Source organism: Homo sapiens, chromosome 16, assembly GCF_000001405.40.
Source record: "Homo sapiens chromosome 16, GRCh38.p14 Primary Assembly".
NCBI classification, from domain to species: domain Eukaryota; kingdom Metazoa; phylum Chordata; class Mammalia; order Primates; family Hominidae; genus Homo; species Homo sapiens.
The window spans coordinates 9,308,527-9,452,705 of NC_000016.10; the positions used below are offsets into that span (position 1 = coordinate 9,308,527).

At 43.1% G+C, this 144,179-nt stretch overlaps 3 long non-coding RNA genes across 3 annotated transcripts in view, besides 2 other annotated features; 1 reads left to right on the forward strand and 2 right to left on the reverse strand.

The window, feature by feature from the left end:
- Positions 2,660 to 3,161: an enhancer, noted in NCBI's record as "OCT4-NANOG hESC enhancer chr16:9405043-9405544 (GRCh37/hg19 assembly coordinates)". NCBI's record gives its function as "activates a minimal SCP1, AML or CMV promoter by ChIP-STARR-seq in naive H9 embryonic stem cells {active_cell/tissue: H9 hESC(naive)}" and the evidence as "EXISTENCE:reporter gene assay evidence [ECO:0000049][PMID:30033119]".
- Positions 5,454 to 5,678: a silencer, noted in NCBI's record as "fragment chr16:9407837-9408061 (GRCh37/hg19 assembly coordinates)". NCBI's record gives its function as "represses an EF-1alpha promoter that drives an FKBP-Casp9 reporter gene in an ReSE screen in HepG2 liver carcinoma cells {active_cell/tissue: HepG2}" and the evidence as "EXISTENCE:reporter gene assay evidence [ECO:0000049][PMID:32094911]".
- Positions 47,062 to 99,567, forward strand: LINC02177 (long intergenic non-protein coding RNA 2177). The gene is made up of 3 exons (NR_135195.1): positions 47,062 to 47,254; positions 93,204 to 93,257; positions 94,517 to 99,567. It is a non-coding gene; the product is annotated as a long intergenic non-protein coding RNA 2177 (long non-coding RNA).
- Positions 99,568 to 132,767: 33,200 nt separating this feature from the next.
- Positions 132,768 to 136,459, reverse strand: LINC01177 (long intergenic non-protein coding RNA 1177). Its single transcript, NR_126397.1, has 4 exons — positions 136,407 to 136,459; positions 135,459 to 135,626; positions 133,978 to 134,068; positions 132,768 to 132,991 (listed from the first exon to the last, which is right to left on the reverse strand). It is a non-coding gene; the product is annotated as a long intergenic non-protein coding RNA 1177 (long non-coding RNA).
- Positions 136,460 to 137,486: 1,027 nt separating this feature from the next.
- The window catches only part of LINC01195 (long intergenic non-protein coding RNA 1195), a 9,493-nt gene continuing 2,800 nt past the window's right edge, over positions 137,487 to 144,179 (reverse strand). Inside the window, exons 2-5 of the long non-coding RNA NR_126349.1 lie at positions 141,194 to 141,298; positions 139,383 to 139,516; positions 137,645 to 137,703; positions 137,487 to 137,542 (exon numbers count right to left, since the gene is read on the reverse strand). This is a non-coding gene — a long non-coding RNA (long intergenic non-protein coding RNA 1195). The remainder of the gene's footprint in view (positions 137,543 to 137,644; positions 137,704 to 139,382; positions 139,517 to 141,193; positions 141,299 to 144,179) is intronic.

The following is a 144,179-nucleotide window of genomic DNA, read 5'->3' on the forward strand; positions in this document are numbered from 1 at the left end:
TGCGACCTTGGGAAAAATGGCTCATCCTCTCTGATACTCAGTTTTCTCACCCACAAAAAGGAGACATTACTGGAGAGATTGAATATTACATCCATTAAAATGAAGCGTGGGAGCTATCGCTGGTGTGTTTTGTAAGTGGCGGTTTCCTTTCCCCTGTTCACTTTGAAGCTGCAAGTGGATTGTTGACCCGTGGCCAACTCAGTGCCATAAACCCTGAAAATCCTGGTGATGATTTCCAAGCAGCAGTAAAACTCAGAATCACTCACACGACTTCTTGTCCCACTTAAAATTTTCCCTGAGTTATTCTTTTCCTTTTGCAAATAGAAACAAGAATACAATGGAAAAAAGTGCTACCTACCCAAACTCTGCAGGTAAATATCCATAAGTAGTTCAAGCCTAGGAACGGCCTTCAATGACGGACAGGGCGGTTTTGTTTTTGTCACATGCCGGGTTCATTATAATCCTTGGAAAAGCAGGTTCCCAGAGAAATGCTGATACAGCTTGTCTCTGTGTTGCTATGATACATGCAAAGCATCACACACAATTAGATCCTGAAATACGGACCCAAGTTTTTAATTACCGAGTTCCTGCCTGTCTTGCAGGGGAGCTTTGGTCACTGTGTACTGATAAGTGCTGCCTTTTGTGTTATTTCCTTTGTGGATAACAAGACTAATTGATCCCCACAATTTGGCTTCTTTTTATTTGGAAGATGTAGGCAGGAACTTGGGCTCAAGTTGAGGAGCCAGTTCCTCCATGAAACAGACTCTCAGGAGGGCAGTGAGGGGCAGGCAATGAGGGGTGCAAGATTCGAGCGTGCAAACACGGAGTGGCACTCACTGTTAACTCTGTGTGTATTTATAGAAGTCATTTAACTGCTGTGGTTACAATGAGGACTTTTTCCTTGGCTGATTTGATCGAGGGGTCTATGGTTTTGCCTTTGGGATGCTAGTGGACACGTAAATCACACGGGTGGGTGGTGTCCTGATAAATGCAAGATTCTAAGTGAGTTGGTCTAAGGTGAGGGCCGAGACTCTGCATTTCTGTCTAACAAGTGCCTGGCTGATGCCAATGCTGCTGGTTTCTGACCCAGTCTGTACTTTGAGTAGTTGAAAGGAGCATGAAAGCAGTTTGGAAAGTTATTGTACCTTGTAAGGCATTTTATATGGAAAACACTAACATAGAAATTTCATCAGCTGCCCAGCTAGATAATGCTTACTATGTACCTTGGAAATACCCAGTGGTGCACTAAGATTGGAGGCAGTGACCTGGATTGTAACTCACTGATGCCTCTGGGCAGTAAAGGGAATAGACAGTAAGGGCATTGGCCCCAGAAAGACCTGAGTTGGAGCCCTGGCTCTGCTCTTTTATGGATGTGTGATCATAAACAAGTCAGCTCTCCTGTCTTGGCCTCAGTTTCTCTGTCTGTTACATGGGTATGACATCACCATCCCAGGGTGGGTTGAGAGGTTAAGCAAGATGAAAAGTGTAGTGGCTGTCCCAGTGCCTGGCTCATGGTGGACCCTCCTTCAGCACGTGTCACAGGTGCACACTGCTTGAGAGTCCCCACCCTCTGTGACACTGGTTCCTCAGGTCAGGGCTCAAAGGGGAGGAAGTGATGGCATCTCCGAGGCAGCCTTCAGCTCTCACAGCCTTGGTCCAGGATGGAGTGATCTGACTCTCCAGGGACCTTGCAGGCTGTTCCTCCTAAGTCAGCAGAAAGGGCTGCAGTGATGACAGCCCAAGCCTATCCCAAGTCTCATTATCCACCCCAGCATTCCTGCCAGCCGTCAGCAGGCTCCATTCCCATGAAGACCAGTGATGCTTGCACCAAGGCCAGTAGCCTTTGAGATTCCTGAGTCAGAAAGACCTAGGTCTTAAACCTCATCCAAGAGCCTTGGTCTTCTCATCTGTAGAAGGAGGTTAATCTTGCCTGCCTTGCATTATCATGTGAGGATCAGAGAGGATCGTGATGAAAATCAGAGTAGCTCCCTCCTTCCATCCGCAGCACTGGGCTCAGAGCTTTGCATGGAGCATTTGAGTCCAGGCCTGAGACTCCCACAAGCATTAGTCTCATTAAACTGCCCAGTTTACAATAGAGGGAGCTGAGGCTCAGAGAGGTTAAGTAACATGCCTGAGGGCACACAGCTGGTGAGGGACAGAGTCAGGATTTGAATCTAGAAGCCCAACTCCTGGGAGTTAGAAAAGCCAGCAGCTAGGTGCTACTGGCTCCCAACTTGTTTTTTTCCAGAATCTAACATGGGAGTGACAGGCAGGGCTGGGCCAGGGTGGAAAGAGTACCACTGCTTGATGAGGGTATTAACATACGCAAAGGCATCTCTTTTTGATGACTTTGTGTCTGGGTCCTCTGGGCTTATTGTTACATGATCTCTCCAGCACATTTTAATCAAATATTATGGTTGTGTGATCATAAGAAGGTCAGCTCACCTGTCTTGGCCTTGCTTTCCCTATCCCTTAAATGGAATGATGTCACCCTCCCTCGATGGTCAGAGGGTTAGTAACATGATGGATGTAAAGGACCTGCTGGTCAAGGTATTATGTTAGCAGCTGAAGAATATGCTCAGTGAATGTCTGTACTCCCTGTGCCTGTGCTCCACTAGACCCTGACTCTCCAAACTCTCCTGCCTTGTATGTGTCTAAGATAGCTTGGGCATAGTTAGGGTTTCAACATTTGGAAGGTGTCATATTTGAGCAGCAAGACCTGTGCCCAGGTTGTCTCCAGTCCTGACTGTAGCCTGTGTTGTCAAGGAGAAAGATTCAGGGGCCCTGTCAATCTTTCTAGCAGGAAAGAAAAAAATCCTTAAGACAGCAGGGCCGTAGACAGGGCAGGCAGGATGATGGGCAGCTGCAGAAGCCAGCTGGCTCTGCAGCCAGTCTGTGAGGCAGCAGCTACAGCTTCCTAATGTTAAGGAGGCCCGGCTTCCTGGAGTGCCACTGCGCATTGCAGCAAGTCATGACTAACAAAGCTGTCAGGGGGAAGGGCTTGTTTCCCCCAGCGCACATGTCTCACCAGCTCAAGACTTGTCACTACAGTTATGCCTTTGCTCTAGGCACATGGCCTCTGAAACACCCTCAGGAACCCCCAGGCAAGGAATATACAATATCCATGTCTCTGGGAGTTGGGTGAGGGTGCATTAGGCCAGTATGTGGAGCAGCTGGGGTGCAGGAAAGAGAACAGAAACTTGGAGACTGACTCCAAGCAGCTTAAAGCTGTCTGGCCTCAGCTTTCTCACCTGTAAAATGGGACCAAACACTTTGATTCACAGAGGCAGTGTTATAGAGGGCAAGAGCCTGGCACGTCTGAATTTGTATCTTGGCTCAGCCACTTGGAAGCTGTGCACCCCTGGGAAAATTCCTTCACCTTTCTGAACCTCAGGTTGTTTTTCTGTAAAAAGGGGTCTAATGATGGCACCTAGACCTCATAGAGTTGTTGTGCACATTAAAATAATTAAAATAATGTGTGTAAAATGCTTAGCCTATTGCATGGCAAACAATAAATATTTTTTCCTCTTATTCATGAAGTTGTTCATTTATTCCTTCCAGGCACTGGGAAGGGGCTGGGGATGCAAAAGCAAAAAGATCAACAAGAGTTGAACAGACATTTCAAGAGTTTTTGGGAGAATTAGCTGAGAAATGCATGTGAAGGACCTGGCTCCTGTGCTCAGGAAGCCCTAAGGGTCAGTTGAGGCAAGTCCCTGTATGCTCATCCATTCCTGTCCCCTGAAAAACTAATAATAATGAGATCTGTGCCAGGGATTGTTAGAAATGTTAATTCACTTAATTTTATGATATAGAAGGTGTTATTATCCTCATTTTGTAGATGAAGAAACTGGGTCACAGGGAAGTTAAGTAACTTGCCCAGGGTTACAGAGCTGTTGGATGGTGGAGCCAGGATTATAAAGCAGGTAATCTGGTTCCCAGGTCCTTGCTTTTCACTCCTCCACCAGACAGCTTCTTAGGATGGCAGGCTGGGCTCTTGACCTTGCTTTCCATGCCCATCTCCTATCCACTGGCTGCAAGGTCCATGCTGCCCCCAGATTGAAGCCTTAAGAGATGCCTTCTCCAACTTGAGTCAGCTCAGCTCAGCTCAGCTCAGCTCAATTCAGCTCAGCTCAACTCAATTCAGCTCAGCTGAACTCGGCTCAGCTCAGCTCAACTCACCTCAGCTTAACTCAACTCATTTCAGGTAAGCTCAGCTCAGCTCAACTCAACTCAGCTCAGCTAAGCTCAGTTCAACTCAGTTCAGCTCAGCTCAACTCAACTCAGCTTAGCTCAGCTCAACTCAACTCAATTCAGCTCAGCTAAGCTCAGCTCAACTCAGTTCAGCTCAGCTCAACTCAATTCTGCTCAACTCAACTCAATTTATCTCAGCTCAGCTCAGTTCAGCTCAGCTCAACTCAACTCAGCTTAGCTCAGCCCAACTCAATTCAACTCAGCTAAGCTTAGCTCAACTCAGCTCAGCTCAACTCAACTCAGTTCAGCTCAGCTCAGCTTAATTAAGCTCAGCTCAACTCAATTCAGCTCAGCTCAAGCCACCTTAGCTTAACTCAACTCATTTCAGGTAAGCTCAGCTCAACTCAACTCAGCTCAGCTAAGCTCAGCTCAACTCAGCTCAGTTAAGCTCAGCTCAACTCAGCTCAGCTAAGCTCAGCTCAACTCAATTCAGCTCAGCTCAGCTCAGCTTAACTCAATTCAGCTCAGCTAAGCTCAGCTCAACTCAACTCAGCTCAGCTCAACTCAGTTCAGCTCAGCTCAACTCAACGCAGCTCAGCTCAGCTCAGCTCAGCTCAGTTCAGCTCAGCTCAACTCAGTTCAGCTCAGCTCAACTCAACGCAGCTTAGGTCAGCTCAGCTCAATTCAGCTCAGCTCAACTCAGTTCAGCTCAGCTCAACTCAATTCAGCTCAGCTCAACTCAACTCAATTCAGCTCAGCTAAGCTCAGCTCAACTCAGTTCAGCTCAGCTCAACTCAGTTCAGCTCGGCTCAACTCATTTCAGCTCAGCTAAGCTCAGCCCAACTCAGCTTAGCTCAGCTCAACTCAGTTCAGCTCAGATCAACTCAATTCAGCTCAGCTTAACTCAGTTCTGCTCAACTCAGCTTAGCTCAGCTCAACTCAGTTCAGCTCAGCTCAACTCAGTTCAGTTCAGCTCAACTCAGTTCATTTCAGCTCAACTCAATTCTGCTCAACTCAACTCAATTTAGCTCAGCTCAATTCAGCTCAGCTCAATTCAACTCAACTCAGCTCAACTCAGCTCAGCTCAACTCAACTCAGCTCAACTCAACTCAATTCAGCTCAGTTAAGGTCAGTTCAACTCGACTAAGCTCAACTCAATTCAGCTCAGCTAAGCTCAGCTCAACTCAATTCAGCTCAGCTCAACTCAGTTCAGCTCAGCTCAACTCAATTCAGCTCAGCTAAGCTCAGCTCAACTCAATTCAGCTCAGCTCAACTCACTTCTGCTCAACTCAACTCAATTTAGCTAGCTCAGCTCAACTCAATTCAGCTCAGCCAAGTTCAGCTCAACTCAGCTCAGCTCAACTCAACTGAAGTCAGCTCAGCTCAGCTCAACTCAGCTCAGCTCAACTGAAGTCAGCTCAACTCAGCTGAGCTGAGCTCAACTCAACTCAACCCAAGTGAACTCAGCTCAGCTCAATTCAGTTCAGCTCACCTCAGCCTGGGTAAGCCCAACTCAACTGAACTCAATGGAAGTCAGCTCAGCTCAACTCAACTCAGTTCAGTTCAGTTCAGCTCAACTAACTTCAGCTCAACTCAGCTCAACTCAACTAAGTTCAGCTCACCTCAACTCAGCTTAGCTCAGCTCAACTCAGCTGAACTCAACTAAGTCCACCTCAACTCAACTTGGTTTAACTGAACTCAACTCAGCTCACCTCAACTGAACTCAGCTCAATTCAACTGAACTCAACTTGGCTCAACTCAGTGCAGCTCAACTCAACTAAAGCAGAACATGTACCGAGGGGATCCTCAGATGTGAGTGACTACAATGAATGATGAAAAACTTGGGGTCCATATTATATGCTTGTTTTATTCCCTTTGGCTTGATGGGAATCTCATCTCGCTCATTCATGTAAAATAATACCAAGACATTATGTGAGTACACTGCTGTACAGTTTACAAAGCCCTTTTACATATGTAGCTTACTTATAACTATGTTTTCTAAGCCAAGCCAGCTTGGAGGTAGGTAAAAAATGGGAGGGACTGCATGCAGGACAATTAATAATAATACCTACTATTAAATGGACAGCTACTATGTGCTAGGCACAGTGCTAGGTACTTAACAAGCATGATCTTGTTAATCTGGCAACCTGGAAAGTGAGATTATTCTGGGCATTTTACAGATGAAGGAACTGAAGTGTGGAGAGGCTGAGTAGCTTTTCCAAGTCACAAAGCTATAGGAGGTGGAATGGTCGGCTTTCAAAGGCCATATCTTTTCTGCAGTTCCACCCTACTCCCAAGAGCTCACCACTATCTAGGGAAACCAGTCTCCATGTCTCTGAGAAATTAGGGCTCAGAGGACAAAGGATGACCAGGGTTATGTCTTTCCACTACTTGTGAGCCAAGAGCTAAAGGAACTGTAAGCTCCATGCCATAAAGGTTTTGAAAGAGCGAACTTCTGGAACTCCCACTTTATGGACCTAGTATGATTTCACTCCTTACCTAAACATATCCTTGCTGAGCTGACACAATGCCTGCAACCTTCCATTCTTGCTGATGGCTGTCTTAGAGTTTGGGCTGGAAGAACAATTGCAGTGCCTCTACCTCAACCTCCTTCTTTTCAGATGTGCAAACTATGGCCACAAGAGACAAATCCTTAGAGCAAGATAGATGAGACACCAGAGCTCAGGCCTCTAGCATTTGCTGGGGTTAATTAAGTCAAAAGCCTGAGAAGGAAGAAGGATTGAAATTCGGCTCTTAAAAATGAACATCAATCACATTATTGATCCTTTCTTCTTTTCCTTTTTCCTCTTTGTGTTTGGGATTCCTGGATCCCAAAGCCTGCTTACTGCAGGCTTCACACACAATAAAAACCATGTTAATTAAAATGCCAATTTACATCAAGAAGGAGACCTTGTTGTGGAAAGGGTGGAACCCATCAAATAAGCCTGGAAATGGTGTTCTGCTGAGGTGGGGCTCTGTGACATCAAAAGGGAGACGGATTTTGCTGAGAATAGATATTCAAGAGCCCATTCATTTTTTCCCTTTTGTCTAGATTCAAATTCTCATTTCTGCTATTTTGAGGTGTTCTCTGTGAGAAGTGCCATGGCTTAGTGGCTTGGTGGAGAAGCCATTTCAGTGTCAGATTAGAATTACTTGCTCACTATTGATGGTGTAACCTTGGCCGTGGCTCTTAACTTCACCAAGCCTCGTTTTCCTCATTTGGATAATAATTCTCAACATGCTGGGGTTTCAGAAGGATTAAATGAATACATAAGAACCAGCATTACTCTACAGTTGGTTATTTATTATTATTATTGTTTTTGAGGGGGAATGTCTCAGTCTATTCAGGCTGCTATAACAGAACACCATAGACTGGGTAGCTTATAAATGACAGAAGTTTGTTTCTCACAGCTCTAGAGGCTGGGAAGTCCAAGATCAAGGTAGATTCAGTGTCTGGTGAGGTCCCACTTTCTGGCTTATAGTGCCATCTTGCTGTGCCCTTACATGATGGAAGGGGCAAAGGACTTAGCCTCTTTTATAAGGACACTAATCTCATTCATGAGGACTCCACCCTCATGATGTAATCACCACCCACCTCCAGATAACCTCCCACTAAGACTTAGGTTTTAAAATATGAATTTTGGTGTGACACAGAAATTTAGTCCATTGCAGGGAGCACCTTGAGCTGTAGAACAACTTGATGGCTATAGAAGAGGCTTTTCTGTTGGAGGATATTATTGATTAGTTACCTCCTGTCTCTCAAATTATGATACATTCTTTCTCTCCTGGGCCATCAAACAATTTTGTGGAATTTCAGACCTCACGATGCCTTAACTGGAGTCATATTTATCAGTGAGCAGGCCTGAAATGATGCCATATGCATAAAGCAGATGCTGCAGACGTTCTTTCACCTTGCACCACACTTTTTCCTGTGGCCACTTTATAGCTGGAAAGCAGGAAACTCTACTTTCTGGTGTTTTCAGAGGTTAGAGCTCTTTCAGCTCTTGGCTCATGGGTGATGAGTGGTCCTCTCTCTGGCGAACCCAACAATGTCTCTTTGTTTTTCTGTTTGCTCAGCTACTCTGATCATGCACAGAAGTTACAGATTTAGCATGTGGCTAGAGGAATTGGCTTTAGAGCCAGACAGAGCTCAGTTTGCATTCTAGCTCTCCAGCCCCACCTGTGTAATCTTGGTTAATATGTAACTTTTCAAAGCCCATTCTCTCTATGATTAAATGTGGTAGAGTAGTCCTGTCTTCCTTACAGCATTGTCAAAAAGAATAAATAAAATTAATTTCAGACAAGTATTTAGTTTAGGGCCCACATGTTAGCTGTTACAATAATAATACATATATTTACAAAAAACCCTATTTTTTTTCTTTTATTTATTTATTTATTTATTTATCTTTTATTATTATACTTTAAGTTTTAGGGTACATGTGCACATTGTGCAGGTTAGTTACATACGTATACATGTGCCATGCTGGTGTGCTGCACCCACTAACTCGTCATCTAGCATTAGGTATATCTCCCAATGCTATCCCTCCCCGCTCCCCCCACCCCACAACAGTCCCCAGAGTGTGATGTTCCCCTTCCTGTGTCCATGTGATCTCATTGTTCAGTTCCCACCTATGAGTGAGAATATGTGGTGTTTGGTTTTTTGTTCTTGCGATAGTTTACTGAGAATGATGGTTTCCAGTTTCATCCATGTCCCTACAAAGGACATGAACTCATCATTTTTTATGGCTGCATAGTATTCCATGGTGTATATGTGCCACATTTTCTTAATCCAGTCTATCATTGTTGGACATTTGGGTTGATTCCAAGTCTTTGCTATTGTGAATAATGCCGCAATAAACATACGTGTGCATGTGTCTTTATAGCAGCATGATTTATAGTCCTTTGGGTATATACCCAGTAATGGGATGGCTGGGTCAAATGGTATTTCTAGTTCTAGATCCCTGAGGAATCGCCACACTGACTTCCACAATGGTTGAACTAGTTTACAGTCTCACCAGCAGTGTAAAAGTGTTCCTATTTCTCCACATCCTCTCCAGCACCTGTTGTTTCCTGACTTTTTAATGATTGCCATTCTGACTGGTGTGAGATGGTATCTCATTGTGGTTTTGATTTGCATTTCTCTGATGGCCAGTGATGGTGAGCATTTTTTCATGTGTTTTTTGGCTGCATAAATGTCTTCTTTCGAGAAGTGTCTGTTCATGTCCTTTGCCCACTTTTTGATGGGGTTGTTTGTTTTTTTCTTGTAAATGTGTTTGAGTTCATTGTAGATTCTGGATATTAGCCCTTTGTCAGACGAGTAGGTTGCGAAAATTTTCTCCCATTCTGTAGGTTGCCCGTTCACTCTGATGGTAGTTTCTTTTGCTGTGCAGAAGCTCTTTAGTTTAATTAGATCCCATTTGTCAATTTCGTCTTTTGTTGCCATTGCTTTTGGTGTTTTAGACATGAAGTCCTTGCCCATGCCTATGTCCTGAATGGTAATGCCTAGGTTTTCTTCTAGGGAAAAAACCCTATTTTTAACTATTACTTCACCTATATTGATGAAATTCTCTGAGATAAAACACAAATTGCTCACTAACAAGGTATCCATAGTAAAATGCCTCATTCTCCATTTGCCTTGGGACAAAGGGCAAAAAGAGCTCACTCTGCCATTTTCCTCATTCAATAAAGAAGATTCAAGTGGGCCAACTTTTTCAGATAGGATGGTAAGTATCATTAGTATGAGAAACCAGCAAAGGATACATGTCAACCCCCTTGGCTTGGTGTTTGAGACCTTCCATGATCTGGCTTTCACCTCTCTTTTGGCCTTCTTTTCCTCTGCTCCTACTCATAAGCGTGCAGGGTTAGTTTGGTGAATGGCTTCACACTTTGCCACCTCTGTGTTGATGCTTCCCTCAGGAAAATTGCTCCATGCCTCTGCATTCATAAATCCAAACAGACACACCCTTACTTTCTCTGTGTCTTGCCTTCTCACACATAAGGAACATCTATTATATTGGCATTGTTAAATAATCATCTCACTAGTTTTGACAACACTCCTTCCCATTGGAGTAAGGATGGAGTTCGCTATGATCTCCAGCTTACTGGGATAGTCTCAGTCAGAGCTTTCCATTCCTGTAGCAGCAGGAAAGGGGAAGAGAGGAATGAGAAAAAGGGGACACTTCTCACTGGAGTCAACTCCTTTTAAGGAGCCTTCCTGTAAGTCTCTCTTCCTCCCTTTCTGCCGTTATCTCTTTACATCTCATGGGTCAGAATGTGGTCATGTGGTCATGCCTTGCAAGGGAGTCTGGGAAATGTAGTCTTTTAGCTGAGTGATAAATGTTTCTCATACTAGCAAATAAGAGGACATCAAGTAGGCACTAGTGTTTATGTCACTGTCCCCTTGAACTCACCCACCACATAAATAGCTAGGGCAGTGATGAATGTTGGGTAGAGAACTTAATTTGAGAAGAAAACACTGAACTTCAGTGCTGATATGCCTTCCCTAGTCTAGTTTTCTGTGGAAACTGGAAATCAGCCTGGCTTGAGGAAAGCCCCCTGGAGTGAGTGTCTTGACCCAGATTCCCATGTTTGTTTTGCCCTCCATGACCTTAGGAGCAGGGGACTGAAAGGTGACTCTTCAGTTTCCTCCATCCCTCTGTGGTTCTCATGGAAGCACCCTGCCTATTCTGATCCCAAGCCATGCATGTTTCTGTTGTTACTAAGCTTCTTACCACTGTCTTTGGCTCCTGCTTATAAATGTTTAAAAATATTCGCTTGACGCACAGTGGGATTATAGACTCTCTCATTTCCGAAATGAAAAGCAGCTCATGCATTATTCAAGAAAAATATTGTATTGTTGAACAAAGGATGGGTACACTCATCCCTTATTATGCATTCCGGTCTTTGCTACCTTATTAGTAGATGTGTTCTGTGAGAATTTTACTGATGGGGTTTGTAAACAAAGGCAGAGAACAAACACTAATGTGTTGAGATGGCATGATTAAAAGATTATCATAAAATCATCAACTTGCATGCCTGGGAGGTCTACAGTCTACTCAACACTTGGGCTCCTTCTACCTATTCCTACCACATGGAAGCTCAACCTTGGCTTGAACACTTCCAGTTGTGGGAAACTCACTACTCCCAATTTCACCTTTGTGCAGTTTGATTATAAGGAAGTTTGTCTCAAATTGGGCTGAAATCTCTTTCCTTGTGGTCTTTACCCATTGGATTTAGTTTTCACATGGAACAATTCTGTTCCCTTTCTCCCTGATGACCCTTTAGTTTTATACAGATGGCGATTGTTGAAATCCACTTGTGTCATTTCTTTGAAAGGTCAAAAATCTTCTAACTTTTCAGCCATTCTCCATGACGAAAAAGGAGAGTTCATTGGATCTAACAAGGATTTATCAAAGAGCTTTCTCTTTATGATCCAGACATGGTGATAAGCATGTTTATGGCTTATAACACTTTGCAGTTAAGCAAAGATTTGCAGGGTATTCAACTATCAGGATTCAAAATTCCACACCTTTCCAGTCCTGTCTCCCACCACTTTCCCTCTCACCCTTCTTCTTCAGAGTTCCTGAATTTTCTTTTTTTTTTTTTCTTTTTTCTTTTTGCTCTATTGCCCAGGCTGGAGTGCAGTGGCACCATCTTGGCTTACTGCAACCTCCAACTCCCAGGTTCAAGAGATTCTTCTGCTTCTCAAGTAGCTGGGACCACAGGCATGCACCACTACACCTGGCTAATTTTTGTATTTTAGTAGAGACGGGGTTTCACCATGTTGGCCAGGCTGATATTGAACTCCTGACCTCAGGAGATCCACCCGAGAGTTCCCGAATTTTCTATTCTTCAAACACACCAAGATCCTTCCTGCCTCAAGGCCTTTGTACATGCCATCCTTGCTGCCTGGGATGCCTTCCCAAATCTTCATAACTGCTGCTGCTTCTCACCATGCAGCTGTCATGCACAAGACATCTTTTTAGAGAAGCCTACATAGATTTCTATCTAAACTAGGCCTTCAATCCTACTTCTCCTCCATTACCCTCTGGCTTAGTCCATTAGGGCTGTTACAGCAAAGTACCATAGACCAGGTGGTTTATAAACAACAGAAATTTATTTCTCACAGTTCTGGAGGCTGGGAAGTCCAAGATCAAGGAACCAACAGATATGTTGTCTGGTGAGGGTCCACGTCCTGGTTCATAGGGAGTGCCTTTTTGCTCTGCCCTCACACCACAGAAGCGAGGAGGGAGATCTCTATGGTCTCTTTTACATGTGCACGAATTGCACTCATGAGGGCTTCACCCTTATGATCTAATCACCTCCCAAGGGTCTCACCTCCTAATATTATCACATCAGGGATTAAGTTTTCAACATACGAATATTTTTTGGCGTGGGGGACCATAACACTCTCTATTCCATTACCCTGCTTAATTTTTCTGTAGCACTTTCCATGAAATAAGTCAATTCAACAAATATTTACTGAGCATCTACTATGTGCCAGCACAGTAATTGTTCTAGGCACTTTGGCTACAGCAGTGAACAAAACAATGATTCTTGCCTTCATGGAGCTTACATTCTCACAGGAGAGACAGAAAATATATGATACACATAAGAATAAATTATCTGATACATTAAAAGGAATGAGTTATGGAGAGGAAAATAGGGAAGGTAAGGTTAGAGAGTTGTGAGCACAGGTGGGGCAAGGTTGTGCATTAAATAGGGAGGCTGGATATGTCTCTCTAAGAGATGAGATTTGAGCAAGGACAATTTCATTACATCAAATTATCTTTTAGATTTGTTTATATATTGATTTTTTGCACCCACCCCCCACTCCCCACTGCAGCTGACCTCAGTGTAAGATCTATAAGGCCAGGACCTTGTCTGTCTTGTTTTCCATCAGTATCCAGTGTCTGGCACAGTGTAGGCTCTCAATGGGATGTTGGTTGAATGACTGTCAAATGCCTAAATGATAAGATAGGAGGCAGTAGCAGAGGTTTTGGTCCTAGGTGTACTGTAAAATCCATGCACCTGCATGCTTCACTTCCCCCTGTGAATGCTCCTTTTAGGTCTTGCCTCCCTCTTTTCTCTCCCATAGAAGAGTGAAATCACACCTATTTCCAGCAACACATCCTATGGTTATGGCTAGGTAGAACAAGTGCTATCATCCCCATTCTGCAGATGAAGAAACCGAGGCTCAGAGAAGTTCAAGGCTGTGCAGCTCTAGTGACAGAGGGTGGGTTTGAACCAGAGTCATTGCCACTAACAGGAAGGCCAGCAGTTACCTGTAAGCCCCATCTCTCAGTGAGTTTTCTGCACCATCCTTGGACTAGAGCTTCCCTGAGCAGCACAGAGGATGGGCCTTGCCCGGGAGAGCTGACTCTTCCTCTGCTCCCTCCACTCATGTTCTGAGATGGAATTTCCCCCACGGTGAACTTGATGCTTCAAAGCTCTCTCTGAACCAATTCAGTTAAGGCAAATCTGGCTGTGTCTGATGGGTTCTCTTAAACTGACCAAATAAATAGGCAGGGAGCTTTGAATAATTGGCTTTTGCTTCTCAACGCCAATTGTTATAACAATGAATCCTTCATCCTGCCTTTTTCAAGACAACTAAATTGTCTTTCCGGTCTCAGGAGAAAGATTAACTCTTTGACTTCCATATGTTTTCAGGGCAACCACTAATTCCTTACCTTGCTACAGAATTGTAAGATTCAAAAGTGCTTTCATACAAAATATATTATTTCAGTCCAGGCATTATGAACTGTGCTACAATATATACAGGACACTTGTAGAAACTGTGTATCCATGGATGCATTCATTTTTTTTTTTTTTTTTGAGGTGGAGTCTTGCTCTGTTGCCCAGGCTGGAGTGCAGTGGCGCAATCTCAGCTCACTGCAATCACTGCCGTCCAGGTTCAAGCGATTCTCCCACCTCAGCCTCCCAAGTAGCTGGGATTACAGGTGCCTGCCACCATGCCCAGCTAAGTTTTGTAGTTTTAGTAGAGACAGGGTTTCGCCATGTTGGCCAGGCTGGTCTCAAACTCCTGACCTCAGGTGATCCGCCTGCCTCGGCCTTCCAAAGTGTTGGGGTTACAGGTGTGAGCCACTGTGCCAGGCCAGATGTATTAATTTTTAATAACAGCAAACTTAACTGCAATGGTCATAAAAACAAAGGGAACTGCCTGACTCATAGAACTGAAATGTTTAGAGGAAGAACGAGCTTGAGGTGCAGAGTGATCATTCCTATGGCTTAATTTCCCTTGTAATTTTTTTTCAGTGACTCCTCTTTATTTTGCAAGTCAGATTCATTCTCAAACTAACTCCTGTCATGAATGCAGTATGGTTACAACAAACTGCTTCTTGCCTTCTCACTCATGTCCAGGGCCAGAATGAGCACTTTTGCTTTCACATTCAAGCAAGGGTCCTGAGATTCACCTTGGTGGTACCTATGTCGATCACATGCCCAAGTCTGAACTGGAGACTGGGCTGGGGGACTAAAAGATGCTGATTGCTTTAAGCCAGTCAGAGCTCACTCTTGCTGCAGGCCAGGGCATGTATTTCCCTTAAAGCATATTGGTTGTATTAGGGGGAGAAAGAGGAAGGGATGGATGTGGGAAGGCAGCCAGCACATATTTGCTACAGACTCACTTTAGAATAAGAACAACTGAGGATTGAGTAACTTATTAAAGGGCATTTGGCTATTCAGTAGTGGATCAGGGGCCAGAACCCAGGCGGTCATCTTTGTATTCAGAGTTCTTTCTAAATATCAGATTCTCTCCGCCCTTTGCCTGTGTTGAATTTGTGATCCTCTTTTCATCGGAGGCTGGGCAGCTATCAGCAGAGTAACGTATTAGGGGTGAGAGAAGGTCTCCTTCCTGTCTTGCTGATGCCAGAAATTCTACATAATTACCTTCTTTTGGGTTACAGTATTGCTCATTCATTCAAAAACAAATATTCATTGAGCTGGGAATACTGGCTGGCCTGGGCCATCTGAAAACCTATCTTTTAATCAGGAGTCTTTTCATTGCAAGTAATAGAAACCTGCTCAAGTTACTTTGGGCAAGTAAGAGAGGGGAATTTATTCTAAGGATACAGGATACTTTATCCCATCTACTAATCTCTCACATATTATAGAATAATTTTATATGCCAAATGTTTAATAACAATGCACACATTGTTTATTGGACATATTGATTGACAGTTGAGGTCTCTGTAGCACGTTTGATAGTTCACTGCATCTTCCTTAGTGAATACCCTGTAACTGTTATTATATCTGGGTTTAGGGAACTTCAGATAAAATCTAGCCCCATTTGCGTGCACTTCCAGATAGCCGATTTAGGCTTAATTACATGGACATGTTCAAGAAAAGTGAAGGGACTGAACAGTTTCTCAGGAGGAAAAGGAGGGATGCATCAGAAAGCTGGATAGTGAACTCTGCTCATTATGAGGCTTAGATATCCAGTGGCTGCAACCTCTGCAGCATGCATGTGTTTTACTGAGCTTGCTTTCTGATTCCAGTCCCACAGGTGCAAGCAAAGACCACTCCAGGCTTATAGGAGGTGTGTTGGTTTTATAAAGTTTTCTCAACTCACTCCCATGTACGAGCTGGGACCATGGAAAAATTTCTTGGCCATTCAAGTCTTCAGACACTGTCAAAAGAGGATGAGGTGATGTCTCCCTCTTTATGTAGACCCTGAATGACTTTCTTTTGGGGATGGTAAGAGAGTCACCTTCCCATACATCTGGATCTGATCATCTTGAATCATCCTTTCCAGTTCATGGACTTCATAATGGTCTCCTCATTTTGAAAAGTGGGGGGACCAACACCTAGGCAACCCAATGAGTAGGCAGGTATCTTTCCCCAAGAATGAATGAATTCTTCCTTTTTTTTCCCCCAACAAATTCTGTAGAGCTCTTGTGCTCAAAACTGCGCAGCATCAGAATCAGTTGGGAACTTGCTAGAAATGAAGACTCTTAAGTCCCACCCTAGACCCCAAGTCAGACACTGTATTTTAGTAAGAATTCCCTGGGCCATTCCCATGCACATTAAAGGATGAGAAGCACTGCTGTAGAAACTGCTTCTCCATCCTCCACATTGCATTTATTTGATTGCTTCTCTGTGTCTGGGAGAAGGGCCAAGGTCATGTCTACTCACCTGTACATCTCCATCTCCTATGTAGTGCCAGGTGTCCAGGTGGCACTCAGTAGCCATTTGATGACTAGATGGATGGAGAAAATAAGTTTCCCTGCTTGTCAGGGAGGCTACAGTCCTAGTGGGAGAACGCTGGGGTCAGGAGGGAAGAGAAAGGTCACTAAGCAGTTCTGTTGCATCCAACATTTCTTCAGCATCTAATTTGTGTGAAGTGGTTTACCTACATTATACAACTTACTTCCTTCAAAACTTTCCCAGGTAGGGATCAGCCCTATCAGGTTACAGATGAACAAGTGGTGCAACTGCAATTTGCAATTTTTCTATTTTGAGACAGAGTCTTACTCTGTTGCCAGGCTGGAGTGCAGTGTTGCAATCTCAGCTCACTGCAACCTCTGCCTCCTGGGTTCAAGCAATTCTCATGCCTCAGCCTCCCGAGTAGCTGGGATTACAGGTATGTACTACCACACTTGGCTAATTTTTTTGTATTTTTGGCCATGTATTTTTTGTATTTTTCACCATGTTAGCCAGGCTGTTCTCGAACTCCTGGCCTCAAGTGATCTGCCCGCCTTGGCCTCCCAAGGTGCTGGGATTACACATGGGAGCCACCATGCCTGGCTGCAATTTAAATTGCAATTGGCTGCAATTTGAACCCAGCACAGTTGTTTTGCTTTCTTTCTACACAGGCACTCCGTGTTTGTGTGAGCGTGGGCTTGGCACCTAACCTTCCTGGACTCTACTGTCTGAATCTGCAGCAGAGGCTTTGGTGCCATGCTCATATCCCCCCTCCTCTCAAACTCACTGTTCCTGCCAACCGCTTCTGTCTGCAAGGAGCCTCTGACTATGCCTGAGGGCTTCTGCTGGCTCTAGGAACATGTCTGTCCCACGCACAAGCAAGCTAGAAGTGCCAGGGAGTTAACACCCCCAGGAGCAGTCTTCAACCAACAGCAAATGGGAGTTGATGAGTAAACACCCTGTGGGTGGGATAACTGGGTGCATTGGGTGGGATAACTGGGCGCATTGGGTGGGATAACTGGATGCATGTCCTACACCACCTCCAAGATTCTCTCTTGGGATGAAGCCCCTGGGCGCCCACAGTGGTGACCTGCTCATTGGTTTCCTTCCCTTCCCTGTCTCACTTTCTTACTCTCCTTCTGGTGCTTCCTGGTATCTTCTGGTAAATACATTGTTTACATTCAAGGCTTTATTTTAGGGTCTTCTAGGAAACCAAATCAAAGACAGCATCTGTTAAATAAAAACAACGGCAGCCAATGAGTTCTGATTGCCTGACACTGTGATGAGCCTCTGTGTGCATTACCTTCTTTAATCTTCATAGCAGCCCTCTGAGGTAGGTGCTGGTAAGGTCTCCAGATGAGGAAAATGAGGACCAGATGGGTGAAGGAATCTGACAAAGTTTGTACATGGTAGAGTCAAGGTTTGGATCTATTTCTGTTTGATGTCAAACCCCATGGTCTTGAAATACTTGCCCTCCATGATCATTTGGATTATTGGATTATTTGGATCATTATTTATAAAGAAAAAGAGGTTTAATGGACTCACAGTTCCACATGGCTAGGGAGACCTCACATCATGGTGGAAGGTGAAAGGCACATCTTACATGGCAGCAGCCAAGAGAGAATGAGAGAGCCAAGTAAAGGGGGAAACCCCTTATCAAAACATAAGATCTCATGACACTTATTCACTACCATGAGAACAGTATGGGGGAAACTACCCCCATGATCCAGTTATCTTCTACTGGGTTCCTCCCTACAACACATGGGAGTTATGGGAGCTACAGTTCAAGATAAGATTTGGGTGGGGACACAGCCAAGCCATATCATTGCCTGAAATCCTGAATGTGAAGGTTTTTTGAAAAAATGAGAAGTTTAATTGTCATCATTATGTTTTTAGAATGGGCTAATTTTGTCAAAGTCTTTCTTGCCAAAGGGGTTAGGAGAAGTCAACCATGGCTGGGGTTGCAAGGGCTCTGATAGGATACTTGGAGCATCCTCATGTTAGGATTTGATGGGACTAGAAGGAAATGGAAAAATGCTAAGTCTAGGGACTGGAGATACCTTGACAGTGGAATAGGATGAGAATGAATAGATGCAAGGACAAGCTGGGAAAATGCAGAAATGATCTGGGTCCCCCTAGAGACAGTCCATGTATGTATGGTGCTTGGGGTCGGGGCATAACAAAGGACTGTAATAGACAAACCCGTAGAAGTAGAAACAGAAATTATATGTCAGCATGGCAGTCAAAGATGACCACCTGACATCCACATAAATAAATTCTAGGTGGCAGAATGGCAAACAGCTTTTATCTTACATGCCACTCTTACTGACTGACAGTGGTTCCTGGAGCCCTGTTTGGAGGCTTCTTCCCACCTTACAGCAAAAGAGAGTCATGATTGATTAGTAATGTCTGTTTGGGGCACAGGAGTGGAGAGTGTTGGTGCACATGCCACCTGGCGGAACAGACTGAATTCCAAATATGAGTCAGAAGAATTCTCTCAGTCAGGATTGAAGCAGCGTTTACATTTCAAGTAGGCGTTCACTTTCGAAAGGGATGATTTCCCTTTGAAGACAGCTTATCTTTAATTTGAACATATGTGGCAAACCTAGGCAATATGCAAAATTACAGCTTGATTATAACTCCCTAGGGGCAAGGAAGAGAAGAATTGGCAATTTACTGAGTGGAATACACATAGAAGAAGAACCCCAGGCTTCCATCTTTTGGTAGGGGTGCCGTCTGTGTTGGATGGGCTGTGGTGATGCTCAGTTTTATCATAACCTTTTCTGAGTCTGATTTTTCACCTCTGGGAACTCAGGCTGCTTGGTCTCATCTAAGCATCAGTGACAAGCTCTGATGGTTGGAGTTTTGTTTTCTTGAGTTACTGCAGATGGGAGAGGGAGGCAGGGAGCCCCACACAGGTCACAGTGAATGGGTGCATCCACCTGTGAGCAATGCTGAACACAAACTATTAATAATGCAGCAACTTCTGCCTTTGTGTTTGGAGCTCGTGTAAGATTTGCTGAATCACAGAACTTACCGATGTTCAATGCAGACCTGTATGGCAGGAGGATTCAGACTCACACTTTGAGTTCAACCCATAATTTGTACCCTTGATTTCAAAATGCCCTTGGGAATCACCTTTTATCTCACAAGGTGGTGTGAAATTCTCTTCAGATTTCCAATGGAAATTCAGTTTCAATTTGCTTTAATTAACAAAGTGCCCAGATCACTTAGGTGAAGTCTCATGGAGTCAACTTGTCATGAAATTACATTGGGACAAATTCTGTTCGTGTTTAATTAATAATTGCCAGGTTAAATGGTTTAACGGTGTACACTGAGATTCTATAGTGAGAAGTGGCTTTTCTAAAATGGGCTGTACATTCAGGGGATTAGTAGAGGGAGGGGAGACATAATTCCCTTAGTACAAAAGGATGATTTGGAAGCTGTTAGGTGGAGTACTGCTAGAGAAAAAGGGTGAAAAGCAGATTTTTTTTAGGTTAGTAGTGAGTGCTTGAAATTTAACGAAATAGGATTGATGCTGAGGCTAGGATGGGTGAGATGGAATGCCAGCATTGATTAGCAATGTCTGCCATGGGTAAGGGAGGAGAGGAAACAGCACACACACATATGTGCTATCCCTTCTCCAGGAGAAAGCTGTTTAGAAACACAGGGCCGTAGAGCAGACATTAACTGTCCTGGAAGTGAGAGAGAATTGGACAAAGTCCATTCTGACTGCCGTTACTGGAGGAGAACTTTTGATTTAGACATTGGCAGACTCCAGAAAAAGCTCGCCTCTCCGCCCTCCTCTGTTTCCTAAGAGGATGAGCCAAAGATATTGTTTAGGAGCTAATGCAAATGAGGTTTTCAGGCAGAGGAGTGACAAGTGAGAGAAAAGCAAATGTCTCCTTTTGGCACTGGGCAATGACTAGTAGGACTATAAAAGAAATTGCTTTGTGGAACCACGACAAGAATGGTGCTCGATTTTCCTTGGAATTTCCACTTCTTCCAGAGCTATGGGATGGAAAGTGTTCACTCAGCTTTGAATAGGGATTCAAATGCCGGCTCCACCAGGTATTACCTAAGTATGCTTGGATAGGTCATTTGAACGTTCTGAATATTATTTTCTTCATGTGGAAATTAAGACTAAAAATACAAAACCCATTTAACTCACACGATTGTGCCAGAAGTGGAATATTAATGTCTCCAATTTGGAAACTACATGTGCAGCTGTGACTAACACACTGTCAGGCACATAGTACATGTTCAATAATATGAATTCAGAAAGGAAAATTCCATTTAGGTTTAGACTCTCCTGGTGTTTGCCCCATCTTTTGCTTCTACCCTTAAGGTTCTGGAACCTTTCTTTTTGGAGATCATGCCTTCCAAAATGTTTACAGAAAAAAAAAAGAAACTTCCAGATTCTGGTGGCTTTGGACACCTTATCACCTCTGTGAATTCAAGAGATGCTGCAGGAAAAGGCAGTGTGATTGTTCAAGCTCATCCCAAGTGAGAGGACTTGGCCAGCCTGTCTAGATGATTGAATCCCTTTCTTGATGAATGCCCTGGATGTTGGGGTTTTATGTACTTCATTTTATGCGACTGGAGGAGGGAGCTAGGGACACTCCCTGCCCAGGTCTTCATGAAGCTCCAAGGTGAGAATCACTGCCAGATGATTTCTGACCATCTTGTTCTTTTAGGAGCTAAGCTCTACCTCTCATTTGTATGGTTCTGGACTCATGCAACCCTTACAAATCCAGGGAGGATGAATTTTCCATCAGAGTCATAAAAGACTTCAGGCAGGAAGGACCTAGGGGATTGGCAAGACAGTCCTTACCCATGGAGCTCCACTAGCAGAAGGAAAGTCTACTCATGTCTGATTCTACAATCCTGTCTGCCTTAAGGTGATTCACAAATTGTTAGCAGTGGATGGGTGGAGAATTCAAGGGTTTCTGCTTGTGTTTTTACCACCCTCCATTCTGGCTAAATATAGTTGAGCTTCTGTGATAGTAATACATCTAAATACCAGATTTTTCTGCTATTACTGTGCCCAGGATCAACCCATCATTACCCTATCCTTGGCCCTAACTGTGCAGACACCAGGTCTGCCAGGGTCCTTCCTCACTTTGGAATTTAAACCACAGTAATTGTTTCTTATTTATTTTTCCTTGCGTGGATTAAGGCTAACATCATCTGCTGCCTCTTGCTTCTCCTCTTGCACACTGAGAAGGTCGGAAGTCCGCATCCAGACTCAAGCATCGCTGGGCTTTTGTGTTGGGAGTATTTGAATGTCTTGCCCACGGAGAAAGAAAGGCCCCGCTCTCTGGGTCTCTTTGAGAGCACTGAGACACGAAGCCCTGGAGGCATTTCCTCATGGGCAATCAAGGGAGAAGCAAAAGCCGATTTTTCTGTTTTCTGGCAGCAGCCTTTGCTTTCCCTCTCTCTCTGGGGAAATTAGCTTGCTGGCATGGACAGAGGGAAAATAAACAAGCCTAACCTGAAATATGCATTAGAGTTGAGCTATTTTTGGAGATTCCCAAGATTGAAAATGGCTGAAGGCTGACCAGTTCCCATCTGCCCTGAATTAACTTTCTGAGGTTTTGTGGGGAGAGTGAGGGGCCTGGGCATATCAGGACACTTAGCTGAGATTGGCATTGATTTGTGGATCTGAGCAAAAGAAATATGGCCATGAAGCATCTATTCCTCTTAGAGACTAGCTCAGAGATGAGATGGAGAAGGAAGCTGTGTCAGGATGGGTACAAGGGTTTGGAATTCAAGGGGAGCCTGGGACTTCCCTGTTACAATGTTGGTTGTGTTTTTTCCTGAGTAGCAAAGAAGTCTCAGTGCAGAGAGGGGAATGCAGGAGCCTGCTTCATGGGCATGGGGTTTCCTTTTGGAGTGATGACAGTATACTAATCGCTGTTGATTTGCTCACTTTAAAATGGTTAAAAGAAAAAAGAAAAGAAAGAAAAAAGAAGGACATATGACAGGACCATCCAGTGGTCCTTATGCACTGAACGCACGTTTAGATCACCAGGGAGCTTTGAAAATACTGATGCTGGGCCCCACCCACAGAGATTCTGATTCCATGGGTAAATTTTAAAGGCTGCTCAGTAGATTCCTACCTGCATCAAAGTTAAGAATCATTGAATAGGCTGGGAATGGTGGCTCATGCCTGTAATCCTAGCACTTTGGGAGGCTGAGGTGGGAGGGTCACCTGAGCTCAAGAGTTCAAGAGCAGCTTGGGCAACATAGTGAGACTTTGTTTCTACAAAAAATAAAAAAATAATAACATAAAAAGTTAAAAAAGAGAATCATTGAATAATCTCAACGTTTCTGCGAACTCCATGCTTTTCTGTGTAATGAGAATTTGTCAATTCTTCTCCCACAGCATTTTTAATCTTTGCTAACTGTGGAGTAAAAGCCCGACTTTTTAAAATTTTTGGCTAAAGATATTCTAGGCATGGGCTTTTAGGAAAGATAGTTTTTGAAGTGGGGGTGCTAAGAGGAGACTTTCCAGGAACCTTTGAAATCATCCCTGCCTCCCGTGATCCAGCCTCTCTCAGCTACAGGAAAAGGCCTTTCCCAGCAGCATGCTTGGTCTCAGCCCATTCAATATTTAAAATTACGTGCACAACATTTAACATATATAGGTACTGAACTTAAATGGATTCAATTCAATTCAAATGGTTATATTGAGGAACTACTGTGTGCTGGGTGTTGTACTGGACCCTTTTAAAGAGGGGAGGAAGCAACATGAATCAGACCTCAGTCCAGGACCTCACCACTGAATTGCAGAAGACAGAATGTTATAAAGAAAACAGTCATGCTTCAGTCAGTTGTTAATCTGGACAAAGGATCTACTGTGTGCTGTGCCCTTAACATGGGCCATCTCATTCTGAGATAGCAATTGTTTTATTTATGTATTTATGTATTTATTTATTTATTTTTTATTTGAGTTGGAGTCTCACTCTGTTGCCCAGGCCATAGTGCAGTGGCTTAATCTGGGCTCACTGCAACCTCTGCCTCGCAGGTTCAAGTAATTCTCATGCCTCAGCCTACCAAGTAGCTGAGATTACAGGCACCCACCACCATGCCTGGCTAATTTTTGTAATTTTAGTAGAGATGGAGTTTCACCATGTTGGCCAGGCTAGTCTCGAAGTCCTGACTTCAAGTGATCTGCCCACCTTGGCCTCCCAAAGTGCTGGGATTAGAGGTGTGAGCCACCGCGCCTGGTGTAATTGTTTTATTTCTAATTTATAGTGGAGGACACTGAGTCACAACAGGTCAAGTCACCTGCTCTGAGCCTCGTGGCTGAGAAGCGGTCGGGCCAGGGCCGCAGCTCCCGACCACTGTGCTTGATTGCTTGTGTTTTGAGAGACAGCTCTGACCTCGCTACCAAAGAGTCATGAGAAGAGTTATGCTGGTAGAGGGGAGGGGGCGGTTCATTTTACAAGAGGAAGATCTTTCTCCATACCCTGTCCAACAAGACAGCATAAGCCATGGGGCTGTGCTACGTAACATTGAATTATTAATAGTTTAAATAAAATTTTAATATTTAATTTCTCATAACACCAGCCACATTTCAAACACTTAGTAGCCACATGGGACCAGCGGCCCCCCTACATCGGACAGACCAGACATAGAACATTTCCGTCATTTCAGAAAGCGCTCTTGGAGAGCACAGATCTAGACCTTTTATCCAACCTCAAGTTCTCGGTGGGTTCAAGCTCAGCTTTCTGTTGGTTCTTTATTCAGATGGTAACTGCAGTGTGACTGCACCTCTTATTTACAGAGGTGTTTGTTGTTGCCCGGGGTCTCTTCATAGCTCGCCATTTTTTCCTTTATAGTACTCTTCATTATGTATATTAGTTTTATTTCTTTATTGCTGATGCAACAAATTACCACAAATGGGGTGGTGTAAGATGCAAATTTACTATCTTACAGTACTGGGAGTCAGAAGTCTGAAAAGGATCTCACAAGTCACATCTGGGTTAACATCAAGGGGTAGGCAGGGCTGTGTTTCTTTCTGGAGTCTCTGGGGGAGGATCTGTTTCCTCCCTTTTTCAGCTTCCAAAGGCCACCCACATTCCTTGGCTCATGGCCCCTTCCTTGGACTTCACAGCCAGCAATGGGCAGTTGAATCCTTCTCTCCGCTCATCACTCCAACTTACTCTCCTGCCTCCCTCTTCCACATTTAGGGTCCCTTCTGATTACATTGGGCCCACTTTGATGATCCAGAATAATCTCTGTATTTTAAGGTCGGCTGACTAGCAAACTTAATTTCATCTTAATTTCCCTTTGCCATATAATGCAGTATATTCACAGGTTCTGGGGATTAAGATGTGGATGTCTTTGGGAGGCCATTGTTCTGCCTCCCATACCATCTAACATTCTAGGAGGAAGCACAGGAAAATAAATAGAACCCATGGATGTGGGGGAGGAGTGGCAGGTGAGAGGCCAGGCTTTGTGATTTGAAAAGCTGTGGTGGATGGTGGTGATAAGAGGAGGGGCTTTCTGGAGCTGACTGCCTGGCTTGGAATCTCCCATTGTGCTCTTGCATATAGACATCTTCAAGCCTCAGTTTCCTCACCTGTAAATGGAGAAAATGCAGGATGCCTCCCTCACAGAGTCATGGGGAGGATTAGAAAAGATAATGCATGTGAAGCTTTGGCAGATAGTAAATCTTCAAATGTCAGTTACCATTTGGAAGCTAAAAATGCCTTCACATTATGGCATATATGCATTCTAGCTTTGAAAATAGATCCACATTCCATTTTTGTCAGGAAACATTCTGTTCCCCATCCCTGTGTGTGTGGTGGCCCCTTGGAGTGGGGTGGTTGTGAACGCTGTGTGGTAGGAAGCTCTACCTGTTCAGAAGGCGTGATGGAAGGCAGATGACCCAGAGAGTCTCCTTCTGTAGTATGCTAATAGGCTTGAAGTCTTGAAGGCCAGAAGCATGTTATTCTTCTACAAACCTAATAGAAATACTTTTATCATTCTGAGCACAATGAAATGAGCTAGAATGGATGTATTTCAATAAATTCCTAGAATTCCAGGGTCAGAAGGGAATCTATTTGGATTATTGTAATGATGCTTGTGTACTGTCTGTAATAGCCTGCTAAAATAGTTACCCATGTTTAAATGACCTAAAGATAGCAATTTCACTATATTTTAAGTAAAACATTTTCATTGAATAGGCAATAAATGTACATGGTGCAAAATGTAAAAGAATATATAGACCCAGCCATGCAGTTTTACTCCAGTTCCAACTATTGGTCTTGGCTTCTCCTGTGTCCTCCAGATGTATCCTGTGATATATCCTGTGCACTTACAGCCTATGCACTTCTGCCTTGCCTATACTTCTCCCTGCCTCCCTGCACCAGTGGTAGCCCACTGTATTCATACTCTGTATCTGCCCTGCCATCTCTCCTCCCTTTTGCCAATTTCAACATTGTGTCTTGGATGCTGTCCAATATTGCTACAAACAGAAGTATTTAATTGCATGGAGGTACCATAATGTATTTTACCAATTTTTTTTTTTTTTTGAGTTGGAGTCTCATTCTGTCACCCAGGCTGGAGTGCAATGGCATGATCTTGGCTCATTGCAACTTCCGCCTCCCAGGTTCAGGGGATTCTCCTGTCTCAGCTTCCCAAGTAGCTGGGATTACAGGCACACACCACCACACCTGGCTAATTTTTGTGTTTCTAGTAGTAGAGACAGGGTTTCACCATGTTGGTCAGGCTGATCTCAAATTCCTGACCTCAGGTGATCCACCTGCCTCAGCCTCCCAAAGTGCTGGGATTATAGACATGAGCCACTGCGCCTGGCCCCAATTTCTTATTTATAGTTTTTAGGTTGTCCCCACTGTTTGACTATCACAGTGCTGCAAATAACTTTTGTATCCATAGCATTTCTCACAAGTTCAAGGATGATGTTTTTTTTTCCAATGGAATTGCTGGGTCACATAGTATGTGCGTTTTTAACTTTAAAAATTTGTGCCAAATGGCTCTTCAGAGATGTTTATCAATTTATCTTCCCACCAGCAAATATGAGAGTGACTGTTTCCCCACAATCTCAGTGCCACAGTTTGTTATCAGACATGTTGATTTTTGCCAATTAGAAACTAAAAATATGTTGCTATAGTTTTAAGTTGTATTTAACTTATAATTAGTGTGGATGAGCATATTTTGGTATGTTTAGATATTCTTTTTTAGACGAAAAAAACTTGGTCAATTTTTCTATTGAGTTGTTGGTCTTTTTCTTACTGATTTATAGGATTTCTTTATCTTTAGCAAATGACCTTTTTTTCTGGTTTGTACAGATATTTTCCCCAGCCTTTTAGATCTTTTTAAAATTTCCTTTGTGGTTTTTAAAGGTAGAAATTGCTTATTTTTATTTGTTTAAATATACCCCCATTATATATGGGTTCTGAATTTTAAATGGTTCTTAGTGTTTTCTCTCCATCAATGTTTTGGGAAAAAACACCTCCCATCCTTTCTTTTAGTATTTTAATGGTTCCATTATTTTATGTTTAAATCTTTGATCCATCTGGAATTTGTTTTAGTGCAATAAGGATTTGAGTTTATATCTTTCCAGATGGTTTTCCAGTTGTTACCATTTATGGAGTAATCTGTCTTTCCCCAGTGGTATGAAAACACTACCATTATATACTAATATCATGTATGTATGTGGGTCTATTTCTGGATTTCCTATTCTGTGATTTTCCACCCTTTGAGATGCCTCATTTTGTTTCTGAGCTCTAATACTCTTTGTCCCAAGTCCTCAAAAGCATGAAGAAGGAAGCTCCTGTTTGGTTGACAGGATTGTAGACTTTTCAGTGGCTTCTATTTGGGACCAAACTCATGCTTGGGATGGTGACTTATTAGAAAGAAGGGAATGAGGGTTAGAAAATTTCTCCCGATCATTAAGCCCAATCATCTTCTTTCAGAATTCAGAGGTTTCAAATTGCTGCATTAAAGAGATAGAATGAAAAATGAGTTGAACTCTGTAATGGAGAACAGGTTGATGGTAATAATGATAATATTGGTGATCGTAAACCACCATCCTGCTGGTGCTGGGCAGCTTAAATATGTTATCTTATTGATTCTTACACCAAGTGATACATTAACATTTTTTATTTCCATATTACATAAGAAGGAAGTGGAGATGATACAAAGTAGAGAAGGGATTACGACCCATGTATAACCAAATTCAAACTCAGGATTCCTATTTACTCTGTATTGTAGGATCTTTGGCACAGTATAACCAATGAAATCACATTTTGTTCACTTATTCTCTCCTTCATTAATCATTTCATAATTCCTTTGCAGCCTTTGGTTATTATTAATAGGAATGAGAAAATTACATACTTTCAGACACAGGCAGGTAACATAAATGAATAAAGTTGCCCAGGTGGGATATGGAAGGAAGTGGTGAAGGCTGTGCCAAATGAGAGAGTACATGACATGTCTTCAGTTGACCCTACTCATTGTTGCTGGTGGAGAAAGGTGAGCCTAGTGTTGCCCAATCTTGAGATTCTTAAGATGCACCAGACATCTATATTTTTATATGAAACCTTCCATTTTTTGCATGCCAACAAATTATAAAGACAATCAATGTATATTCTTTAAAGCTTGCTACTTAATTCTGAAAGTCTTTGTAGATAATACATTAAACAAATGGATATTTATTCAACTGAATATGACTCTGCAATGGCAAGGAAGGAAATTACTGATACCTACACAAAGCATGAATGAATCTCGGAAGCACAAGGCTGAGCAGAAGAAGCCAGACACAAAGAGCACATATGACAGGTGTCCATTTACTTGAAGTTCTAGAACAAGCAAAATTGACCTATCATGAGACCAGGGATCAGCTGGGAAGAAGGGAGTGAGGTACCTTCAGGGTGCTAGTAATATTCTCTAGCTTGATAGAGGTTTAAATTATACTGTTACATGCATTTGTCAAAACTCAGTGGATGAATACTTAAAATGTGTATATTTCAACCTGTGTAAGTTGCATACAAAAAACCTGCAAACAAATATTGGAGTCTAGTTACTGAAAATCATGCTGAAGTATTTAGGTGGAAGTATACTGACATCTGCAATATATTTTGAAATGAACCAAAAGTAAGATGGATTGATGGATGGACAGATATGTGATACACCAAGTTCAGTAAAATGTTAATGATTCAATGTTGCTCTGTGTTGAAAAGTTTCATAATAAAATATTGGGAAAAATTAGCAAAAACCCAATTAAAAAACTATGTATGTGTTCACCACACACACACACACACACACACACACACACACACACATACACACATACACACATACACACACACCCACCCCTGTGGAACTAGGTCTGGTTTCTGGGAACCAATTTTCAGTAGTCTTTAACTTTTGCATTATATCATCATACTTCTCTGCCACTCTATTACATGGTGTAACCTCAGAAGTCGATTATAAGGGGATTGTTCCTGCAGCTCCAAGCTCTTTGTTCTTCCATCCACTTTGCATGGATGGATCTGGCATGCATGATAGATCTGGCATGGTTTAGTGAGTGAAGGTATGAGAAAATCCATCACCTGATGACATCATTAACATTTCTCCAACATGACCTGTCTGAGATAAAAGCACAGCCTGGCCTTCTTGTCATTAATCAAGGGAAAAGACCAAAACCATTTTGGCCACACAGCTCCTTAGCCCCTTCTGGTAATCCATCTTGCTGCATCGACACTCTCTTTCCAGTCAGCATTTAAATTCAGAGGGAATGAAGATTAGCCCAGAGCAGTCTCTTCATTAGAGAAGAGGGTTTATGAAGAGTGTTTGCAGCCTTTAAAACTGTTCCCTGTGTCGGTTGAGCACACACAACTTTCACTTATTAGTAGCATTTCAGAGCAAGTGGCCATGTCTGAGCTGAATACCCACCGGGTGCCCTTGGCTGGGCTTAGAATTATGACCAAGCAGTGTCAGAGTCTTGGTGGTACTGCCAGAACTGCAGGGAGAAAGGAACAGGGGGAGTGGTTTCTCCTCTAAATACACTCTCTAAAAGTGGCACCTTTTCAATAATTTTAAAAGGCAATTTATTATCATAGTAGTTAAGACTATGATGAATACAAATTAGAGAAAGCAAAGGTCAGTCTTGTAAATATATCATTGATGCATCAGAGGTCAAACCTGGAGACATTTACAGATTGCAATAAAAAGGCAGCACCTTTTAAAATGGGCTTTTCCCCATGTTAGCTGAATTATTACTGGAATGCTCACTCCTTCTTCTTGGAAAATAATAATGCTTTAGTTCCCTGCATGATGTCATGATTTTGACTTGCTTTGGCCAACGAAATGCAAGCAGAAGTGACAGGAGTCTCTTCCAAGTAGCTGATTTAAGAGCCATGTCCTCTTTTCCCTCTGCCAAAGCAATGTCCCAGATTGTGGCTGCTCCAGCAGCCTATGTCCCAGGGAGAAGAGATGTGGATCACAGCCACAGCTGACCCTGATGGACGTGCAGTAGGAGCAAGAAACAATTACTTCATATTGTTATATCACTGAGTTTTTGGGGTCATTTGTTGCTGCTGCATAACCTGCCTTTCCCTGACTGATACACTCACTAGCCAGCAAAGCAGTTCTCCTCCTATCCAAGTCTCCCAGAGACAATCCTTTTGACATGACAACTTCTTCATACAACTTCGACCAGTTTTGAAATAATGAGAATTACACAGTGTAAACTATCCTAGATAAAGCAATTTAGGTGTAATGACGTGTGGGGAGGGTGGTTGTCAAAAGAAGCAGCTATGTGGACTAGTGGCGATGAGGGTGGCTATTAGGGTCAAGGGACCACAGGGCAGTATGGAGCAGTCATCTAGAATTTGACAGACTGAGCTTGAGTCCCGGACCTACTCTTCACTAGCTGTGTGGCTTTGAACAAAACCTTTGGCCTCTCTAACATTCCCTTTGTAGCTAGTAGATGGGGTTGTTATGAACTGAGTTATATGAAAGGATGAGGTCAATTGTAAGGCCTACTGTTGGGGTGGTGGTTGTTAATTTCTTTCTCCTCCTCTTCTTCTTTCTCTTTTTTCTCCTCCTCTTCTTTTTCCTCCTCCTCTTCCTCATTGGCTTGAATAACAGTAGGGAGGAAGGTGGGAGATTGGAGGTATAGCATGAATAAGACAGGGTGCACCTAGTGACTCAGAGGGCTCCAGCCTCTTCCAAGGAGGGGCCATGTGTTTGAAGTTTCTGGGGGACATATTTAGATGACAACTCTGCCACTTGCTAGCTGTTTTCACCTTTCTTGAGGGCATGGGCCAAAGGGAAGTTTGATGAAGACATAGATCTTGCTTCAAAAAAATTGTTTTAAAGTCACAGTATTTTGGGAGGCCAAAGTAGGTGGATCATTTGAACCCAGGAGTTTGAGACCAGCCTGGGCAACATGGCAAAACCCCATCTCTACAAAAACTACAAAAAATTAGCTGGGTCTGGTGGTGTGTGCATGTAGTCCCAGCTACCTGGGTGGCTGAGGTGGGAGGATTGCTTGAGCAGAGGAAGCTGAGGCTGCAGTGAGCCGTGATCATGCCCCTGCACTCCAGCCTGGGTGAAAGAGTGAGACCCTGTCTCAATAAAAAAAAAATGTAGAATTACAAAGGGAATAAATTATTTTGTTGGCAAAATATTATAAACAATAAATATCTGATAGAATGATACATGTACTTCCTTAATAGTGCATTAAATAGATCCAACAGCAGGTCTAATAACTATCAATATTTCAACATTGTGCTAAGCATGAATAGTATTTTGTGATGTCTACAATAATTGTGCTGTGATGGCAAAGTATCTGTGGTTTCTCTTGGTGACAAAATCATAATGTAAGTATCACTGTGCTTGACTGTCTACATTCAGCTGAAGGAAATGAAAACTTTCAGCTAGAGGTTACTAAAAAGTCTTCCTCTAATGTTTTCCCATTGAAGTTGATGGACTCCCTAAATTCTATCCAGGACCCTTTGAGCGTTTGTGGACCCTGGGTTAAGAACCCCTGCACCAACTTAATTTTCTTGAGGAAGTCACACTTCTCTGAGCCTCAGTGTCCTCATTTGGAAAGTGGGTGCATAGCCTTTGATGTTTTTCCTAAGCACGGGACTCCGTTACTCTACAGTGAGCAGTCCTTATGGGGCCTTGATTCATTGGATAATAAGGTTTGAAGAAGACTGAGCACATCTTTCTGACCCCTTCTCACTCCAAATCCCATGAAATAACAAGAGAGGGAGGGGAGACAGAGGATATGAGAGTGAATATACAGCAACAGACTGGAAAACAAGAAAAAGTAGCAGAATAGCATCAACAAACCAGGATTCTTGAGGAATCCCTAACAGATCAAAACCAGATCATGCATTTGGAGAAAGAGCCATTGCAAACCACAGCCTAAAACATATTTAAAAGAATATCTAATTTTAAGGAGCTCTTTGTGCCAAGCACGATGTTAAGCTTTGTACTTGCATTATCTACTATAATTCTCACAATATCCCTCTGACGTAGTTTTTGCTAGTACTTCCATTTTATAGATAGAGAAACTAACGCCCAGTGGGTTGAGGTATTTTGCCCAAGATCACACAACCAGAGAGCGACAGAGCCAAGATGTTGGGCTGCCTGGCTTCAAAGCCTGTAGTCTTGTTCACTGCACTCTCCCAGGTTAGTTAATTGCTGCATTTAATTCTTACGCAAGAAGGAGCCTTTCTTTTTTTTAAAATCCTGCTAGAATCTGTAGGCTTAAGAAACTAGGACAAAAACTGTTCTGGCACCACTTCTAGGTTTGGGAAGAGCTTAAGCTGCACCACGCCATTTTGGGGCCAATGAAGTCTTCATCACCCCCGGCTCTGGGTTAGCAATGCAGGCGGGAGCTGTCTGGCTCTGGGGGCTGTCGGGAAAACCCACGCTAATCCGTTCAGGAATATCTGCGCTGGAACACAATTACCTCACCGTTTCTCTTCAGTTCTTTTCTGAACACCATTTGCCCTAAAAATACTCTTTGACATTATGCACAAACATTGAAGAGACATTTATTTGGCCCTGACCTTTGACGGTTCCTGTTAAAAGAGATTCAGTGACACACAAATGGGACTGAATTATTTATAGATCCCAGGGGAAATCAACGTTGCTTTTATCCCTATTGAAAGTGCATGGAAGGCCAAAAAGTGCGAAATTAGCTTTGGCTCCTTACTGAGGGACTCCAGCTAGACTCGAGGGTGCTTATGAAAGTTATGGGCGCTCTCCATGGTTAGATCTTTGGAAATATGCATAACCCTGGGCTGTTGTTCCTTTCAAGTATTTTGAAGACAAAGGTCTATACCCTTTTCGTAAGAAGCTACCATGATGAGCAAGGTGTAAGGAGTATCTGGAGGCTTAAATAACCCATGAGATTCACTTATGAATTTATTACATCAACTGAATACAAATTGGACACTGCTTGATGCTGGGCACTGAAGAGAAAGGGATAAATTCATTAATGCAGTTGTCCAAAGATTCAACCCATATTTAGTGTCTTTCTGGGCAGGTTGTTTCAGGCATTGGATGCATGTAACAAGACTGACAAGGTCCTGTTTTCATGATTAAGATACCCTTCCTATCCTGAAGGAACTCAGCATAATGAGTGCCTGATAAGAATAATAATAATAGGCCAGGCACCGTGGCTCACGTCTGTAATCCCAGCACTTTTGGGAGGCTGAGGTGGGCGGATCACCTGAGGTCAGGAGTTCCGTACCAGCTTGGCCAACATGGCGAAACCCCGTCTCTACTAAAAATACAAAAACTAGCCGGGCGTAGTGTTGGGCGCCTGTAATTCCAGCTACTCAGGAGGCTGAGGCAGGAGAATCACTTGAACCCGGGAGGTGGAGGTTGCAGTGAGCCGAGATCTTGCCACTGCACTCCAGCCTGGGCGACAAGAGTGAGACCCGTCTCAAAAAAAAAAAAAATAATAATCATCATCATCCACATTTATTGAACGCTTACTGTTTGCCAGGCACTGCCCTAAATGTTTTTCATGTATTAACTCAATGAATCGGCCTAAGTACTCAATGAGATAAGAATTGCTAATATCATTCCCATTTCATGGTTAAAGATAATAAAACACACAGTGTTTAAATAACCTGCTCAAAGAGTCAAATTTCAGAAGTTTTAAGGCTGTAATTCAGACCCAGGCAGTCAGCTTGCATGTAATCTGTGCCATTGTAGAGGTGTCTATGAGAGCTGTAGGGCTCAGAGGCACAGGGCTCTCTGTCAGTGAAGGAAGAGGTGTCTGAACTGAGTCTTCAAAGATGAGAAGTTTCCAGGTACCCAAAGTGGGACAGAAAGAACAGGCCATTTAACCTCTCTGAACTGCATTTCCTCACCTTAGGATGTAAGGTTTTTAAGAGGAATGAATGAGAAATCATAAGTATAGGCCTTCTTTGAGGTGCCCAAGGGCAGAAGCTGAGCAGCACAGCTCTTTCTCTCTCTCTCTCTTCCTTCTTTCTGCATTTAGAGCCCCTAGTCTGCTGCCCCAGAGAATCTCCAACCTCAACCCAAGGTGTCCAGCCCCTCAGCTTTCAGGGCTGCCAGGCATCTGATGAAGATATACTTTTCTGCATGAGCTGTAATGTGAAAACCTACAATGGGAAAACAGAAGGCACTCAATGCCTACTTTTCAATTGTTTATTTATCTTTATGTGCAGGATGGGGCAGAATTTGCTCCAGAACCAAGTTCTTGAAGCCTCTATTTGGGGGTTGGGAGGCCATAAACATGGCCAGACCTGCACATCACCAGCCAGTTTTATCAACCTGGGGTAATTCTCCGTGACACCAAGTTTAGGTTTTATTCTCTTTGACTGTCTGGTGAATAAAAATTAGAAGGTTGGGAGTTTCCTTCTGGGGAAGTGTGCTACCTTTCTAACCATTTTAATATATAAACAAGATCTTCAGTGGGAGAGAAGGGAGCCAGCTCTGAGCTTCAGAGGGGCCCAGGGAAGTTGCACAGGGGGAGGCCATATTTGCATTGACCTTAAAGACCATTTTATAGCAGACAGCAAGTACTCACCCTGGGGTTCCACTTCCTAGGAAAGCATTCTTCCCCTATGAACAGGGCAGAACGTGTGTCTTTTCTCCCAAAGAAGGAAGAGAATCCATGTTGTTTGTGTGAGTGTGGGGTACCTACTGAGATAAAATCCCAAGTCATCTTTACTGGGACCCAGAGATAAGTTCCAGATCTCCACGGTTGTAGGCAGAAGGGATTTATCCTGGCTTTTGAGGTTGAGGGTGTGAAAATTATGCTTGTTTTGTATCCTTTCTTGCAGCTAAAGTGCTGGAAGTGGAATGTGTGGGAGAAGGTGCTTTCTCGGGGAGGGAGGGCATTGTGGAGGGGAAGGAGGCTATTTTAGTGCCTCTGATTCCGGTGGACCCAGGGCATCAGAAACTCTACACCCAGGATAAGGGATAATGACAATAGCAGGATTCTGGAGCTATCGTTGCTGCCCATGTCTCATATGGTTGTTACTTTTCATCTGATTTTCCTTAAGGATTGGCAGAGAAACCCCTACTGCCTTTCAAAACAGCTGGGACACCGTAGCAAGCACGTTAGTAGAATTCCAGTGGAAAGGAGAATGGCCAGGGAATAATAGAGTGTGTGTGTATTGGGGCGGTGACAGTTCTAAAATAAATAAGGATAACACACACCAATCGGTGGATGAGAAGCACTTTCTTGTTCTTCCCTGTCACACCAGGGCCTGCCACAGTTTCTGGTATATAGGAGGTATTTGAAAATACTTTTTTGAAGTGTGAATTCAAACAGAGCAATGGGATTATAATAACATTAGTGACTGGTAGCTATTGAATTATCAGTATGTGCTAGGAATGGTGAAAATGCTTTATCATTAACAAACCTGTGAAGTGTTATTATCAATCCCATTTTACATACGTTAAAACAGAGTCCCACAGGTTTTACAGAACATGCTCAATGCCACAGAGCTCATAAATGGCCTGAATTCCCAACCTTGGCTTGTCTGATTCCAGAGTTGGGCTCTTCACTGCCAGGCTACAACATAGAAAAGGTAGAGCAGAAACACAGTATATGAAACACACAGCTGACAATATTTAAGGGAAAGTGAAAAGGAGTAAAGAAAAAACAACTTCATTCACATAGTAATGGACGTTTTTTTTTTTTTGGTAGAAAAAATTTTGAACTCCATCCTGTTGTGTATAAAATAAATTGGAGATGGATTCAAAAGTGACATGCAAAATATAAACCTTTATAAAAGCTCTTATATATGAACAGAAATGCAGGAAGGAATTACGGAAAAAAGTGGGTAAAAATTATGAGTGAATTTATTTTTTTCTTACTTTATTGTACTATTAAATTTTTCTCCAATAAGAATGTGATATTTTAAAAACTTGGAAATACACAATAAATCAATCTGCTTTCCATTCTTTTTTTCCTCAAGGGAAAAAAAAGATGGAAATAATGGAAAGTGGATAGAAAAAAAAGATGGAAAGAATGGAAAGGGGATTGATTTATTGTGTATTATTTATTCCAATTGTGTATTTATTTACTGTATATTTATTCCAATTTATTGTGTATTTATTCCAATAATTTAGTTCCATCTCCGTGTTTGATTCGAATCCCCATCTCTTTCTCCTCTCCTCCTTCCTTTTTGCCCTCCTTTTTTCTGTCTCATTTAAGCCCAGGTCCACTGGCCCACCCAGTCTACCACTCTGTCCAGTCCCTCTAGAAAGATTGTTCTGCTTTAGTGCCACAGCTCTCAAGTGTTTCAAACGTTGCAGAGCCTCTCAGTTTTGACTTCTGAAAATTGCAGTGAAGTTCCTCTTCTTAACACAGCCACATGATGTTTTTCACATTTTTAGATCACTCTTGTGGACTTCTCAGAGACTCTTAAAATGTAGAAAGCCCCACTTTGCATTCTTGAGCAATGGCCCTCGTTAATTTTATCAGATAGTTTCACCATTAATATTTACATCTCCACTAAAAAGAAAAAGCCGCAACTCTCCCAAAACACATGCTTGGCCTAGATTCACCCAGGCAGGGACAATTCCATCTAGAAGTTGCTGTCATACAGTTGGACCCAAATGGGAACAGTGGAAAAGCAGAAGGAAACTGCTGGGTGGGTGTGGGGCAGTGGCAAGTGAAATTTCTGTAGCAACACGGGAGAATATCGATGTATTCTACGTATGCTCTTGACTGCATATTCAACAAGAAATCATTAAACACCTTCAATGGGCCAAGCACAGGTGAATGCAACAGTGAACAAAATCCAGCACCTGCCCCCGCAGAGCTCAAGGTCTGGTAGAGAGCCTGTTAAGTCCACAGCCCATCATGACCCACGATGAGAAGAGCAATACTAGGGGAAGTACAGCACTTGGAAGTTGAGGGGAGGACTACGGTCACGGAAGATGTGTGGAGGAAGTGATGCTAAACTAGGGCACGGGCAGAAAGAATTAGCTCGTGCAGGTAACACTCTGAGTTCAGGGAATTGGAAGAAGTTTGATGAGAGCAGAAGAGTTAAGTCAGGAATTGAATTAACCCAGTAAAGGAGTGTAGGTCCGAAGCCACTTCTATGCGGCATTTGCATGCATTTTGGAGGGAACATAGTTTCCTAAGAGTCTGTTGCAGCTGGAGAAAGAGACCATTTCAAATGAGAGTGGAACCAGGATCAAGTCACGATGCGCAGCAATGTTTGATAAAGTTAGTTTTCCCCCTGTTACTTCTCTTCCCCTTGTTCTCTGGGATTGTATATGCTGTTAGATGACTCTCTGCTTCTTTAATGGTAGATTTCTAAATATTTTGGCCCCAGGTGGAAAATATGGTTGGAACCACAAAGTCTTCATTTGTATCACACCCCATAGCTTTGCCTATTCTTGTGATTAAGATCCTTTGGAAGTTGGCATCTCCAATCCACATCTTTAGCTTCCTGTCAACATGAATTCATCTTCTTCTTCTTGTCCTGTCCATTCATGAGTATTCATCTTCTTTTTCCTGTCCTGTTGCCATTCCACCTTCCACAAAGGGGACCAGAGGTCTCCTGTGGGCTTACTTGCAGAGTCAAAAGAGAACTTAGAAGCTATTGGGTTCCCTTTCATTCTTTGGGAGCCTCTGTACAAGGCTTCTCTTGGCAGACCCAGTCCTGGACTACAGAAGAGGCGTGAGTGCCAAATATTACTGTGTTTGACTTGACTAAGCTTCTGTTTAGTTTCTTACTGACATTTTCAGGCACATATATTACTAATTTTAAGCAAGCAAGTTTCATGAAAGTTTGAGCATAAGGAATTGATGGAGTAGGCTCTAGAACTCTTTTTACACATATTGAATAATTTTTGGGGACTGGAGTACATTTAAAAAATTTACAGAATGTTTATGGGTTCATAGTAGGTGTATGTATTTATGGGATGCATGAGATATTTTGATAATAAGCATCCAATGCATGAGAATCACATCAGGGTAGATGAAGTATCCATCACCTCAAGCATTTATGATTTCTTTGTGTTACAAACATTCCAATTATACTCTTTTAGTTATTTTAAAATGTACAATAAATTATTATTGTCTGTAGTCATCCTGTTGTGCTATCAAATACTAGATTTCATTCATTCTATCTAACTATATTTCTATACCCATTAACCATCCCCACTCCATCCCCAGTCTCCCACGACCCTTCTCATCCTCTGTTAACCATCGCTCTACTCTCTTATCTCCGTGAGTTCAACTGTTTTAATTTTTAGCTCCCACCAATGAGTGAGAAGATGCAAAATTTGTCTTTCTGCACCGGGTATATTTCAGTTAATATAATGTCCTTAAATTCCATCTGTGTTGTTGCAAATGACAAGATCTCATTCTTTTTTTATGGCTGAATAGTACTCCATTGTGTATATGTACCACATTTTCCTTATCCATTATCTTCTGATAGACACTTAGGTTTCTCTGAAATCGTGGCTATTGTGAATAATGCTGCAATAAACATGGGAGTGCAGATATCTCTTCAATACACTGATGTCTTTTCTTTTGGGTATATACCTAGTAGTGGGATTGCTAGATCATATGGTAATTCTACTTTTATTTTTTTGAGAAATCTCCATACTGTTCTTCTTAGTGGCTGTACTAATTTACATTTCTACCAATGCCATATGAGGGTTCCCCTTTCTCCACATCCTTGCCAGCATTTGTTGTTGCCTGTCTTTTGGATAAAAGTCATTTTAACTGGGGTGAGATGATATCTCATTGTAGTTTTGATTTGCATTTGTCTGATGATCAATGATGTTGAGCATATTTTCATAGACCTGTTGGCCATTTGTATGTCTTCTTTTGAGAAATGTCTATTCAGATCTTTTGCCCATTTTAGAAATTGGATTGTTGGATTTTTCCTGTTGAGTTGTTTGAGCTTCTTATATATTCTGGTTATTAATCCCTTGTGAGATGGACAGTTTGCAAATATTTTTTCCTTTGTTTTGTGGCCTAACGTATGATCTGTCCTTGAGAATGCTGAGGAAAAGAATGTGTATTCTGCAGCCGTTGGATGAAATGTTCTGTAATTATTATCAGATCCAGTTGGTCTACAGTGCAGATTAAGTCCAATGTTTCTTTGTTGGTTTTCTGTCTGAATGATCTGCCCAATGTTGGGAGTGGGCTCTTGAAGGCTCCAGCTATTAGTGTATTGGTATCTGTCTCTCTCCTTAGCTCTAATAATATTTGCTTTATATATCTGAGTGCTCCAGTGTTGGGTGCATATATATTTACAATTGTTATATCCTCTTGCTGAATTGACCCCTTTATCCTTGTATAATGACCTTCTTTGTCTCTTTTTATAGTTTTTGTCTTGAAATCTATTTTATCTAAGTATAGCTACTCTTGCTCTTTTCTGGTTTCCATTGGCTTGAATATCTGTTTCCATTCCTTTATTTTCAGTCTATATGTGTCTTTATAGGTGAAGTATGTTTCTTGTAGGCAACAGTTCGTTGGGGCCTTTTTTCAATCCATTCAGCCACTCTATGCATTTTGATTGCAGAATTAAGTTTATTTACATTCAATATTATAATTGATAAGTAAGGACATACTCCTGCCTTTTTGCTGTTTGTTTTCTGTTTGTTTTGTTGTCTTTCTTTTTTTTTTCTGTCCTGTCTTCTTTTTTGGGAAGATGATTTTCTCTGGTGATTTGTTTTAATTTCTTGCTTTTTATTTTTTGTGTATCTGTTGTAGGTTTTTTGATTTGAGGTCACCATGAGGCTTGTAAGTAACATCATGTTATCTATTATTTTAAACTGTTGATAACACTGATTGCAAAAAAAGGACAAATAAACTAACAAAAAGAAAACTAATAAAAACTCTACACTTTAATTTTACCCCTCCACTTTTTGTTTTTGCTATTTATATCTTACTCTACTGTCTATGTCTCGAAAAGTTGTTGTTATTATTTTTGATAGGTTCATCTTTTGTCTTTCTACTCAAGAAATAAGTAGTTTACACATCACAATTATAGTGTTATAATATTATGTGTTTTTGTACTTACTATTAGCAGTAAGTTTTGTACCTTCAGATGATTTCTTACTGTTCATTAATGTCCTTTTCTTCCATATTGAAGAACTCCCTTTAATATTTTTTCTAGGACAGGTCTGGTGTTGATGAAATCCCTCAGCTTTTGTTTGTCTGGGAAAGACTTTATTTCTCTTTCATGTTTGAAGGATGTTTTTGCTGAGTATACTATTCTAGAATAAAAGGTTTTTTTCCCTTTAGCACTTTAAATACATCATGCCACTCTCTCCTGGCCTGTAAGGTTCACACTGAAAAGTCTGCTGCCAGATGTATTGGAGCTCAACTGTATGTTGTTTGTTTCTTTGCTCTTGCTGCTTTTAGGATCCTTTTTTAAATCCTTGACATTTGGGAATTTGATTATTAAATGCCTTAAGGTGGTCTTCTTTGGGTTAAATCTACTTGGTGTTCTGTAACCCTCTTGTACTTGAATATTGATAGCTTTCTCTAGGTTTGAAAAGTTCTCTGTTATTTTACCTTTGAATAAACTTTCCACCTTGATCTCCCTCTCTCTACCTCCTCTTTGAGGCCAGTAACTCTTAGATTTGCCCTTTTGAGGCTATTTTCTAGATTTTGTAGACATATTTTATTCTTTTTCTATTGTTTCCTCTGACTATTTTCAAATAGCCTGTCTTCAAGTTCACCAATTCTTTCTTCTGCTTGATCAGTTCTGCTGTTGAGAGTTTCTGATGCATTCTTCAGTATGCCAGTTGCATTTTTCAGCTCTATAATTCTGCTTGATTTTAAAAAATTTCAATCTCTTTGTCAAATTTATCTGATGGGATTCTGAATTCCTTCTCTGTGTTACCATTAATTTCATTGAGCTTCCTCAAAACACAGAAACTTTTGAATTTTCTGTTTGAAAATTCACATATCTCTGTCATGCTGGGATTGGTCACTTGTGCCTTATTTAGTTCATTTGGTGAGATCATGTTTTCCTGGACAGTGTTAATGCTTATGGATATTCATTGATATCCTGGCATTGAAGAGTTTGGTATTTATTGCAGTCTTTGCAGTCTGGGCTTGTTTGTATCCGTCCTTCTTGGGAAGGCCTTAAAGTACACAAAGGGAATTGAGTATTGTGATCTAAATCTTTGGTCACTGCAGTTGTATCTGCATTAGAAGGCACCCTAAGCCCAGTAACACCGTGACTTTTTTTTTTTTTATTGATCATTCTTGGGTGTTTCTCAGAGAGGGTGATGTGGCAGGGTCATACGATAATAGTGGAGAGAAGGTCAGCAGATAAACACGTGAACAAAGGTCTCTGGTTTTCCTAGGCAGAGGTGCCTGTGGCCTTCCACAGTGTTTGTGTCCCTGGGTACTTGAGATTAGGGAGTGGTGATGACTCTTAACGAGCATGCTGCCTGCAAGCATCTGTTTGGCAAAGCACATCTTGCACCGCCCGTAATCCGTTTAACCCTGAGATGACACAGCACATGTTTCAGAGAGCACAGGGTTGGGGGTAAGGTTATAGATTAACAGCATCCCAAGGCAGAAGAATTTTTCTTAGTACAGAACAAAAGGGTGTCTCCTATGTCTACTTCTTTCTACACAGACACAGTAACAATCTGATCTCTCTTTCTTTTCCCCACGTTTCCCCCTTTTGTTTTTGACAAAACCGCCATCGTCATCATGGCCCGTTCTCGATGGTTGCTGTCTCTTCGGAGCTGTTGGGTACACTTCCGAGACGGGGCAGCCTGGCAGAGGCGCTTCTCACTTCCCAGACAGGGCGGCCGGGCAGAGGAGCTCCTCACTTCCCAGATGGGGCGGCCGGGCAGAGGCGCACCTCACTTCCCAGACGGGGTGGCGGTCGGGGAGAGGCGCTCCTCACCTCCCAGATGATGGGTGGCCGGGCAGAGGCACTCCCCACCTCCCAGATGGGGCGGCCGGGCAGAGGCGCTCCTCACCTCCCAGATGGGGCGGCCGGGCAGAGACGCCCCTCACCTCCCAGATGGGGCGGCCGGGCAGAGGCACCCACTTCCCAGACAGGGCAGCTGGGCAGAGGCGCTCCCCACCTCCCAGACGAAGGGCGGCTGGGCAGAGGTGCTCCTCACCTCCCAGATGGGGCGGCCGGGCAGAGGCACCCACTTCCCAGACAGGGCAGCTGGGCAGAGGCACTCCCCACCTCCCAGACGAAGGGCGGCCGGGCAGAGGCACCCCTCACTTCCCAGTCGGGGCGGCCCGGCAGAGGCGCCCCTCACCTCCCAGATGGGGCGGCCGGGCAGAGGCGCCCCTCACCTCCCAGACGGGGTGGCCAGGCAGAGGCGCCCCTCACCTCCCAGGGGGAGTGGCTGGGCAGAGGCGCCCCTCGCCTCCCAGACAGGGCAGCAACACAATGGCTCTTGTAGAGTTTTAGAAGTACTGCCTTGGTCATCTTGGGTAAGATCTGAGAGAATTCCTTGGATTACCAGGAAGAGACTCTTGTTCCTTTCCTTTACTTTCCCCCCAAACAAACAGGGTCTCTCTCTGCTGAGCTGTCTGGAGCTGGGAGAGGGGTGACACAAGCACTCCTGTGACCACCACCACTGGGGCTGTGCTGGGTCATACCTGAAAACAACATAGCACTGGGTCTCACCCAAGGTCTGTGGTGACTACTGCCTGGCTACTGCTGATGTTCACTCAAGGCCCAAGGGCTTTTCAGTCAGCAGGTGGTGAGTCCAGCCAGGCCTGTGTCCTTTCTTTTAGGGAGGTGAGCTCCTCTGCTGGCCCACAGCAGGTCCAGGAATGCTGTCCAGGAGCCAGGGCTTGGAGTTGGGAACCTTAGGAATCTACCTGGTGCTTTATTCCACTGTGGCTGAGCTGGCACCCAGGCCATAAGATAAAGCCCTTCCCACTCTTCCCTCTTCTTTCCTTAAGCAGAAGGACTCCCCTTGGCCACCACTGCCCCAGGCTCCTGGTGAGTACTGCCTGACTACCACCATTGTTCAATCAAGGCCCAAGGGCCCTTCAGTCAGCTTGTGGTGAATGCTGTCAGGCCTAGGTCTCTCCTTTCAGGACAGTGGGCTCCTCCCTGGCCTAGGGCCAGGTCCAGAAATGCCATCAAAGACAAAGCCTGGAAATGGGGACTCCAATAGCTTGCTTGGTGTTCTACCACACCGTGGCCACGCTGGTGCCCAAGTTACAAGACCAAGTCCCCTTTATTCTCTCTTCTCCTTTGCTCAAGCAGAAGGAGTCTCTACCCATGGCCACCAAAGCTGGGAATGTGGTGAGTCACACCTGAAGCCAGCATGGCCCTGGATCGCATCCAAGTCCCGTGGCAAGTACCTGGCTTGCCTGGCTACCGTTGCTGATTATGCCGGGGCCATGGGCCCTTTAGTCAGCAGGTGATGAATCCTGTTAGGATTGTATCCTTCCCTTCAAGGCAGCAGGTTCCCTTCTGGCCCAGGGTGTGTCTAGAAATGTTGTCTAGGAGCTAGGGCCTAAAATAGGGGCCTCAGGACTCTGCCCAGTGTCCTATCCTACTGTGGCTGAGCTGGTATTCAAGTTGAAAGACAAGGTCCTAAAATAGGGGCCTCAGGACTCTGCCCAGTGTCCTGTCCTACTGTGGCTGAGCTGGTGTTGAAGTTGTAAGACACGGTCCTCTTTGTCTCCCAGCTGGTATCTCACTAGGTCACATATACCCCAAGTGCACTGGCTCTGAGCCCAGCATAGCACCAGGACTTGCCCAGGAATTGCAGTCCTTGTGGCCTGGACTTCCTTTCAAGTCTGTGTAGGAACCTAGAGCCCTTTAGCCAGCAGTAGTGGGGCTAGCTGGAACTGAAGTCCTGGCTGCTGTGATGGACAATGTGTCTCTGGCTAGGGTTGATCTAAATCCTTCCTCTGGGGGCACTGGCTGAGTTCTGCCCTGTGTTGCTCTTCATGGTGACAGGACAGCACTGAGTTCCAATGCACAGCCCCACAATCACTGCACTCTGTCTTCCCCAAACACACAAATCTTCTCTCCACACCACAGTGCAGCTGCTGGGGGTTGGGAGAGGAGTGGTGTAAGCAATTTGAGAATGTCTTTTCTACCCTCTTCAGTGTCTCTTTCCTTAATATGATGTGAAAACCAGGTATTGTGATAGCTCCCTTGTTTTTGGTTTTAATGAAGATGCTTTCTTGTGTGGATAATTGTTCAATTTGGTGTTTCATTGGGAGGTTGGAGGGTGGGGAATGGTCACTGGGGACTTCTATTTGTCCATATTGCTCCCTGGAGCACATTTTTACATGATGGTCATTACTGGAAAAATGTAATATGGCAGCCCACCTCCAGTAGTGCTATTTTTATAAAAGTGAAAAAATAGAGCTGAACTTCAAAATTTGAAAATTGAGTGCCAGGAGATTATGTAGTCTGGAAGATAATTCTGTTGCCTGAAGAAGATAATTCTTGCCTGGCAAGAGAGAAAAAGGGAGCTTAGAATTCATGCAAAGTGTGCTGCAAAGCTCTGGACAGTTTTAAAAAGTCACCCGTTTTATTAGCATCCACAAAAAGTCTTGAACCTGGCCACCCACAGCACTTTAAAAAAATGTTAAGTTGGGTATTTTTTTTCTCCAGGACAAATATATTTATAATTTTATAAGAAAGTCAATGAAGAAGTTAGATTTTCTTTTCATATCACTTTCCTGAAATATATCTACTTGCAAAGGCAACGAGATGCCTGTTTTGGAGATGAATAAAAATCAGTTACTCCAAAGTCAAAATGACTGAAATTGTCTAAAGTAGTGTCTTTTGCTCGTCACTTCTTCTCCAAGCTGTTCTGGAGACCCCGTGTGGGTACCAGGGCAGACTTCAAGGAGACATCCCATTGTGAACATGAAGGAAACATCTGGTTGCGTTTGGAGATCAACTACTAAAAATTCCTCCATATGTCAAGGCCAGTCACCTGCCCTGGAAACTCATCAGACTTCTCTTCAATAACACACCAACTTGAAGCGTGCACTTGACAACTCCTGAAATTCTACTACTGGTGCAAGAAATAAGAACCAGAAGGAAACTGAGACCTTCATCTCTGGTGTCTCTGGGTAGATAGGATGCAGTTCTGAAAATCAGATATTTGGTCTCAGGTGTTGCTCTATGTTTCTCATAGCTCCCTTTTTAGAGTTCAAGTAGAGTTTGATGATATTACTGTGAGCTAAAGAGCCTCATTGGGTTTTTGGCATCATCTTCAGCTACAATTCCACTGTCCAGTGGCTGCTAACTATTTGGGTACTGTACATAACAACTTAGACACACCATCACATTTAAATGCACATTACCCCAAAGGATTAGGTGCTGGTGTTACTTTCGCAATACAGATGAGAGAACTGAGGCACTAAGAGATTAAAACAAATCCTCCATTTCCTCTGTGAATTACTGGTGCAGTTGGAATTAGCACTAATTTGTTTGACTTTAGGGTGTGCACTGTTTTTTAAAAACAAGAATAGTAACTTTATCTTTTTTTGTAAAAGTGATACATGTGTATTACAGAAAATTCAAGCCACCAAAGGAGGACACAGAAGAATGGAAAATAATCTACCTTATTTCACGCTCTCCAGAAAGCCATACTTAATATTTAGTGACTATCATTCAGGACATCTTTCTATACATATATGCAGACATAAGAACAGAGAGGTCAGGGCAAAAATAGATGGGAATTATTTTAAAAACTGCATGCATACTCTTCATATTATTATTAATAAAATAATTAATTTAAATTTTGCCTGGAGAAAATTAAATGGTAATAAAATTTGAAGAAACTGTTAAAGTTTAGATAACAACGTATTTACCATAACTGCTGCTCATTCTAAAGTTATTCCTTTAAAGTTGAGGGAAAAATTATGAAATCATTTAGAGGCTAGAATCTGTTTTTTAGTAATTTGTTTCAAAGTTTAGCCTTCACTTGATTTTCTTTTCTATAAAATTTGAAGAAATTATGTGTTCACATTTCTTTTGTCTATCATTCTCAACTGGGACTTGGTTCTGTAACCAGAATTCTCATGGTTATTTAGTCTCAATTTTTTATTTAAATGACTCAATGCTTTCCCCAGGCTTGTCCTGTGTGGAATTCTTTTGATTCATTCTTATTTCAGCACATTTCATTGTCAAGTATTTTCTTCAAGATGAGGTCAGGAGTAGTGTTATCCTCTGAGTTCTTGCCTGCTTGAGGTTTTGTGTGTGACTTTTTAAAACAGTATTTTATTGAAATGTAATTTTAGTACATAGAATGCACAAGTACAATGTGCATAACTTTTTTTGGTTGTGGGGGGAGCTTTTGTCAAACTGCTTTATTGAGATACAGTTGACATAAAATAAACATATATTTAAAGTGTACCATGTGATAAATTTTGCTGTATGTTTACACCAAAAGTCATAACTGCATGAAGACAGTGAACATATCCATCACCCTCAAAGGCCGCCTTGTACCCCTGGTAATTCCTCTTTTTCATTTTCTCAGTTCCCCTCTTTCCTGGCAACTACTAATTTATTTTCTGTCACTTTAGGTTATTTTAAAATTTCTAGAGTTTTATATAAACGGAATCAGAGGGTCAGTATTCCATTTTTTTCTGTCTTCTTTCATTCAGCATAATTATTTTGAGATTCACCCATACTGCAGTATGTATTGATAGTTAATTCCTTTTTATCGCTGAGTAGTATTCCATTGTAATGGATGTACCAGCGTTTGTTTATTGGTTTACCTGCCGATGACATCTACACTGTTTATAATTTTGGGCTATTACAAATAAAACTGCTACTAATATTTGTGTGCAAGCTTTGTATTGACATGCTTCATTTGTTTTGGTTAAATACCAAGGTGTGCAATGGCTGAATCATTGGTGATTGATTTTTAGAGAAACTGACAAACTGCTTTTCAAAGTTGTAGCATTTTAAACTCCTACCAGTGGTGTATGAAAGTTTGTTTCTCTACATTTCTTGCAAATCCTTGGTATTGTCAGGCTCTTTAACATTAGCTATTCTAATAGAAGTATAGTGGTATCTCATGGTTTTAATCTGCATTTCCCTAATGAGTAAAGATATTGGGCATCTTTTCATGTGCTTATATGCATTTGTGGTATCTTCTTTATTGGTGTCTGTTTAAATGTTGATATGGTTACGCTTTGTCTTCCCACCCAGATTTAATCTTGAATTGTAATCCCCATAATCCCCATAATCCTTAATTGTCAAGAGAGAGACCAGGTGGAGGTAATTGAATCATGGGGGCAGTTTCCCCCATGCTCTTCTCTCGAAAGTGAGTGAGTCTCACAAGATCTGATGGTTTTATAAGGGGTTCCTCCCCCTTGGCTCAGCACTTACCCTTCCTGCCGCCCTGTGAAGAGGTGCCTTCCACCATGATTGTAACTTTCCTGAGGACTCCCAAGCCATGCAGAACTGTGAGTAAATTTAACCTCTTTTCCTGCATTACCCGGTCTTAGGCAGTTCTTCATAGCAGTGTGAGAATGGACTAATACAAATGTTTTGCTTATTTTAAAAAGTGTGTGTTTTTTTCTTAGTTTTGGGATTTGAGAGTTCCTTATATAATCTGGGCACAAGTCCTTGATTAGATATCTGTTTTGCAAATATTTTCTCCTAGTCTATGGCTTTTGTTTTTAATTTTTTTTTAGGGGGAAGAAGGAGAGGAGAGAGCCTGTTTTAATTTCTTTTAACAGTGTCTTTTGAAAAGGCAACATCTTAAAATTTGACTAAGTACAATTAATGCATTTTTTTTCTTTTATGACTCATGCTTTCAGTATCATATCTAAAAAATCTTTGCCCAACCCAAGGTTACAAATATTTTATCTTGTGTTTTCTCCTGGAAATTGTATAGTTTAAGGTTTTACACTTAGGTCTGTGGTTCATTTTAAGTTGGTTTTTGTGTATGGTGTGAGGTATGAATCAAAGTTTATTTTTCTTGCATCCGGCTACCCAGTTTTTCTGTAAATGTCAGTTAAGTCAAGTTGATTGATGGCACTGTTCAAGTGTTCTACATGTTTGGTAATTTCTTGTTTATTTGTTATATTAATTATTGAAAGAATCTCTGACTGTAATTGTGGATTTTCTATTTCTCCTGGCAGTTCTATCAGTTTTTGTTTTATATATATTTTGATATTTTGAGCTTTTATTTATTTTTTTTGAGATGGAGTCTCGCACTGTCACCCAGACTGGAGTACAGTGACATGATCTCAGCTCACTACAACCTCTGCCTCCTGTGTTCAAGTGATTCTCCTTCCCTCAGCTACCCGAGTAGTTGGGATTACAGGCACCCACTATCATGCCCAGATAATTTTTGTATTTTTGGTAGATATGGGGTTTCACCATGTTGGCCAGTCTGATCCCAAACTCTGGACCCCAAGCAACCCACCTCCCTCGGCCTCCCAAATTGCTGGGATTACAGGTGTGAGCCACCATGCCTAGCCTTCAGTTTTGTTTTATGTGGTGAAACTTTAGTATTGTTATGTCCTCTTGATGAATTGATCTCTTTATGAGATAAACTTCTTTCTTTTTGGTAATATGTTTTGCTTTGAGATCTACATTATATGATATTAATATAGTCACTCTAGCTCTTTTTTGATGAGTATTAGCATGGTATGTCTTTTTCCGTTCTTGTACTTTTATATTTAAAGTCTGTTTTTTTATAGGGAGCATATAATTTGTGTGCCAGACATCATGAATTTTGTCTTATTGGGTGATGGATATTCCTCCTGGTCCTATGTGATCACCAAGTACTGTTTCCTCTAATCTTTTTGGATGATTCTTTCTCTAGCCTTGGTTAGTCTCTTCACGATAATGTGCTAAACAATATTTTGCAGACTACTTGAACGGTAGCCTCCATTTTCCTGAATGTATGGTGTCTACCCCACCCCTGCTTTTAGGATTTTTCTCATTCTCTTTGGTTTTCAGCAGGATGACTATGATGCACTTAGATGTGATTTTAACTATACTTTTTCTCCTTTAAGTTTATGTTTCCTACCAACTAAAAATATTTCATACCCTTCAATATTTTTTTCTATCCCATTTCCCTGCTCCTCTTCTGAGACTCCAAATTGTGCTGGATCATTTGATCTTGACCCAGGGCTCTCTAACATTCTGCTATAAAAATTCCTTTTCTCTCTTTGCCTCAGTTTGGATAATTCCTATTGACCACTCTTCAAATTCACTAATTCTTTCTTTCACTATGTCCAATATACTGTTAAGCCTATTCAATTAATTTTCCATTTCAGGTATTGTATTTTTCAGCTCTAGAATTTCCATTTGATTCTAATTTTAGAGGTCACATTATTCTTTTGGATTTTTTCCCATATTTTCACCCATATTAATATTTTCTTTCAGTTTCTTTCACATACTTTATAATAGTTATTTCAAATTCCATGTCCACTAATCAGCTGTGTCATCTCTTGGTCTGTATTTAGTCACATGTTTTTTTGTTGATTTTTAAATTTCACAATCTCCTACTTTTTAACATATTCTGCTATTTTTATCATATGCCAGAATTTTCATGTAAGAACTAGAAACTGAAGTTGATAATATTTTTTTTCCCAGAAATGGCTCGAATTTTTCTCTTTCAGACAGCTAGCGTAAGGGTTACTTTCTTCAGTCTGATCAGAAGTTGGACTGATTGGGGCTGGTTTACTGTTTTAGTTTGTTTTGGCTTGCATCTGGTCTTAATGTCTTGAAGGTGAGACCAGGCCTCTCCCTCCAGCAGATATTTGTGATTTAAGAACTGCAAGACTGCAAGATCTACTTCTGCTTTTCAGCCAAGCCCCCACCTTCTTCTACCATTTCTTAACTTGGAAAATGTCCAATGGGTGGGAGAATTGGTGTGGGGGAGAACTAGCTCTGGCTTCTGGCTCCAACAGATTCTAATCCTCATGCCTGCCCACATACAGATTTTAAAGTTTTGGCAGGTTTCTCGTCCCATCAAAGTTCTCTTTTACCTCCCAGACTTCATTTCCAGTCACATTGTTTTACAAGTAGCTTTTAGCACTGTGACATTTTATCTTGCATTCCTTTGCTGCTACATAAACTTTTCTTTGAACTTTTATTGTTTTGTTTCTGATATTAAGAGATCTCTTATGCCCATGATTTCTTTGTGGTTATGGAGAACTCATCTTTTTCTTGGTTGATTCCTCTTGCAATTAATATTTTATTTTATTTTGTTTTATTTTATTGTTATTATTATTTTTTGAGATGGAGCCTTGCTCTGCACCTAGGCTGGAGTGCAGTGGTGCAATCTTGGCTCACTGCAACCTCTACCCCCTAGGTTCAAGGTATTCTCCTGCCTCAGCCTCCTGAGTAGCTGGGATTACAGGCGCCCACCAGCGTGCCTGGCTAATTTTTGTATTTTTAGTAGAGACGGGGTTTTGCCATGTTGGCCAGGCTGGTCTCGAACTTTTGACCTCAGGTGATCCACCCGCCTCAGCCTCCTGAAGTGTTGGGATTACAGGTGTTAGCCACTGGGCCTGGCTGCCATATATATATATATATATGTTTTTTTTTGAGACAGGGTCTCACTGTATCACCCAGGAGGAGTGCAGTGGCTCCATGTCAGCTCACTACAACTCTCCACCCTCACCCCCTAGGCTCAAGCTTCCCACCCCAGCCTCCCCAGTAGCTGGGACCACAGATGCAGACCACCATACTCTGCTTTTTTGTTTTGTTTTGTTTTGGAATTTTTGGTAGAGATAGAGTCTTGCCATATTGCCCAGGCTGGTCTTGAACTCCACAGCTCAAGCCCTCTGCCCACCTCAGCCTCTCAAAGGGCTGGGAGAACAGGCATGAGGCACTGCACCTGGCCACAATTGATATTTTAAAAAACGTACCTTTTCATCACATCCTATTCCTCTCTTCCTCACTTTTTTGGGGGATAGGTCTCATGTGTTAAACTTTTTTTTTTTTATCAATGATAAATTTTGAATCCACCCAATTCATTCACTGAAGAGTCTGGACCACTCCACGGCTTTGATTTGTTTTGTTGTTTCAAACTCTCTAATGCAAATATCTGTTTCATTTTATTTTATTGTTTGCATTGTGGGCCTATTCCCCATCATATTTTGTGCTCATCGTGGCTCACAGCAACACTTTTTCATTCTTAACCTTTTTGTGCAGTGCCAATGTCTAGCCCTCCTGTTTCACCTTTCTCACCTCTAGTTCAGTCATCTCTCTGGCTAGGTCATGAAGAACTAGAATGATTTGTCCGTGAAGTTTCACCTTCAGCTCCATTTTCCCAACCATTCTGAGGGGTCAGATTGGGTTACCACGGGGCCTCTCCCATGGCCTGACTATATCCCTGGATTTTGTCCTGATCAGAGATTATTTATTTATTTTTGTAGGCCTTTTATATCTGTGACATTTATTTGCAAGGAAATTGGTTTCCTGCTTGATGTCCTACAAGGTATTTGTTGGGATTCAGCCTCACCCAAAATAATGATTATGATGACAATAGCAGCTACTCAGTACCAGGAGCACTGCTTACCTCATCTCTAATCCTCCCTGCAGTCCTGAGTGGTAAATATTATCTCTATTTTGCAGATACATTTTATTTATGCCCCACCATGTTCCAGGATGGTTTATAGGAGGTTTTATAATAATTTATAAAATATAGCATAGTCATGAAAGGTAAAGGCAAAGAAAATATCCTTTCAAAAGCAGTGTGGAAATAAAGTCTCATAGAGCTTCAGAGCCTTGCCTGTGCCCATGGAAGTATGAAGTAGCAGAAGTGCCGTTTGAACCTGGGTCTTCCAGCTGCTAAGAGCTGTGACCTTTGTACTAAGCCAGACTGACTCAGGCTGGTGAATAAGATGAGACAGGTAAGTGTTGGAGGGAAAACGTCATGTCCGACAGGCCGTCCAAAGTTGGGCTTTGACCGTCAATGCCAGGCTGGGCTCCGGTATCACTCCAGTCATGAGGACCACAGTCGGGGTCAGGAGAACCACAATGCAAAGTGCTGTACTGGGACTCAGGACACCTGGGTGCTTCTCCCAGCACCACAACTCATTGCAATAAATAATCACTGAGTTCTTTACAAAGCCATTCTATGGTATTTATTGAGCACCTGCTGTGGACAAAGCAAGCAAGGGTGAGCAAGGGCTGGGGAGTCCAGATATAAACAAGCCAGGCATCATCTCTGCCCTCAAGGAGCTCAGAGTCTAGTGGTTAAGGCAGATATTAAAGAAATATACAGTTAGCCATGGATTCGACCAACCATGAATTGAAAATATTCAGAAAAAGAAGTGTCTGCACTGAACATGTATGGACTTTGTTTCTTGCCATTATTCCCTAAACAATGCAGTATAACAACTATTTACATAGCATTTACATTGTATTAGGTATGACAAGAAATATAGAGATGATATAAAGTATACAAGAGGATGTGCGTAGGTTATATGCAAATACTATGCCTTTTTATTAATATATAAGGAACTTAAACATCTAAGGATTTTGGTATCTGTAGGGCATCCTGGAGCCAGTCCCCTATGGATACCAAAGGACAACTATACACACATAAGAAACAAATTATGAGTTTTATGAGGGAAAATAATTAAATCCATGAAGGAGACTGTCATAGGGCTAATTTGGGTTGGGAAGAGAGGTCAGGGAAGGGCTCTCTGAAGAAATGCCATATGAGTGGAGACATTTTAGTTGACACCCATTATTATTTATTTCTTTGATAACACAGCACGGATTCTTTTGGATAAATCCATTCCATGTGGATTGGATGAGGTTTGCCTATTAGTCTGGGAAGTGGGCATGTGACTCAGACCTGGCCAATCACAATGCTGTAATCCTCTGGCCGCAGCGATGATTCAGGGGTAGGCAAGGGCCTGAGAGAAACCAGAATGCTGTAGGTAGGATGCTGTGTTTCCAAACAGTTTCACTCATAATCACATGAGTCCAGGCCTGGACCCACACAGAGCAAGACAGAACAGCAATGGCATACTTTAAACCCCAACCCAGCCTTACTTGAAGCCTGACTTTTTAGTTACATGAACCAATGAGTTTCCTGCTTTGGGGGCACTAAGCTACATTGGGTTAGGTTTCTGTTACTTGTAGCTGTATAGATCTGAAAAAGAGTAGAAATTAGATGCACAGACATTGGGAGGGAGTGTTGCACACAGAGGTACCAGCCTGTGTGAGGGGCTGAGGAAAAAAAAGCTGGACATCACCGAGTCAAAGGCCAGTACAGCTGGAGTGAGTGGATGAAGGAGACAGTCAGTGGGCTGTGGGCTTGTGCACTACACAACGTTGCTTGAATAAAGGGTGAAGGGAATTGGGCTGAACTGTGTTGAATAGCATCCCCCATGCTGCCTCAGAAGGCAAGGAAAGATTTTTTCTCAGAGCCTTCAGAGGCATCATGGCCCTGCCGACACCTTGATCTTGGACTTCTGGCCTTCAGAACTGTGAGCAAATAGCTGTTGTTTTAAGCCATTGGGTTGGTGGGACTACGTTACAGCAGCCCTAGGGAATGACTGTGGTGGCAAATAGCTCAGCTTCTTTGGCCCTGGATGGGACAACTCTGAGGCACTACAAAACTCAGGTTGCAACCTTATTTGGAAATAGAGTCTTTGCAGGTGCAATTAGTTAAGACGAGGTCATACTGTCTTAGGGAAGGCCCTAAACCTAATGACTGTTGTCACTACAAGGAGGCCATATGAAGACACAGAGAGACACACGAAGAAGGCCATACAGCAGCCAAGGCAGAGCTGGAGTGACGAACCTGGAACCCAAAGAACACCAAAGAGTGCCAGCCGCCACCGGAAGCCAGGAAAAGACAAGGAAAGATTTTTCCTAGAGCCTTTGGAGGCAGCGTGACCCTGCCGAAACCTTGATCTTGGACTTGCAGCCTTCAGAACTGTGAGCAAATGTTTACTGTTTTAAGCCACCGGGGGGACTTCATTACAGCCGCTCTAGGGAATGACTATGATGGGAAATATCCCAGCTTCCCTGGCCCTGGATGGGACAACTCTGACACATGCTTCTCATAGTCCCTTGCCATTTCCAGCAGGACTGAGCCCCAGCTGTCCACAGGGTAACCTGCTCATTAATGTGCTATATTAGTCCATTTTCACACTGCTGATAAAGACATACCTGAGACTGGGTAATTATAAAGAAAAGAGGTTTAATTGACTCACAGTTCCACATGGCTGGGGAGGCCTCACAATTATGGCAGAAGGCAAGGAGGAGCAAAGTCACATCTTACATGGTGGTGGGCAAGAGACAGAGCTTGTGCAGGGGAACTCCTCTTTATAAAACTGTCAGAGCTCGTGAGACTTATTCAATATCAAGAGAACAGTATGGGAAAGACCCGCCTCCATGATTGAGTTACTTCCCACTGGGTCCCACCCATGACACGTGGGAATTGTGGGAGCTACAATTCAAGATGAGGCTTGGGTGGGGACACAGTCAAACCATATCATGTGCCTTATGCTTTCCTCTCCTGCACTCTCCCACTCCCTCACTTTGCTTCCTGGAATCATCTTCCAAGTAAACTACTTGTTCCCAGATGCTTGTCTTAGGGTCTGCTTTTGGAGAATCCCAGCTAAGACAGATGTCATGTAAGCTGGTGGAGAGAGGCTTAGGATGTAGCCATCATGGTCTATTTGTTTATTTATTTATTTAGAGATGAAGTCACCCAGGCTGGAGTGCAGTGGTGTGATCTTGGCTCACTGCAACCTCTGCCTCTGGGTTCAAGTGATTCTCCTGCCTCAGCCTCCTGAGTAGCTGGAATTACAGTCATGCGCCACCACACCTGGCTAATTTTTGTATTTTTAGTAGAGAATACAAAAATTTAGTATTTTTGTATTCACCATGTTGGCCAGGCTGGTCTCGAACTCATGATCTCAGGTGATCCACCTGCCTTGGCCTCCCAAGGTGTTGGGATTACAGGCGTGAACCAGCATGCCCAGCCCTCATGGTCTTTTTAGATGGGTTAATGAGTTTGGATTTAATCCTCAGTGTCATGGGAAACCATAGGAAGGATTTGAGCAGGGAGTGATGTCTGATATTCATTTCTCAAGGATCCCATTGGCAGCTGTTTGTAAAATGGCTTGTAGGGCACTAGAGCCCCGACAGGGAGACCCGTTGCAGTGGTCCTCCTTTTTCTAATTCATAATCTGGGGCCAAAGACTCTAGTGGGAATGGGGTAAGATGCACATAGGCTCGGCAAGATGCAATTTTCTCCCCATGAATCTTGGGGACCTCTTGTTATGCTGCAGGCTCTCTTAGTTAAGACTCAACTGCTAAGTAATTCTCATTACCTCTCCTCGCTGACAGGCAATGAACAGCTGTCAAGCATGTCTTACAAAACAAGACAATTTTCCCCCCATTAATGTAGCTCAGGATTGAGAAGAGCAGAGGAGCACACATCGCGGTAACCGAGCTTCCCGGCAGTGTCTCGGCCAGCCCCATTTTCCAGTGAGCAATAATTTCTCCTGCTGCCCTAGGAGGTAGGAGGTAGAGGTGCGAACAGGGAACTAGGAAGGGGTGACCTTTGGGATCTCCCTCCCATTTGGGTTCCCGTTGACCTTTCGGAAAGAAACCTTCTAACTGCAACACCTTTGGAATTTGTGTGTAATTTGCATCTGCAATTGGATGGGATATGTGGAGCACACTTTCACCTGAGACTGTAAAATAATTGCAATTAGAAGGAAGATTCTCTGATCCAGAGTCTAAACACTGAAAGGGCGATGAATGATGATCTAGATATAGACAACTCCAGGCCCACAGTAGGTGCTCAGTAAATCCACCCATCTGTCATCCTTTCTCCATTCCTTTCTTTCTTTCTCCTTTCCTTCCTGCCTTTCCTCCCCACCCACCTTATTTGCAATGCTGGAATCACCTCTTCTATATGCCCATTAAGTGGTGTCCTGTCTCATCTTGAATACTGCCAGTGACAGGGAAGTCACTCCTCATTCCATTCCAGTTCAGCTCTGGCAATGAGAAAATTCACTTTTTAGTTTTGTATTTTTATTTATTTATTTGTTTGTTTGTTTGTTTGTTTTTGAAACGGAGTTTCAAAACTCTTGTCTCCCAGGCTGGAGTGCAATGGTGCTATCTTGGCTCACTGCAACCTCTGCTTCCTGGGTTCAAGTGATTCTCCTGCCTCAGCCTCCCAAGTAGCTGGGATTACAGGCACCCGCCACTACACCTGGCCAATTTTTTTAGAGAGACAGGGTTTCACCATGTTGGCCAGGCTGGTCTTGAACTCTTGACCTCAGGTGATCTGCCCGCCTCGGCATCCCAAAGTGCTGGGATTACAGGCGTGAGCTGCCACATCCGGCTGAAAATTCACTTTTTAAATGCCAAGATAAACTTACCTCCTTGTAGCTCCCTCTTACTGGATCTAATTGTGCTCCCCAGTGGCCTCACAAAGTATGTCTTGTCTGTCTTCTACCTAAGTGTCCTCTGAACATTTGAAAAGAGTGCTCAAATTCCTAACAGTCTCTCTCTTTCTCTCTCTCTTTTTTTCCCTTTAAGCTAAAGGAAAACAGTTTCTCAACCTTTCTGTTTGCTCTCCTACCAACAATTTCCCATAGTCTTTATCTCTTTTGAAATGGTGGCCTTGACTGCAGGTGTGTGATCTCACCAGTAGGAACCAGGCTTGGCATGTCACCTCCTTTCCCTTGAACAATGCACCTCTATTGATGCAACCTGAGGTAACATTAGTCTTTAAAATTTTTTTATTTTTAGTTTTCTGGCAGTTCCACTTTACACTGCTAGCTAGTGTTTAGCTTAACATTGATGAAAAATCCTTAAGTCAGCGGCTGAGGAGCCAAATGCTGTCACAGGCAAGACAGGTAAGGCAAATAAGTGAAACATTCTGGGTGAGGCTTGTTGTGACATAAAGAGTTCATGCCCTTTTCATAGTGGGCAGCAGCTCGCAGCTCTAGCAGATTGTTGCTATGCAGAGTGTAGGCTCAGTGTTAAAAATTAGAAGCTTCCACATAAAAATCCAGACTACAACTTCTTTAAAAAAAAAAAAAAAGAACCCAGAGATCTGGCAACCTTGTGTTCATATTCCAGCATAGCTGGAGATGAGTTGTGGTTGCCAGAAACCCTTGGGCAATCCTGCAGAAGAAGCCAAGAGGGCACAGGGCCACCTTCCATGTGACAGTGCTGATCTAATCCATGAGCAAACAGCGTGGACCAAAACAGTCCCCAGGAGAGGCTGGTGCAGGAAGGCTCAGACACTGTGTTCTCTGACATAATTTATGTAAGTTATAATAGGGGGAGAGGCTCAGTCTGGGTTGTTCTGGAGTCTCAGCATCTTGCACTTTATTATGAGAAATTTTGCAAGCTTATTACTTTGTAGTAATAACTATGTTCTGGCAGAGAATGGAAGGGGAGATGTGATAAACAAATGTATGAAATATATGCTACAGAATTAGGGAGAGAGAAGGGCCAGGATAGAAGGTAAAACAGGAAGAGGGAAGAAGACTAGAGGTGAGGATGGGGTGGGGAGACCTGATTTAGATACAGAGGTTAGGGCATCTGACTTATAGCTAGAGGTCTGATTGGAGGGAGTGAATATGAGTATTTAGGCAGTAGAGCCAGGCGTGGTGGTGCACACCTGCAATTTCAGTGCTTTTAGGAGGCTGAGGATCGCTGGGGGCCAGGAGGTCAAGGCTGCAGTGAGCTGTGAATGAACCACTGCACTCCATCCTGGGTGACAGAGCAATACCTTATCTCTTAAAAAAAAAAAAAAAGCATGTTTAGGCAGCAGGTGCGAAGGCCCTGAGGTCAGCATGCTCTTGGTGTATTTGCAGGCCGTGAGGAACCTTGACCACAAAGCATGGTGAGGAATGGGGTGGTGCTGGCACATGAGGTGGGAGGAGAGGGCAGGGGCCATGTCCAGTAGGATCTGGGTGCTTGTGGTGAGGAGTGTGATGTGAGGTCCTTGGCAAGGTTGGGCAGCAGCAGAAGATAATCTAACACTCTGTCTTTTGCGTGTAAAATAACATACAGATACACATGGAAGGGAAAGATGGGTCAGGAGCTACCGTGATGTGTCCAGGTGAGAGGTGATGGTGGCCTGGACCAGGTGTGGAGGTGGGGGTGGAGAGACATGGTTGGATTCTGGATGTTGACTTGCTGATACGTGGGACCTGGGATACCAAAGAGAGAGAAGGAAGAGTTGAGAATGACTGCAAGACTTTTGGCCCGAATAACTGGATGGAGGAGAAATAACAGATGAGGAAGACTGTGGGAAGAGCAGATTTGGGGGCTATGGGCATTTTGGGGGGCAGCGGGGGACTGAATTGGGGAATTTAGAGACAAGGAAATGTGGTCCTGGGACATCATCACTGACAGTTGGGTATTGCAGAGGGAGAAAGAGTGACTCAGATATGTCCCTGGATGTCAGTTACAGACTTGTATCAGTTTCCTGTTGGTGCTGTAACAAGTCACCACAATCTTAGTGGCTTAAAACAATATAGATTTGTTATCTCACAACTCTGGAGAGGCAGGCATCCAAAATGGGACTCACTGGGCTAAAGTTAAGCTGTTGGCAGGGTTGGGCTCCTTCTGAAGGCTCCAGGGAGGGTCTGTGGCCTCAGCTTTTCTGGCTTCTAGACGCTGCCTGAATTCCTTGGCTCTCCTTCCATCTCCAAGGCCAGCAATGCAGGTGGAGTGCTTCTCACTCAGACTTGGACCATCTTGCCTCCCCTCTCCATTGTAAAGATCTCGTGATCACAGTGGGCCCACCTGGATAGTCCAGGATTCTCTCCCCATCTCAGGATCTTTATCTTAACCACATCTACAAAGTCTCTTTGCCACGTAAGGTGACACATTCAGGGGGTCTGGGGATCAGGAAGTGAACATCTTTGGGGACATTATTCTGTCTACCACACAGATAAACCTGTTTCTTCATGCTGCTCCCTAGGATGAGGTAGGAGTGCAGCTGTGCGGTCTCCTATTCATCTCAGACCTCTAAAGCACCTTAGGGAGGAAGATCTCACTGCAGTAGGCTGATAACCCAGTGTAACAAAAACCTGTTTAATTACAGAATAACACTGTCTTTAGTAGAGAACAAAAGGGACATTATTGAAAAATCCCTTGACTAACCTGTACCTTTTGGAGCTACACATCATGAGGCTTTTTACAAAATGCCTCATAAAATTACCTATGAATTAAATTGAGATCTATCTGGGAGAAGGCTGTAAATTTCCCTCAAACAAGCAGCTATCTCTTTCAGCTGAAACTTGTCTTTCTAGGTTGCCCCAGTCCCCACCACTCCATATTGTCTCAGCCCTGGTTATGCATTTATGTCAGCTGCTTGGCTCTCAAGAGCATTTGTGTTCATGACTCCTCGCTTAAAATTATTCTGCACGGAAGTTGATGATGGAGTTGTGTTTAACCTCAAGATGTGACTTAGCTGTGTGATCCCAGCAAATCAGGAATCATCTCTGAGTCTCAGTTTCCTTGCTGGTGAGATGTGAACGCTGCTGTGGTGGGGAGTAAGGGGGAGGGAGGCAGGCTTTATGACAGCTATGAGCATTTACTCATTTACTATGAGTCAGACAAGTAAGACTGAATCTCCATGCTATAGTTTGCTACCCACGTTCTTTTATTTTTATTTATATATTTATATATTTATTTATTTGTTTATATGTTTTTAATTTCAGTAGGTTTTTGGGGGAACAGGTAGTGTCTGGTTACATGAATTTACATGAATAACTTCTTTCATTTTTTGAGATGGAATCTTACTCTTGTTGCCCAGGCTAGAGTACAGCGGCACGATCTTGGCTCACTGCAACCTCCATCTCCCGGGTTCAAGTGATTTTCTTGCCTCAACCTCCCCAGTAGCTGGGACTACAGGCGGCCACCACCATGCCCGGCTAATTTTTGTATCTTTAGTAAAGATGGAGTTTCACCATGTTGGCCAGGCTGGATCTGCAAGCCTCGGCCTCCCAAAGTGCTGGGATTACAGGCATGAACCACCGTGCCCGTCGAATAAGTTCTTTAGTGGTGATTTCTGAGACTTTGGTGCACGCATCGCTCAAGCAGTGTACACTGTACCCAATGTGTAGTCTTTTATCCCTCAGCACCCCCGACCCTTTCCCCTGAGTTCCCAAAGTCCAATCTATCATTCTTATGCCTTTTTGTCCTTATAGCTTAGCTCCCACATATGAATGAGAACACACAAAATTTGATTTTCCATTCCTGAGTTTCTTCACTTAGAATAATAGTCTCCAGTTCCATCCAGGTTGCTGCAAATGCCATTATTTCCTTTTCTTTTTATGGCCGAGTAGTATTTCATGGTGTGTTTGTGTGTATATATATATGTGTGTGTGTGTATATATATATGTATATATGTGTGTGTATATATGTATACATGTGTGTATATATACATGTATATATATGTGTGTGTTTATATATATATAAATGTGATATATATATATCACATTTTCTTTATTTACTTGTTGATTGATGGGCATTTGGACTGGTTTTGTATTTTTGCAATTGCAAATTGTGCTGCTATAAACAATCCAAATCGGTAAAGAGGAAGTCAAATTGCCGCTGCTCGCTGATGATATGATTGTGTACCTAGAAAATCCCAAACACTCATCCAAAAAGCTCCTAGAACTGGTCAATGAATCCTGCATTCATTCATTCATTGTTCAACAAATACTCGTTGGGTCCTTTCTAAATGTGTCAGGCACTGTGCAGGGTGTTAGAGAAACATCAGTGAACAAAAGGGATAAAATCTCTTCCCTCATGGGACTCACACTTTAGTGGGATGTGTGTAGTGCATGATGACATAATTGTAGCACCCATTGTATGCAAATAGGAAAGGAGGCTGGCATGATGTCAGGCCAGTGTCACAGCCCCTCTGAGTCTGTTTCCTTTCCCTTAAATGACTTTGATAGGTCTTTCTCTTAAATGACTTTTTTTTTTTTTTTTTGAGACGGCGTCTCGCTCTGTCGCCCAGGCTGCCACGCTGGAGTTCAGTGGCAGGATCTCGGCTCACTGCAAGCTCCGCCTCCCAGGTTCACGCCATTCTGCTGCCTCAGCCTCCCAAGTAGCTGGGACTACAGGTGCCCGCCACCACACCTGGCTAATTTTGTTTTTGTATTTTTAGTAGAGACGGGGTTTCACTGTGTTAGCCAGGATGGTCTCGATCTCCTGACCTCGTGATCCGCCTGCCTTGGCCTCCCAAAGGGATTAAATGACTCTTGTAGGCCTTTCCTCTTACCGACGTTGTAAGCATTGAATAAGAGGGTGTTGTGAGTTGAATTGTATCATCTCCAGATGCATCTACTGATGTTCTAACCCCTGGAAATAGGACCTTACTGGAGATCTTGTCTTCACAGAAGTAATGAAGTTAAGTTGAGGCCATTTGGGTGGGCTTTAATCAGTAAGACTGGTGCTTTTATAAGAAGTGGAAATTTGGATACAGAGACATGCACAGAAGGAAGTGAAGAGATCCAGGGAGAAGACAGCAATCTACAAGCCAAGGAGAGAGGCCTGGAACAGAGTGGAGTCTCCCCCATAGCCCTCAGAAGGAATCACCCCTGCTGACACCTTGATTTTCAACTTCTGACCTCCACAGCTGGGAGAGAATAAATTTCTGTTGTTTGAGCCACCTTGTTACAAAACTCCAGCAAACCAATACAGAGGGTTTCTGTAAAGTGTTGATCTCAGTGTCTGGCAACTATGAAGTATTGCACTGGACAAATGGAGGTTGTAAGAATAACAGAGGTAAATGATTGCCTGGCCCCTAGCCAACCCTTATTCCATGCTACTCCCTCCCTCTCACTTTAACAAGGTTTGTTATAAAGGAAACTCCCAGTCAAATCCCTGTGGTCACTCCTCCGACCGCTCCCACCTCTTTGCCGCCTTTTCTCAGATAGGTTGCTTCAAGCCAAAAGCACTTCTCCCAGCAGTTCTGACTTGATGAAGTTATCTTGTTTCAGGGCTGAGCAGAGCTTTCCATGACAATAGCTCTCTGGGGGAAACGAAGCCAGCTGTCACATCGCTGCCTGACACTTTGCTATCACACATTTTCTTCCAGGTCTCCTTGTCCGACAGCTTCTTCACAAGTGGCTCCGTGCAGGGCCTCCATGACCTCGAATGACTGATTGCCACCTAAGCGGGCAGTTGGGCTGCATTATCACAGCTGTTACAAGGAAAGAGAGGGTTGTAATCCCTCTTCCCCAAATGACAGACTGCTTGTTAGACACAGAATGGTCACTGTGGCTTGTAAGATGTGGGTGGGGAAGAATAATCCATTTATAGAAAACCACAGACTGACAACCTCTCCTTCTTGCTGTTCCCTGTCTCCTTAAACCTGTTTTCTCTGCCCACTTATCGGATCATACGGATTCTGAAATGTGTCTGACATCCAATGGCAACTAGCAATGTGCAACCAAAAGTTATTTCTTGGCCTGGCATGGTGGCTCATGCCTGTAATCCCAGCACTTTAGGAGGCTGAGGCAGGCGGATCACCTGAGGTCAGGAGTTTGAGACCAGCCTGGCCAACATGGTGAAACCCTGTCTCTATTAAAAATACAAAAATTAGCTGGGTGTGGTGGTGGGTGTCTGTAATCCCAGCTACTTGGGAGGCTGAGGCAGGAGAATCACTTGAACCCAGGAAGCAGAGGTTGCAGTGAGCTGAGACGGTGCCATTGCATTCCAGACTGGGCAACAAGAGTGAAACTCTGTCTCAAAAAAAAAAAAAAAAAAAAAGTTATTTCTTGCCTGGCCAGGATACCTCAACCACTGCTTAAAACACCTACTATATACCAGACATATAAAACCATTTATTGATCTATAAACATTTATTGAGTTTGTATGGTAGTGATTCGAATGAGTGAAGGTGTCAATAAGAGATACCAACTAAAAGCAGCTTGACGAAGTCATTATATGAAGAAGACACTTGCACATGTGTGTTTACAGCAGCGTAATTTACAATTGCAAAGATGCGGAACCAACCCAAGTGCCCATGGATTGAGTGGCTAAAGAAAAACGTGGTATATATACACCACGGAATATGACTCAGCCATTAAAAGGAATGAAATCATGTCTTTTGCAGCGACTTGGATGGATCTGGAGGCCATTATTCTAAGTGAAGTAACACAGGAGTAGAAAACCAAAAACCGCATGTTCTCACTAAAAGCGGGAGGTTGAGCTATGAGTACGCAGAGGCATACAGAGTGGTATAATGGACTTCAGGGACTTTAAAGTGTGAGAGTGTAGGGGGGCCAGGGATGGAAAAAACCTACACGTTAGGTACAATGTACACTACTTGTGTGATGAGTGCACTAAAATCTCAGAATTCATCACTATATAATTCATTTATGTAACCAAAAACCACTTGTACCCCAAGAACTATTGAAAATAAATAGATAAAAAATTAAAAAGTGTGCTGTAAAAGAAATTAAAAGCAGCTTAACTAATGACACATTATTTCTCACGTAACAGAACTCGAGAGGAGTTGGATCCAGGGTTGATTCCATGGCGCCTGGGCTCCGCATCAGCCTCTCTTAGCCTTTTTTGCCTTCTCCCTCTCGGAGCCAAAATAGCTGCTGCTGCACCGTCATCACGTCTTTCATGTCAGTGTCCAGAGCAGTAAGGCAGTTCGAGAATGGCTGTTGGGTGGCAATCACAAATGTCTGGGGCATGTGCCATGTGCTAGTCATTTTTCTAGGTGCTGATGTTTTGCTTCTTCTAATCCTGAGCAACATACTCTGGGAAGGTGTCATCTTTGAGATGTTAAGTGATTTGTCTAAGGCCATAAGCTAGTAAGTGGCATGATGGGAATTTAAGTCTAGGTTTACCTGACTCCAAAAAGTCTGTGTTCATTCTACCAAGATCTAGCAGTGTCTAGATCAGGGTTTCTCAATCTGAGCACTATTGACATTTTGTGCTGGACAGTTCCTTGTTGTAGGGGGCTGTCCCATGCATTGCAGGATGTTCAGCAGCTTCTGTAGAACCTATCTATTAGATGCCAGTAGCACCCCCTCAGCTGTGACAATCAAAAATGCCCCCACACATTGCCAAATGTTCAGATGCTGCAAAAATCACCTGCAGTTAAGAGCCATTGCCCTATGGAGTACTCTTTCTGTCAAGGCTCAATATAAAATTGCATAAAGCTGGACGCGGTGACTCACACCTGTAATTCCAGCAATTTGGGAGGCTGAGGTAGGCACACTTGAACTCCTGAGTCCAGGAATTCAAGCTGGGCAACATGGCGAAATCCTGTCTCTACTAAAAATACAAAAAATTAGTCAGGCGTGGTGGTGTGCGCCTGTAATCCCAGCTTCTCAGGAGGCTGAGGTGGGAGAATTGCGTGAGCTCAGGAGGGCAAGACTGCAGTAAACTGAAATTGTGCCACTGCACTCCAGCCTGATCAACTGGAGTGAGATCCTGTTAAAAAAAAAAAAAAAAAAAAAAAAAAAAAAAAAAGCCTGAGTCCTGAGCCTTTAACCTGGTGACCAACATGCTCCCTGCTCTGGCACTCAGTATGGAGTTTTCAAAATACATTCTCTAATTTGGTATGATTGATGGCTGTAGAGGGGGTGAGTGAGAGATAAATGGACCACAAACAGGCTGGCTATTGACACTATGTCACAGTGACACTGCTGAGGGATGTTTTATAGGTTAACTCTTAATTTTAACCTTCACATCAATCTCACGACACAAGTACTATCCTTCCCCCCGATCTTTAGATGAGGAGAATGAATTGAGAGCCATGAAGTTACTTGCTCGAAGCTACACAGCTGGAGTGTGGCCCATGGCAGAGTCTGTCTGCAGAGGGCCCCCTCAAGCCTTGCTGTCTCCATAGCACCTCTGTGCGTGAGTTACTGTCAGCTCTGATTTTCAAAGAGGAAACATGCGAGAAGACACTCAGTCCCAAATTAGTGCTTTGAATAATTCACAAGGCACTTTCAGGTGTTCAGGCCCGGGGACTTTCAGGAGACCTGGTGTTATGGACTGAAAGTCTGTGTCTTCCCAAAATTCATAGGTTGAAGCCCTAACCCCCAGTGTGATGTTGTTAGGAGGTTGGGCCTATGGGAGGTGATAAGGTTTAGATGAGGTCATGAGTGTGGGGCCCCCATGGTGGGGGGGGCGGGATTAGTGTTTTCATAAGAAGAGGAAAAGAGACAGACTCTTCCTCTGTCTCCACCACGTGAGGACACAGCAAGAAGGCGGCTGTCTGCAAGCCAGGAAGAGAGTCTTTATCAAAACCCAATCCTCCTGGCTTCCTGATCTTGGACTTCCTGCCCTTCACAATAAGTGCCTGTTGTTTAAGCCACACATTCATGGTGTTTTATTATAGCAGCTTGAGCTGACTAGGGCAGTTGGTAACACAGATGAGTGACTGCAGGAGATTGGTTAATGCCAGGGCAGTGCCACACCTCATGGTCCAGGAGGGAGCAAAGGCAGAGGTGCCCCTGCTATGATGCCTGCTTGCTTACAGATTGTCTTCTTCAATCTATTCTGCACACGACTATCTACAAACAGAGAGCCCGCCAAACCAGGCGGCTGCTTAAAACCCTTCAGCGGATACTCAGTGCCGCCTGGGTAAAGCGTCTAGAACCTATCACACTCATATTTTTAATTACTTGTTGTCCATTTGTTTAATAGTGTAATGGGCATCCAGGCCCAGGGACTGGACCATACCTACGCCTCCAGCTCACTCACTTGCACCATCATAATCGTTGTGTTCCTGAGAGCAGCCTTGTTTCTCTTGGTGCCTTTGTGGATGGATGGTGGTGCTGCTGTCTGAATGCACAGCCCTATCAGTCCACCAGACAGATCCCTATTTGTCCTTTAAATATTTGCTGAGTCTCTCGTGTAGACTTCCCGGAGTCTCCTCTCCCTGATAGTTAATCTCTTCCTCCTCTGTGATGCATGCTTTCCTTGTACACGCATCTGTGTATTTTCTTTTTCCACGTTGAGTCACTCCACTGTTTCCGTCTGCCATTTGCCTGTCTCCTCCAACATGCATGCCTTCAACAAGTATTTGTTGAGCTCCTACCATTCCTGGGTACTGTGCTGGGGGCTAGAGATGCAGCTGATAACAAAACGGAGATGGGAGGTTGTCTCTGTTTTCGTGAAAACTGCAGCCTATTTGGAGGAGCCAGCATTAAACAAACAAGTAAAAAGTAATTAAAACTATGAATGTGATAGGTTCTACAAAGGAAAAGCTTACTAGGAGTGCCTCCAAATTTCCTTGTATCACTGTAGTCCAGTGGTTCTCAGCAGAGGGCAACTTTGCCTGCCAGGGAATATTTGGCAGTGTCTGAAGATATTTTGGGGGAATAGGTGCTCCTGGCATCTGGTGAGATGAGGCAGAGCTGCTGCTAAATACAGTGTATAGGACCGCACAGGACCACAATGATCTGGCCCCAGATGTTCACAGTGTGGAGATTGGGAGACCCTGCTGTAACCCCCTTCCCCAGCATAATGTCCTGTAACAGATACACCAAAAATGCTTGCTGAATAAATGGGTGAAGAAAGGAAGTCATTCAGTTGTGGTGGCCAGAGATGCCAGTGCTTCTTAGATGAGCACCTGTGAATGATTTCTCCAATCTTTGCATGGTGGGGCAGGACTTGTGTCATCGCAGGTATGGGGCTGGGTCGCTTGCACAAATACCCATGCTCAGAAAGGCCCCAGCTTGGTTGAATGCTCTGCAAAGGCCATCTTGAAATTTGTAGTAATTTTTGCGAAAGGGTCCTGCATTTTCACTTTGCACTGGGTCCCATAAATTATGTAGCTGGTTCCAGGGTGGGGTGTGTGAGGAAGGGGGCAAATAATGAAACCTCTGAGCAGGAGGTTAAAAGAGGGAGGTGACAGTGAAGCCTCCAATGAGAGTAGCGGAGGTGTATAACCCTCTCTGTGATGTCTCAGGTCTGAACCCAGAGTCTGGAGCTTAAAATTTTAATTTAATTTTTTATCTTTTTTTTTTTTCTTTTTTTGAGACAGGGTCTCACTTTGTCACCCAGGCTGGAGTGCAGTGGCTTGATCTTGGCTCAGTGCACCCTCGACCTTCTGGGCTTGAGCAATCCTTCTTCCTCAGCCCCCCAAGTAGCTGAGACTACAGGCATGCACCACCATGCCTGGCTAATTTTTCTGTATTAATTGTTTAAGTTGGCACATTATAACTATACATATTTGTGGGGCACACAGTGATGTTTTGATGTATATAATGTATAATGATTACATCAGGGGAACTAGTATATCCATCATCTCAAGCATTTATCATTTCTTTGTGTTGGGAAAGTTCAATATCATCCTAGCTATTTGGAACTTATGTTATAGTCATCATACAGTGCTATAGAACACTAGGACCTACTGCTCCCTTCTAGATGGAATTTTTAATAAATCTCCTTTAATAAATCTCTCCCTATTCCTCCTCTTTCCCTACTCTTCCCAGCTTCTAGTATCCTCTGCCCTACTCTTTACTTTTATGACATCAGCCTTGTTAGCTTTAACATATGAGTGGGAATGTGTAGTATTTAACTTTCTGTGCCTGGCTTATTTCACTTAGCATAATATCCTCCAGTTTCATCCATGCTGCCATGAATGACAGGATTTTCTCCATTTTTATGGCTCAGTAGTATTCCATTGTGTATAGGTACCCCATTTGCTTTATTCATTCATCTATTGTTGGACACCTAGGTTGATTCCACATCTTGGCTCTTGTGAACAGTAGAGTCCAGTTTCGACATCTATAGGAAGCTCTCTATCTGTCATCCTAGACCTGCCCCTTTCTCAGGCTTCTGCACCCTGGAAATGGTGCCTTCTTTTAATGTTTGTTAAGGAGAATTTTAATCGTAGATTAATACAACCTTGGAGTGAATGGTGCAATGAAAACCCATGGACCCATCACTCACCCTCAACAGTGATCAACGTGTGGCCAATTCTTTTTTCATTTCCAGCTCCCAAAAGGCTTCCCCTCCCATACTATTTTAGATAAATGCCAGAATTATATAATTTCATTTTATTTATAGTTATTTAGAGACAAGTTCTCACTGTCATCCAGGCTGGGGTAGAGTGGCATGATCATGGCTCACTGCAGCCTTGACCTCCTGGGTTCAAGTGATCCTCCCGCCTCAGTCTCCTGAGTAGCTAGGACTCTAGGCACGCATCATCATGCCTGGCTAATTTTGATTTTTCGTAGAGATGGGGGGTCTCATTTTGTTACCCAGGCTGGTCTCAAACTCGAGCACTCCTCCCGCCTCAAACTCCTGAAGTGCTGAGATTATTACAGGTGCGAGGCACTGTGCCCAGCCCTCATGCGTTTATTAATGTTAAATAATTGGGTGACTTTATTATTTTTTATTTATTTATTTTTCGTAAGGGACAGGACCTTGATCTGTCACCCTGGCTGGAAGGCAATGGCATGATCATAGCTAACTACAACCTCAAATTCTGGGATCCAAGCAATCCTGCTGCCCCAGCCTCCAAAGTAGCTGGGATTACAGGTGTGCACCACCATACCCAGCTAATTTTTAAATATTTTTTAGAGACAGGGTCTCACTGTATTGCCCATGCTGGTTTCACACTCTTGGGCCCAAGCAATCCTCCCACTTTGGCCTCCCGAGTAGCTGGGATTAGAGGCAGGTGGCACCATGCCTGGCCATTTCATTTTTTAAAGTTTTGGCATGTATCTCTACAAGGTGAGGACAATTAAGAAATAACCAATGGCAATACCATTACCACCTCTAAAAAGTGAATGATTCTTTTATATTATGCAATATCCTGTCAGTGTCTAGGAACTAAAATAGCTTCCTCTTTCCTTCTCCCTCCTCCCACATCTAATCCATCCATGCGTCCTGCCAACTCCACACTCATCCTGAATCCATCCACTCTGCTGCCTCTCTGGGACTTCCATCCTAGCCTAGCCTGAGATGATCTCTGACCTGGACAACTGCACGTCCCTACATGGTCTGACCTTGCCTGTCTCTGACCCTACCTCCCACTAGCTTTCCCCTCCTCTCCCTCCCTATCTTCCCCTTCCAGACCAGCCACACTGGCCTCCTTGCTGGTCTATAAACATGCCCGGGACCCTGATGACCTGGGCCGCATATTAGCTGCTCCCTGGTGCAGGAATTCTCTTCAACCTGGTAGTCCCATGGCCCATCCCTCAACTCATCCAGGTCTCTGGTGTCTGTCACTTTCTCAGAGAGACCCTGCTGGCCAGCTTATCTCAACTGGCCCTTCCATGACCCCACACCACCACCCTCAGCCCTGACCGCTCTCTGAAATCAAGCCATATCATGTCGTGCTATTGGTTGTTTACTGTCTTTCTTTCCTACTGAAGCAAAGGCCTTATAACTGGGGCTTGGTCTGTCTTGTTCACTTCTGTATTTAGCACAGCCTCTAGCATCTTTTCTTTTCTTTTCTTTTTTTTTTTGAGACAGGGTCTTGCTCTGTTGCCCAGACTAGAGTGTAGGGGTGTGAACATGGCTCACTGCAGCCTCAACTTCCTGGTCTCAAGTGATTTTCTCACCTTAGCCTCCCAAGTAGCTGGGATTATAGGCATGAGTAACCACATCCAGCTAATTTTAACTTTTTCTGTAGAGACAGTGTCTTGTTGTGTTGCCAAGGCTGGTCTCAAACCCCCGGACGCAAGCGATCTTTCCACCTTGGTCTCCCAGAGTATTGGGGCTATGGGTGTGAGCCAGGCCCCTAGCATATATTCAGTTTTCACTGAATATTTGCTAAATGAATGGATTTACTTAGGGGTAGGGTGGGTTTTCCTGCCTCAGGTAGTACTGGCAGCATTGAGATAACACCAACACAAAAACAAAAATGAAGACAAATGCTGAGAACTCTCATCAAAGAATCAGCCAGGTCTGAAAAGCAGACTTAGGGGATGATTGTAAGGATGGGGCAGAGGCATTCTTTTGGGGTCAGAGACCCTACCCCTTGAAGGGAAGCTGGGAAGGAACTGAAGATGTCTTGCCTCAGTTCACCCACTCTCACCCCCTCTACCTCATCTGAATAGGCCTCTATCTTCCCCATGTAAACTAGGCTGAGAAATTCCAAGATGCGCCTGAGAACAGCCAACCCCAGTGCCCACTCCAGGACAACTGGGAAGAGGAAAAATAAAATAGGGAGAATTCTCTCTTCCACAGGTTCATTAGCTATGGCTGGAACCCAGACCCTCATGCTTGGGAAACTCTGTGGATAAAGAGTTAACAAGGTAGTGCTTTAGCAAACACCAGAATATCCTGGTACACCTGCTGAAAATGCAGGTGCCTGACCTCTCCCCCTAGACTGGTTCAGGCTATCCTTTTAGGGATCTCCAGTTTTGACCAGTGCCCCAGTTGCTGCTGGTGCAAATCGTCCCTGGCCCCACCTGGGGAACCGCCAGACTAGAGTCTGGTCTGGAGCTGGAGTCCCCTCCTTTGTTTAATGCTGGCTTCGAGAACACAGGAGATGAATTATGCAGGTCTGTGGAGACTTTCAGGAAGACCTCAGCCACCTTGTTAATTGGAGCTCAACAGAACCGAGATTGGAGGTTGGAATAAAAATAGCTGCATGCAGGTTGAAAGGTAAAATTAGCTTTGGTGTCAGGAATTTGGTTTCAAGGTTGTGCGGGAGATGGGGTGAGGAGTCAAGGAACTGCATGTTTGTGTTCTAGTGTTTGTGTGGGTCATTTGGAGCAGCTGAGGGGTAGCTCACACAGAAATCCGAACAATGAGGTCATACTAACATCCTGCATTTGTTTCCCAGGGCTGCTGTAACAATGACCACAAACTGGGTGGCTTGCATCATCGGAAATGTATTTGCTCACAGCTTGGGAGGCCAGAAGTTCAAAAGAAGGGTTGGGCAAGGCCATGTTCTTTCTGAAGGCCGTAGGGGAGAATTGGTCCTGTGCCTTCCTCTTAGTTTTGGTGTTGCAGGCAATCCTTGGTGTTCCTTGGCTTAAGGATGCGTCACTCCAGTCTCCACCATGGTGTGATTATTGGGTGTTTGTGTCTGTGTCCAAATTTTGCATTTTCCTAGGGACACCGTCCTATCAGATTAGAGCTCACCCCAATGACCTTATCTTAATTTGATGTCATTTGCAAAAAGCCTATTTCCAAATAAGGTCATATTCACAAGTCCTGGGTGTTAGGGCTTCAATATATCTTTCTGAGGGACACCATACAACCGGGAACACGTGCATTCCACAAGTATCCATTGAGCACCTACTGTATGCTCAGTGCTAGGCACTCAGGGGACATAAGAGTGTGAACAGGGCAGCCTTACCAATCTCACAGGCTAATGCCATGCCTGGTGCACTCACGTACATGAAAACATGTGCTTGCCTCAGCAGCTTATCCCTATTAAAGATGGGCAAAATCACCTGTAATCCCCACCCAGGCTTGTAGCCACCAGGGTCCATCCTGCCTTATGGCTCTGGTTCTAAGACCCTGGAGTCTCAAAAAATGAAGACTATTTTGCTGGTAGAATCTAGGAGTTTTAAGTGGTTACATGATGAAGCCCTCACCCAGAGAATCAAAGTAGTTCCTGGACTAAACCACAGAGAGAGGGAGGCTTGTCTAAAGACTACAATTTTTTTTTTTTTTTTGAGACAAATTCTTGCTCTGTCACCGAGGCTGGAGTACAGTGGTGCGATCTCGGCTCACTGCAACCTCTGCCTCTTGGATTCAGGCAGTTCTCCCTGCCTCAGCCTCCTGAGTAGCTGGGATCACAGGCGCCTGCCAACATGCCCGGCTAATTTTTGAATTTTTAGTAGAGAGAGGGTTTTGCCATGTTGGCCAGGTTGATCTTGAACTCCTGACCTCAGGTGATCCGCCTGCTTCAGCCTCCCAAAGTGCTGGGATTGTAGGTGTGAGCCACTGTGCCCAAAGACTACACATTTTAAAATCACAATCATTTCCTAAATCCTCTCCCGTTTCCCATACCTTTCCCCATGCAACATCCTTTTAGTAAGACTGGGAGGAGATGTATGCAGTGGGTACGTTCAAACTACACCTGTGCAATCCTGCATAATCTAGCCTTCTTTAATTCTGTTACTCCCTGTTTATTGCTGAATGGAGTCATTCAAACATTGGCTCAGAAAATATTTGAGCTTCTGTTTGATGCCACTTGCCAGAGATGGCAGCAGACAGAACAGACCAAGTCTTTGTCTTATGGAGTCTACATTCTTTGGAGAAGGAAAGAAAAAAACCAAGGAATGAAGGAGCCCCCTCTGTTGACTATGATCATCTCCTTATATCCTAAGAAGTCTGGTGTCCCAAATGAGCCATAACTGTCTGCCTCGTACCATCTATACCCGTGTCTTAGTCCATTCAGGCTGTGATAACAAAAATACCATACCCTAGGTGGCTTATCCACAACACAAATTTGTTGCTCATGGTTCTGGAGGCTGGGAAGTCCAAGATCAAGACACTGGCAGGTGCAGGGTCTGGTGAGGGCCCACTCTGTGGTTCACAGGTGGCAGCTTCCAGCTGTGTCCTCACATAGTAGAAGGGGGCTAGCTTGCTCTCTGGGGTTCCCATTATAATGATATTGTTGTAGTCCATTTGTGTTGCTATTGCTAAAGGAATTGTATTGCTAAAGGAATACCTGAGACTGGATAATTTATAAAGAAAAGAGGTTTATTTGGCTCACAATTCTGCAGGCTGTACAAGAAGCATGGTGCCAGCATCTGCTTGGCTTCTGGTGAGGGTCTCAGGCAGCTTCCACTCATGGTGGAAGGGGAAGGGGAGTCCATATATGAAGAGATCACAAGGCAACAGAGGAAGCAAGAGAGGGAGGGAAGAGGCGCCAGGTTCTTTTAAACAACCAGCTCTTGCAGGGACTAATAGAGAACTCACTCATTATTGTGAGGATAGCACCAAGCCATTTATGAGAGACCCGCCCCCCATAACCCAGACACCTTCCACAAGGTTCCACCTCTAACACTGGGGATCCAATTTGAACACAAGTTTTGGCAGAGACAGACAACCAAACTATAGCAGGGACTAATACCATTCATGACAGAAACATCCTCATGACCTAATCATTTTCCAAAGGCTCTACCCTCTAGTACCATCACATTGGGAGTTAGGTTTCAACGTATGCATTTTTAGGGGGCATAAACATTCAGATCATAGCAACCCGAGAGGGAAACAGGTGCTTGTGCCTTCTGCATAGCCTTCACTTAGGGAGAACTGTGCTGTGCAACAGCCACGTCTACCAGAGCAGAGGAGAGCTGTTAGGCAGGAATGGCTGCTCCAAAGCCACCTTTTCTTGAAGCTCCTAGCAACAAACTGGGAGCAGGGAACCAGGGATGAGTGTTTTCTGCCCCCTCTAGTTTCAACGTCAATTCTATTTTCATACTAGAACTCAGTGTGATTATTAAAATTATATCTCTACGCCCAGGCCTCTGTGACTCCAAGCCTATGATCTTTCCCCTAAACGGAGTTAGCTGTGCTTAACTGAGAGGCACAGGTAGAAATCATAGCCCCAGGGAGGACCAGGGCATAGCGGGATCCCCCCACCTCTCAGGCACCCACCTCCTCCCTGCCATGAATCGAACCGATCCTCCCTGGTACCTGGACCACCAACCTGCAAGTCACCCTCTGCCCCTCCTTTTTCCTTATACCCAGATTTACGTGGCCATCAAGTCTATTGCTGCAGAAATGTCCCCAGAAACTGTGACTTCCCCATTGTTCTTTTGCCACCAGCCTCTCTGGGCTGCTTGTGTCAGCTACAGCCTTCTGTCCCTCTTCTGCAATCAGCCAGTGATTCTCCCATCACACAAAATTGACCTTGGGGTTAATATAGTAGAGTCACCGTCACTGTGAGTCACTGTCACCGTGCTGAATGAGAAGCTTGTCTAGAAAGAAGGGAGAATATATCCAAGGGGCATTGAGCTCCGAAAAACCAGGGAAAGGAGCTTTGAAGGGAGGTGCCTACAGAGTAGACAGCAGGCAGGGAGGGGGCTGGGGAGGCACAAGGAGTGGACCTGAATTTATTGTGCCTTTCTCAGGGCTGAGACTAGGGTGAGGTGAGTGAGGCCTTGGATGCAAAACTTAAGGGGGTCCCTCAAACTCAGCAACCAAGATGAATAATGTTTCAATGCAATATTTTAACAAATCAAAATTAATGCAAAAAACCATGATGAGCAACATATCAATTTTAAACGAGATCATATAGGCAAAAGCTCCTAGCTCAGAACCTGGCACTTAGTAGGTATTCAAGAAATCAAAAAACAAGAATGGAAAAGTAATAATAATGCCGAATATGGCCAGCATTCTTTGAGGGACTTTGCATGTATCAACTCAATTCATCTAATCTTTACAACAACCCTACAAGGTGGATTTCATTATTTCCATTTTTAAAAAGTTCATTTTTTTCCCCTTTTTTTAAGAGACGTGGTCTTGCTCTGTCACCCAGGCTGGAGTGCAGTGGTGTGATCATTGCTCACTGTAGACTTTAACTCCTGAACTCAAGAAATCCTCCCATCTCAGCCTCTTGAGCAGCTGAGACTATGGGTATGCACCACCACATCTGGCTAATTGTTAAATTTTTTGTGATTTTTTTTTTCTGTTGCCTAGGCTGGTCTCGAACTCCTGGCCTCAAGCGATCCTCCCATCTCAGCCTCCCAAAGTGCTGGGATTACAGATGTGAACCATTGCATCTGGACTTTATTATCCCCACTTTATAGATGAGGAAAACAAAGGCATGCAGAAGTAAAAGGATTCCTTACAGTCCATACAGCAAGCAAGGGGTGGAGTCAGAAAGAAAACTCAGATCATTTGATGGCATTCATCCATAGGAAAAACCATGGATGCCTTAATGCTCATGGTGGAATAAAAAGAATTCAGAGGTTTCCATTGTTTCTCTGAGTCTTCATTTTGGATTGACCTGAACAGAATAAGGCCAGTGGGAGACATTTCCCACTGCTAGTAAATAAATAAAATTATATAATATAAGGAGTCTCTCTGGGACCCAGTGGCTACATAATACCTGTTAAAAGTGGAGGAAGAAAAACCATCTCCTCTAGGGTTTGACATCAGTCTAATAGGTGACACTATTGATTTGATTCACTGCTCGCCCCACAACAGCAGCCATCAGGGAGGAAGACTTTATCAGGCGGGCAGCAGGAGACAGCAGGAGCAGAGGGTGTAATCAGTTTAACCTTCTTCAGCTGCCAAGTCCTGGGAGGGGAAGCGACTGTCCCTTTTCCAGGAGAGAGACTCATGGGTAGCAGACCCTCAATGACAGCCCCTTTTTCTGGTGGGGAGGGTGGCCCACAAAGAAAGAGGATAGAGGAGGGATTTGTCTGCTCCTGTAAATCTCCATGGTAAATACTGGAGCTTAATTTGGACTGAAAAATCCTCTTTGAAAAGTAAAGAGTTGTATGCACGACTCTTAGCTTAAAGGCAACTTCCCCATCTCTCTCTGTCCTAGCACCCTGTTTATTTCCTTCATAGAACCAATCAGTGATTATTTAATTTGGTTTCCTCACTTGCTTGCTTCTGTCTACCTCCCCAACAAATCCATAGTGTGCTGGAAGCAGCCCATCTTCCTAACTCCATTTTGTTGCTGGGTAGCTTGAAGAGGCTGCTGAGTATGGGGGCACCCCTTTGGTTTTACATCCAAAGCCTCACTCGCCTCACCCTCGTCTCAGCCCTGAGAGAGGCACAATAAATTCAGGTCCGCTCCTTATGCCTTGCCAGCCCCCTCCCTGCCCACTGTCTACTCTGCAGGCACCTCCCTTCAAAGCCCCTTTCCCTGGTTTTTCAGAGCTCAGCGCCCCCTGGGCATAACCTCCCTTCTTTCTAGATAAGCTTCTCCTTCAGCACTGTGACGGTGACTCTACTATATCAACCCCAAGGTCAATTTTGTGTGTTGGGAGAATCACTGGCTGATTCATGATAGGAATATTTACACCATGGCAACTGGCAGATGCTAGAAATCAGGGCCTCCTGCCTCTTCATCATACCACTAAGCATCTTGAGGAGGGACATTTTGTCTGCTTTGTCTTCCATGTGGTGCTCTGTCTCTGGCTCAGGGCCAGGCTCACAATTGTTAACTGGTAAATATTTCCTGACTTGATGAATGGATTCAGTTGTTGGCATTGCTTGTACTCTGAAGAAATTGTTTCAACTTAAGTCCGTAATGGTGATTCATTCCCTACCTTGAATCAGATACAAGATGAAAAAAAATCATGGTTTTCTGTCCTCCAGAGGCTCACGGTCCGGGTGTGGGGTTTGGGAGAGGATGCAGGACAGATAACCAGTACAGTGCAGTGCAGTAATTGGCAAGAGGAGGTGCTTACAGATGCTGCTGATGAGATGGTAGGTTAGAGGATATCCTTGTTTATATGCTGAGGGATTATAACCATCTATGGTGTCAGTCCTCTGTTTTAAACATCATGGAGCCAAGCAGATGTTGACTTAATTCATGCCCTGGAAGACACAGATCTGTCTAACTCCCTGCCCGACTCTTAACTGAGCTGTGGGATACAGGGTGCGTTAGTTCTCAGAGTCCCAGTTTGCTCATGTGATAAGATGAAAATAATAAAACCTACCCCATGAGTGTTGTTTAGAAGGATAAATTAAATGACAGTTATAGACTGAGTAGACACTCAATAAAGCACTCACTGAATCAAATCAAAATGTAATCAACCAATATGTTGGAATATTTGTTTTTCCTCAAAAGCAAAATACAATATATGTAACAAACCTGCACATTGTGCACATGTACCCTAAAACTTAAAGTATAATAATAATAAAATTAAAAAAGAGAGAGGAAAAAAAGCAAAATACACCATTCCAGTGTAGATGCTTTCTCTTTTGTGTCTCTTCCTTGCTCCCCATTTCCCTCTCCCTCTCCTTATCCCCCTTCTCTTTTTTATTGTTTTTTTGAGACAGGGTCTCACTCTCACCCAGGCTGGGGTGCAATGGCACAATCTCAGCTCACTGCAGCCTCAATCTCCTGCACTCAAGCAGTCCTCCCACCTCAGCCTCCTGAGTAGCTGTGATCACAGTTGCACAGCACCACACCCAGCTAATTTTCTGTACTTTTTTTTGTAGAGACGGGGTCTCACCTTGTTGCCTAGGCTGGTCTCGAACTTCTGACCTCAAGTGATCCACCCACCCCCGCCTCTCCAAGTGTGGAATTACAGGTGTGAGCCACAGCACCCGGCCCCTCCTTCTCTTTCTCTCTAATCTCTTACACCTCCACTTTCTTATAATCTTACCAACAGCTAACATTTATTGAGCATTTACTTAGTGCCAGGCCCATCCCAAGCACTTTACAACTATCACTTACTTAGTCTGAACAACAGTCCTGAAGGTTGGTACTATCATTATTCCCAGTTTATAAATGAGTAAACAGAGGATAACTTGCCCAGTGCCACTCAGCAATTAAGTGGCAGAGCTGGGATGGGAACCCACACACTGTGTCTCATGCTCCCATCATGTTCCTCCCACTGTCTTCCCATCAAATATGCTGTTCGAGTGAAAAAGAAACAGCACAGCACCAGAGGTCTGGGACCATCTGGGGTGGGGGACCCTCAGCCTGGGGCTGTGACGGGAGAGTACAGAGGATTAGAAGGTGTATTAGTCTGTTTTCACACTGCTGATAAAAGACATGCCTGAGACTGAGTCATTTATAATGAAAAAGAGGTTTAAAGGACTCACAGTTCCACGTCACTGGGGAGGTCTCACAATCATGGTGGAAGGTGAAAGGCAGGTCTTACATGGCAGCAGATAAGAGAGAGCTTGTGCAGGGGAACTCCCCTTTATAAAACTATCAGATCTCTTGAGACTTATTCAGTACCACGAGAACAGCATGGGAAAGACCCGCCCCCATGATTCAGTTACCTCCCACTGGGTCCCTCCCACAACACGTGGGAATTGTGGAAGCTACAGTTCAAGTTAAGATTTGAGTGGGGACACAGAGCCAGACCGTATAAGAAGGGGACAGATATACCCAGCAGGTTTCGCAGAGCCTTTTCCCTTCTGATGGGAGGGGAGGCAGGCAGGCTTTTTCTCATTTTCCTTTGAGTACCAGCAGCAGCTGAGGAGAGATGCTGACCATTCCTTTTCTTAATGAGGGAGGCTCAGGAAAGAGCAATTAACAGCATCAGCTTTTATTTTCTCCCAGGAGGGACAGGGCTGATCTTGTTCTTTCTCTCTGGACCAGGCAGGCTTTTTTTTTTTCTTTTTTTTTTTTTTATTATTATTATACTTTAAGAATTTGGTCAGGAGTGTCAACAGCAGGAGTCACAAGACTTTGACAGAAGCCACCACATGAAGGGGCCACAGTGTCTGCCCTGCTTCTGGGGTTTCTGGTCTGTATCCTGAGAGGTACAAGGCTGCTCTGGGGCACCACAGAGAATGCCAGCCTTGCTCGTTTCTCATCCTTTCTGGGAGTGGCAGCAAGCGTGAGCTCTCTAAAATCCAGCCAGGAGGCTGGGTGCGGTGGTTCATGCCTGTAATCCCAGCACTTTGGGAGGCCAAGGTGGGCAGATCACTTGAGGTCAGGAGTTTGAGATAAGCATGGCCAATATGATGAAACCCTGTCTCTACTAAAAAATATAAAAATTAGCCGGGCATGGTGGCACATATCTGTAATTCTAGCTACTAGAGAGGCTGAGGCAGGAGAATTGCTTGAACCTGGGAGGTGGAGGTTGCAGTGAGCTGAGATTGTGCCATTGCACCCCAGCCTGGGTGACACAGCTAGACTGTCTCAAATAATATGCAGCCAGGAATGTCCACTTCTCCTGGGACCCTGAATAAAGTCCAGACTCCCTGGGCACTCACTGCTCCTTCCAAGCTGACACCTTCACCATCTTTCCTTCTCCATCCAGGCACCTGCTTTACCAAACTGTTTATGGGTTAAAATATGCAATCAGTTGAGACCTAGTAAGAAATATATATTTGGTCTCTGCCTCTGGTTTCTGGAACAGAGCTTCTAAAACTCGTGTAACTTCCTGAGTGATACTGATGATAGGAGCATCTTTTGTTATAATATTTGGTCTTCGTCCCTGGTTCCTTACACAAGAGCTTCTGAGATACTTGGAATCTCCAGAGTGATATGAGTGCCTTTTTGTATGCTAATGAGATTATCTTGGCTGGGATCCTGTAGATAGCTTCAAAATAGAGGCTGGTTGTCAGAAAAACCAACTATGTGATTAGAGAGTTGGAATGGTTAGCCCCACCCCTGAACCTCTAGGGATGGGAGAGGGGCTGCAGCCTGAGTTCAGTCACCAGTGGTCAGTGATTTAACCAATCATGCCTATGTAATGGAACTTCTATGAAACCCCTGAACAATGGGGTTCAGAGAGCTTCTGGGTTGGTGAACATGTCCATATACAGGGGTGGAGGGTGGTGCACCCCAGCTTCACACAAATAGAAGCTCCTGTGCTGAGGACCTTTCCAGACCTAGCCCTACATACTTCTTCCTCTGGCTGTACATTCATATCCTTTATAAAAATAAGCCTGTATTATTAAGTAAAGTATTTTCCTCAGTTCTTTGAGCCATTCTAGCAAAGTACTGAACCTGAGGAGGGGATAGTGGGAACTCCTGACTGATAGCCAGTTTGTAAGAGTGGCCTAGAGCTGAAGATTGACATCTGAAGTAGGAAAGTCTTGTGGGACTGAGCCCTTAACCTGGGGGGTCTGCACTGTCTCTGGATAGTTAGCATTATAATTGAATTAAATTGTAGGACAATCAGTTGGTATATAGAGAATTGGAGAACCACTTGGTGGTGAAGGAACCCACACATTTGGTGTCAGAAGTGTGAGTAGAGTTTTTTTTCAGTTGCATGTCTCTTGCTAGCATCTCAACATTTGCGCCATCCATCTCCTCTGCGTGCAATTCTCCACTCACCCTCTACAACCTACTTGGTGTTCTGATCTTGGTTGGGAATCACATTCTTCTGGAAGCCTTCTCTCACTTATTAGGCCGGATCAGCTCTCTTTGTTTGTTATATGATCTCAGAGTGCCTCACATTCTTCTCTACCCACACTTTTCTTGGTTTATAACCATGTTTATGTGTGTGTGTTACAGCCCTGAAACTCTTTGTACTAGAAATTGTGGTTTCCTGAGAGTAATAGGTGATTTAGACAATACAAAGACAAAACTAGTTCACTGTAAATTTTATCCTTTGTGTGTAGTCAAACACCGCCAGGGATTAGAGCATGGGGACATCTCAATCTCACCTTAAAGAAGAAAGTTTTGGTGCTCTCTCAGGTCTGTTCTAGATAAGAATAATCCCTTCCCCATGATATTAAACAGAGGGATGCCTTCGACCTGTTTTATCCAGAGCCATCCCTTACCCATGACCCCTGTGGTGAGCAGCACCTCCAGGTGTTTCCCTGTCGTCTCAGGCTTTCTGGAGCTACACTCTGAATCTTGTCTTTGAGCATTGCAAGTTGGCTAATTGAGGTGTCTGAGTCCCTGTTAGGGTCATACAAATCTAAAGTTGGTCAGATAAGGGGGATTCACAGGGGCAGCCCAGAACCAGTAACTGCACTAATGGAAGGAATAAAATATTAAGAATTGTGCATAGTTTAGGCATCCAAAGCATCTTGTCTCAAGGTGACTTTCTAACAGTGGATATTGGTGGAAAAAGGGAAGCAAATGTCAGTGGAAATGGGGAAGTAGAAGTTGCTGGGTAGGAAGTAGAGATAAAGGGAAGGAAGAGCTCTCCTGGCATAAGAAACACCCTGAGTGAGGGGGACAGAGAGAGCTTGGGGCATTGGGGGAATGGAAAGGTGAAGCCTAGAGATGGAGTCCGGAGACAGCACCAGGTGAGGGTGAAGGAGAAGCCAAGGTCAGACCATGCAGGACCTCAAAAAGGAAATTAGTCTGTTTTCTAAATGCCATTAGGCATTTTTCTTGTTGTTGCTGGGCAAAGGTATGAAAAGATCATGATTTCATTGTCTCTTTAAAGATCACTCTGGCTGCTGCATGGAGAATGGGTTGTAGGGGAGGCGAGGATGGATGTGGTGGAATTGTTATAATCTTGGCAAGAGATGATAATGGCTTGGACCCTCGTGGTAACAGTGGAAGTAGAAAGAGAGGGCAATTTAAAAGATAATTAAAGGGTAAGCTTGACAAAACTTGGGACTTATTTATCTCTATGTCCATGCTTAGGGGGGTATGGTAGGTTGAGTTATTGATTTCAAATTTTTAATCCCTCCTCCCACCATCCATACTTTGCCATGATCTCATCAGGTCTGGAGTTTATACTTCATTCCTTGACCTCAGGCAGTGTCATGTGAGTTGTGGTAGGCAATTACATGAAAGAAGTGACATATGCCAGTTCCAACTCTAGGCCTTAAGGGGACTTACCTGTCTTTCTCACCCTATGCAGAGGCCCATGGCATATGTGGGGAACTGAGAGGTCTTTGGTCAACAGTCACTGGGGACCTGGGTCCCGCCAACAACCACATGATTCATTTTGGAAGCAGATCCTCCCCTACATGAGCCTTCAGATGATCACAGCCACATATGACAGCTTGATGGCAACCTCATGAGAGAGACAGAACTGAAACCACCCTGATTCCTGACCCACAGAAATTGTGAGATAAAAAATGTTTGTTGTTTCATGCTGCTAAGTTTTGAGGATAACATGTTATGCAGCAATAGATAACTAATACATCCACTCACTAACTTATGCTTACTTCTTATTGGCTAGACTCTGTCACATGGTGCATCCATTCACAAGGGAGGCTGGGAAATGTAGTTTAAACCAGACCAATCTGAATAAAGGGAGGGCTCTATTAGTGAGGATGAAGGGGGAAATGGGTTCTGCATTAAGCCATTTCTGTCCTGCTTTAGTAGCACAAAGCTGCAAGGAGTTCACAATAGTTTGTGGATGACATCTTCCTTTTCCTTTGGTTTTTCTTTACTAATTTCAGGTAGATAGACTGGAATTCAGCTCCCATGCAATGGGTGTGCTATTGCTTCAGTTGTAGGTTTTTGGATAAAATTTTGGGTTGAGGAAAGTAAAAGTTCTACCTGTGAATATCTTTCCTGTAAATAAGTCAGTTACAAAGATATCTGCATCATCAGTCAACCATTTAATTTGTTAAGAGGACATTAATTTAAGACCCTTCCACAGGGCAATTGCATGCTATGCAAGGATATGGAAGGATTTACAGTTTCTTAATTTTTTGAAGTGGCAGATCTTCTTTCTTCCCTTTTCAAGAGGAGAGGACCAAAATGCCATCATAATATTTCATGTCATATACTTGAATATCTGCCACAGGAACATATTACTTTTTTTCTAATTAAATGGGGAGTGCAGTCCTATTTTTTACATTCTCATAAAATGCATTAATCACACCAAAAGCCTTTTCGTGCTGTTTCCCAGCAGGAAGGAAATTAACAGTCATTGATGACCTACTGTGTGCCAGGTGCTTTCCATAGATTAACTACTTTATATGCTTGCAACATCCCAGTGATGGAGGTCATTATTATTATCTCTAATTTATAGATTAGATTTTAGAAGTGACTTGCCTAGAGGAAAGTTGAGATTTGAATCCAGGACTTTCTGGTTTCAAAGTCTTTCCATGCTGATAAATTTTCACTCACCCCTGCCCCCAATTTAAGAAGGACCAATTGATCCTTAATGACCAACATTTAACTTTCTTCTGTTAGTTGGTTCCTTGACCCAGTTAAAAGGAAAGTTAATTCTGAAACTTTTAGGCACTTACATAGTGCCTAATTGTGTTTTAATATTTGATGTGCTTAGAAACGTATGAGGAATTAGTGCTAATTCTGAGATGATTAGCATATTCTGGCGTGTCTTATAGTATGTGAACTGTGGTCTTCAGGACATTCTTGAACTTTTGCTTCTAATTATCCCCACGTGGATATGAACAGTGCTGCTATTCAAGGAGCATGTCAGAGCTTCATTTTTAAAAAAGAATTAGCAGCAACTGGATCTGTTTTTTCTGAAGATATTGGCTGAATGACTAGTTGGTGGTATTCTATTGCTTATTGAGTGGTGAACCTCTGCCCAGATTTAATTTGGATGGCAGGATCAACTTCAGTCAAAATTTTGTTTTCTAGTTTTTAAAAATTAAGTTTTTTTCGGATGGGGCAGGGCATTTTAGATTCACATCCAGTTGTAAGAGCTAATATAGAGAGATACTATATATCCTTTACCTTATTTAGTGGTACTAAGGACAATATCACAACTAGGATATCGACACTGATACAGTGAAGACACAGAAGTCACAAGGGTTCCTTCTGCTGTCCTTTTATAGCCATACATAGTTAAGGTACTTTGATTGAGAGGAAGAAAGTCAACTTAAGAGAGCTTAAGCAAGAAAAAATATTAAAAGGAATTTCTTGGAAGGTTTAGTTAATACCTGCTGTTATCTGATTGCCATCTCCTATTTCTTCTTTTCTTTCTCATCTCATCAAGTGACCCTGTTGAGGCTGTCAATTATAGCCTCTTTGGTGAGGCTGTCAATCGTAGACCTTGCTTCCGTTGCCATAGAGAGCCAGGTGATCCAAGCCCAGCCAATTACAGTAAACCAGTTCCCCACTAAACAGAGATTAGTGGTTGGGTGAGTGGGTGAGTGTATTTTCAATTCTGGCCTAAAAATTTTCCCTGGAAGTTTTTGATGTGGAGCTGGAGAACGGGCTTGCCTCTGAGGTCCTGGAGCTGGACCCATGGGGATTCATTTCTTGCAGCCTGCTTCTTACCTGGAAAAATCCTGTCTGTAGAAAAAGAGAATGAAGCCCACATCAAAGATAGGTAAACTGGAAAGGTGTCAGATAAAGCAAGTCATGGAGATGTGAACTTGTTTCTTCTTTGGACCCAGTTATGCCTGAGGTCACCTCCTTTTCTCTACTTATTGTTAAGTAAATTAGTAACTCCCAAATTTTACTTACATTGATTTGAGTACTGCCACTTTCCACCCAATGAATGCCATTGAATCCTGAAGGATCCCAGGAAATATCTTGGGCCCAACCACAGCAGGACCTCTCTAGGTTCTGACACTAGGGGCTCAAGGCATTAAGACCTACCAGGACTCTCTTTGATTCTGTGGGGAAGAAACTTGGGAGATGCTTAGCTGAGTGAGTCTGTCTCATCTCAACGGGGACTGCAGTTATCTGAAGGCCCAATTGAGGTTGGAGAACTCACTTTCAAGATGACTCATAGACTTCAGATTGGTCCTGGATATTGGCAGGAGACCTCACTTTCTTGCCGCCTGCCCTAGTCATAGGGCTGCTTGAGTGCCCTCACAACATGGCAGATGGAATACTTCAGAGTGAGTGATCCGAGAGAAGAGCCACAGTGTCTCTTACTACCCAGCCTCAGAAGTCGCACGCTGTAATTTCTGAAATATCCTATTAGTTTCACAGGTCAGCCTTTTCAATATGAAAGTGGACTACACAAGGGCATAAACACCAGGAAGAAAGAATCACTGGGGGTCATCTCGGAGGCTGGCAAACATAACTAGATACAATAATGTCCACAAGTTCGTAGTTCAGTGAGGCACACAGCAGACTGTCAGTTCCTCCCTTCACTTTATTTAATGACAATCTCTACATTTAAATTTCTGACTCAATCAGAAAGAATTTCCCATCTTTCTATTTTTCTCTGAGGCTCATAAGTGTAGGAGTTTGTAAATCTAGAAACGTGCTGTCTGTATTGTGGATTCTGTTTTCTTTCTCACCCGTGAGTGTCTTCTTAATTCACAAGACCCACTTACCAATTAACCTTTATTCTCTCACTGAATGGAAGGTAATCTCTCCCCCATGAGGGCCTGGAGCTCCAGGAGGGGCTTAATTCTGAAAACTCATGAAAAGTAGCAACACAAAGACAAGTGTCATTTATGAGCCCTCGTGGGCCCCAGGCTGATTAGAAAACCGTTGTAAAGTAATTGCAGAGCTTGAGGAGTCTCCGGAGCGGAATTCCGGCTGGCGATAAGGATGTTGCTAAAATCAGTCTGAATAAAGAGAATTTTGTGGAATGAACCAAGCCTGTGAAGCAAACAAGGCCTCCAGCTTCCTGAATGACTGGAGCCCCATGATACAGAAAAAGGCATCTCAAATTCAAATTTCACCACAAAGGCTAATTTTAGGTTGATTTTAATGAGGCAAAGGGAGGGAGAAAAGAGGAAGGGAAATTTAAAAATTGGGGAAAAGGACAGCTTTTATTCATTCAGTAAATACTCATCAGGCATCCACCTTGGACTTCCCCCTAGTTAGGGGCAGTGCACAAGAAGATTAGCTTCATGGAATCCCTGCCCTCAGGGAGTGCATCATCTGGACAGGGAAACTGAGCTGGAAACAAGTCATGTCTCTTAATGTGTGGGATGAGAACACAGAAGATGGTATGCACCCCAGCCAGAAGATCAGAATAGATTTCCTGAAGGAGGCTATGATGCCTGAGCTGAATTTTAAAGCTCAGCAGCAAAGGAAAGTGCAAAGAAGGCACCCGGATAGAGAGGCCAATAAGTGCTATGACACGGAGACGTGAGCTGCAGGAAACCAGGCAAACGTGGAGAGGAAGCCTGTCCTCACATTCCCTGGGGCTCCCAGGCTGGTGAGAAAGATGGAGGTGGAAACCACCAGCGTTTTAATCTTGTGCTTCATGCTTAATGTATTCACTTCTTTTATTAGAGCAGTGTGCACGGTCTCTGCATACACGCCTGTTAAACAGCACGCCCTTCTCTCCCCTCCCCTTCCCTCCCCCTTCCTGTCTCCCTTCCCCATCCCCCTTCTTCCCTCCCTCCCTCCCTTCCTGCTTCCCTCCCTTCCTCCCTCCCTCCCTCCCTGCCTTCCTGCTTCCCTTCCTTCTTCCCTCCCTCCCTTCCACCTTTCCTCCCTTCCTGCTTCCCTCCCTCCCTCTCTCCTTCCCTCCCTTCCTTCTGCCTCCCTCCCTTCCTGCCTCCCTCCCTCCCTTCCTGCCTCCTTCCCTTCCTGCCTCCTTCCCTTCCTGCCTCCTTCCCTTCCTGCCTCCTTCCCTCCCTCCCTTCCTGCCTCCTTCCCTCCCTCCCTTCCTGCCTCCTTCCCTTCCTGCCTCCTTCCCTTCCTGCCTCCTTCCCTCCCTCCCTTCCTGCCTCCTTCCCTTCCTGCCTCCTTCCCTCCCTCCCTTCCTGCCTCCTTCCCTTCCTGCCTCCTTCCCTCCCTCCCTTCCTGCCTCCTTCCCTTCCTCCCTTCCTTCCTCCCTCCCTTTCTCCCTCTCTCCCATTCTTCTTCGCTTCCTCTCTTTCTCCCTCCCTTCCTGCTTCCCTCCCTTCCACCCTCCCTCCCTTCCTGCTTCCCTCCCTTCCACCCTCCCTCCCTTCCTGCTTCCCTCCCTTCCACCCTCACTTCCTCCTTCCCTCCCTTCCACTCTCCCTCCCTTCCTGCCTCACTCCTTTGCTCCCTCCCTCCCATCCTGCCTCCTTCCCTTCCTTTCTCCCTCCCTTCCTCTCTCCCTCCCTTCCTTCCTCCCTTCTCCCTTTCTTCTTCCCTTCCTCCCTCCCTTCCTGCTTCCTTCCCATCCTGCTTCCTCCCCTTCCTACCTCCCTCTCTTCCTCCCTCCCTTGCTGCCTGCTTCTGTCCCTTCCTCCCTCCCTCCCTCCCTCGCTTCCTGCTTCCCTCTCCCCTCCCTCCCACCCTCCGTTGCTCCCTCCTTCCCTTTCTTTGTCTCCATCTTTTTATTTTAAAGCAATAACATCTCTTCGCCTCTACTAGGTATTCTGAGTAAAGGACCTGGTTTAGAAATTACAAAGGTAGAGACACAAGGATGAGGACAGGCGGGAGATGGATGAGAGAGACACTTCCTTAACTGATTTATTTTTGTTCATTTTCATTTTTTAAAATTTATTTATTGTCTTTACTTTGTAATTTTTTCCTTTTATTTTTATTTGGCACCTAATAATTGTACGCGTCCGTCAGGTACAGAGTGATATTTCAGTAGGTGTATTCGATGTATAATGATACAAATCAGGGTAATTAGCATATCTGCCATCTCCAATATGAACCATTTCTTTGTGTTGTGAACATTCAAAATCCTCTCTTCTTGCTTTCTCAAATATACAATAAATTATAGTTATCCATTTTTGCCCCACAGTGCTGTAGAATACCAGGGTGAGTTCTGGTGTTGATTTATCTTTTAGAGATAGGCAGACTCTATTCTAAGGGGGTCATGGAGATTGCCGTAGGGATCCCCGCAAGGGCTTCTTGCAGTGGGAGAGAGAGATGGGACTCAACTCCTAAGACGCATCCTAATTTACTACGGGTCAAGGACAAGGGTTTTCTTTTCCTTCTAAACAATAAATGACCTTTCCCCTCATTATAAGCATTTATTCGTGGCTGTTAATTGATACCTGCTTTAACAGAGGTTAGTCTCCATCTGAAGGCTCAGGTTAACACTTTTGCTGGGTCTCTTTGGCTCCAGAGGGGAAATGTTTTTTCTTATAAATAACCAAAGGATGTGCTTGCTACCTTTTCTCTGCTGTCAAGAGGAATGTGAAGCAGGCTTTCTAGAATACTCCTGGCAGCAAAAACATTACTGTTTTTTTCCTGATAAGGGATCATTTTTAAAAAAACATTTTAAAAACCAGTGATGAAAACTATTTCCCTTTCCCTTAACTTCAGCAGCTGAGACACTTTTTCTGGCCAACAAGACTAAATGTGATTGAACTTAGAATTTTCCCTCTGTCTATGCCATAATTACAGTACTGTTTACACAACACACTCTGTGTTTAACTGCAGCAAACACTGCTACAACAGGCTTAACACATAAGCAGAGGTGAGGGTAAATAAATCACCTCTCATGCAGGAGGCAAATGCACCAGTGCTCTGTGCTAAGTTTAGAAATGGGGAGTTTTCCAGCGGTGAGGCCTCAGAATGCTGTGAAGTTCCCATATCAGCACTTTGTGTCCCCTGCCTTCCTCTGGGCCCCACCTGCCAGGAACACCTGAGGAAGCACCTTACAGCCACATAAAGCCCTGGGTCGACGCCTTATGTGGCTATCACACAAGCTTCAGTCAACAGTGTCTTCTGGATAACCTTGAGACATAGGGAGACACATTTGCTCAGTTCAGCATGCATTGGTCGAACACCTGTTATATGACAGATACTGTGTTAGGTCCTGGGATGTAGGGGAGGGCATATGAAATCTGATATCAGAGACCTGGATGCAATAACTGAATCTGAAAATTGCCTTTGCTCATGCTATCCCCCAGGCCTGGAATGCCTGTTCCACCCAAACCTGGTGAACTCCTCCTTGCTTCAAAATTTCACTTGGCTGGGACTTAATTAAACTAAAGAGCTTCTGCACAGCAAAGGAAACTACCAACAGAATAAACAGACAACCTACAGAATGGGAGAAAATATTTACACACTATGCATCTGACAATGGTATAATATCCAGAATCTATAAGAAACTTAAACAAATCAACAAGCAAAAAACAAACAACCCCATTAAAAATGGACAAAGGATGTGAATAGATACTTCTCAAAGAAGACATACAAGTGGCCAAGAAGCATATGAAAAAATGCTCAACATTACTAATCATGACAGAAATGCAAATCAAAACTACAATGAGATACCACCTCACACCAGTCAGAATGGCTATTCCTAAAAAGTCAAAAAGTAACAGATTCTGGCGAGGTTGCAGACAAAAGGCTATGCTTATATACTATTGATGAGAATGTAAATTAGTTCACCCCCTGTTGAAAGCAGTTTGGAGATTTCTCAAAGAACTTAAAACAGAACTACCATTTGACACAACGATCCCATTATTGAGTGTATACCCAAAGGAATATAAATGGTTCTGCCATAAAGACAGATGCACACATATGTTCATCACAGCACCATTCCCAGTAGCAAAGACATGGAATCAACCTAGGCACCCATCAGTGTTGGATTGGACAAAGCAAATGTGGTATATATACACGATGGAATACTACACAGCCATAAAAAAGAACAAAATCATGTCCTTTGCCACAATATGGATGCAGCCGAAGGCCATTATCCTAAGCAAATTAATTCAGGAACAGAAAAACAAATACCACATGTTCTCACTTATAAGTGGGAGCTAAATATTGAGTACATGTGGACACAAAGAAGGGAACAACAGACGCCAGAGCTGCGTGAGGGTGGAAGGTTGGAGGAGGGTAAGGATAAAAAAAATTACGTATTGGGTACTATGCTTATTACCTGGGAAAGGAAATAATTTGTGCACCAAACCCCAGCAATAGGCAGTTTACCCATGTAACAAGCGTGTGTATGTACCCCCAAATCTAAACTAAAAGTTAGAAGGAGAAAAAGTTCTCTTGGCATCACCTCCCCTCTAAAATGTATTTGGATGGGATGGCAGATTTGCCATCTTCCTTCCTGTTTCTCTATTCCCTCATGGGACCTTGAATCAATCTCTCCGTTTTACCTTCCTCTCTCTCTGTCTTTGACACACACACACACACACACACACACACACACACACACACACACAGCTCTTCATTTATTTGCCTATTTACTTGCCTTCATGTCAGTCTCCCTAATGGGCTTCCTTGGATGTTTTGAGGACAATGCCATTATCTTCCTTATTTCTCTATTCCTGTTTTAAAATTTGAGTCCCTGGAATGTAACAGGTGCTCAAAAATGTTTCTTAAGAAAGTGAATAAAAGTATAATTCTAGATACTTCCCATTCCTCTCTGGATCTTTATATCCTCAATTGCACCAAATAAGACCTGACTTGATAATCCTGAGGGTCCTTCTAAGGTCTAACAGTCTTTGACTTTACAAATTGCCAATTACAACTAAGTATGGTTCTATACTAGAATGAATGGAGGAGATGTTCCAGGGCTCCATGAGGCTTGGAGCTATTTTGTTCCTTGATGGAGAAAGAAATAAAAAGAAAGTCCTTGCTTCCTTGTGCATGTCCGTGTCCATCTTAAGCGAGAGTGTTTCATCTCTGGTGGGAATGGTGGTCTCACTGTGGTAGACATTGCTAGCTCTCACCAGTACCTGTTCTCCTTTCTTTCCTGTACATGTGCAAGACCATGTTTACCAGATCCTTTGGAGTTAGGTGGAACCATGCTACTCATTCAGGCTTGAAATGATGTATATTGCTTCTGGGCTGAAGTGCGTTAGAGATGGAGCATGCTTCTCTCTTTCTTTCCTAGCTGTAGCAGATAAGGAGGTCACATATCCAGATCTACAAGCTGGTGGGGCCTCCTACAGCCTGGAGGTCTGAGTGACTATGTAGAGCAGAATGCCCTGCTGATTCAGTGGTTCATGTAGTATAATTGAGAAATAAAATTTTCTTGTGTTAAACTACGGAGATTTGAGGGCTGTTTGTTACTGGACTAAAACCTGGCTCATCCTGACTGACTGAGGCATGCAGCTGTTTATTGGCACTTGTCCAGTGGACTCAAAATCCCTAAGCCCTTCTCTGAGGCATTTTTTTCATGCTGCAGTGAGAACAGCTCTAAAATTCCTTAACAACCTAGTACCACTTACCATTAGTGAACTGCTAAAATTAGAAAAGACAGCTTCTGATAAAGGGGTGATAAAAGAACTGAGAGGGAGAGACCAAATGATTTTGGCTTGTCTCCTGTTAATAAGTTCGTAGACCATTACCATTCTAAGCAGGCAACTGCTTTATCTCTAGGTGTCTGGGGAGTTGGTTATTTCTTCTTTCTGAACAAGGAGGATCATTTGGATAACAAATGAATAAGTCAGCTGGACAATATTTGAGGATCCCAGAAAACAAAAGCTAGGGTTGGAGTCTCAGGACTAGATCTAAGCTGGTACCACACATTGTGGGTCCAAAATGAATCCACAGATAACCCCGAGGATCAGAACCGGGGAAGCCAGATTTGAGCTTCCTCCTTAAGGATGGCTCCAAGCTCAAGTTCAGAGTCAAGTGACCGCAGTTCGAATCACAGCTCCCCCACTTTCTAGCTGCGTTATCTGAGAGAAGGCGCTTTACCTCTCTGAGCAGAGTTAAGAGTAAAAGAGGTGAGATGGTAAAACTGACCTCATGGAACTGTTGTGGGTCTTAAAGGAGACGATATATTTTTGGCAATAAGAAACTGAGGTCACAAATTGGCCATGCAATAAGTGCTCCCTTTTTCCTTTCTGTGTCTTAATTTAGTCTCTTTCACATACTCTTACACTGACAGCTGAGCCTGTCCACTTTTCTGGTTCTTATTGACATGTGTATGCTGATTTCATCCCAAAAGAAATGATATGGACATTCCCAGAGCCAACCTGTGCTGGATGGGGGCTCAAAGGCTACCCCAGGGCCTGTACTGGACACCTTCCATTCTGCATTGGTTATCTATTGCTGCATAAAATATTGCCTGGAAGTATCACTTAAAAAAAAACCCCAACATTTATTATCGCAGTTTCTACAGGTCAAGAATTTGCATGCAGCTTAGCTGAGTGCCTCTGGCTCAGGGACTCCTAAGAAGCTGTAATCAAGGCATCAGCTGGGGTTGCAGAAATCCCTGCTGCAGAGGTCCAGACATCAATTCCTTGCAACAATGATGACTCCATAGGACAGCTGGCAGCTTGCTTTCCTGGGGTGGGGGGCGGGTAGAGAGATGGAGCGAGCGAGCGAGCGAGAGCAAGAGAGAGAGAGAGCGAGAGAGAGAAAGAGAAAGATGACCCAAGACAGAAGCAACGGTCTTTTTGTAATCTGATCTTGGAAGTGAATCCCACTGCTTCTGCCATACTCTATTCATGAAAAACAAGTCAATAATTCCAACCCGTCAACCCATATACCAAGGGATTGGTTTACACAGGTTGCGAACTTCAGGAGGTAAGAATTGTTGGGGGGCATTTTAGGACTTACTCCCTCTGAACCTTCACCTGGAGAACAAGAAACAGGTCTTTGCTTTCAGTTCCTCAAGCATATTCTCTTTCCTTTGGTTGTGTTCTCCTGAGATTTGACCTGGGAGAGTAATGGGGCAGGGTTCAAAATCTCTTCTCAGGGATATAGCAGCATGTAATCTTCCTTGCTCTTCTCCCTAACTGAACTCAATCCTTGCAATCTCTGACTCCTTGAAGGCAGAAAAATACACTCTGATTGATGATCAATTCTCCCGAATCTATTATTAACGGCACAATTTCTGTGCCTAGAGTCTTACAGGGTCTTGATTTCTGATGGTCAAAACTTAGGATTTCAGAATGCAGAAAACTGTTTCTGAAGCTCCTGTTTCTGAAACACAGAAGCAAGTTTCAAAAGCTTGTCTTGAAACTCAAAATCATGGAACTGATTCTCCTCCTCTTTCTGAATTTCTTATGTAACATTCTTTCCCTGAAGCAGAGAACAAAGAAAGTCCTGGCATCCCAGGCTGGCAGAAGCATCATTAGGAAATTAGGGAGAGGATTAGAAACATATCTGTTACTATTTGCCAATATGCTTTTGCTAAACGCATCAGACAGGTAGGACATTGTCATAGCTCAATACATATTAATCTTTTCCTCTTTATATGTTTTGGAAATGGGGCAGTTTCTGGAGATGAGTAGATAGTGAGATCAAGTGTATAGGTGAAACTATAGTATCTAGTCCAGTAACTGGAAATTGCATCCATGGATAGGGATATAATTGGCTTCTGGCAACCAGTGTGCTGTCCTGGCTTACAGATACCAAGACGGGGATGAAGAGGAAGGAAGGAGAGAGACACAGGAAAAACATCAGTGCTTTGTAGTATGCCAGGGAGCCACAGAGTGAGATGAATTGGCTTAGGTCACAAAGCAAGTAGAAGAGTTATTATATCACAGGGCTTAGAATCCTAAGGTATTTCTAACCTCACCAGGTAATCAGTTGAATAAGAGGAAATACAAGAAGATAAGCGGGTCTCTTTGACATATCATCATTATCATCACCTTCATCACCATCCTCATAATCACCTCCATCATCATCTTCATCATCACCTCCATCACTGTCAGCACTTCCACCATCATAACCTCCATCATCACTGTCATCTTCATCATTATCACCTTTATCATCACCACCTTCATCATTACCTCCATCACCATCATCACCTTCATCATCATCACCTCCATCACCATCATCACCTTCATTATCACCTCCATCACCATTATCATAATCTCCATCATCATCATCATCATCACCTTTATCATCACCACCTTCATCATTACCTCCATCACCATCATCACCTCCATCACCATCATCATCACCTTCATTATCACCTCCATCACCATTATCATCATAATCTCCATCATCATCATCATCACCACTATCATCATCATCCTTGTCACCTCCATCATCACCATCATCATCATTAGCATCACCTTCATTGGTACACTAACATTTTTGAATTCTGTATTGAATACATGTTCTCCATGTTACCTCTTTGGCTCATTTACTACTCCAACAATTGCTGCAGCATTCTACTTTGTTTGTGTGCAAACTTAGAGTATTTCTCCTCTTGCTTTCTGCCCCAGGGCTTCTATGAGGCTGTCTTGTAGGATGCCCATGACGATCCTCCAGACACTAAGGTACAGAAAATCTGAACATGTGGGAGAGTGCCTTCTACCATGGGAATAGATCAATGATCCCTTCTTATGGCTTTGGGGCAGATAGCACCTCTGAAAATCCTGGTGATATGGAACCCTATCTGCTCATGGTGGTGACCAACCAAGGACATATCCTTTATGTATTTCTCTCCTTCTCTGTTCCACCAGTCCTTGTCCTGCATTCCTGTCCCCTGGGATCACTTCCCCAAGCAAACTGCCTGCCCCAAACTCTTGCCTCAGGGGTTACTTTCCATGGTGGGAACCCTGGCTAAGGCAACTCTTCTGTAGACTAGATCCTATGCAAAGAATTTTATGCATAATAACTCATTCAATCCTCACAACACCCTATGAGGTAGGTGCTATTATATCCATTTTACAGATGTGGAAATAGAGACTCAGAGACGTAAAATGACTCAGCTCAGCCAACGACACACTGCCAGGAAGTGTCAGGGTTGAGTTTGAGCCCTGGTCAGTATAACTTCAAAGGCATTGTTCTGACTCCACTGTCCTATCTACAATCACATATCATCATCAGAACCCAGTGGGTTCCAGTTTGTGCCACGGGTTTTCCCTTCTCTGGGTGGTGGAGGACTCTCTCACCAAGGGTGTTGCAGGTGAGCACTGTCTTTGTTCTGCGCCTATGGTCTGTGTCCACCCCTGGGAACTGATGTTCCAAAATTTCAGATTCAGGACCATGGCCAAGAGCTTGAAGGCTCCCACCCTTCTGAATTCTAAGTACTTTGAAACTCATTTGAGATTCGTTGGCAGCAGAAAAAGGGGAAAATACACTTGACTTGCTGTGTTATTTTTGTTTTCTTAAAGTGGCCCCAAGACCAATTTGGTAGCGAGCCCAAGGCCCCTGGACGAGTCAGTTCTAGTCTGGAGACAGGAGCTGACTGCTGATGTCTGCCAAAGCTGGCATTGTTTTCCTTTTGCAAGAAGAAAGTGAGTCTCATCTTAAAAAATGTTCTGTTCCTGTGCTCCATGTTTCTGCAGTGTCAACCTCTGGACACCCATCCCAGCTAGACTTGTGATTCAGTCATTGGCATCTGCTTATGAATGCAATTTAGAGGGTGCCAGGAAAACTCAAACCTCTCGAGTAACTCACCCTCATATGCTGCAGGGACCTGAATTCATCTTTGGTGCAGATAGAAACCAATATGTACTGAACATCACACCTGCTATGTGCTGTGTGTTTTATATGAAATTTCTCATTCCACCTTCATATTTCCATTACACAGATGAGAAAACTAAGGCCCAAAGGGACACCTGGCTTTCCTAAGACCTGTAAGTGGAAGAGTCAGCATTTGAATGGAGAACTCGCAGCTTTCGGAGTCTAGACTTGTTTTACCTCACCAGACTGCTTCTACTCCTAGTGATTCCTTCCCTTAGATTAAGCCTTGCTCTCTTCCCGTGCAATCATGAAGAGGATTATATTAGTAAATCCCTGAACATTCCCTGATTGGGGAGTGAGGGTCAAACCAAGGCAAATGGCAGGATTGACACTCACATCAAGGGCTGGCTCATTAAGGGCTCGGGACCTGGCGATCGAGTTGCATTGCAGATTTTGGAAGTATGCAAGACCACGCCAGCCACCTTTCCAGGGAGAGACCATGCAAAGAAGGCAGGTGATCCAAGGGCTGGGAGTGGTGAGGACTGCTCCAGCCCCTGAGCAGCTGTCATCCCAGCACAAAGTGTCAGAAGAGACCTCAAAGTGTGGTCTGCAGACGAGGCAGCATCTGCATCACCTGGGAGCTTGTTAGAAATGCAGAATCTTCTGAGAGAACCAGACCTGCTGCATCAAAATCTGCATTTTAACAAGATTGTAACTTAGATACACAGTAACACTTAAAAAGGATGGGGCAGAGAGGCTAAGTCAGCAGCTTCTCATCACACTCCAATCTGATGCTGCTAGTGCTCCAAAAAGCTCTCATATCCTCACTGACTAGCCTAGGGCTGTGTCTATCAATGCATTATATGACACAGATGAAGACTATTGTGTACCTTCCTCAATTTTTACCCCATTGTTTCAGCCTTTTGTACATCTTTAATGCAAACATCCATGCGAGAATTCTTGTGACATTAATTTTTTGGAACAACCTGTTTTGCAGAGCAAATTTCATTAAGCCATTTTAATCCAGAGTTTAATTTTTTATACAGCTCGACTCAATCATTTCCATTTTTTTTCCATTAGAATGTCTATTTGTAGTAACATTATTTTCATGGGATCAATTATTTTCTGTTTAAATTTACAACAGGCATTTGACTCATCAGTCTCTTTTTATATACCATCTTTTTGCTGATTCTGACTTCTGCTATTTGGAGAGGTTTTCTTGTTTGTGTGTTTGATTCTTTTGTGGCCATTCTTTCTATTAAGTGAAAATCGTCTGGATCAAATTTTGTAGATTTAAATTTTGTTATTAGTGATACCTGTTTTTTTTCCCTGTCAATTTTAGCTCATTACACATTCTAGTCATTTTAACCCTGCTAGTTTTGTTAGTTGCTGATCACTTTTACCATACCAGTAATACGTGGTAGAAATAATCACCAGAATGAAAACTCTGCAAAGGCAGGATTTCTGTCCCTTTTTTTTTTTGTTTTTTTTTTTTTCCTGCCTTATACTTGAGACTTAGTGCATGGCACATAGAAAGTGCTCCATATGGCCAGGCGCAGTGACTCACGCCTGTAATCCTTGCACTTTGGGAAGCCAAGGCAGGTGGATCACTTGAGGTCAGGAGTTTGAGACCAGCCTGGCCAACATGGTGAAACCCCGTCTGTACTAAAAATACAAAACATTAGCCAGGCATGGTGGCGGGCACCTGTAGTCCCAGCTACTCGGGAGGCTGAGGCAGAGAATCACTTGAACCCAGGAGGCAGAGGTTGTGGTGAGGTGAAGTCACACCACTGCACTCCAGCCTGGGTGACAGAGCGAAACTCCATTTAAAAAAAAAAGAAAGAAAGTACTCCATAAATATTTGTAGGTGGAAAGAATGATATTCACATATGATTTAATCAAAGACTGACAGTTTATCTATTTGATAAAAAGACTGTGAGAAGCAGAGATTGATGGAGACAGGAGAGAAAGTGGAGGAGAAGAGAAGATGGAGACAGCACACACACATGCACAGACTTGAACATGCAGACACACATTGCACATGCACATGCATGCACACAGCCACACACGTATACACAAACACACATGCGTGCACACAGCCACACGTATACACAAACACATGCGTGCACACACCACACACATATATGTAAGCACACATGCATGCACACAGGCATACACATATACATAAACACGCATGCACACAGCCACACACATATACACACAAGCATGCACATACACAGAGGCATATATACACATGCACTAACATACGCATAGTCACAGATACACCTGTAGGTGCAAACACCTATATATGTGTTCACATTCATACACGGGAGTTATTATATTTGTGCTCACACATGTAGAGGGTAGAATTGTGGTTATTAGATGCTGGGAAGAGTAGAGGAAGAGAAGATAGGGAGAGGCTGGTTGGTGGATACAAAGTTACAGCTGAATGAGAGATAATTTTGACTGTTCTGTATACTGTAGGATGAATATGGTTAACAATAACTTAGTGTATATTTTCAAAAAGCCAGAAGAGAGGATCTTGAATGTTCACAGCACAAATAAATGATAAATGTTTGAGGTGATGGATATGCTACTCTGATTTGATCATTACACATTGTATAAATGTATTGAAAAATCACTCTGTATCCCATAAATATGTATAATTATTATGCATCAACTAAAAATTAAAGACCACACATATATGCACACATAGACATGCACATGAACACACATACTCATGCATATGTGTATACATGCAGAGTTACACATATACACAAACACACATATATGCACACATAGACATGCACATGAACACACAGACATACTCATGCATATGCGTATACATGCACAGTTACACATACACACACATGCACACATAGACATGCACATGAACACACAGACATACACATGCATATGCGTATACATGCAGTTACACATATACACAAACACACATATATGCACACATAGACATGCACATGAAGACACTATGCACATGTCCACACATGCACACAGCCACACACATACATATATACACAAATACCCATAAATATGCACATGTAGACAGCATGCACACAGAGATACATATGCACACACACAGCCACATGTATACACACTTGTGCAAATGTATGCACACACAGACACACATATGCCCATACATAGGCATATACACGTACAGATTCAGATATAAACACATACAAACACTCATGTACATATGCAAACACATGTACACACACAGTCTGCTGGCATAGTGATGGCTAAACCAATGCAGGGTAGGGTAAAATGTCTCTGGTGCAAGGTCAGTAGGATAAAATCTGCAGGATCAAATGGAATGCTTAACAACACTCCTCTGTGGGGTATCAGTGTCTCCATTTTACAACCAGTGCTTAATCAAATGCACATTGAGTTGAACTGAATATTGGAAAATGAATTGCTACCTTTGAATGAATCTACTGAAAAATTATACTTGTCCTGGGTCAGACCGTGTGAAAAGCACTGGGTATTGGAGATGAAAAGTGGTTGGCCCTTTTTCTTTGAAAGCTTAGTCCAGTGGGGAAGATGGATGTGGAAGCTGAGCAATTAAAATGCAGCTTGATAAAAGCTGTGCTGAAAAACCCTCACTGAGCTGAGCAGTGGGGGCTGGGAGGGAGCAGGTCTTAAACTGAATGATCAGGTTTAGTGGGAGCTGTTTAAATTCTGAGCCATCAGGCATTTTTGCTGGATTCCTTTCGGTGCGCTTGTTAATCAATTATAAAATAATAATAATGAACACTTCAGGAGAGAGGATGGAGGTTGAAAGACAGTGGAGGGCTGGACTTGAGGTTGGAAGATTTGCAGAGACCTGGATTGTGCATTCGACCTTTACAAATTGAAGCGAGAGGCTTTGCATCTCTGAACATCAGGATTCCACTCTATAAAAAGGAGAATGAAAGCATTCAGTTTATAGGTTTGCTGTGAGGGCTCAACGAGAATGTGGATCCAAAAAAGCTTTGGAAACCAAAATACCGCTAGTTAGCTTGCTGCTTTATTATCCAAAAGAGGCTGCAAAGATTTGAGGTTTGTTTGTAGTTTGTTTGTAGATTAGTCAGTGTCTACTAAAATAACACTGTGTAACAACCATGCCCAAATCTTGGTGGCTTAATACCTTAAACGTTATTTTTCTCATTCATGAGGCTGTAGGTGGGTTGGAATTTGGCAGATGTAGGCTGGAATTAGCTGGACCTGCCTCCAGGACCAGGGTTGGACCCAAGTCTTCTGTACGTGTCACCTTCTTTTGGTGCCAGTGCTACCTGGGATTTTAATTTCATGGTTTTGCAGAAGCGTAAGAGGGCATGCCAACCACGTGAACACTTTTAAAGCCTAACATCCTATAGGCCAAAGCCAGCCACAGGTCCAAACTCAACTTCAATAGGCAGGGAAAGTCCTCCACCTACTTTACCAGGGGAGTACTGCAGAGCAATGACCGAGGAAGGAAATGTTTAATCCTATTAGGGAGGGAGGGGGGGACCAGGAACACAAATCCCTCAAGGCAGGACGAGTAATGGTTGGCTGCCCAAGGTTGACAGACTGGGTCTCAGTTCCTGGCACTGCTCCTCTCTAGCCATGAGACTTTAGGCAAGTCAACATTTCAGAGCCTCAGTTTCCTCATCTGTAAAGTGGGTATAATAATAGAATTCTCACAGAATTTCAGTGAGGATTGCCTGATTCATGACAACAGCCTTATAAGTGGTCCCCTTCTTTTACCTCGCATCTTCTGTAATCTCTTCTCTATGCTTCATCCTTTAAATACAAAAGTCACCCGTAAAGACAGAAAACAGATTAGTGGTGGCCAGAGGTGGTGGAGGGAGAGAGGGGGAGAAATGAGAGAAGTGCTAAGGGGTATGAGGTTTCCTTTTGGGGCGATGAAAATGTTCTAAAATCGATGTGGTTATGGTTGTACAACTGCAAATATACAATCCCTCTGCCTGGAACCTTTTCCCCAAGAAATCTGCCCCCACCGTAAATCCTCACTTGCATACTGTATAATGAGGCTTTTCTGGACCACCCTATTTAATTACCCACTCCTTTCTGTCCATGCCTCTCTCTCGATATATTTTCTCTGAATGTTTGTAGCAACTTGACATATTTTGCATGCTTATACACTATGTACTTTATATTAAAGCACAGTTATGTAATTTATTTCTCTGGTCCTTTCACCTCCTTTCCTCCCTCCCTGAAATATGCCAGTAGAATGTAACCTTCAGGAAGGCAAGGATATTTACCTTCTGGGTTTGCTGCTGTCTCCCTAGACAGCTCCTGGCACACAGTAAGCCTTTTAAAAATATTTGTTGAATGCATGATATAAGCCATATAATGCTTAGTAGGTGCTCAGGGCTGAGGAACATAATTGATGTTAGCTTTTATTATCTTTATTTACTTCAAATAACCTACTTAATTGGGAAATTTTCCGGGTCTGGAGGGACTCTGAGTTTGAGTCCAGTATCTTCCCTGGGAGTCCTTGCTTGCACAAATGTGTGGGATAGACTCCCGCTGTGTCTGTGGACTCAACGTCTCAGCTCCAGGCTCTTTGCTGCCAGGCATAGTGAGCCGTGACATTTATAAATCTCTGGGCTCTTAATCCCCTGCTGATCCTCGGAGAGGAGTAGACATTTGTTGCTAAACACATTGCCCCACTTTGAACAAAGAAACGAAGAGATACCCCAAGCATCAATACAACAGCTGCCTGCGATGGCTGTGACGTCCCTTCTATCCTAAGGAGGAGGGTACTGGGACTCAGTCCTGTGCACTGACCTGCCCCACTCACCTGGCTGGTGAGGGGTGCAGTTACTACCTTTGGAACACATATCATTGGGTTTTTGTATTGCATTCTTCTGTCTCTGAGCAGATCTGTTTGTTTAATGGTCTCTTCCTCACATTCAGCTCAAGCCTGTAAATCCTTCGTATAAATTCTGCCTGCTCCTTGATACCAATCTGTTCTCCTCCAAGTAAATCTTTTAAAGACAATACTCCAGCAGCACCGGGAGAACATTTCCTGCAAAATCATGCCCGGAAGCCCCTGTTAGCATGCAAATATGCCCCTTTGCAGCATGTTCTGATTGTAACTCGTGATGCACAGTGCAGAGAATTAAGCCGGGTCCCTTCCTCATCAGTCACCATTTAATGGAGACTGAATGGTTGTGGATACTTTTGTTAGGGTCATCAAGAAGGTTTGCCATGCTTGGCTTGGTAAGGAGGAGGTTGTGTGCTCCTGTAAGACAAACCTAGCACTTTATAGGCTCCCAAAAGCCCATGGTAGTTACAGGAGCCATGAAAAACAAACATGTAGACATTCAGTAGTGGTCTCAGGAACCCCTATTGGCAAACTCACCATTTATGGAAAGACCTGGAGGGCAGTGTCTTTGGCCATGACATGAAACAGCCCAGTAAGCTGCAAAGGCCAGATTGAAGAGAGCTGTTGAAAATTCATTTGCTTGCTATAGGCTGGCTTTTTATTTCATTTTATTTTATTTGTTTATTTATTATGTTTTTTAGCAAACCATCTGAAATGGGATGAGAGAGCCATATTTGGGCATACCACCTATTGGACCAGCAGTTCTACAGAGGCGAGGGTCCATTTTTTGTTTTGCAGAAGCCTCTCTGTCAGCAGTTCTCAAAAGGAAAGGAGTTTATTTATCTTCAGTTCAGCAAAATTTACTAAGTGCTGACAATGGGCTAAGGGGATAGAGACGAAGAAGGAGATTCTTGCCCTCCAGAAATTTACAGCCCAACATAATGTAAACACTTTTCTATACAACACTTGCAAATAGTAATTGTGTGGAAATTCAAATGGTGGACTTACATGTTATCAGACTCTGTGTGTGTGCATATGTGCATGTGTGTGTAGGTCACTCCCTAAAGAATGACAAATATGCTAAGATTTTAGTTACTCCTTGCTTTTTTTGTCCCCCCTCCTCGTTTTTTAACCTTTATTGAAGTATCATTCACATACCGCAGACTGCAACCACTTCAAGTGTAAAGCTCAGTGACTATTAATATATTTACAGAGTTGTGCAACCATAACTGCAATCTTATTTTAAGTAATTTCTACCTCCCCAGAAAGAAGCCTTGTGCCCATTTGAAGTCCCTCTCCTTCCTAACCCCAGCCTGAGGCAACTACTAATCTATTTTCTGTCTCCATGGATTTTCCTTTTCTGCACATTTTATGTAATGAAATCATGCCATATGTGGGTTTTTGTGCCTGGTTTCTTTCACTTAGCATAATGTTTTTTGCAGTTTATCCATTAGACACACTCGGAAGCAGTATTTCCAGTATCAGTCTATGCTCTCATTTTGTCCTTTTCCTTTTACAATTGAAGGCGCAATTAACTGGCCTAAATTCGATGAAGTTAAAGGTTGGCCATTTGTGGCGTGCTTACTCAATTCAATCTCGGCTGAGATTTGATCCCTTATTATTACATTAGTGCTTTTTACTTTTCTGTTTTCAGTTACTTTTTATAAAATAGTAAGAGTGGAAGATAATGAAACGGCTAAATAAATCTTATCGAGAGATAGTGAAGGTGCTGGAGCTTCCTCACTGAGCAAACAGAACTACAGTAAAATGATAACTCATGAAAAAATTAAAGTTGGACATATGCATTGGATTTAGGGGCACCAGCGCACAATGTGTGAAAGTGCAGCTTGCTCAAAACTTGAAGGTGTGAATGTCAGAGACTACCTGTGAATCTCGTCATCATTGTCATCATTCTCATAACGATAATAGCAATTCCCTTTTCTGAGTGCATGGTATGTGCTATTCAGTTCCCACACATTTCCTCATTGAATCCTCACAACTGCTATTGGAGGAATATATTATTTTTATTATTATTTTCATTTTACAGATGGAGACAATGAGTCCCAGTAAATTTAAAGACACATGCCTAAGACTGAGAACCCAAAATATCTGAGACAGGTCTCAGTCAATTTAGAAACGTTTATTTTGCCAAGGTTAAGGACGTGGTCGGCACATAGCCCAGGGAGGTCCCGATGACATGTGCCCAAGGTGGGCAGGGCACAGCTTGGTTTTATACATTTTAGGGACACATGAGACATTAATCCATATGTGTAAGAAGTACATTGGTTCAGTCCAACGTGGAACAACTCCAGGTAGGGAGGGGCTTCCAGGTCATGGATAGACAAGAGACAAAAGGTTGCATTCTTTTGAGTCCTTGATCAGCCGTCCACTGAACACAGTGTTCATTCCTGGGCATAGGCCGAACTAACTTTGGGAAGGAATTCAGTTCATGGTTTGACTCTGAAACAAAATTGATAATAACCCTTTCCCAAAAAGACCCTCTTCTTGCTCGGGGACCAGTCTGCCTTTGCAAGACTAACAAGTTAGCTACAAGATTAGAAATTACAGTTTAGGGGTCATGCAGCCTCTGGCTCCAAGAGTCTGAACCTCCTCAAATTGCTCCTGGGGATAACATCACTATTGTAAAACCTAAGATCAGTGCTTGAGATATTTTGCAGACCGTGCACTCCATGGATCAGCTGACACCATGCAGACCAGTAATCTGGCTCAATCAGTTCTGCCGTCTCATCCAGGAACAGCAAGAAAACCTCACTTCAACCCCCTAGGACTCCATCTCCAACCTGACCAATCAGCACTCCTCACTTCCCGAGCCCATACCCCCCAAATCCCCGAATGCTTGGGGAGACTGATTTGAGTAATAATAATTAAACTCCTGTCTCCCGCACAGCTGGCTCTGTGTGAATTACTCTTTCTCTATTGCAATTCCCCTTCCTTGATAAATTGGCTCTGTCTAGACAGTGGGCAAAGTGAACCTGTTGGGCAGTTAGAAAAGGAGCCTGAGAGATGGGTTGAGGGCGGGTAGAGAAAGTAATGACTGTGATCAGACCCCGCTGAGAGATTTGCCATTGTCATGAAGGTAAGAGGGAGACGTTGAGGAATTTTAAGTGCAGATGTGATGTGAACAGATTTGAGTTTTACAAAAGTGAATTCCTGGTGGTAATAACGGTGCCTTGGATCAAAGTTCTCAATTCCAAGTAGCAGGTGAGCATCTCAGAAAAGATACAAAGCTTCGGACCAAGGTTTCCTCTCTTCTCTTCAGCAGGAATCACAGTTTGGGGAACTAAACTTGCCAAGGAGAACTTCAGGTTTCTAGAATCCGAGGCTGATGAAGAAAGAATGTTGGGGCAGATTTTGACAGGGGTCTAAGCTTTGCCTAATCACACTGCCCGAATGAGCAGCCACTGCTGATGAATTCTCATTTTCTTAACTGGCAAAGCCTTCTTGGCACAAAAAAAGTGTTTATGGTTTTTCTTAAAAAAGCGTTTAGTGCCTCTGAGTTGAGAAGGCTGGTGTACTGAGATGTGGCATCTCTTTTCTTGTAAAAGTTAAGGGGCTTTTTTCAGTCACTTTATAGTTTGTTTTATTGATGGAGAAAGGGAAAGTGATAAAATATTCTTGTCTTCTAAAATTTCTGTCCTTTGGCAACAAGGATGAGAAGGTATATGTCCCGGTAAATTTTTGGGTTACAAAATAATCCCTTCTCTTAGTGCTCTACTGACTGAGTTACCACAGTGCTTCCCATACACTGTCGCCTCAGGCAAGTTGTTTAATTTTTCCAGGCCTCAGTTGCTTAGTCTGTGAAATGGGAATATGAACACCAATACCACCTACTTCTTAGAAGTATTATGAGGATTAGGTATCTAATATTTGTAAAGCATTTAAAACAAAACAGTATCTGGAACATATTAAGCTGAGAAGTGTTTGTTCAATAAAAGTAAATAGATTTTGAACCACAGCTGGGTCAAGTTGTGGCGTGTGAATTACACATCTAGCCGAGTGACCTTGGACCAATTGCTCATTCTCCCCGAGTCTCAGCTTCACCACCTGTGAAATAAGGGAGGCTGGACTGGGTGATCTCCAAGCCCCTTTCTGACCTCTCAGCACATTTTCTCTCATCGTCTGGTGAAAGAGAGAAGGTTTGTCCATATGCCATGGAAACAGGGATGAAACCAAGACACAGAGAGGTCACACAGTTTGCCAGAAGCCTGGGATTAAAGCCAGCCCCACACAAACAATTTTCAGCTTTTTCTGTCCACAAGAAACATCTGAGAAGCTTCAAAAACACTGACGCCTGTGCCTTGCCTCAGAACAACGGCACAGCATCCCTGCGTGTGGGGCCCGGCACTGGTCCTTGAAAAAGTCTTCCCAGATGATGCTAATAGCTGCCAGGGTGGCACATTATTGGCCTAGATTAAAATTCAGGTCTAGCCAAGGTTGTTATCTTTCAGTTGTAGATTTATGAGGATGGATGGTGCTGGTCCACAGTATTCTGGCCGGAGTTGCCCAAGCATTGCATTTTCCTCTTGGTGACAGCACACATTAAATGCCTACTCGATCACATTGCATACCTGTTTCATTTTACCTTCTCATGAAATAAAGAGTAGCAGGTGCTCATTTTACAAACAAGGCTCTGAGATGGGTGCACATTTCTCAAGATCCACTGTTTAGTAAGTGGTGGGACCAGGTCCAACTGATGCTTAAAAAGCTTCCTATCCTCCCTCACCACCAAGAGAGAGCAAACAGAGAGCTCCTTGGTGGAAGTGCACCCTTGACTTGCAGGCAGTTCAGATTTCATTGGATTTTTGTTTTTGTACCTGCTAAGAATCAGGCTTTAGACAGTGGCTTGCTTCTAGTTTGGGTTAATTTCATCTCTGGGTCAGCATATAGTAACCCAGGGGTTCTCCAAAGGTGATGCCTAGACCACGAGCATCAACGTCACCTGGGAATTTGTTAAAAATGCAATTTTTCATGCTCAAGTCTTACTGACTATGAATGCAGATGTTCTCAGAGAGTAGTGCCTGGACTATCAGCATCAACACCACCTGGGAACTTGTTAGGCAATTGACTCAGAAACTCTTGGGGTGGGGGTCCTACAATCTGTGTTTTAACAATCCCTCTAGGGGAGACTAAGGCTTGCTGAAGTTTGAGGAGCACAGACTTAGCCTGGTGCTTCACAGCCCTGGCTGCAAATGACAGTCACCTGGAGAGCTTTCAAAACACGCAACATGGGTATGCCCAGGCAATTAGGATCTTTGAGACAGAATGAGGCTTGGGCACTGACAGTAAAAAAAAAAAAAAGAAACTTCTCAGGTGCTTTTAATGTGCAACTAAGGTTGATCAATTTAGCAAAATAGCAACAACTACAACAAGCCCAGTTAAGTTTGCATTCCAAATAAACAACAAATCATGTTTTAGTAGAAGTACACCACCTGAATTGTTTGGAACATCATCTTCCCATTCCCCTCACCCTCCATTCTATGCAAAAAGCCGTATCTGGAAAGCAGCAATAAGTTTGTGGGTTTTCTTTTTTTGAGATCTTTTGCACAGCGTGGTGGATATAGTTAATAATAGTGATTGTGCACGTTAAAATCGCTAAGAAAATAAATTTCAAATGTCCTCACTACAGAAAATAATAAACATTTGAAGTGATACATATGTTAATTAGCTTGATTTAATTATTCCACATTGTATTCAGAAATCATAACTCAACTTGGCACTTGCATAAATATATACAACTATAATTTGTGAGCTTACAATAAAAAATGTCTGGGACATATTAACACTGAGATTTTTCTATTAAGCCTATGTGCAACCAATGGTGAGAACCACTGAACTTAGGATTCGAAGATTATACTGCAACCTCCAAGAGACTAGAGGTACCTCCAAAGCAAGAGGTACTACATAAAATAGGAAAGTCCCTGAATCTTCTGTATTCAATTTAATGAATTAATGCAAATGATAATGTAACCACCACCCTGATCATCTGCTTCTCAAAGGGTGGTCCAAGGACTAGCAGCATCACTCAGGAGCTTGTTAGAAATGTGGAATCCTAGGCTTCACTCCATCTACTGAGTTGGAATCTGCATTTTAACAAGATCCCCTGGTAATGAGCATAAACGTTAAGTTTGAGAAGCTCTGATCTAGTCTAGTTTTAGTTTTTAAAACTATGCTGTCCACTATGATAGCCACATGTGGCTATTTAAATTCAAACTAATGAGAATAAAATATATTGTAAAAGTTAGTTCCTTAGTCACATTAGCCATATTTTCAGTGCTCATTAACTGTACATGGCTACCGTCTTGCACCTTGCAGCTGTAGAACTTTCCATCACCACCAGTAGTTCTACCGGAATGCCCTGTTTCAGAAGGAGGCATCAAAAGAACCTTCTTTGTGAACCAACAGATGGGCATTGAGACCTTGTTCAAAGACAAACATAAAAATGGTTATGGGTCAGAGAGGCAAAAGAGGTGCCGTTTGGCAGAAATACCTGAGCCATCTGAAAAAGATGGGAGTGGGGAAAGGAAAACCTTCTTTTAAAGTTGGCTGAAGCCTGGGGAACATGGCGAAACCCCGCCTCTACCAAATATACAAAAATTTAGCCGAGCATGGTGGTAGATGATTGTAGTCCTAGATACTCGGGAGGCTGAGATGGGAGGATCACTTGAGCCTGGGAGGAAGTGGAGGTTGCAGTGAGCCGAGATTGCACCATTGTGCTCCAGCCTGGATGACAGAGCAAGAACCTGTCTCAAAAAAAAAAAAAAAAAAAAAAAAGAAAAGAAAAAGAAGAGAAAGTTTTAAAATTGGCAGAGTTCCTGGGCTAGCCACGTTGCAGCTCTGCTGGAGAAATGCTGCACAATGCCGAGTGTAAGTGCATGTGGCATCCACATTATTATCAGATAAATTCATTATGATGGATGCGATCACACTGAATACCAAATGAAGTGGCAGTAGCAGGACAATAAATTAAAGTGTTAGACAAACAGCACCCATCCTGAGAGAGGCCTCCCTCTGGCTCCCTCTGCCTGTCTGCAGGTGGCGTGGGGGAAGAGGGGAAGGAGTGGCTGCTGAAATGTCAGAGCACCTTGTTGTAAGGGGCAAGCATAGAACCTGGGAGGGCTTGAAGACATTTAAGAAGAAAAAGGCCTGGGGAATTTGGATCCTGGCTTCTGGGTTTGTAGGAAGGAGGCTGGGGTTGTTAAGGGCAATGGTCACCCATTGCATTTGCCAGGATTTATTATTGCAAATATTTTGTGCATACATTTCTCTCATTTGATTGCCAGCTACCTATAAAGTGGTGGGAGGGATAAACCAGACAAAAGCTCTAAAAATATTTTGAGAAAATTCATTTTGTTTTTCTCTGGGTTTTAATCCTAGATGCATCGCTAGGCAGCTCTGAGATCTTGGGCAAAGTGCTAGCCTCTTTGAGCCTCAGTTTTCTTATCTGCAAAGTTCTTGCCTCAATAGGTTGGTGGAATGAAGATAATCTGTGCTGCCCCATAACAGGAGCTGAGCAAATGGTAACTGACATCTTTAGCCTTCATATGTTTTCTGAGAGCCTACTATGTGTCAGCAGAAATGCTAAGATGCTGAAGACATTACTCTTGTCCTGTGCAGAAAGTGACAATGCAAAATTCATCCCAATATTTAGTGCTAAGGTGTTTGCAGAGTGTTACGGGAGAAGAGAGGTGCATATCTCCTGGGGAAGGCTTCATGGGGAGGTGTCATTTGAGGTGGGTTGTAAAGGAAGAGGTGGAGTTCTCCAGAAAGGATTGGTGGAAGGGCATTGCAGAGAGAGGGAGAATGGCATTTGGGAAGGTATAGATGTGAGAAAGAGCATGCTGTCTGCGTTTAGAAGATTTAGGGAGGTCTGTTGGGTCAGGACCAGGGTGTACATGTCTTATGTGGGAGGATGATGAGTGGGAGGTGAGACAGAGTCTGTGAGTCAGGGTGAGGCTTCTGTATCAGGCTAAAAAGTGTGCCTTCACCCTTTATTATTAGGGGACTATATTAATTCTATCTCTGCCTAACAAATCACCCCCAAACTTGCAGCCTCCAATATTAATGAACCTTTGTTATCTTGCAGTTTCTGTGGTCAGGAATTTGGGAGTTACCCATTTGGGTGCTTCTGGCTCAGGGTCTTTCATGAGGCTGTAGTCAAGTTGTTGTTAGGGGCTGCTGTCATCCGAAGGCTCAACTGGGGCTGGAGGAGCCACTTACACAATGGTGCCCTCACATGGCTGGCAAGTTGGTTCCTGATGGTGGCTGGAGGTTCCTCATCACCTGGACCTTCCCAGAGATCTGCTTGGGTGTCCTCATGATGTAGTGTCTGATTTCCCCAAGAGAGAGAAAGGCAGAAGCAGCAGTGTCTTTTATGCCCACACACCAGAAGTCATGATCATTTTTGCAATATCCTGTTGGTTACAAAAGTCAGCCTGTTAAATGTGGGAAGGGGCTACACAACAGTGGAACCATCAGGAGAAGAGAATCAGTGAGGCCATCTTGGAGGCTGGCCATCTTTCCAGTAGGATGAGGGATTTACACCATTGGCTCCTCCCTACCAATGAGAGACCAAGGCTTGAGGCTGGCAACTTATCCTAGGATTATCCAAGGATCACACCACTAGATGTTGGCAGTGTTGGCACTCTGCTGCCTTCTCAGGGGCTCTTTCTTTCATTCAAAGCCATTTCATTGGGATTTCTGTGGTGTTGCTGGAATAGTAGACAACTCAATTCTCTGTGTGGGATTTTGGGAATTCACACTCAGAGGAGAAATCAAAGCTGAAGGAAGTTATCCACCTCTCCCACCCAGAACCTACTGCTTAGGCAAAAGCAGTGTTAGCTTAGGAGGGAGGCTGCTCTGTTGATTAATGCTGGATTATTGAAGACTAGTTTATTTAATGTTGGTTTTCAAGAAGTTTATGATTACATTAAAAAAAGAGCTGTTATATGGATAGATAGGTGGATGAATGGATGGATGAATAGATATATAGATAAGACAGACAGATGAATGGATGGATACATAGACACATGGATGCATAGATGGATAGATAGATGAATAGATAGATAAATGGATGGATAGCTTGAAAGATGGATAGATGGATGAATGGAGGGATAGATAGACAGACAGACAGATAGATAGATATGTAGGCAGGTAGAGAAATATATGGATGCCAGCATAAGGCTACAATCTTCCTCTTGGAAAGGACTGTCCTCTGTTGTGAAGTTAAGCCATTTTTGAACAATACTTTTTTATAAAAACCAAAAACAGGCCTTAAATCTTGGAGTCATCTTTGATGTCTCTCTTTTTCTTACACCCCATATTTTGTCTGTCAGCAAATTCCATCAGAATTTGTCTTCAAAATATACCCGGAGTGCAGCCCTTTCTTACCGCTTCTACTGCTGCCCCCTATACTATTCCATCTAGAAGGTGGATGAGGCCCTCATGTTCTCCTCCCTGCTCCAATATTACCTCTCCCTCCAGGCTCTTCTCCCAAGCTGCTGGAGGGATTGCATGAACATGGAAATAGATCCTGCTGCTTCTGTGCTCAAACTCTTCCAATGGTTCCCAACTCAGGGTAAAACTCAAACTCTTACAGTGGTCTGGCTGGCCGTACGCAGCCCTGTCTCCTGTGGTCTCTCTGACTCTGTCTCTTACTGTCTCCTTCTTGTTCACTCTGCTCTGGACTCCCTGGCCACCTGGCTGTTCCTCATACCCCTGGCCTGTTTCCTTTTCAGCAGCTTTGCTGCCCGCCATGTTCTTTCCCAGATATCTGCATGGCCCACTGCCTCACCTTCTCAGCAAAATCTTTTCCGGCCATGCTAACTAAATCCTTCACACCCCTCAAATGTGTTTTTTTCATGGAGGTAGTCCCCACCATCTAGAAGAATGCTGAGTGGAGAGAAACCTCTGAATAATTATTTGTTGAATAAATGAACAAATGAACAATTAACAATAGGCAAGACCTTTATATTCATCATCTCATTTCATCCAGCAAGGTAGGTATGATTTGTGACTATCTCCATTTGACAGATGAGGAAACTAAGTCTGGAGAGGTTAAATTTGTTGGCCTAGACCATGATGGAGTTGAGATTTGAACCCACAATCTGTCTGTCTCCAAGGCTGATGTTCTCCTTGCCTGTCACCACCCTGTGAAATCCTCCAGGATGAGATATTTCTGCTGTGAGATTGTAGGGGCTCCAGCATCACAACCTCAAATGGCACTTTTTCACCAAATTGAGTCTTCAGAGATGTGACATTTAGAGGCAGTGGGAAGTGTAGAAAGCTTGTCTGTTAAATTTGCCTCTCCTCTTTTTATTTTCTAATATTGTTTTTCTTTCTGGAAAGTTTTCTCACCAGGCCTGTAATAATGGCATCCTTCCCCAATCATGCCATTCTGCACATATGTGTAGAAACCTTATTGGCAAGGACTGTCAGCTCCAGCTACCACACAGCACTCTGGGAGAGGGCTGGCTTCTCTTAGTTCTGCTTGGAGGTGACAAAGCCATTCAGAGTCTCTGAAGACAGTAATTATGCCTAAAAATAACTGAGCTGCCATTTTCTTCACTTTTCACTTTTAAGACAACATGATCGTATTCCAGAAAGTGTTGCAAACAGAGGGGGAAAAGGCATTCCTAATTCTGCCTTGTATCCCGGCAGCTACGTTGAGTCATAAGTATCCTCCAAGTTATCAAAGCCTCTCCTGGTGACAGAACTTGGTGATATTTTGGTAGAGGAGTGTCAGGGAGGAGACAGAAATAAAAGTCACTTAGACACACATTCACACACACAGAACCTGGGAACTGTCACTAAATCATTTGGGAATCAGGGCTGGTCTTACCAGGCAGATGATCCCCATAGTGAGGGGAGAGTAAGAAGATAGGTAATAAACAAACAATTAATAATAGCTTTCATCATGAGCCAAGGCCTTTCCATTCATCATTTCATTTAATCCATCAAGGAGTTATTATTTATTACTATCCCCTTTTTACTGATGGGTAAACTGAGCCTAGAGAGGTTAATTAGATCAGTCTGTGGCCAAGCTGAGATCCTAAGGTTGGACTTGAAGAGCAGAAGCTAATAGTTCACAAGCCTTCATGCATGAGCTGCACCCTTATTACAGGTTCCCAACCAACCTGGGGAGCTTTAACGTAATGCTGAGGTCCATGCCCCACCCTGAAGAATTTTGATTTAATTGGTGTGGATGGGGGCATTGGTCATGGGTTCCAATGTGCAGTCAGGATTGAAATCCATTGGGTTAAGTCTTTGCTGACTCTGAGAAGCACCCAGCAAGATGTGAAGACTCTGCCAGCTGTGCTCCACTAAACTGTGAGCTGTTGGTAGGTTTCACACCTCACTGAACTCCATCAGTGCTGACAGAGAGGACACTTTGTGCTGTGTCTCTTCCAAGAGCCCTACTGGGAGACCTTCTAAAAACAATCATGGGCCAGGCGCGGTGGCTCACGCCTGTAATCCCAGCACTTTGGGAGGCATAGGCGGGTGGATCATGAGGTCAGGAGATCGAGACCATCCTGGCTAACATGGTGAAACCCCGTCTCTACTAAAAATACAAAAAATTAGCCAGGCGTGGTGGCGGGCGCCTGTAGTCCCACTTACTCGGGAGGCTGAGGCAGGAGAATGGCGTGAACCCGGGAGACAGAGCTTTCAGTGACCCAAGATCGCGCCACTGCACTCCAGCCTGGGTGACAGAGCAAGATTCTACCTTAAAAAAAAAAACATGGCCCCAGTGTCTTGAGATCACCCAACACTGAGGCTTGATGGTGGCAGAAAGAATGTTCTCCTATCTGAAGCATCCACTGTAGCTTTCCCAAATTAGGAAAAGGAGCATAGAAGTGTGGACCAGAAGGTAGAGAATTCTCCAGGGAACTAGACGAGGGAAGTGATGTTGGGCTAGCAAAGAAAGGGTCAAAACAAAGACCCTGGATGTGTGGTGGTGGGCACCATACCACCTTGGAAAAGATGGGTCAGAGAGTTGAGCCAAGGAGACCAAACACACAGAGAAAGCAAACTCTCCCAAGGAATGGGGCTGTCTGTCTTGATCTTGGTTTCATGATCTTTCCAGCTCCCGGTACAGTGTCTGGTCCCTGTACGTACCCCATAAATGTTTGTTAAATGAATGATAAACACACTTTGCAAAAAAAAAAAAAAAAACTTTGGTGTTTTTCAATACCTTGTCATGATTGGCCCCCATGGCTTTCTCTCTTGATCCTTCTGAGTATCAGAATAAGTATGATCCAGGACTGGAAGACATCCATGTATGACTGCAAGGTGCTAGAAAGAGTGGAAACATATTACTTGAGGAGCACACTAGGGTCTAGGAACATGTTGGGGCATTATGACGCAAGGAAGTAGGAACTAATGCACACTCACTCGGCTTTGCTGTGAGAGCCTCCTGGATTAGATAAGGCAATATTACTCCTAAGGCTGCTAACTGAAGGTCCATGCAGAGAATCTAGCCTGTAGATATTTTGCTTGGGTCACCATTTTATTAACATTATTTTTAATGTGTTACCAATCCTTAAAAATTGGGAGATCTCTTTAGAAATCTAGATTTCTGGCTTCTTTTGAAGATTCAGAAGCTGATGCATCCCTGGACCAAAATTCCCACTGGCAATAGTAGGCTATTTTGGAATAGCTGCTGGTCCCTTTGGACAGATGGGCCCTCTCCCATTTGTTTTGACCTCTGTCCAGGTTGCTTTGCCCATTTTCATTGCCAGCCTGGTCCCTGTAGACCCTGGAGTTTGAGACTCCCTGTGCTATTCCTTTGCTTCTATGTCTGGCTATCTCAGCTCCCCCAACAGGCGCATATTCTGGGCTCCTTTTCCCACTGGGTACTTGGCACCTCAGCTGGTCTGTTTCTCAGCATTTCCTGGTGATCTCCTTACACTGAACCCAGGCTCCCTCCCACAGCAGTGTCTCTTGTATTCCTGACTGCACCTGATATCTTTCATCTGTCCAACAAACATTCTCCCATTTTTTCTTTCTTTCTTTTTTTTTTTTTCACTAAAGAAAGAGTCAATTGTTCAGCCTCAGGGGATGCATCACAATTGGTCTGATTTATCTGTGGAAATTCCATTTTATTTTGCCTGGAATTGGTTTAGGGGTGGGCATGTGACTCAGTGGCTCGGTTCTTGCCAACGACACCTAAGAAATCTACCAGGAGTTTCCGACAAACATTTTCCTCTCTCATTAAAGAACGATTCCTTCCTTTTGGAAGAGTGTCATCATGTGGAGATGTATTGCTTGGAGTCATAGCAGCCATCTTGTGACCATGAGGTGAGACCTCATTTTCACACTGAGAGTAACAGAGGACAGGATGGTCCCAGGATTCTCATGCTATCACTGAGCTGCTAAGCCAAATCTAGGTTTGTTTATTATGAGCTTCTTTGGTTATAAGCCCCACATGTACTTACAGCTTAAGACAGTGTGGAGCTTTTAAAAAAAATTAATTGTAGCCAAACGCATTTCTAACCAATACATTTTTTCTCATCAGGTAGATTACAAACTTCATGAAGGCAAGACTGCATCTGTTTGTTCACTAGTATATAGGCAGGGCTTAGCACAGTGTCTGACATATAGCTTGTAGTCCACAGATATTTATTTAATGGATGAATGAATCCATCTTGGCATTTGAAACTAAGTTAAGTATGAAGACAGCAGCAACATCTGACTTATGTGCTGTGGTCCAAGTATGTAATATATTAAACAAAATTCAGGTGAGTAGTAACATAATATGCTGAAAACCATTTTACACATGAGGGTTCTTGGGCTTTAGAGAAGGTAAATTAGTTGCCTATATCCATGGATGAAAAATAGTTGAGTCTGTATTTGAACCCCGGCAGTTCAGGTTCAAAATCTGTACTCTATGGACTCTGGTTATGTCCTAAAATCTACTGCTTGCCACCCTCAAGGGAAGACATAATGTTTGCAGCAAATGATATAATTCCTACAGGCTTTGCTTTGCAAAATACAACGATGACAGAACTATCCAGCAGAATTCGGTTCCCGTGAGCCTTTGTTCACCAGATGCTATTTTTGTGCCAGTTAAGAGTAGAGCTACAAAAACTGGCGTCATAGAACCCGACAATTAGAAGAAAATTTTGGCATTCATCCCTTTAACTACCAGCTTCCGAGCTCATGCTGTGGCAGCCAGAACATGGACCTTGGAGTCTGATTGGCTTGATTTCAAATTCCAGCTCTGCCACTCAAAAGCTGTGTGACCTTGGACATGCAATATCAGCCCTCTGAACCTTGGTTTTATCACCCGCAAAAGACAGGTGGTTCTAATGAGGTCAAACATGCAAAGTGCTTTGCACAATACCTAGCACATAGTAGGCACTCAACAATTACTAGTTTCTGGATACTATGCTCTTCCATCTCAGTTCTGAAGTCAACCATAAGTAAATTTTTTTTATAAAAATTATCTCATTTTACATATAAGGCAGACGTTAAAGGGATGTGGAAAATTCTTTTGAAGATTTCATAACCTTTATTTCTAGGTTTGGTGCCAAAGAAGTAAACCTCAGTTCATCCCACTATAAAAGAGAAAGAACTTTCTACCTAATGGACAGTACAGCTGAGATATTCTATGATTTAATTAAAAGCTGCAGAGTGTCTTCCTATCTGCAAATGAATGACATTTAAGTAGAAACTAGTGTTCAGCTATTTCATTACCTGGTTAAGTAATATGCCCCAAATAGCAAGCTTTAGTAATTACTGTACACTTTTCTTAAATACGCTGTTTACTGATTACCTTATAACCGGATAATACACATACATAATTTTATATTTATAGATAAGTGCTCTTTCCCGACAACTTGAACACTTAAATTATGCAATGCAAAAATCACATAATTGTGGAGAAACATTTGTCGTCTGGCATGTGAGATCTCCAGGTAAATAGCATAATTATAGGTATCTGTTTGGAATCAATAGAAGGTAGGTCCTTCTATTGATTTACAAGTTATCTTTCCATCATTTTTCCACTTTTAAAAGTGAAATTCAAGGGCTGGGTGCAGTGGCTTGTGCCTGTGTTCCCACTTTGGGAAGCTGAGGTGGGTGGGTCACTGGAGCCCAGGAGTTTGAGACCAGCCTGGGCAACATGGTGAAACCCAACTCTCCAAAAAAAAAAAAAAAAACCAACAAAATTAGGTTTGTCGGTGTGTGCCTGTAGTCCCAGCTGCTTAAGAGGCTGAGGTAGGAGGATCAATTGAACCCAGGGAAGTTGAGGCTGCAGTGAACCATGATCGCACCACCGCACTCCAGCCTGCGTAACAGAGCGAGATCCTGTCTCAAAACAAACAAACAAAAAAGTAAAATTGAAAATTACCTTAAATAATGACTTCTATCTATGACAACTCTCATAACCTGATGTTCTTGCTTTCATAACCTGATGTTCTTGGAGCTTATGGGTATAGATAAAAGCACGCTTAACCAAGCTGGCTATTTTTTTTTTTTTCTGAGATGGAATCTTGTTCTGTCACCCAGGCTGGAATGCAGTGGTGCAATCTCGGCTCACTGCAACCTCTGCCTCCCGGGTTCAAGCGATTCTCCTGCCTCATCCTCCCGAGTAGCTGGGATTACAGGCATGCACCACCACGCCCAACTAGTTTTTGTATTTTTAGTAGAGACAGTGTTTCACCATGTTGGCTAGGCTGGTCTCGAACTCCTGACCTCAGGTGATTCACCCAGCTCAGCCTCCTACAGTGCTGAGGTTACAGGCCGAGCCACTGTGCCCAGCCAGTAGCTATTTTTAAAAAGATTGTCCAACAAATTTGTGCATCTCCCTTCTTCTGATAACAGATATGGCCAATGAGGTTGGCATATGACTCAGGTCTGACCAGTCATTGACCTCTATTTCTTAGGTGTCAGTAATTGGTTCAGTGGGTGGACATATGACCTTAACAGAGCCAATTAGCATTCTTCCCCGGAATTGATGTATAGGAAAGATACTGTGAGAAAGATACTCTTGCTTTTGGCTCTAAATACAAAGTAGGGTGTAAAGTTGGAGGTGCTGAGAGTTATCTTTTTTCCCGTCATGTAGAAAAGGCCTGTTTGTAGTGGAAGATATGAAGCCAAGGAGGGAAAAGGGAGGTGAGAAATATATGGGGGGGAGAGAGAGAGAGAGAAGAGAGGGAGAGAAGGTGGGGGAGGGAGGGAGAAAGTGGGAGTGAGAGAGAAGGAAAGAGAGAGAGGGGGAGAGAGGAAAAAAGAGGGAGCGAGAGAGGAGAGAGAAAGAGAGGGAGAGAAAGTGAGGGAGAGACAGTGAGGGGGGAGAGGGAGGGGGAAGGGGAATGAGAGAGAGAGGGAGACAGAAAGAGGGAGAGAGGGGGAAAAGGGGAGAGAGAGAGGGAGAGAGAGAAAGCACAGGGAGAGAGAAAAAGAGAGACGGTGAGAGAGGGAGAGGGGGAGAGAGAGGAGGAAGAGGGGGAAGAGAAAGAGGGAGAGAGAGAGAAGAGAGAAGGATGAGAAATGTATTTTGGCAGTGTCGAGTGCCAGTTCAACTGCTTGGGGACATTATCCCTGTAACCCATCCTTTCAATGCTATATACTCCTTCAGTATCATTTTCAAAGCGTGTGAGCCAATACATTCCACTCCCCCTTAGCATGGCTTAAGTTCAGTTTCTGTTCCGATTTCTCTTGCAGATTTCCCTATACATTTTAAGGGTGAATGGACACTGGCTCCCACACTGCTTTCTGGGAGGATCTGTTCTAACTTGGAAAAGGATCTTGTATGGCCTGGAACAAGGCAGAATTAGTGGCTTTTTACTCATCTTCTGGGTGTTCAGCTCCTCTCTGTCAGGGCTGGAGACTGCAGGACAGAATGTAACAGCTGGATAGAGTCTGGTAAGGGCATTTTATATAAGCCTTGCTGGATGTAACAAGGGCCCCATTCATATTTCTCCTCTTTTACTCAGTAACTTTAATTCTTCATTTTTATCCTGAAAATAGCACAATAGGGAGTGAAGATTTTCTCCTAAAGATACAGAGCCAGGCTGTCTCACAATGGTCAATGGGAAACAGCCCAGAGATGCATAATCTGAACAAAATTCAATTAATTATGGTTTTTCCACATATGGCATTTATCTTGTTCCATGGTGAGTTTGAAATAATGTTGTAAATATTTATGCTACAATAGTGAATAAAAAAGTAAGGCAGAGAAATTGTAAAAATACTGTCAATTATGTAAAGGGTCCTAAGTACAAAGATTAGAGGAAAATATGCTATTATTTGACTATAACTAAAGCTTAGGATTGTAGGGCACATTTATTCGTGTTTCCCTAGACATTCCTTCATCTTTTAAATGTTGTACAATGACGATGTATTACTTTTACCATCAGAAAAATGAAATAAAACAAAATATAATAAAGTTAAACAAAACCTGGCTTGACTACACTCTATCTCCCTTTGGTTGAGCAAAGATGTGTAATTGCTTGTGCTTTTAGCTTAGGCATGGAGTCCAGAAGACCAAATATTCTCTGTGACCTTTCAGCAAGTACCCTGACATTTCTTTTCCTAGGCATTTTGCCTGTAAAGTGGAGATACTAATTCCCACACAGTTACTATTCAAATATGTAAAGAGGGTATAAAGGGAATGGAATAGATGGAGTGTTGAGTATGAGTTGATTAAACAGTAATTTTAGGAACTATTTTGCTGGAGGTGGAGGGATGTCTACAGTGTTCCACAAGACGTTCCTTGGGATGAGCAGCAGAGGCCTTGTTTCCAGGATGAAAGAGAGAAAGAGAGAGAGCGAGAGAGAGAGAGAGAGAGAGAGAGAGAGAGAGAGAGAGAAAATGAGAGGGCCATAGCATCACAGAACCATTCCCAGTCTGCTGAAGTGCTCACCCATTTAGTCTCTCATTCATTCAGCCAACAATGACTAAAATATTCTTTATGTACCAAGACTGTGCGTGACATTCACTTACAGATGAATAAAGCAGCCAACATTCTGTGGGGCCTGTGGGTAAAGAAAGCTTCTGTAGCAATTGATTGATTAGACCAATGCTCCCCAGTGGAAATATAAAGTGAGCCACAAATGTGATTTTATATAATTATAGAATCTATGGAATTATATAATTTGATGTAATTTAAAATTGTCTTAGTAGTCACATTAAAAAAGTAGAAAAAAAACAAGTGTAATAAACTTAAATAATATTTAACAGTATATTTAACTTAATATGCCCAAAACATTAACATTAGCCTTAATATAGCCTGAGTATTTAGATGCGGAATTATTTCAGTGCCCTGCCCTAAACATTTTTATGCTCTGCCAATTTAATTCTCCTTTCCCCAACTCCTGGCAGCCACAGATCTTTTACTGTCCTTATAGTTTTGCCTTTTTCAGAACGTCACAGAGTTGGAATCATCTAGAATGTAGCCTCTTCAGACTGGCTTCTTTCACTTAGTAATGTACCTTTAAGTTTCCTTCATGTCTCCTCATGGCCTTTCATTCTTTTTTGTACTAAGTCTTTGAAATCTGGTGTGTATTTTACACTTGATCCCATCTCCATTTGGAAAAAACATATTCCAAGAGCTCGATGACCACATGTGGCCAGTGGCTATGGTGTTGGACAGTGTGGGCGGGACTAGATGGTCCTCAGTGCACCCCCGAGCATTAGTTGCTGTGACAACTGTGAGCTCAGAACTAAAGGCACAAGCGAGGTATCACTGTGGAGTTACCAAGGGACAGACAAGACGATCCCAGCACCTGGGGGTCTATTTAATGGAGCTCCCAAGGTGGGAAGGTTGGTCATGATTTCTGAAGAATGGAAAGTTCTGAGTGTGCAGGTATGGAATAAAGGTAGTGGCAAAACTGATAACCCAACATTTTCTGTCTTGCTAGACACATTGATGAATTTTTAGCTGAAGGATATCAGACACAAGGAATTTCAGCCTTCATTTCACAAAGCTGTGTTAATATGGCAGAATCATCTTCCAATTTAATGATTTGAAATTGAACTCTTAGCTGTATGAAACTGAAAAGGAGTCGTAGTTCCATCTTCCCAATTGTGGTAGACAGCATAATAGCCCCCTAAAGTTGTCTACCGTGAAATTCCTGAAACCTGTGAATATATGACCTTACATGGCAATAAGGACTAAGTTAAGAATCTTGAAGTGAAGAGATTATGCTGAATTATTGGGTGGGCTCAAGCTAATCACAAGAATCCTCGTAAGAGGGATGTAAGAGAGTCGGAGTCAGAGGCGATATGATGAGGGAGGCAGAAGCAGGGCAGGGGAGACAGAGAGAGAGATTAAAAGACACTACGCTGTTGGCCTTGAGATGAAGGAGGAAGCTAGGAGCCAAGGAGTGTGTGCTGCTTCTAGAAGGTGGAAGAAGACAAAGGAGACAGATTATCCTCACACGGCCTCCAGAAGGAACTTTCAAACTTTCCCAACATCTTGATGTTAGCCCAGGAAGAGCCGTTTTAGACTTTTGACCTCCAGAACTGCAAGGAAGTACATTTGTGTTGCTTTAAGCCATTACATTTTTGGTAATTTGTTATAGCATCAATGGGAAACCAATACACTAACCAAGCCTTTGAATCACCAAGGCTTGGGACTTCTTTGCTCCTGGGAAGAACTGGCAAGACTTTATTTTCTGACTCTGACTCCCTTTGACTTGACAGAGGTGGGCTTTCTAAAAGGGGAAAAGCCTCCAGAATTGGAAGAGATGGGAGTTTACTGGGGAGTGTTCTAGGGCTCAGCACTTGCTGGGAGTGAGGGAAGCAGGACCCGGCAGAGGGAGCAGGTGAACTGTTAACATCATAAGCTACCTGGGGCTGGGATGACCCTGAAGGTCCTCCCACCTGGAGGGGAGGGGGCTGGGCCATTGGATATAGGCTGCCCCTGGGGTGGAAACTTCGGGTTAGGCAGTGCCCTTCCTCCGGGTAGGTTTAATTCCCGAAGAAGAAATTGGCTGAGTTGTTTGTCAGCCAATAATATTCTCAGCAGCTGGGGGAATGAGCACTTCAGTCTTGAAGGGAGATCTGGGTGGTGCACCATAGCATGCATGATGAATATCAACTTTATAGGGTAATTAAGATGGTTAAATTTGAACAAATGCACCAAGGGCTTGGCACAGAGTATGGTACATACTAGACTTGTTCCCAGACCAAACCGAGGTTGGACTGCTTATTCTCGTAACCCAATAACGAGATGCAGATGAACTGGGGGAGAAGGGAGTTTATTTCTATAACAGGGTACAGGGAGAAGACCTGGAAAATATTGCCAGACCAACTCAAAATTACAAAGTTTTCCAGAGCTTGTATAGCTTCTAAGCTATATGCCTATGTGTAAGTGTGCATTCATCTAAAGACATAAGTGATGAACTTCTTCTAGTCTGTACCTAAGGTCTGAGTCCTGAAGACCTTCCTCCGGAACCTCAGTAAATGTAATTAATCTAGATGGGTCCAGATACTGGGGTGATTACCCTTATCTTGTCTCCCACTAAATCATAGAGGTTTGAGGAGTTCCTTTAGACCGACAGTAAAACTTGTTTGTGGAGGTCTGGGGAGTTTCTTCAGACCCCCAGTAAAAATTCGTTTAATCCTAAATGGGTCCTATTAAGAATTCCTTCATTATTTTGTCATGCTTCAAGGCCCAGGAAAGGCCTAGGCACAGCTCTTGGTGGGCTTTTGTTACCTTCCAGCCTTTGTATAGGGCACTAGCTCTTTCAGCTTTTAATATTTAACTTAACCACTCATTCAGTGCTGAAACAGTTGTTATGGAGGCCTTCCTGTTCTGCTGTCAATGAGACCTGGCCTGCCACAGACTCTCAATAAGTGGGTGTTGATGATATATTGTCATTATTATTACATTTATTCCGATATCGAGAATATTTCTGAAGATGCTAATGGATAAAAGAGGCAATGAGTGAATTCCAAGCAGCCTTAAAGTCCAGGCAATTCCGAGGAAATAATAATCTTCAGTGGCCTTAGAAAAGCCTCTAATCTCAGAGGTGCTGACAATGGATTTGGGTCCTGAAAAAGCTGCCAAGTCTGCAAAGAAAGAAAGCAGTGTTGCTTTTGAAGGGGAAATTCAGAAGGAAGCAGAGGTTTCAACAAAGCCATTTGGCATTTGAACCATCCCTGGTTTATGGTTCTCCAGAGCAGCGAGGACAGGTCTGCAAACACCAGAATGTGCTGTTTTTTTTTTCCTTGCGTTGATTTTATTCTGCATTCTGTATTCTCGCTGGGCCGGATGCTGCCTGTGACTTGACTAATTATTTCCCGCATGAAGTGCGCTGAGTGCTTTGAATTTAAACATGATACCTTGAGGTCCCCGTGGCAGGCCCTGTCCCTCACCCTTGGCCCCACTGGGGCAGTCTTTGGATTCTTGCTGGAAAAAGGCCCAGTCAGCAGGATATGCTGCTGGAGACACCAAGGAGTCTATAAAAGCCCCTGGGAGTTTATTCTCAAGGTGGCGGCCCTTCCCCCTCTCCTGGGAGCTCCATTAGGCCCAGTCTGAAATCTGCACTTGTAAGAGATGGGGATGTGAGGGTCAACCGTGAACTCCATGAGAATACAACCTGTTGGTTTACTTTGTCATTGTATCCCCAGAATTTATCATGAGGCCTGGTACATAGTAGAACCTCAGTGAATATTTATTTGTTGGATTAATGAAAGAATTCTTCCCCAGAAGGTACTGGAAGGCCAGAACTCACTCTCCTGAATTTTAGGGCCCAGGAAGGCAAGTGTGTTGCCAAGAACTGAGACATGACTATGCATGGGTTACCTCAAGGTGCTTCACTTCCCCTGAGCCCTGGGACTCTTCAGGAGTTGTATTATGTGGTCGGTCTCTCATGTATGCATGTTCTACCGTAATGGAGAGACAGCGTGCAATGTTCTTTTATACACCAGTGGCTTTACACAGACCAATCCCTCTGCCTGGTCACGGTTCCTTCCTCCTCACTTCCCGTTGAAACAGCCTTTGCAAAATTATAACAGTGAGAGAAATCTTACATAACTGACTCCGTCTTGATTCTAACCTCACAAGCTAACTTCCCTTGCTTATTCTTGTGCATAGGCCAAGCTAAATGAAGGAATTTAGTTTATAGTTTAACTTCAAAGCAAGGATGACCTTCTCAAAACTGACCCCATCCTTGTTTGGGAACTGCAACCACCTTTGTAAAACTAATGAAAGGTCATAAACTTAGAATTTTGTTAGGCATCTGAATTCTGCTAAGATGTAGAGATGAACTCTAACCAGTCATTGCTTCTTCTGCTAAGCTAGGACCATAAACAATAGTCAGCTACTATTCTCTAGCTTCTTTTCTGTAATTGCTTACTGCTCAGGAGTCATATAACTGGAGGTCACAAGATTTGTAACTTCCCCAGTTGCTTCTATAGATAACATCACTATTACAAAAAGTTTTTTATTCTCTGTAGCAATGGGGTCTTGCTGTGTTTCCCAGGCCGGTCTTGAACTCTTGGCTTCAAGCAATCCTCTCTCCTTGGCATCTCAAAGCACTAGGATTACAGGCATGAGCTGCCATACCTTGCTTCTACAAACAATTTTTAAATGCTCCTTTCTCTTGCTCACCTTCTCTGAACTTAATGAGTAGATACTTTACTTTATTCTTTTGTGTTTATTGTAAATGGAGTTGCTTTCTTGATTTCTTCCTCAGCTAGTTTGTTATTGGTGTATAGAAACACTAGTGATTTTTGTATGTTGATTTTGTACCTGCATCTATACTGAATTTGTTAATCTACTCTGAAAGTCTTTTGGTGGCATCTTTAGGTTTTTCTCTGTAAGCAATCATGTCATCTGCAAACAGGGAAAATTTGACTTCCTTGTTTCCAATTTGAATGCCCTTTATTTTCTTCTGTCGCCTGATTCCTCTGGCTAGGACTTCCAGTATTATGTTGCATTAGAGTGGTGAAAGTGGGCAAGCTTGTCTTGTTCCAGTTCTTAGAGAAAAAGTGTTCTATTCCCCATTCTGTATGATGTTGGTTGTGGATTTATCATACATGGTCTTTGTTGTGTTGAAGTACATTGCTTTTATACCCAATTTGTTGAAAGTTTTTTTTTTTATCGTGAAAGAATATTGAATTTTATCAAATCTTTTTTTGTATCTGTTGAGATGATTACATGGTTATTATCCTTCATTCTGTTGATGTGATGTATCACATTTATTGATTTGCATATGTTGAACCCTCCTTGCATCCCTGGAATGATTCCTACTTCATTATAGTGTATAATCTTTTTGATGTGCTGTTGGATTTGGGTTGCTAGTATTTTGTTGAGAATTTTTGCATCTGTGTTAATCAGGGATATTTACCTGTGGTTTTCTTTTTTGGTTGTGTTTTTGTCTGCTTTTGGTATCAGGGTAATGTTGACCTTGTAGAATGAGTTTGGAAGAACTTTCTCCTTTTCAGTTTTTTGGAGTGTTTGAAGAAAATTGGTGTTTGCTTTTAAAATGTTTGGTAGAATTCAGTAGTGAATCCATTGGTCTTAGGCTTTTCTTTTTTTGGGAAACTCTATTATTGCTTTAATCTCATTACTTGTTATTGGTGTGTTCAGATTTTCTATTTCTTTCCGGTTGAATCTTTGCAGATTATATTTGTTCAGAAATTTATCTATTTCTTCTAGGTTTTCCAATTTCTTGTATATAGTTGTTTGTAATAGTCTCTAATAATGTTTTAAAAATATCTGTGGTATCTAATGTCTTCTCTTTTTGTTCCTGATTTTATTTATTTGAGTCTTCTCTCTCTTTTTCTTTTCATAGTCTAGCTATGGTTTCTGATTTGCTAGTCTTTAAAAGAACAACTTTTCATTCTATTTATCTTTTGTATTTTTTAAATCCTACTTTGTTTTATTTTTTTCTGATATTTATTATTTCTTTCCTTTAATTAATTTTGGGTTTGGTTTGTTTTTGCTTTTCTAATTCCTTGAAGTGCATTGCTGAGTTGTTTACTTGAAACATTTCTATTTTTTGAATGTAGGCAATTATTACTATAAACTTCCCTGTTTGCTGTGTGCCACAGATTTTGATATGTTGTATTTCTATTTTCATTTGTTTCAAGACATTTTTAAACTTTCTTCTTAATTTCTTCACTGACCCATTGGTTGTTCCTAAGCATGTTATTTAATTTCCATGTATTTGTACAGTTTCCAAAGTTCCTCTTGTTGTTGATATCTAGTTTTATTTCATTGTAGATAGAAAATATACTTGATATGATTTTGATTTTTAAAAACTTGTTGAGACTTGTATTGTGGCCTAACATATGGTCTATCCTGGAGAATGTTTCAAGGGAAAATATGTCCTACTGTTATTAGGTTGTACTCTATCTCCCCCTTTAGATCTATTTGTATTTGCTTTATGTATCTGAGTACTCTGGCGTTACGTGTATATATATTTATAATTGTTATATCTTCTTACTGAATTGATTGATCCCTTCCTTTATCATTATATAATGAGATTGTCTTTTTTCACAGTTTTTGGCTTAAAGTCTGTTTTATCTAAGTATAGCTACTCCTGCTTGATTTTAATGTTCATTTGCATAGAATATCATTCTCTATCCCTTTATTTTTAGTCTATGTGTGTCATTACAGATGAAGTGAGTTTCTTTTAGGCAGCATATTGTTGGGTCTTTAAAAAAATCCATTCAGCCAATCCATATCTTTTAATTGGGGAATTTACTTTATTTACATTTAAGGTTGTTATTGATGGGTGAAGATGTACTCCTGTCATTTTGTCGATTGTTTTCTGGTTGTTTTGTATATCCCTTGTTCCTTTCTTCCTCTTTTTGTTTGTGGTTTGGTGGTTTTTTTTGTAGGGATAAGGTTTTATTCCTTTCCCTTTTGCATTTGTGTATCTGCTCTACCAGTGAGTTGTATACTTTCATATGTCTTCATTATGGTAGCTATGACTGGCCTTTTGCTTCCAGAGGTAGTACTTCTTTAAGCACTTCTTGTAAGGCTGATCTACTGGTGATGAATTCTTCATTTAATTTAACCAAGGAGGTAAAAGATCTCTGAAATGAAAATTATAAAATTCTGATAAAAGAAACTGAAAAGGACACAAAAAATTAGAAAGACATCAAAAGTTCATGAATTGGAGGAATAAATATTGTTAAAATGAATACACTACCTAAGGCAATCTACAGATTCAATGCAATTCCTATTAAAATACCAATAACATTTTTCATAGAAATAGAAAAAAAATCCTAAGATTTATATGGGATCACAAAAGACCCTGAATAGCCAAGCAATCCTAAGCAAAAAGTACAAAGCTGGAAGCATTACACTATGTGACCTCAAAATACAGTACAACCGTATAACCAAAACGGCATAGTAATGGCATTAAAAACAGATACATAGACTAATGGCAACAGAATATAGTATCTAGAAATAAATCCATATATTTATAGCCAACTGATTTGCAACAAGGCACCAAGAATGTACACTTGGTGGAGAAAGGACAGTCTCCTTAGTGAATGATTCTGGGAAAATTAGATATCCATCTGCAGAAGAATGAAACTAGACCCCTATCTCTCACCATACACAAAAATCAACCCAAATGGATAAAAGACTTAAATATAAGACCTGAAACTGTGAAACCACAAGAGGAAAATGCAGGGAAATGTTTCTGAACATTGTACTGGCAGAGATTTCATGGTCAAAACCTCAAAGGCATGTAAAACAAAATAAAAAATAGACAAGTGAATTTATATCGAACTAAAAAGCTTCTGCACAGCAAAGGAAACAACAGAGTAAAGGGACAACCTACACATGGGGAGAAAGTATTTGCTAACTGTTCATTTGACAAGCGAGTAATACCCAGAATATACCAAAAAACTCAATCAGTTGTATCCAGAATGTACAAAAAAACTCAGTCCAATGGTAAAAAAAAAAAAAAATCTGATTAAAAATGAGCAAATAATCTGAATAAACACTTCTCAAAAGAAGACATAAAAATGGCCAAGAAGCACATAAAGATGCTCAAGATCACTAATCATCAGGGAAATGCAAATCAAAACCACACAGAGATATCATCTCACTCCAGTTAGAACGGTGATTATAAAAAAGACAAAAACAAATAAGCAAACAAGTGCTGGTAAGAATGTAGAGTAAAGGGAACTCTTATGCACTCTGGTGGGAATGTAAATTAGTACACCCATTATGGTAAATAGCGCAGTGGTTTTTCAAAGAACTGAAAACAGAATTGTCTTATGATTCAGCAGTGCCTTTACTGGGTATTTATCTAAAGGAAAGGAAATCACAATGTCAAAGAAATATCTGTACTCCCAAGTTTATAGCAGCACTATTCACAATAGCCAAGGTAAGAAATCAACCTAAGTGTCGATCAACAGATGAATGGATAAAGAAACTGTGCTATATATACACAATGGAATACTATTCAGCTATAAAAAGAATGAAATCCTGCATTTGTGGCAACATGGATGAGCCTAGAGGACGTTATAAGTGAAATAAGCCAGGCACAGGAAGATAAATATTGTATGCTCTCTCATTCATGCAGTGGAAGCTAAATAAGTTGATCACATAGATGTTGAGAGTAGAATAGTGGTAACTAGAAGAGTGGGGGAAAGGAGGAATAGAGAAAGGTGGGTTAATAAATACAAAATTACAGCTAGATATGAGGGAATAAGTTCTAGTGTTCCATAGAACTATAGGGTAACTATAGTTCAGGGGATCAGGGCAGAGCATCAGAAGGTGAGCATGGCTGGTGGGAGTTGGGCGAGCAGGGGGCAGCCCCTGGAGCTCAGGGGACCAGGGCAGAGCAGTCGCAGGTGAGCACGGGTTGGTGGGAGGTAGAACGAGTAGGGGGCAGCTCCTGGAGCTCAGGGAACAGGGGAGAACATCAGAAGATGAGAAGGGCCGGTGGGAGTTAACAACTAACTCCATATTTTCAAAGCGCTAGAAGAGAGGATTTTAAATGTCCACAGCACAAAAAAATGATAATTATTTGAGGTGGTGGATATGCTCATTACCAGAATTTGATCATCATACATTGTATACAGGTATTGAAATATCACGTTGTAACCCACAAATATGTACAATTACTACGTGTTAATTAAAAATTTAAAAAGCATATGGAGAGTGTTTCTTATGTAAGACCTATGGAGAGTGTTTCTTATGTAAGATCAAACAGACCATCATCCCAAATGGATTACATGTGGTACTAGATAGCTTGATACAGAAGGTAATTCCTTTCCAGGAGAGTTGAGGGAGTCAGTCACTGGGGGTGGAAGTGGAGGAGGGAGAGATCAGGGCAAAAAAAAAAAAAAAAAAAAAAAAAAAAGAGAGGAGGAAGTGGGCAGTTAATAAAGGAGAGAAGAAGGGAAGTGGAGAAAGAAAAGTTCAGTGAATTCCATAGGAGGGAGTAGTTTCTCCCAGACCTGGAGCAAGGTGGCATTTACTGTGTTAGTGCATCACTGAGTAACATAAGTGCTGTACTCAGAGGGCACAGGTGCAGACACACCTACAACACTTGGATGCATCTCGATCTGTTACTGCTCCCTGTTTCTGTCATTTGCACTGGAGTCCGAGGGGCGGAAGTTTCTGGAATACTCATATTAAGAATAACTCAGCATTTGTTCATCCGGCTTACAATGACCTCATAAGAAATCAGTGAGGTCATCATGTTGTCCCTTCTCCCACTGAAAGGAGTTAGCCGGCTTGCTTTAGGCAGACAGTAAGGAAAGGGTCCCCAGAGAACCTCTGACCCACCCACAAGTGCTTACACCGGATTTTGTGCAGATAGGGAACATGCAAAGGGGATTTGCATAAACATACCTGCAGTGGAAAATTCCATTCCTTAACACATGTGCAGTAAGGAAAATAAATCAGCATGGAGTGGCTGAGTTTAAGGGCCCACAAATGCACTCGGAGGATGGGGTGGAGCTGCCAGGAATTTGCACCTTAAGCCTTGGTATTCAACTGTGAAGAGGGCAACTGGCAACTGCTTTCAGGACCCCTCTCTTTGCTGAGAGCTTTCCTTTTGCTTAATAAATTCTACTCCACTCACTCTCTGGGGTTCAGGTGCCTGATTCTTCCTGGTCATGAGACAAGAACTCAGACCTAGCTGAGCTAAGGAGCAAAAGTCCTGTATCACCACTAGTGTCCGTCACTCAAAGAGAGAAAAATTAACTTTGTTCAAGGGTGCGTTAGAGGGTGTGGGGACTGGGGAAATGTTGGTCAAAGGACACAAAATTTCAGTTAGGAAATAATTTCAAGAGATCTAGTGTACATTACAGTGACTGCAGTTAACAATATATTGTATACTTAAAAATTGCTGAGAGTAGATTTTAAGTGTTCTCATCACAGAAATAATGTGCGTTATGTGAGGTAATGCATATGTTAAGTAGCTTAATTTAGTCATTTCACAATATATACACATATCAAAACATCATGTTGTATACCATAAATATATACACTTTTTACTTGTCAATTAAAAAAGAGAGAGAACACACAGCCACTCAGTTCTGGCTCAACTCCTGTGACAGACATCACTAATCAATCATGGCACTACCTGATCCAACCCTTGATTCAGGCAGTCACGACTAATCAGATGCAGATGAAAGCTATTTGCTACTGGGCAAAGAATAAGACCATGCTGCCCCGGGTGGTATTTCAAGCCATACCCAGCATTATGTAACTCTCTCTCCATCATGGCCATTAATCGCTGTTGTATTACTGGAAAAGGCTCCCTATCCAGACCCCAAAAGACTGTTCTTGGATCTCACGCAAGAAAGAATTTGAGGCTGTTCCATAGAGTAAAGTGAAAGCAAGTTTATTACAAAAGTAAGCAAATAAAAGAATGCCTACTCCATAGGCAGAGTAGCCCAGAGGGGTGCTGGTTGCCCATTTTTATGGTTATTTCTTGATCATATACTAAGCAAGGTGTGGATTATTCATGCCTCCCCTTTTTAGACCACGTAGGGTAACTTCCTGACGTTGCCATGGCATCTGTAAACTGTCATGGCAGTAGTGGGAGTGTAGCAGTGAGGATGACCAGATGTAACTTTCATCACCGCCTTGGTTTTGGTGGGCTTTGGCTGGCTTCTTTACTGCAACCTGTTTTGTCAGCAGGATCTTTATGACCTGTGTCTTGTCCGACCTCATGTCTCATCCTGTGACTTAGAATGCCTTAACCTCCTGGGAATGCAGCCCAGTAGGTCTCAGCCTTATTTTACCTAGCCCCTATTTAAGATGGAGTTGCTCTGGTCAAACACCTCTGACAGTTGGACCAATGACTTTATGACCCCTGATCATTTCCACCTCCCGTTCATCTCCTTCTTCTCTTATGGAACCTCGCATCACACCTGCTCTCTCAACTTTGCTGAACCCTCCTTGACCAGGAAGCCTTATTTCACATAGATCCTTTGCTCCTATAGAATTCCTTAGAGCAGGATTTCTCACCCTTGGCACTATTGATATTTTGGGCATCTAGTTCTTTGTTGTGGGAGGCAGACCTGTGCGTTGTAGGCTGTATAGCAGCATCCCTGGTCTCTACTCACTCGAGGTGCCCTTATTCCCTTTCACAATTGTAACATCCAGAAATATCTCCAGGCACTGTCACATGTCCCCGGGGGATTAGGCAAATTTGCCTCTGCTTGAGAACCACTGCTTTAGAAGTTCTTCTTTGACCGTGATACCCCAAGCTGTTTGTGTTGTGAACATGCTTCATGACCATTGCATTTCGTAAGGCAGTAGCCAGGGCAATTGCTTGGAAGTGCTAATTAGATCAGGTCCATTCCCTGTTTAAAATCCATCAGGGGCTTCTCATGGCCCTCAGGATAAAGCTCCAAAGCTCTGCCTTGTCCTACCAGGTCTTGTTTTCTCCTCAATATTATCTTGGGCCACCTTCTCCCTGGATCACAAGAGACAGTGCCTGGGTCAGGAAATACTGGGAATTGTACTCAGGTCACAAATACCTCCTGGGGAGGTACAACAGATAGTACTACAGATGCCCTTGACCTGTGGTAGCAGATGCTGGTGGCATCTCAGTTCTCAGATGCTGATGGTTTTCTCTGACATTCTGGGGTGCTCTCTGGCCACTGGGATATCTTTGGCTTGTGCCTTGGGTAGATGAACATGCCAGAGAACTAATGCCCCAGGAGTAATGCTCAATGGATGAGGGATGGGAGTTTGGTGGATGAGTAGTCCAGCTTCCCCACCCTTGGGTGGGACAGTTCTGGGTGTGTCCCAGATGAAGCCCTACTTGCCCAATGGCAACCCATGTGTGAATGCACCCTCTGTTGGCTTTCCCATTTCCCCGTCTCATGTCTCACTTTCCCACTGGTGCTAACTGAGATCATCCTCCAACTAAAGGACTTGCACCCAGGTTCTGTCTCAGGCTTAAATCATGTTCTCATAGTTGAAGGGCAACCAATGGCTGGGATGAATGTAATGTAAACAAGACAGACAAGACAGCCCATCCTTGTGGCTTGTGAGTCATGGACCTTTGGGATTTCCAGGACTTCTGAGAATGGACCTGGATGGCATTCAGGCTCACAGGTGACTGGCCTGCACTGCATGGGGCTCTGTGGGAGTCTCCATTACCAAGAACCCCAGGAGATAATTTCAGAATCTGAGGCAAGCAAGTGTGGTGGTTAGTGCAGAGAATGGACTTGAATGTCTGGGTGTAAGTCCTGACTCTCTTGTGTGATTCTGAGCAAGTTACTTCTCTCACCTCGATTTTCTCCTCTGGATAATAACTATATGATTGATTTATGGTCCAGACAGAAAACTGGGAGCATGAAGGGTATGCTGATAATAATCTATGCTGAACCATGGGCACGAACCAGGATGTGTGGGAATCCCTTACTCATCTGCTAAGTGGGGATAATAATAGTGCTTTTGGAGAACCCAAATGAAGACATGTTACTTTTTGAATCTTTGCAATAATCCTATGAGACAAGTACTATTATTATCCCCATTACAGGGATGAGGAAACTGACACCAAGGGAGGTGCAATGACCAGCTCAGGCCCTAGAACGTGCTCACATCTAGACAGTGCTCTTGACCACAATGCTACAATGTGGGGGCGGGAAGGGGGCTGCACTGGTGGTACTGCCAGGTAGACGCCAGCTTTCTGAGCTCTCTGCAACGCTTGAGTGTCTGCTGTGTGCCAGCCCCTCACCTATGTCATCTCATTTATCCCTAGCACTACTCTCTGCCATCCAGGCACTGTTATGATCCCCGCCTAGCAGACCTAACTATTCAGCGCTACCCTTGCCTGCTTCAGATTCTGAAAGCATCTCCCAGTGTTCTTGCTAAAGAGGCTCTGGAAGGGCTCCATATAATGCCAGTCATTCACCTGCAAGCCCGGGAGCTGTCCTGGTTCCTTCTCAGAACTCCTGGGAATCCCCCAGATCCATTCCTCACAAGCCAAATGGATGGACTGAATCGTGTCTACATGAAGCTCAGCCATCAGTGGCCCTTTAATTATAAATGTATAAATTGAGCGTCTTTTATTTTTCAAGGCCATAAAACTATTCATTTAAAGTAGCTCCTGCTCAGCCTATCTTCACAGATAAACATAAATAAATCACACCACTTTTCCATGAATTATGCATTAAACACACATCTGTGAAACTTCCCCGTCAATGGTAGGACTTTGAACATATGGGGTTTTAATTGGACACTAAATCAATTTTCAAATCTCTGTTGATGGAATTAAAAAAATATTCCTAGCTTTATTTAAACTGTCTGTCCTTGTTACATAAGAAAAATAGGGCTGGGCATGGTGGCTCAAGCCTGTAATCCCAGCACTTTGGGAGGCCGAGGCAGGCAGATCCCCTGAGGTCAGGGGTTCAAGACCAGCCTGACCAAAATGGCAAAATTCTGTTTCTACTAAAAATACAAAAATTAGCTGGGCGTGGTGGTGGGCACCTGTAGTCCCAGCTACTCAGGAGGCTGAGGCAGGAGAATTTCTTGAGCCCAACCCGGGAGGTGGAGGTTGCAGTGAGCTGAGATCATGCCATTGCACTCCAGCCTGGGCAACAGAGTGAAACTGTCTCAGAAAAAAAAACAAAAACAAAAACAAAAAACGCTTTCTCAGACCCCTGCAATTTTGATACCTGCTGCTTTTGCTCACTTTCCATAATTCAAATCCCAGCCCAGGTACTTATGGAGAGATTAAAACAGTTCTCGTGAGCTGAGCAGCAGAATGTCCACATGGCATCAGAAAGTAAAAGGTGAAAAATGATCGGGTTACTGAGGAAATATGCACGTGTGGGCATTCACCACAGGCACCCTCTGTGTTAAGGCTCCTTGTATGTTTTAGCACCATGACCCTTTCCTGGGGATGCCCGAGAGGCAGGGAGCATTACAGGAAATCACATAGCTGGTGACAGGCTGAGCTATGTCTTGCAGCACCGTCAAACCAGGGGCCTTTTTGCTGCCTCCCCATGTGTTATCCTGTCACTGCATTTCCTCTTCTGACCTCATAGCTGCTCCCAGGTGGCCTTGAGGACTTCTCTGCACTGATAGGTGGAGTCTTCCAGTTGAGTGATTGACAGGCATTCACAGGAGAACCAGCCCTGGAACGGCCCTCATGTTTATTTCCTCATTATTTTGATTCCGAGCTTTTGCAAATTGAGGACTCAGCAGAATGAGGATTAGGCAATTTTCTTTCCTCCTGTAATGTACTTTCTCCAAATTGCTTCTTTTGAGACAATTATTTGAGGCCTTTGAATTGCTTCTGTGGGCAGGCTGAGGGAGTCAGACAGCACATCTTCATTTTCACAGGTCTTAGGGCTTTCTCCCTACAAACACAGAAAGGGAAGGCAAGGAGAAAAGGAACACCACTCCTTGGACCACAGCAAGGGTCCCCCCCATGCAAATCTTCTAAGAAACATGCATCAAGCTCCTCTGTACTCATTCATATGACACCCTCACCCTCTGAAATGAGCACTATCATTTCCTTGTCTCACTTAAGGAAACTGAGGCTCACAGAGGTGAAATAAAATTTCAGGTAACAGAGCAAGGGCTCACATCTCTCCATCCTTCACTGATGTCTCCTTCCTTTGAACTCTCAGAGTATAAATTGCCTGTCTTTTCATTTGGCACTTGCTAAAAAATGTAACCTTCTCTTTTATTTAACTGCATAGAAGAGGCAGCAGAACATAGAGAAGAAAACAATAAGCTCTAGAATTGGGGAGATGTAGGTTTGAATTCTGGTTCCACCTCCTGTTAGCTGGGAGAATCTATTAGTTATTTAGCCTCTGAGCTTGTTTCTTTTTGTTGGGGCTCAGAAACCAATACCCCCAAATACTGCGCTTTGATGTACTGAACTAAAGAAGTAGCCTCACGGTCTCTCTGACTTTCCCTCGTCCCAACTCTCCATCCTCTGTCTCTCCCAAAGCACAGGATAAAGTTGTTCTCTGAAGTTCTCTTATCTACCTAGAAACCAGACCTGCCAAAAACACAACTGTCTTCCCCAAGTTTTCACAGTCTTAACTTATATTGCAGAAGGAAAGATGGAAGTCTGTTAATACACCTGCACAGACTTTCGTCACCAGCCATTGGCTGCGCTGTGGGCCCAAGAGACTTTGTCTGAGGCCGTTGTGTGTTCTCCAACTCCATTCATTTCCCCCTAAACATCATTCACTGTCCCTCAAATTGCCACACTTCCCCCATCTCCTCTTCCCCTATGAAGAGTATATAAACATCTGTGCCCCACCGGGTTATTCGGTAATCATTCTCCTGCAATTTTCCCACACTATGCATGTTAAAATACAATTCTGCATACCTTTTCTTCTCTTAATCTGCCTTTGGTCTGTTGATTTTCAGTGAACAATCAGAGAGTAAAGGGGAAGTTTTCCTCTGCCCCCTACACTTTTCTGTAAAATGGGGGAAAAAGGAGTACTTATTTCATGGAGTTCTTTTGGGGAGGATATATTTAAAGTAGTTAGAGCAGTTCCTGCACATTGTCAGTGCCTACTAGAGCTTAGCCTGCCTTGTTTGTGTTGGCTTGAATTCCTACTTTGATATTTTTCAACAGTACCCTGAGATGCACTACAGAATCTTTCTGAGACTTGATTTCCCCAACTCTAAAAAGTGCGCTTATATTACCTACATCATAGGGCCGTGGTGAGGATTAGCAAGACAGTAACTGGGAAGTGTTTAGCACGGAGCCTAGTGCTTAGTGATTATTTAATACTGCTGTTATTGCTGTTATTGCGAATACTTAGCACTGTGCTGGGGAGGTGTACCTAGGAAACTAGCATGTATTAAAGACCGACTTTTTATTCATATTTTATCTAATCCTCACAGCAACCCAAGAGGGAAATGCTATGATTATGCCCTGTGTGTTTACAGATGATGATCTGAGGCTCAAAGAAATGAGGTAACTAATGGAAATGCAGCACTAGGAAATGATGGAGCCCAGTTTGTCCCGAGGTCTATCTGACTCTAAAGACCTTGGTCCCTGCACCTCAACACAAGGACGGGGCTTTCACAACTGGGTGAGGAAGGAGAGGAGGGAAGCAGGGAGCCCAGAAGAGCTGCAGACGAGTCAAGCAGAGGCAGCTCCTGTAGCTACACCCTCGTGTCAGCAAGGAGGACCTCAACTGCTCTGGGAAACTGCCTGATCTATGATATTTAAAATGCCTTCTTCATTTTGGGAGGCTGAGGCTAGAGGATCACCTGAGTCCAGGAGTTCAAGACCAGCTTGGGCAACATAGGGAGACCCCCCCCATCTCTACAAAAGAAATTAAAAAATTAACCAGGCATGGTGGCACATGCCTGTAGGCCCAGCTATTCAGGAAGCTGAAGAGGGAGGATCGCTTAAGGTGGGTAGGTTGACGCTGCAGTGAGCTATGATTTTGCCACTTCACTCCAGTCTGGGCAACAGAGCGAGACCCTGTCTCTAAAAAAATAATAAAATAGCCTGTAATCGCAGCAATTTGGGAGTCCAAGGTGGGCAGATCGCAAGGTCAGGAGTTCAAGACCAACCTGGCCAATATGGCGAAACTGTCTCTACTAAAAATACCAAAAAATTAGCTGGGCGTGGTGGCACATGCCTGTAATCCCAGGTACTCGGGAGGCTGAGGCAGGAGAATTGCTTGAACCCGGGAGGTGGAGGTTGCAGTGAGCGGAGATCGCACCATGGCACTCCAGGAAAAAAAAAAAAAGCTTTCTTTCTTTTAGAGTCTATAAAGATTTTTTGCAATTTCTTGACCTTTGGTGGGGTCTACAGACTCTTAGGAGCATAGCATGTAGAGGAAGTACCTGGCTTCCAAGGCTCAGCTGGAATCAGGAAGAAGGTGTTCGTTGGTGGGCTGGCCCCTGTGGAGATGTCTTTCTTCAGTGAGCACCTGCCCAATCCCCTTCCTCATTCCCTTCACACACCTGGCTTTGTGGTCACCTTTCCCTGCATGTTGGTCCGGCTTGTCCTGTCTTTCCAACATTTGAATATGAAGAGCAGGGACAAGTGAAGGGTTGAGTTCACGGCTTTGTGTGCTTTCTTTACAGTCTCTCTATAAATGAATCCATTCAGAGAGTTCTGGCAACACTGTGAGCTCTCTTTGAAGTTCCCTTGCTCAAAAGGTCTAATCACTGTCTCACTACGTCTATGCACTATGCACTTGGTTATGTAGGGGAAAAGGGCTTAATGACACACATGGGACCTCTTCTTCATACCAGGTCTTTGGTTAGCATATTTAATCCTCACAGCAACACTATGGAAGGAGGGCTTTATAATCCCCAGTTAACGGTAAGGCAATTGGGTTTTGGAGAAGCAAAGTGACATGTCCTAGGTCACACAGCTGGTAAAGAAAAGATGCATGACTAGAACCTAGGTATATATGATTCCTGACCCTGTGCCCTGGCTACCGTGCCAGCCTGGGAAATTATGGGGCTTTGAGATGAAAATAATTGACCAGACAGCCAAAAGAACATGGGGGTAGATGTCACAGCTGTCATGACCAGTGGCCTCTGGTGAATAGCATTATACAAATGTAGAAATGGTTTGCTCTGAGGCTGAGATGAGTCAAGATCTGGAGAAACAGTCTTGATCTACAGTGGTCAGTTGCCTGTGCTGGGTACTACTGAGGACAGCTGCCCAGGAATGGAGGCACTGAGTGGTGCAAAATCCGAGGATACGGGACACCAGGGGAATCCACCTTTCGGAGCCTGCCCTTTCACAAAGGAGCGGCTGCGTGCTCCCAGCCCACTTACCAGGCTGTGTCATGCTGAAGTATAAGCAGCTCCGGAAATACCCCATTGTGTCTTGTCTCCGCTGGGCCTTGGCACAAGCTGGTCTTCCTTGCTGGAGGACGCCTCTCTGCCTGGCTGATTCTCATTCACCCAAGACGAAGGCTGGAGATATTTAGTATCTCCTTTGATTGGTAACTGGTTCTAGAACCTGTGATTGAGGAACAGGTAGGGGAAGGGGTAGAGATTCACTGCTTTCCTGAGAGTTCTATAAATCCTGAGTAACTTGGGATCTGATGTAGGAGGCAAACATTGTGGAGACTCAGAGTTGGGAGACGAAAGTATGGAAGTAGCTGGGGCAGCTGGGGGCTTAGGTGGCTCCACTGGAGGTGATTGTATATTATCATGTGTTTTAAGAATAAGACAAAGTTTTGAATTGTAGCTTAAAGATACAAATCTCAATCTCTGCTTTTGCTATTGATTTGAATTTAAAAAAGTAGGATGTTGGGTTTTGGTCAGAGGACTGAGTCTGCATAGGGAAACATTTTGAGATAATTCTTCTCTGTGGGCCAGAGGTCCTCCATAAAACTTTTGTAGAGGTTCCCATAGTGCTGTGGGTAAGTAGACTCCGAGGTCAGAAGACTAGGGCTGGAATCCCTGCTTCTCTGCTCATCAGCCATAAGTCCTTGGACCAGATACTTAGCTGTTCTGGACCTCAGTGACCTCTTCTCTAAAATGGGCATATTGATGCCTACCTCGTGGGATCATTACAGGAAAGAATAGAAGGCATGTTAAATGCTTAGCTTAGCGCCTAGCATTCGGTAATGTGATCATTAAATGTCAGCTTTTGTTATTTTTAATACTTTTAAAAGCTCAGGTTTTGGAATCAACACAGATACGTGTTTCAAAAAAGCATTGTCATTTGCCTGACAATGGAAGGGTAAATTAATTAAACACTCTGAGCCTCAGTCTTTCTCCTTGCAAAATAATAGCAGCAACAATGAGGAGGACAACAACCACATAACGCATCAGGATCTTGTAAATTTCAATGAAAGGTAAGGCCTGTGAAGTGATTAGAAAACTGGTAAACATTCAATACATAACTTGTATTATTTTTTCTTATTCTCTTGGTCTTACTGGTGAAGGGCCATTGTCTGCTTCTGTGAAAGTACAGAGAGTCCAGTAAATCTTTAGAAAATATGCAAGCTTGACTGGTCTGTGTTCTCAACACTGTCTGAAGAACCTGGCTGAGTCCTACTCACCCAAGACAAAGGCTGGAGATATTTGGTATCTTCCTTTGATTGGTAACTGGTTCCGGAACCTGTGATTGAGTAATACGTAGAGAAAGGGGGAGTGATTCACTGCTTTCCTGAGAGTCCTATAAATCCTGAGTAACTTGGGATCTGATGTGGGATGCTGAGAGGAGGAGGCAAGCATCGTTGAGACTCAGAGTTGGGAGGTGGAAGTATGGAAACAGCTGGGGCTTTTGGGGGCTTAAATAGCTCTGTCGGAGGGTACTGTGAGACCTGGGCCCTGAGGGGTTATGATGGCAGCAACCAAGACAACGTCTGTAAAATACAGAGCATGATCCATTTGCAGCAGGCACCTCAGCAGGGGTCCAGGGGAGCTGGGAGCGGGATCATGGTTCTGAGTGCACAAAAGGGAAGGCTGATTAGAGGAAGTTCTGCCCATTTTCCTGCTATTTCCCAGACATTCCAGGACCAAGAGTCACTTTTATTTTTATTTATTTATTTATTTATTTATTTATTTATTTATTTATTTATTTTGAAGCAGAATCTCGCTCTGTTACGCAGGCTGGAGTGCAGTGGTGCAATCTCAGCTCACTAAAACCTCTGCCTCCCAAGTTCAAGCGATTCTGCTGCCTCAGCTACCAGAGTAGAGTAGCTGGGATTACAGGTGTGCACCTCCACACCCAGGTAATTTTTGTATTTTTAGTAGAGAAGGGGTTTCATCATTTTGGCCAGGCTGGTCTTGAGCTCCTGACCTCTGGTGATCTGCCCCCCTTGGCCTCCCAAAGTAGTGTGAGATTACAGGCATGAGTCACCATGCTCAGCCAAGAGTCACTTTTAAAGGAAAGAAAAATCCTATTGGAGTAATGGAGAGTCTCATCAGGAAGAACAGAGCTTCAGCATAAATATAGACTGAGTTTCTATGGAGTTCCCTGTCATCTGTTTATGGGTGAGGGCACATGATGGGGTGAGGTTTATTTTATCTTTAAGGGGCGTGGACCCAACAGACCTGCTCTAATGCAATTATTTTTGAAATACCCTTGAGGATTTGATATTTACAGCTCAACGTCTGAAATGAGCCAAGGGTATTGATAAGACTGTGTGTGTATGTGTGTTGTGTATACTAAGTTATTTTCAATTCCTGCTCCCTCGAGCCTCTCCTTTCTTGGCAGGAGCCCTTGGAGGCCACTTGGCAGATGGCAGCTGGCCCATAGCTGCAAAGATCTGTCAGTCATGAGGCACCTCAGGGCTGGTATGTTTCACCAGGGCCCTTCTACCATCTCTGGGTGATTGGGTCCAGGAAGCTCCAGAGAAAAATTTAAAAATAAAAAACAGACTCAGGCACACTGTAGGTTCTTTAACTGAAATGTTTTCAGAAGCTGCTTAGGTGGCTTCTAGCTCAAATGGCAATAACAGTGATAATAATTGTTAGAGGACAGTGATTTTTCCCCTTTTCGTAACAGTGCCACCCCAGAATAGCAGGAAGTTCAAATACCTTGGAACTGAGTTTATTAGAGCCAAATGCATGCATTAAGGTCTGTCCCACATGAGTCTGGGAAGAATGGAAGGAAAGCCAAATTGAAACCTGCTAGGTTCAAGGGAGTAGAGCAGAACATTTCATAAACAAAATAAAATCTCACAGAATGGGATGCTCATAAGAGGGAACTGAAATCTCCAGAGGGCAGTGACTTTATAACAACAATGGTGATGATTTACTTGTTTGTTCACTCAGTACACATTCATTGAATACCTGCTTTGTGCCAGGCTCCGTTCTTGGCACTGGGATTACAAGCGTGTCCTGACCTTCACGTTCTATCAGGAGAGACAGTCTTTGAACATGATTTCACTCATACAGGTAATTACAAGGCAAAATCCATCGGTGCTCTGAGATTGACAAAGGGAAGCAAGTCAGGTAGGAGGTTGAAGGAAATGACAGTGAAGATGAAGTTTGAAAGATGAGTGTGAGCCCTGTGGGTGGGTTGGGGAGATGGGGCTAAAGGAACATTCCAGGCAGAGGAAAGAGCATGTGGAAAGACCTTGCGATGAAAGAATCTGGCTCACAGAGGAGACAGATATGCGTGGTTGAAGCAAGAGGGAAGACAAAGATCCTAGGGTGAAGCTGGAGGGGGAGAAGGAGACAATCAGGCTGCCCCTGAGGGGCATGTTGTAGATTTTGAACTTGATTTTACAAACAAAGAAAAGGTATGAAATAGGTGGGTGCAGTGGTTCATGCCTGTAATCCCAACACTTTGGAATGCTGAAGTGGGAGGACTTCAGCCAGGAGTTGAATACGAAGCCTGGGCAACATAGTGAGACTCCCATCTCTACAAAAATATTAAAAAAAAATAGCTGGGCATGGTGGTGCACACCTCTTTCCAGCTACTTGGGAGGCTGACTTGGAAGGATCACTTGAGCCCAGGAGGCCGAGGCTGCAGTGAGCCATGATTACCCCACTGCACTCCAGCCTGGGTGACAGAATAATACCCTGTCTCAAAAAAAAAAAAAAAAAAAAAAAAAGCATGAAAGATCTTTTAAAAATGGAGAGTTAACTAAAGGGGCCAATAGTGGAAGTTAGGAAACAACAATAATGGTCCTGGTGACATGGGAGACAATCTCATGAGCTGAGGGGATGATGCACAGAAGTAGACATGCTCAAGAAATATATTTTAAAATTTGTATAAATTTATGGGGTACCAGTGTAATTTTGTTATATGCCTAGATTATGTAGTGGTGAAGTCAGGGCTTTGAGAGTATCAAAAACATTTATAAGGTAAAATCCATAGGAATTTGTGAGTGAGAGAGTGTTCGGGAACAAGAGAAAGGGAGTGTCGGACATAATTGCCAGGTTTATTGTGAGATGATGATGGAAGTCATGGTTTCATTTCCTAAGACAGAAGATACAGGAAGGGAGGGGGCAGATTTGGAAGGGGAGGGCAAGAGTCCAGCTTTTGTCAGATTGAGTTTGAGGCTTCTGAGAGACACCCAAATGTAGATTCCAGGAGAGGAGTTTTTTCCAAAACATGGAGAAGTCATGTTCAAAATATCTTGACTGAAAATGCCTATGAGAACTCATCAAAATATAGCATTTTAGAGGGAATTGTTGACATCATCTGAAGGAAAGCACAGAGTGCTAGGGAAGGGTACCAGGGTTGGGGGTGGAGGAAAGATGGATTGAGGGAAACTGAGAGGGAGCACCCAGAGAAGTAAGAGAAAACCAAGAAATGAGTGTCATGGAAGCCAAGAGTAAAGTGTGCTAAAAATAGCAATAGCAGTGATTGTCATAGTAATAGTAGAAATAATAGTAATAATGGCATTAGTAGCAGTATTAGAATAGCAGTAGTAGTAGAAGAGGAGCAAGAAGAAACAGTGGTAGTAGGAGTAACAGCAGCAATAGTAGTTGTAGACATAGTGGTAGTCATAACAGCAACAGCAGTAGTGGTAGCAGTAACAGCATCAGCAGCAGCAGAAGTAACAGTGGAAGTAGTAGTAGCAACGGCAGTAATAATGTCAGTAGCTGCAGCAGCAGCAGGGGTAGGAGTAGTAAATGCTTGGAGTTATTACCTGTTTGGTGTTCTTTAGAATATAGCAGTCTGTGTTTTTTTTTTTAAGCAGATTGAGTCACGTGACCACTTCATGCAACAGAAAGTGTAAGTTGCATTGTTCCCACTTTACAGATGAGGAAATGAAGAAATAGAAATGTTAGGTAGTCTTACTGAGAGAGAAGCTAGTTAGCAACAGGACTGGAGATAGAATTCTGGTCTCCTGAGTCCTCATTAAATATCATGTTCACCATTTAGATTTACGGCATAGCATTTCAGAAGTTCCATGGTGTTTCCTACTGGAATGTAACTTCTGCAGGGCAGGGCTTTTGTCTATTCTGTCCACTGAGGGATCCTCAGTGCTTTGAGTGGTGCCTGGTGCATAGGAGGACTCACAGATTATAGGGACTCACAATGAACTAACGTTGGAAATGAATGAATGAATGAATGAAAGAACAAATCTTCCTCCCTAACTTGGGTATAACTTCAGGAATGTTTTATTGTTTTAATGGGTCTCACACCCCTGCCCAACCTTTCTCTTCCTGCGCTTGCAAACTTTATGTTGCAAATCTGTTTGGAAATATTAAAAAAATTAATCTAATAAAATAAAAAGATCTTGGCATTTTTCATATGTTCATATCATTAAAAGTCCACATCACAAGTTCCTGCTTTCACAATCAATATTCAAGAAGTAATTTAAATCTAGCTTCCTCCCCTTCCCCGATCATTCACATTCATTTGTATTAAAGGTCAACGTGGAAGTAACTTTTTTTCCTAGGCCAGCCTGCCTGGAGAGAAGAGCTTTGAAATCATGCTGTGCCAAGGAGGGGCCAGCTATAGCTCCATGAATGATTCACTATGCTCTTTAGGAATATAATATTCTGCATCCCCTCCTGTATTTATGAATGTTTAGGTATAGCAAAAAGGCAGGATCATGTAATAAAAAGAGAACAGACTTGAGAATCAGATAGACGTGAGTTAAAAACTCCATGTTCAGACCTTGGACAAGTCATCTTCTCTGGGTCTCAATTTCCCTAATCTTTTTTTTTTTTTTTTTTTTTTTTGAGACGGTGTCTCGCTCTGTCACCCAGGCTGGAGTGCGGTGGTGCAATCTCGGCTCACTGCGAGCTCCGCCTCCCGGGTTCACACCATTCTCCTGCCTCAGCCTCCCGAGTAGCTGGGATTACAGTTGCCTGCCACCACACCCGGCTAATTTTTTGTATTTTTAGTAGAGACGGGGTTTCACCGTGTTAGCCAGGATGGTCTCGATCTCCTGACCTCATGATCCACCCGCCTTGGCCTCCCAAAGTTCTGGGATTACAGGAGTGAGTCACCGAGCCCGGCCAATTTCCCTAATCTTTAAGCAGAGATGGTAACTAGTACTCACATCTCAGGCATGTGGCTGGATTTACATAGGATAAGTTAAAACCTCAAAGCTCAAATGCCAGGAGTATATTAGGTAATTCAGTCTTTGTAAGTTTCCTTTCTCCATACCTTGCAGAACCATTTACATAATGGAGGTGAAGCACCTTAGCAAGCTGTGCAGTGTTGTATCCTGTGGGGAGGTGCCTCTCTGTTTTTCTTCTCCTGGTGCTTCTTTACAAAATTCTGGGTTCCAACCATGTGGAACTACTGAGACTCCCAAATGCATTATGTTCCCCACATTCCATCTGAGTGTCACATTCTCTCCATTGTTTAAGAGCCAGCTTAAGTGCATTCCTTCAATAATCTTCCTCTATATAGCATTCCCCCTTCCATCACGTTGGTTCTCCTTTCTTCTTCGGGCTCTCCACTAAAACCACACACCACCTTCATTATTCCTTATCACTTAATAACACATATATTTGCTTATATTCCTTCCTCTCCAACAAGAGTGAGTTCACCCAGGACAGGAACTTTGATTTATCTGGGATCTCCAGTGCTTAGCATATAATTGGAATTCTAGAATTATGTCTTGAGTCAATAAATGTGATTATTATTACTATTATTATCAAATAAGAATTTTCTCTAAACTCAAGAAAAAAGAAAGCAATATCTCAGTCAAATCAATACAAAAGAAGCCTGAGTGTTATCATAAAATCCTTTGGAGAGTGGACCAGTCCTTGACCATATCCTAAGAACAATGGCGTTAAATGTAGCTATTACTTTGCCTTCTTCTGTTAAAATTACTTATTCTCTCCTAAACTATTTTGCCTATCCATATTCTCTCTGTAGACACCCAGCATTCTTAAGTGAACCAATAGGGTTTATATGGACCCCTATGGTCAACAAAATAGTCACACAGAGATAATTTTTTTTTTAAAAAGTCATAGGTTGACTGCAAAACCTAGTAAGGTGGATAATTCCACATCATAACTTTATGCCCAGTGCACTCAGAGAAATTAATCATTCCATCTTGGTCCAGCACAGTCTGGCTTTCATGTCCATCATTTCAGTAGAAGCACTCCCACCAAGCCACCAATGCCTTCCTTGTTGAAAAGAGCATGGGTACTGTCATTCTCCTTCTTTTTAAAAAAAAAAAATATTTTAGTAGTTTTTGGGGAACAGGTGGTTTTTGGTTATATGGAAAAGTTCTTTAGTGGTGATTTCTGAGATTTTGGTTCACCTCTCACCCAAGCAGTGTACACGATATCCAGTGTGTAGTCTTTTATTCCCCACCCTACTCCCTGCCTTCCCCCTGAGTCCCCAAAGTCCATCGTATCATTCTTATGCCTTTGCATCCTCATAGTTTAGCTCTCACTTATGAGAACGTATGATACTTGATTTTCCATTCCTGAATTGCTTCACTTAGAATAACAATCTCCAACTTCATCCAAGGTACTGCAAGTGTCAATATTTCGTTTATTTTTATGGTTGAGTAGTATTCCATGGTGTATATATACCGCATTTTTTTTATCCATTCATTGGTTGATGTGCATTTAGGTTGGTTCCATATTTTTGCAATTGCAAATCGTGCTGCTATAAACATGCGTGTGCAAGTGTCTTTTTTCATATGACTTATTTTCTTT